Below are 121,896 nucleotides of genomic sequence, written 5' to 3'. Positions count from 1 at the left end.
GCTGGGCCAGACCAGCGAGGAGACCCTGAGGGTTAGGAGGCCAGGGGGACTCTATCACTGTCAGTCAGTCAGTCAGTCAAGGGAAGGGGCTGTTTTCTGGATGAAGGCGAGCCCTTTGGCTTTCAATACACCAAGGCTCAAGTATAGGAAAATCACTTTGAAATGTCTTATCAGGTATTTAGAAATGCACACTGAAAGCTCACAAACAAAATGAAGGTCCTGTGAGAACTCACGAGCCCAGAAATGTTCCTGTGTCATGTTCTGACCTGGAGATTATGTGTAAGAACCCCGTGGGTCACTTCCTCCAGCAATTCCCAGACCAGGTGAAGGAAGGCTGAGTTGATGAGAACTTCTAGGTGCTTCCACCTCCAGATGCCACAGTGATCCACACGTTTCCAATTCCAACCCAGCCCAGAAGCATGCTGCTTGGGGCAGAAGCTGCTCTGAGCTCCTGGAGGCACCCACTCAGCACACGGATGGACTGGGATGAGAGAAGGGGCCTGGCATAGGAGTGCTGCCCCTCCGCCAATAGGCAGACAAAAGGATCAGCAACACAGTTTAACACCTCCCCTGTTTCCAGGAAAAAGGCACTGCTAAAGAAAATTCTTTTTTACCAGAAGCTGCAACATTCTTTGCTAAAGTGAAACAGGCATAAAGGCAAGCAGAATTCCAATAAATGCTGCTTCTGGTATGGGCCGCTGCTGATGGCTAAGAATTCCGCCTCATCTAAGGGGAAGGCTTGGAGACTCTTCCAACAGCTATCATGCTTATCCACCACACTGGGCACCATGGCATCAGTAATCCTTTCTCTACTCCCCACCTAGTCTGCACAACGACAGGGGAGCCTGCGTGATCTGGAGGACTCAGAGCCACATCCTTGGCCCCGCACTCAGCATGTGTTTCTGCCAGTACTCCAGCCCCCTTGGAGCCACGAAGCAGCTGCCCATAAATCTTCACTTGGACCACTCCTGTAATACCCACTGTACGACTGTTAGGAGGGTACAGCAGAGAACTTCTATGTGATGAAGGAGATACAGCTTAAAAATACATCCATCAACTCATTTGTTTGGCGCCTGCAAATGTGTACCAGCTTTACAGAAAAAGGAAAAAGTTAATACCTATGATCACCCCCTTCATGACTACTGATTGTAGAGATGAGAATTTGCATCGTAATGTTTCAGGAAGTTAAGATCACAAAAGGAGGCAGTCAGAGCAGTTTCATTTAGGTCTGGGTGGTACACGGAATGCCTGACCCTAAATTGCTTATAGACGCTAATGAGGCAGAAGCACAATAAAACATGTATCTGTCCCATCACAAAATACAATTCTGTGATCACTGATTAACTTCTCATTTTCTGTACATTTTTTACCATGCTGGTTATAACATTTAACTGAAGAATGATAACATTTAAATGAAGAATCTACATCCGGTTTACTCTCATTGATTGAAAAGAAAGTGTGAATGAAAAAGACGGGTGAGACTGGGGAGCCACAAAGCTGAGACTGCCGTGGGCAAGGGATGGTCAGTGGAGGCCGGGGCTGGGCAACACTCCAGGCCAGGAAGCACGTGTGTGGCGCATCCGCAGCCTCAGGAGCGGTTTACTCAGAAGTGTCTCCCCTGTGAAGGAGCGTTCCTCTGTGAACGCGTCCTACCTCTATCATCACTAGCACATGGCGATGAGTGAAGCTACAAAAAGAAGGAAGAGATACAGGCCAGGTGCTGCTCTTCTGCTTGGTCAAAAGCAGTCACAAGAAGCCAGATTTCACAGCCATCTGAAGCTTTGGCAGAATAAAATTCTTTTAAGTGTTTGAACAGAGTTGGTTAACAACATGAGGTAAAAGTTACTCCCAGATATGACAAAATATATAGCTGAAAATGAAGCCACCCCCAATGAAATATAAAAATCTTTAACAAAAAATAGTTTATTGCACAAAATTCAAGGAATTCCCAAGCATACTTAAATTTATAAAAAAATCAACATGCTTTTTAAAGTTACAATTTCTTGTGCATGGTGACACCTTTCCCCTGAACAGCCCCAACCTGAGGACTCCCTTTTAATGAGGAAATTTTTAATAGACATGAATAACTTAACACCACCGAGTTTTCTAGATCCTCTAAAACATGACCCTCAAGGATCCTATCGTAACCTGAGACCACCATACGCTGAGAATCACCTGGCATGGGAGTGAGTGACTTGTTTGAGTAAGGCTCAGAGCATCTCACACGCCCCCGCACTATGCATGTCATGGGCTCTTAGGGAGGCTCCGGGACATCTGTCTTTCAGATCTGCTGGTCCCTTTCACTACTAGCAGTCTTTACATGACATTTAATTTTTGTTAAAAAAATGCTCATAGGAATATATGTCCTGATGACTCTGCAGGCCCATGGCTTTAGCAGTATCCTTAAGACCAAGAAAGTCTTTAAACTGAGGAAGAGTTTAATGAGAATCTTCCTAACACAGCCTTCCACGGGCTGTCTTCTTCAAGGCCCATCTTGGTACCTGGACCCCAGGCCAGAGAATGAACCAGTTTCACATCCTATCAAAAACAATGCCTGTTACACCTCCTGAATAGTAGAACGAAGGCATGTAAATCCGTGGCATCTATGTGATGGGTACCGTGGAAAAATCAATGATAACCACCTCGCAGGAAGTTATTTTTGGAACATAAGAAAATCAAGTCATGATATCGTGAAGTGTCCAAGCTGACACGCCCTCCAATGAGGACACGAGGTACAGGATTAATAACATACACAAATGCAACGTGACGACGAACGTGTTTCTACAAGTACTCCAGAGTTGACTGTTGTTTTCCATGAGGAAATTCCTAATTCCCACTTCTGCCCATGGAAGAAGAATATTTCTAATGCTGGGAGGCAGGAGTGCCAGTAAAGTCCCTCAGAGGGAAAAAAAAGCCTTAACAAACCAAGAGCAGATGACTTCAGTCCAACTTCCTCCTTCAGGATGATCTGTTAAGGAAGCCTGGACACAAGGGCCCCAGATTAGGAACTGCAGGCCAGACATGACGGCACAAGGGGCACACACAGGAAAGGGCAGGGGGCGGGGGGCAGCCAGAGCACTTGGGCCAGAGGCAGGCCAGGCTGGCACAGAACTACGGACAAGGCTGGCACAAGAGGTTGGCAGGAGCCCCAAGGAGGCGCTGCTGCTGAAACAGAGGGTGACTCCACAAAGGAAAAGGGGTGAAAAACAGAGACTGGCTTTCTCTTGATGGACACACTCAAGATTCGCTGATCATTTCCTAAGGAAGAAGATGCACGGTGATTTCCCAGAAGACCTTAGCAAGGAGCGAGAAAGCAGCTACAAAGTGAGGCTAAGTGACTTCTTGGCTCTAAAATTAAAGGATAATGCAGCCAAAATAAATAAGAATGTAAATTACCATTTTTCTTTTCCAATGGTACAAAAACAGTTTTGTCAAAGATGATTTCAAACTTAGAAGGAAAAGTAGAATATATTTATAATGAAGGTTCAAGTATAGTTTCCAAGAATAACCCTGTACAAATGATATACGTATTTTAGAAGTTCCAATACTTGCTGGAGAACTTTTAAAAACGCTAAACATCTTTCTGGTTAGTGCTATTTTAACCTTACTGGTTAACCTTCTAACAGCATATCGTGAGAGAATGCAAGCAGCTTAAAAACACCACGCTGTTTTCTCCACAAGAGACCCAGGTGATGAGGTGACACGAGCGTGTCTGGCCTGATCAGTAACACCGCAGACTTCATCTTCAGACCAGCCGCCCTGCACGGGGGGCACACAGACCCATTCTCTCTCTCTCTCAACTTGGAACAATAAACATTATTTGACATCATCTTAGCAAACTAGCAACAGACTTTCAAACCTCGAGTCTCAGTCATTCTAGGTGGGACCTCACACACTTGGGGTGTCTCGTTTCCAGTAAGGTGTCCCACATGGGAGGCTCCAGAGACCGTCTTGTGCTGACCTGCCCCTTTCAGAAACCTTGCTGCTCTCCAGATGAGAGGGGAAGGCCCTTCTGAAGGCTGTCACACACAGAGGCCGGCAAATCTCGTGATGACCACACAAGTGCTGATGGACACTTCCACACAAAGGTAAAGTGGGAGGCCTGGGGAAGCCTTGCTCCCAGGTTGGGAGCCTGCAGGCAGCCCTCCTTATTCTCCTCACCGCCCCTTCTCTCTTCTCCTGAAGCCCCTCCCCACACCTCACGCGTCAGGTCAGCGCCTGCTGACTGTAGCGTCTGTGTGGCATCCTGGTGGTCATCAGGCCTGCCCAGGGGTTAGCTGGGGTAAGTGAGGCCATGCAGGACCAGGGCTCGAACAGGTGGGCATTGTGCACTCATGACAAGGAAAGACCCTCAAAATAGAGTGAAACTAAAATAACAAAGAACTTCTGTCTAAGAATATTTGGCTTTGGGAGGTGAATAAATTTCTTAAAATATAGTTTTTTGACATTCCTAAATTCTACATGTACATTATTTCCTAACAGCAGATTTTCAAAAGGCAATCAATAAAAAGACAATTCGGGTCATTCTTAAATAATATAAGGATATACTTTTTAAAGTTTAGATTATGATTTTCAGTATTTATATACATATCCTATGGAGAGATGGCTATTGAAATCAAAATAAAATAAAATAAAAACCAAAGGTGCAAATGAAGCCTCACTCCTGCAGGGTAGTAAAACTCTTACTGAATCAGGCAGGAAAGTGAGAAACCGGACTCAGCTGTGCAACATCTCTACCAGCAACCGTCCGAGAGCAGCGTCTATGGTCATGCCTAAGATACCTCCTCTACACATATGCTTCAGACACATCCAAAAATGTCTCACTGAGACCTAAATTAGGTTTTTAAGATTTGGTCACTTCATGGGAAAAGCTGGCTGTGATCTGCAAATGATTATTTCTCAATCCTTGGCTCCTGTTTTGTTATTTTACTCCTTGTAAAGGCAAACGCAAAACTTAAATTTCACCTCTTAGAAAAACATAGAGCACACAGTCAAATAAATAACATTGATGAGAGAACATTCCTCGGGGTAGTTACAAACACTCGGGGTGGGGATGCTCGGTGGTCACTGTTCCAAGCCCTTCTTGCGAGGCCCTGCCCTGACCATGCCGCTCTGTGTCTCCTCTAGGGTTGGCGTGATCTCCCGGTGGTGAGGGGCTGGCGGGGTCCCCCTGAGTCCACGAGGACAGCGACTCATGCACAGTGACTGCGTGTGCCTCCATCTGGCGCTGCAGGCTGTCCATCTCCTGCCTGCGGAGACAGGGGAGGGAGAGGAAGGGACGCAGTCAAAGGAGAGCCAGGGAGGGCGCCGCTGCTCCCCTAGAGACAGCCCATCACCTGGGACTTGGCCCTGACGAGCCTCAACTGGACAGCAGGTGCTCACACTCACAGGACCCACTGAACTTCTCTACTGGGACCAGCAAGCTAATTGGGTCACAGAACAAAAGGGACTCTGGGCATTTTCCTCCACCCACAGAGGCCCATAAGCCAGGCAGCTCTGCACACGCTGACTGCTGCTTGAGGAGAATGTGGGGAAGACAGAGCTGAATCTGTCCTTCCTGGCTTCTTCAGGGTCAAAAATGATACCTGCCCACACCCTCCAGACACAGGCCTCCTGTTGCTTGGCCACTGAGGGTCATTTAGCTCAGGACAGCTCCCACCTTAGAGACAGAGGGAGAGGCATGGGACCCCATGTTCCCCTCCCACCCCCCACCCCCAGAGCTGCTCAGCCTCTGCTGGATGTGGGGTGCTGTAACAGGAAAGATTCTTCCAAGTTAAACAAGCAATTTATCTGTAAAGACTAAGCCGCGGAGCCCAGTGTGGTTCGTACTTGAGCTGCTGGAGGCAGCTGTTGAGGTTCTTGAGGGGTTCCTTGCTCACGGCGGGAGGGGGCCGCAGCAGTTCCTCCAGCAGCGAGGCCGGGACGGGGCAGTCAGGGATCTTCACCGGTGTCACGGGGCTGGAAGAGCTGGCTTCTCCTTTTGGCTCCTTTCTCTGTTTTTCAAAGCACACAGCTAGTTTCCCACTTGGAGGCCTACCCCCGACCCCTTCCCCAAGGGTCCCTGCCATCACACGTGCTTCTGGAGGCACCTCCCCAGCTCCCCAAAGGTTTCTGGGGAGGTAACTCCCACTCTGCAGAGCTGGAAGCCTCAGGGGTTCAGGAAATGTCTGCTAAATAGAAAATCTTCTTCCTAACCACGTAACAAATACTATAGTCCTGACTCTTCAGGGGCATGGACCCGACTGGAGGCCCCCTAATGACAGCTCACAGGTGGGGCTTTCCAGAGAGACCAAGGCCTTGACTCTGAGTTTCCCTGAGAAATTAAGTCAATTTTCCAACTCGTAAGACTCCCCTTCCTTGGACTTCCAACTTTTTCCATGGATAACCAAACCATGCTAAATAAACCTCTGAATTTGAGTAAGTTCTTTGCACAAGCAAAGTATTTACATAGGCTGAGGAGAGAAACAAACTGTGGGTAAACAGATAATCTGAAAGAGCTCATGACAGCAGTTTCAGGGGTTCCTGGGCCCCCGAGCCTATTCTGGCAGCTGTGAGTCCCAGGTGGGCTCACCTAGAAGGCCAGGGACTCTTGTTAACACAAGCAAACCATGCCCTCATTTTGTTTGTAAAGCATGTTACAATAAAATGGCATCTGAATTCATAGAAAGAGGCCAACGTTCTGTTAGAAAAAGCACTAAAGTAAAAAGATTTGGCCGGTGGTCCAAAAAGAATATGCCATCATCATCTCACATGGCTGTTGCCCAACATTGGTTAAATGTAACTTTATGACTGAATGCCTGCCGACCATCCGCCAACACATCTACAACGGCCTGCTGATGGCCCAGGCGGCCTCATACCGTCTTGGCTGCTCCCCGCCGCAGGTCCAGCTTGAGCTGCTGGTTTTGCTGGAGCAGTGTCTTCATGTTGTTCTTCAGTTCCGACACTTTAGCTTGAAGCATAAATTTATCTTTCTGGGTCATGGACAGGTCTTCCCGCACCATCTCCAGCTCAGATTTAATATTCTAAAGAAAGTGTAGTCATAGATTTTCAAAAACTGAAAGATCTTAAGCACACTGCACAAATCTTAGTTTGTATGTCACAATTCTAAGGGGCTGGGGCTACTAGCCTGGCTTTGTACACTAAAGCTTTCATGTGACGCTCCCCTCTCACCAACATTCCTCTCTAGGAGTCTACACTGCAGAGAATCCAGTTACAATTCTGTCCTCAATGTTCCCATCCAAACTTCAGAGCTTCTGCTGAGGAACCAGTAACATTTCCATATCCACAGTTGACAATGAACCCAATCCTTGTTTAAATTCCAAGGTCAGCTACTAGAATAAGCTTAACTGTTCCTGAGACAGAAGACAAAGCAGTTCTGATGATTATTCAAGCTGTCCATCCACATGTAGGAATCTCAGTCAGAGTCACCCCCCGCCCCCCTACCCTGATCCCGTCCTCGAGCAGTTAAGATTATATGTATATAGACTTCTTCTCAGAGAAGCTCATTACACACTGGTGAATTGCACTCTCATATACTGGACTTAATGAGATCTCGTTCCTGGGACAATTGCACAGCTCGGCCCAGGGGCTCTGGTCTCTCTGCTCAGTGTCCCTCAGCTGCCTGACCTGGGCTGCTTTCTGAAACATGAACGATCTAGTGTGAGCACTCAATTCATAAAAAACTCTTGCTGTGCATGTAGCATACTGCTTGGCATGATACTGGAAAGAGCTGGGGGAGTGCTGCTGGGGCCCTGACATGACCTGTACCTGTAATGACTGCTGTATTCCATCCAACTCCTGTTTACTCTGGTGCTCGGTCAAGTCCAGCTGCTGTTTCAAGGACTGGATTTCTCTCTCTTTCTGATCCACCTCCCATTTGAGATTTTCCATCTAGAGATGGAAAAAACATCACATGACCCAAAGAATTTTAAAATGGCTTTCTTGCATTATAAAATTGCTGTAACGCTATCTCTTCGTATCATTTAAAACACTTAGAAACAAAAAAAATCCCTTTCCAAGAAGACAGGGAATGAAGTGAATGTGTCAAGCAGAGTCTTGTTCTATAAGCCCTGTTAACTGGGGAGGGAAAGCTGCCCAGTGAGTCACCTCTTGGTTTCCTATGGGTTCTTTGCTCAGCTGCTCATCCAGCTGCTTCTGCAGCAGCTGGAGCTGGGTCCGGGCCTCTGCCAGCTCTGCCTGGAATTCTGCTATTTCCTGCGAGTGCTTCCCCTCCTGGATCCTAGCACAAAAAACAAGAAGGAGTAAAATTACAGCATTCTTCCAATGACCTTCCTACTCAAAAATGCTTTCAGTTGACTGTTAGATGTCCTGGGTAACATTCATAAGGACAAAACTCGCGTACCGCACCCCCTGGATGGGGACTGTTCTAGGAGTTGTGAATGCACTCGCTCAACTAACGCTCACAACCCCTGGGAGGGCGTCTCCATGAGTGCCCAATCATAGATTACAATGGGAGGGAAAGTGCCGCGGAGTTCAGTGCATGTGCACTGCCCAACACGTGTGCACTTACACACGTTCGAGCCGAGACTCCCCCAGTGGGAGCCCACAGTGAGCATCGGTGGTGGGTGCAGCCCCCAGGCCTCTCTGTCCTCACAGAAGGACCAGCAAGGCATAAAGTGGGAGCACACAGCATCAAGGCCCAAGTTTCAGTGTTAAGGTGCAGGCATTCTGAGATAGCAATTGGATGCATTTCTCCTCCTTAGATCTGCCTCCGGAGATCTGCCCAGCAATTTGCTAGAACACAGGGGACCCTGGTGTGTCAAAGGTGCTAACTGGAGATGAGACGGTGGCAACACCCACTCCCACTTACTGGAGCCCGTCGGCCTCTGCCTGTAGCCTCTGCACCTCCTGCTCCTTGGCCTGTAGCTCCTTCTTCACCTCGCTCAGCTCTAAGGTGGCAGCCTTAAAGTGGCGGCGGTTGTGGCCTGCTTCTGCCTTGGCTGCAGCAACCTAAAACAAAAAAACATTAGCATTGTCAAGGACAGAGGCAGAACCTCGCAGCACGTGTGGAGGCAGCTGCCCCAACCCCCGCCTCCTAGCCGCTCTTGCAGGCCTTCCTTCCACAGCTTTTCAAGGTGCCTGTCAAGGACGAAAGTACTGAACACACACTTGGCCTGAAAGCATGCGACACGGCAGCAGCACCTGCTGAGCGAACCATTATGTTCAACTTTCTTGGCCTCAGTGGTTCTTATAGTCTTTTTCAAGTGTATCTACATATTTCTTGTTACTTTTGTTCATAATTCATGTATTGAGGTAGAATCTACCTTTCCATCAGACCATCTAAGTATAATAACGCTACTGCTCATTTTCCTTTAAGGATGTAACTAGCTTTTTCATGGTTAACAACATTTTATCTCAAGGTTTCTGAGAAGATAAGCAAATTCTCAGAATATAACAACATTTTTCAATTGCCTTTTCAATATTTTAGTTTTCTTGTCTAACTACACTAGCAAGTACCTCATGTAAAAGAAGTTTAATAAAAATATTTATAGTATATGACAAATGAATATAGAAAGAACTCATATACACTTGGAAAAAACTCCAATAGAGGGTATTAGCAGTGGTTGTCATTAGGTAGAGATTCCAGATACTTTAATCTCCACATGCACTAAAAATTGCTGCTGCTGCTGCTGCTAAGTCGCTTCAGTCGTGTCCGACTCTATGCAACCCCATAGATGGCAGCCCACCAGGCTCCCCCGTCCCTGGGATTCTCCAAGCAAGAACACTGGAGTGGGTTACCATTTCCTTCTCCAATGCATGGAAGTGAAAAGTGAAAGTGAAGTCGTGTCTGACTCTTAGCTACCCCATGGATTGCAGCCCACCAGGCTCCTCCGTCCACGGAATTTTACAGGCAAGAGTACTAGAGTGGGGTGCCATTGGCTTCTCCGAAAATTTTTGCTAGTATGTACTATTTTTACAATTAGGACTATCAGACCAAATGTACTTGGAAAAATAAATAGGCATCATTTACAATTATTGCCCTTAAAAAAAGAAATCAATTATACATCATCCCCCCAGCACTTCCAGTTAAAAATTGCCTAGTTACAACTTAAAGGTGAGAATAAAACTATTAAGTGATACCTGAGTACAAATCAAAAGACAGGAAGGTGGGGTACAGAAAAGCAGGGAGTGTTGCTAACTTAGTTTAGAACCATCAGATGTGCAGCAACTGCAAGCAAGGATTAAATATGGCAAACAAGGCACATGTGGGTCAAGAAGAAGCTAATAACTGATCACATAACAATATTCCTAATATATCTTAAAACTAGTACTACTTTAAAAGAATGTCTGGGGATGTCCTTGGCAGTCCAATGGTTAAGACCCTGTGCTTCCAATGCAGGGGGCACGGGTTCCGATTCCTAGTTGGGGAACTAGATTCCACATGCTGTGCAGTGCAGCCAAAAAATATTTTAAAAAATAAATAAAAGAATGTCTTACTGTCTCACTCACGAAATAAAAAAAACTATTTTCTTCTATCTCTAGTACATTATCATGGAGAAATGTAAAAGTAAGTGGCAAAACCCAGGTGACAGGCACCTACACACACAGGAGTGTGCCCACAACAAACGTATTCTGCCATCTGCTCTGAGAAGGCACTGGGGACACGAGGACAAACAAGCCACAGACCTTGTCCCAGGACGCTGATGTCCTCATGGGGAAAGGGCTACACAGAAACCACAGCTGATGCATCATGATGTTAAAACTTTAAGTCTACAGCCTGACGTCCACTCCGTTTGTGGGGTGGCTGGGGCAGGCCTCTCTGTGGGATGAGCCACCTGATGCACTGGTGAACATCTGAGCGTGGAAGGCAGCAGCCAGGAAAACTGCTCTAGATGTCAAGAATGGCACGGGTCTCCAGAACCACTGCTCTTGGGTGCTTCTTTAACACAAATGGGGTCACCACATACTGTTCTTCAGTTTGCTTTTCAGCTCCACACTACATGCAGGGCATCTCTCCCCAGCAAAGACACAGCTATGGAGCTCTGTGCACACATCTTAGATCTGCACGACTGTTCCTTAGTTTAATCTAAGCCCTTTCTTCCACTGATGAGTACGGAGACTCCCTCCAGGCTCTGTCACCAACCCCATGATGACACCCTATCCTTGGACCCATTAGCAAAGGTATTCACAGAGAAGTTCCTGGAAGGGAACTCAAGTGTCAAGGGTACTAATACTGAGTTTTTAGACATTTACAAGTTACATTCCAAAAGGCTCTGTGAGGTTGCAGTCTGATACCAGCTGGAAGTTACATACCTGCTCCTCGAGGCCGTGCACCATCACCTTTTCCTTCTGTAGTGCGGCCTGCAAGGCTTGGACAAGCTGCTTCATCTGGCGGTCCTCTTCTTCCTTGCGCTGCAAAACTGCCTGCACCTACAGCACATTCCAAGAGGGGTAAGGAAGGAAGGACATCAAATTTCCAAAGCCTGAAGAGCCCTGGGAGAAAGCACAGGCCACTCTGATCAGGGTCATGTGAGGGAATCAAGCATCACGTGGGAACAAGACATCACGACATGTTATCAACAAACGTACAAGCCAGGAAAGGAGTGAGATTTCTACTTCTGGAGAACATTGTTTTCAAAACTGAAATCTCAGAGCACATGAGCACAATCATATGATCATATTCAAACATAGGGTTAGAAGCCCAAAGGATGCATATAAATCAGGGGTTATCAATGCAGTTGTCTTCATGGCGAGGCAGGTAATTCAGATGGTGGGAACTAGCACATAGGAAAATCTGGAAGCTCTTTAAAGTCTGGATAATTCAAGGCAGGGGCTGGGCTGGTAAAAAAATCCCAGAGGGGCTGCAGAGCTGAGGAACTGACAGCGGGGTCTGTAGGGTGACATCCACCAGAGTTCGAACCCCAGTGCTGAATCACAGGAGGCCCTCAGGTGGGAGCTAGGAAAGGGTCTCCTCTGCATCCCCAGAGTCGCCCACCCCCAGGGAACCTTAGGGACTGAGTCTAGTTCCTTTACAGCTCAGCTCCCCTGCTTCACCCCCACCTCAGGATAGGCAGAGGGGCTGAGGCTCCAGCAGATCCTCTGGGCCTCCATCTCCATGCCTCTACTCTGCAGGCATCTGTGATGAAGCAGACGATGCAGCTGAAGCCCTCAGAGTCTGCCTGGCCTGCAGCAGGTCTCCTCCTGCTTCTGGCAAATGAGTTCCAATACCTGAAGGTTCAGCTGAACTAGGTCTGCTTCCCTCTTGGCTAATGCTGTCTCTAAGATGCTGTTGTGTTCCCTCAAGGCCGCATTGGACTGCCCGAGGCCCGTGAGCTTCCCTCTCTCGTGCTCCAGTTCCAAAGCCAGCTTCTTATTTGACTCCTCAAGGCGCTTTATCTTCCTCCTGAAGCCTCTGGACTCTTGAAGCTGAAACAAATCAAAGTCGCCGGTTTGTGGAGCCACTGCACTCCAGGCACCGAATGATTAATACCATAACGCAACAACACACAGCTGAGCACCAGATGCAGCAGACCCTCGCTCCACTGCTGGCAAGGCTGCCGTGGCCATGCCTGCTTCTCTCCTAGACCCACAGCTGACAGCCAGTCCTCTCCTGTGGGCTGTGGGCTGTGGGCTTCTGGAGAAGCACATCCAGGTTGGAGCCCAGGCGGGCCCAGAGCTGAGTGTGACAGAGATGACCACAAACTGTGCACGCAGCCTGCAGCTCCCGACAGCCACCTTGGGACCCTGTGCAGAACCCAGGGGACATCACCATGCTGCAGCGTGTGGCACCACCTGAAGCCACAGCTGACTCTGAGCCTGAGGGTTACGTGGAGATCTTCCAGGCTGGGTTTCTTATTTGCCACACTGGAGCGAGAGCAGGCACAGCAGACCTCACTGAAGTGCATGTAGGGTGTCCAGCAGTGCAGGTGGTCAGACCCAGGGGAGTGGCTGGACAACCCCCAGAAGCACAGAGTGGAGGCCAAGCACTCAGGCTGGGCTGTGCCCTGACCCTGCACATGGGGCGGCACTCATCCCTGGGCAGTGCGACGGCAGGGCTTGGCCTACCTCGTCCTCCAGCTCTAGCACCTTCTCCCGCTGCTCCTCCAGCTCCTGGCCAGTCAGCGAGATGACCTCCTGCAGCTCCCTCTCCAGCATCATCTTGCTATGGCCGACAGCCTGCAGCTCCGCCTCCAGCACCTGGACCCGCTCCTGACGGCCGGGATGCAAGGTGCATTTGGTCGGGGTCTCACCAAAGCCCCCCACATAGCCCAGCTTCCCACTGACGGCGTGAGGCTGCCAACCACACGCAACAGCCTTCCCTCTCCTTCAAGAGATGCAATCGAGTACCAGGTGTCACACAGTAATGACTAACTTTTTCAGTTAATGCTTTGGAAATACAGAAAGGTAGGAGCTATAAATTATTGTCTTTGGCAAATATGTGAGTAGATTAATTAAACAGACAGATACTTTAAAACAAAATGGAAACTGCAAGTAAGTTATCCTCCTGACACTGTATAAAGTGTGTGAGAGGGAATACTGAATTTATGTATTTTGGCAAGAGAACACCACACTATGCCACAGTGTCCTCCAACTCATGAATTCTCAAATTGATGAAAGAGAAAAACAAATATGAGAAAAAATACAATTACTAAGCTTAAGTGAAATGACTCAAACCTGTGGGTAATAAATGAAATGCAAATTAACTGAGGCAGAGTTTCATGCCTACTAGCAGGTGTGAAGGTGGTAGGCTCCACACTGCTGGGATCTGGGGAATCAGGGCACTTGTGACTAACACAGAGTGACAGTGCAGCCCCAAGGGAAACCCGAGGGCTTTTATGTACGAACACACCCCCCTACACACACACACACACAGAGGACAAGCACGCCTGCCTGCTGCCCTGCCCTCCTTCCCACAGGCTCTCCCTCAGGACGCCGGACTAGGAAGAGAGGCTCCAGAGGACGTGGCGCTCGACCCTTGCCATGTGCACATTCCCTCTTTCTTCTGACCCCAAGCGTTTCATAGCCACTTCCATCCACTATGCTGCACATACTGTCTGTCCCACGGGCTTGTCTCCAGCACCACCCCGACCCCCGTTCCCCTGGCACTGGCCTCCACGGGGCACTGGGCTCCGTGAGGCCTCCCCATCAGCTCCTCCTGTTGCCATCCTGCCACCTCCACTCAGCTCCCAGCACCTCAGGTACCGTTATTACCCCTGGGGCTCCCCACCGCCTCCACCTGGGGCTTTCCAACAGGACAGTGGTCAGGTCTCAGTCTGCTTTGTCTCACATAAGAGCCAGCCCAAACTTACCCTACAGCCAGACACCCACCCAGCCCCGTGCCCTCCAGACCCAGTGCATAGCACAGCCGGCACAGGAGCACCCCTCTGCTGAGATGCCCCCCTTTCACTGAAGATGAGTTCAGATGTCACCTTTCCCAAAAGCTTTTCTGGACTCTCCAGTCCTCACCCTGAACCCTCGCATGCCGCACTCGTGCGCTCACAGAACTTCACCTACTTACAGAGCCTCTTCCCCACAATGAGGCAGAGGAGGACTGGAGCGAGCAGGGGACACTCCACACGCTTCATCAGGGTCCCTGGTCATTTCACGACCACGAGGTATTTGAGAAAAACAATCCCCACACGCTTACCCCACACCGTTTTTCTAGACCCTCTTAAGAGGGTTTCGGAGAGGAGTTGCCTATAAATGTCATGCCCCTACACGAAGTCTCTGCAAGTGGCCGAAGCAAACGAGTTACCCACATGCAAGGTGAGGTCGCTGCCGCCGGCAGCCGCCTGGGCTCTCAGCTGGCTCAGCTCGGCCTCAGCTGCCTCCTTGGCTGCAAGGGCCTCCTGCAGGCGGCGGCTGAGGATGCCCACTGCGTTCTCATAGGCTTTGTGCTTGGTCTTCATCTCCTTCTGTGCGCTGGTCAGATCTGAACCCAGACGCTTCATCTTCTGCTTCTGTTCGGTGATGGCCCTGGGCGTGGCAGAGACGGAAGGAAGTCTCAGCTCACCTCTGAATTCACGTGCCGCACCAAGCACACGCGAAGTACATGTCCATCCGAGCCCCATTCCTCCAGGGCTCTAGACGGAGGCTGTCCCGGCTCCACCCTGTCCAGCTCTGCCACTGCCCAGATCTGCCTCCTCAGGATGTAGTTGGTGGGTGCTCCTGAGGAGCCCAGCACTGCATTTCAACTGCCCCGCTCCCCTTTTGGAGCTGTTTAAATGATTTGGTGGAGGCAGAAAGAGTCCTTTCCTACCAAAAAGAAAGGCTTCCAGCGATCCTCCTGATCAGCAGCAAGAAACTCAACATTCAGGCTCACCGTAAAGCAGCGGCTGACCAGAGCAGAGGGCTGCGGGACACGCCTTGGGAGCGGAAGGGCCTGGCATGGGTTGAGGGGGACCAACACAAGCGTCCACCCTGGGCAGGGAGCTGGGGCAGGAAGGGCATTGCAACAAGTTCTTGACATGAAAAAGCAACAAAAACAAACACAGACGGGGGAGTGTTTGTGAAAGGACATGTTAGCACATCCACGTGTAACCATCAAGTCTGGACGGAATCACTTTTGCAGCTTTAAATCTGGACTCTGACATCTAAGCCTCCTGGGGTAGACCAGTGAGGGCTGGACATACCGTGCTGGGGTCCCCTGGTGTGAACCAGTGAGGGCTGGACAGACAGTACTGGGGTTCCCTGCATGGTTCATAACCCCGCCTGACCTCCCCCAGCACACGCCCTGCCCACATACTTTGTGGCTTCTTGCTGCAGCTCTTCTATTTGTTTCTTGAGTACCTCGTTGGCCTCCGTCACAGCAACCATCTGCTCCTTATCAAACTGCAAAGACTTCAAAGAAAGACAGGAAAAGACAAAATGAAGAGCGTCAGGCCTTCCACCTGAAGCCCCAACGTTGGGATCGGCTTCCTCGCAGGTAAACGGCGCCCTCTCAGGGCTGCCTTACAGGACATGGGTTTTGAGGAAGATCCAGACAGAGGGGCCTGAGGTAAGTGACCACTTTAACAAAGGTCAGGAGCATCCTGAGTTGCTGGTGCCAAGGAATGTGGTAAGGAAACAAGTGAGAAGAACTGGCCAGTGGGGAAACCTCTGGCCTCCGGATCCCACCCGGGGGCCCCACTGGACTCGCTGAGAGAGTCCCCAGGCCCCTCCTTGGTTTCTCCCAGCCCCTCAGAGCAGCCTTGTGCCCCCTTCTGGCCTCACCTGCTGCCCTGTCTCTTCCTGTGCAGTGAACACCAGCCCTGAGTCCCAGCTCGGCCCTCATAGACCGAGCCCCTCAGTGAGCCCTGTGCTCCCACAGCTCCCAGCCCTCTTGTCCCGCCTGTACTCTCACAGTCTCAGCTGTGACCTCCAGCCCACCTGCCCTGCTTGTGGGATTTCTGACACATCACATGTAAGACAAAGCCCTTGGTCTGACTCCCTGCCCACTGCTCTCCCCAGGTCTACCGTCTGCCTCAGCTTCTCACACTTGACATGCTCCTCAGCTGCAGGAATCTGGCCTGAGGTCTCCCTCTCCCCGTCCCATTCCAGAGACCCTCTCTGATACTGCCACCTCCATCTCTCACGGGCTCCTGCCTCCACGCTTGCCTCCCCTCGACCACAGGGGCCTTCGGGCATGCACAGCAAATCCGGCTGCACCACACTTAAAACCCAGAGCACAAACCAGCGTATTCCTCACGCACCCTGGCACCCGCACAGAACTCTGTGCCATCCCACACCCAGCAGCCCCCTGGCTTTCTGCTGACTTTCCAGCTCTCAGACGCTGGTTCCAGGCCTGTCTCAGTAGCTCCCTCACAGCTGTATCTCTGCCTGGACCACCCCTCCCAACCCCCCAGCATCTGAGCTCCAAGAGGGCCTTTTCCAGGCTACTTTTCTAAAAACCTCTCCACATGTCCCTGCCCACCCACCATACGGCCCCAGGCACATTCAGCTGAACCCTCACACATCAAAGACACCCCCAAACCTGTAACTGCGTCTCCATTTCATCACGCTCCCTCTGTGCGGACTGCAGGTGCCCTTCAAGATCCACCACCTGCTGCTGGATCTGTGACATCTCCTTCTGCAGGCGTGAATGCTCCACCTCCACGGACCTCTTCTCCCCTTGAAGTTTCATCAACTCCTGCCGCAACTCCTTCACCTCTGAGTCCAGCCTCTTCTTCGTGGCCTTCAGCTCACTGATGAGCTGGTCTTTGGAGGTGGCGTCGCGGCGGTAGGCCTCCACCATCACCTGCCCAACAAAGACAGAAGCTGCAGCCAGTGGAGTGGGGTTGAATGGGGTTTAAACAAACCAAGGGGTTGAATGGCGTAAACAAAAACACTCACCGCTTACACCTACAACACTTTTGGGGAGCGAAAGATAATGTATTTCACCAAATGCAAGATACCGCCCACTGAGATGTCACAATTTTACACTCCTCAACAGGTCTGGGTGAGACACACAGCAACTATGCCAGCTGCTGGGCTTCCTGACCACGTTACCTTCTTGGGGGAATGTAGCCATTCCTTCTCCCTCTACTTGCCCTGCCTGACTTCTGAAGGCACCCCTGCTTGCATCTCAGTGATAAAATCCCCCACCACTTTTAACATTCTCAGTCGCCCTTCCTTAACCCTTGGTGACACTCTGTGTTCATTCCTCCAGAGCAGAACTGGCTTCACTAACGTGAAACCTTATTTCAATGCTAGACTGTAGTGTGACCTAAGTTATCAAAGACACGTTGAACAGGACGCTTGGGGCTCTGTGGAAGCAACATGTGCTCACGCTACATGATGGCAGGGCACACGATCCATGAGATATAGATGCCAAGCCCACCCTGAAAATGCACCTGACTTCAGAGATGTAAAAATGGGAGGGGTGAGATGCGTGTTTTAGAATCAGTGAAGTGCCTTAAAAAACCTGGAACCAAGCTGTTACCTTCCTCTTGAACGATTTCTTTCCAGTGAAAAGATTAAACATATAGGATTTTCTTCATGCACTTGTTTCGTGGGAAGAAAACTAACCATATGTTCTTACCTTTTGTTGAAGAAACTGTTCCTTTATTTTCTGTGTCTGCTTTTTCAGAGCGCCAGCTTCCTGCTGCAGGTGTTCCACCTATGAGGGACATGAGTGCAGATGTTACACTGATAGCTCCCTCAGGAGGGCCCTGTGTCTCCGGGGGACACATGTGCACAGAGGCATCAACAACCTGCCCCTGAGCATCCTGTCCTAGAAGGTAACAGTCAGTCAGTGTCTGCAGAAAAAGTGCACCTACTCCCTGGAGAGAAAACATGTCACTGACTTCCTTTTGATGCTCATGGAACAGGATTTGAAGACAACATTGTCCCCGACACTAATTCTGCTTCCTCCACACCCTGCAGCTTTCTTGTTCTGTATTTGTTTACTGGTTGCTTGCATCACAGCATGGCAGCTCCCAGGTGTGGGACAGTCAGGCCATCTCCCCACCCTCACCCACTCTGTCGATGTGTCCTGGAGGTCACACTAAAGTCAGGCAGGAAAAAAAATCGAAGTTCTAAGTGGATTTTCCCAAGTCTGAGCTCCTCATCATAGGCAGATTGAAACCAGCATTTCTTGGCAGATTACTTTCAAAGCCTCAATCAATTCAGTTTTCTAGTTCTCAGCCATCTCCACACCCAGCCGCTGACCCAGGACTGGAAGTACCACACTAGAGGCTATGGACCCTTTCCCCACTGAGCCCTGGGCCCTGCCCTGCAAGTGTTCCTCCATGTTTAGAAAGCAAGGTGTTCCAAAATAGGACCAAACAAATAAAACGAATGGCCGGACAATGAGGATTACTTCTCGTATGCATGATTTCCATTCATAACAAAGTGACAGCAATTGCGTTACCTGGCTGGACTTGATGGCTAATTCTTGTCTCAACTGCTCTAAAGTGTCCGACGTGTCCTGGGCCCCCTCTTCCAGGCGTTTCACCCCTCTATCGAATTCCTCCCTGCTGCTGTGGGCTGCCTGCAGAGCCACCTCCAAGACGATCTTCTCATTCTGCAGGGCCTGGATGGCGTCTTCTCTGGAGGCAGCTTCCCCCTGCAGCTCATCCAGCCTGGCCTGCAGCTCATCGTAGCGCACCTGCAGGTCCCCCAGGGACTGCTCTCTAGTCTGTAGAGTCTCCTGCATTGAGGTGAACTGCTTCAATAGGTCCAGGTGCTCCTGCTGCAAAGCCTCTAGCTGCTGGTCTCGCTGATGCAAAGTCAACTTCACCTGGAAAAGAAGGAACCAAAGTCAATGTGACTGCTCTTGAACAAAAACACCGTGTGCTCCAAGAGTTTACTTTTTCCGTGCTCAGGTTTTAAACAATCTGGATGGATGCTCTGGAGGCAGCCTTCGGTGTAAAGCTGTGGCACAGAACATGAGTAGAAGATGGACAGACCAGCACAAATGAGCACCGTGAGGCCAGCCGTGGCACTGGGGCAGTGACGAGAGCCCCAGCAGGTGCTTGCCTGCTCCAGTTGCTGCTCCAGCACCGCCGCTGAGGCCACCATCTTTTGCAGCTGCTCCTTCTCGTCTTCAAACTCCTCCAGCCTCCTCTGCAGGTCCTCCTCCACCATCGTCTTCGCCTCTTGAATCTGCACAAAGGCAGCTTCCTGGTCCAACATGTCAGCCTGGGCCCAGAAGAAAGAGCATTTCTTAAAAAGCAGGACTTGGACTTCTCTGGTGGCCCAGTGGTAAAGAATCTGCCTGCAAATGTAGGGGACATAGGTTTGATCTCTGGGCCGGGAAGATTCCAGGAAGATCTTCCGGGCCCAGAGAAGGTTCCGGGAAGACGCCTCAGAGCAGCTGAGCCCGTGTGCCACAACTACTGAGGCTGTGCTCCAAAGCCCAGGAACTGCAGCCTCTGAAGCCAGTGCACCCTAGGGCCCGTGCCTCACAACACGAGAAGCCACGGCAACGAGAAGCCAGTGCACTGCAACAGAGAGCAGCCCCCACTTCCTGCAACCAGAGAAAGCCTACGTGTGCCAAGGAAAACCCAGCACGGTCAAAATAAAGAAATAGTTTTTAAAAAGCAGGATAACCTGATGGCTACAGATTCAGCAGACAAACCAACCACCCTGGAGAGAAGCCCTGGTCTCCATCACTAACCTGTCCACGACCCACAGAGAGCCCAAAAGTGACAAGAGGGCAGAAAGCTGGTGCCCTCCCGCTGCCCATGAGACAGGCTAGCCGCTTACTCCTCTACCCACAACTCCCCTGCTGATTCCTGGACCCGGCTGAAGAGAGAAGCAAGCAGTCCACTCAGTTTTAAGAACTGGGATAAAGTGATGAATGAGACCGCCATGACGACCACTTGTGTGAAGACAGGCTGTACAGCACATCCCCACTTTGGGGTGAGATACACGGCACACTCTCTTCCACAAGATTATTTCCTGATGCCACTTGGTACAACTAGAGATCAGGGCCAATGGGGCAAATACGGCATTCATCATGACTATGTAGATAAGACTGAACACGCCTGGGTGTTTTCTTAGGGAAAAAACATGAGCTTATAACTTAAAATCTTCTCAGTTCTTTGACATTGAGCCCTTGAAACATATGTTTGACAAAAACATGACTGTCTTTTAACACCCACATCATCTGTGAGGACAAAGGTGCATGTGGGAGACAGGGACCACCCTTGTAAAAGGATGCCAACCTTCCACGTGCTTCTAAAAGACCACTGATGTTCTCGGCATATAACTGCCCTGAATACACTGCCAGGATGCTGCAGACCCTTATTACTTTTCCAACAAGCCTGTCAAGCAGGTATTATTATCCACATTTAATACAAAAAGAACAAAACCCAGAGAGGTTAAGATATTAAATCCAGGGCCTCAGAGCTGACAAAGAGCAGAGTTCAAAGCCTCTACATCTCCTTCCCCGGGGATAATCCACGGAGATGGCTGAACATGGTTCTAACTACTCCTCATGGCTGCTGGAGGGTGAAATGTTAATGTAGGCTGAGGGCTGAACTAGGCTGGCCCACATGGCAGCTCAGAGAAGGGCCACAGGTTACCACTAACAACTCAAGAGACAAGAGACGGGATGGGCATAGAGTGAACATGAGGGACAGAATCTTGAAACCTTAGATCACTGCAGATGGTTCAAAAAGGACATTTTAAAAGATATACGGACATACGGACATATATAGTACCAATGTTCACATGTATGTGTGTGTATTGTTTTATTTTCTTGATCAATGTAAAGGAAAAATACCCAAACCCCAAGACCCAGAAGCAGATTGGCCCACCTCAATGCCCTGGAGCTGGGCGGCAATGCGCTCCTTCTCCTTGATGGACCTCTGCTGGGTTTCCGTCAGCTGGTGGGACAGGGACACGTTCTCAAGCTTCAGGTGCTCCAGAAGACCCGCCTGGCTCATCTGTCCAACCTTCAAAGAAAAACAACATAAAGTTTCAGGTTGCTAGACTTCAAACACAAGCCCAGCCCAGTCCAGTCCCTCACTCTGGTGGCCTCAGGGTCTCTGCACAGTGCTGGCACCCAGAAGGGCCGTTCCCCAGGACCCCTCCATGCCAGGCCTCGCTGCTGGCAGCCACTGTGACACTTGGGCCACCCAGCTTCTGTGTGCTTAAGAGGGGTTAGCCGGCAGCCCAGAACTCAGTGCTCATCACCCCTATGACGGTGCGAGACCTGCACAATAGTTTTCATTGCAGCTACATCTCTGAGCCCCTGAGGTGACGGGCCTCATCTGGGTGGCAGGGACAGCCAGGAATCTAACCATCAAATGAATGGACCTATGGGGAGACACATCTTGGGCCCTGCCCTCTCAATGTCCGACTATTCTGGACATATCAGGCTGACCCTGGCCATTCCCAGGAAGAGGCGCTGGCTATCCACTCAGTGTCTGACCCAGACCTTCAAGGACATCCCTTCCAGAGCCAATGTGAATGTTCCAAGACTTGTAAGGTGCCAGGTGCGGCCAGATGTTGTGAGCTTCAGGGTTTAAAATAGAAGGTGCCCAGAGCAAGGGAAAGCATAATTTGCCCGGATTTTATTTCAAGGTAACAAAAGAATAAAGACCACCCTGCATTTTCCTCTCGCCTGAGAATTCCTGGGACATACTATGCTACTGGGAAAAGAGGGCAAAAACTTATTACACACTCTAATTAAGGAATTGGGTGCCAAAGGTATTTGAATAAAGCAGTTATGGTTCTCAAACTGCCATTCCCTTGGAATCTTCCATTTCTGTCTTCCAAATGCCATTTCTGACTTATGTCAGGACACATAAATCTGGCTTCTTTAAATGTTTTTATGCATCAAAAAATCCACAATAGCTTCAAAATTGCATTGACTTGCAATGATTTATTTCCACCTACACTTTATGTAAACAAATGCTTATCTATACGGTCCTCTTTTTAAACAGCATATGTTGAATCACATTCTGTGCTACTGTTTTATAATTGTTTTAATTTAGCAATATATTGTGATAACTTTTTCTGATTAAGAATTAATTTTTGTTAGAAAACTTATGAATGAAAATAAAAATTACCAGAAATGGTACTGCCAAAAAAACACATAAAATTTTTGTATATCTGTAGATTACAGATTTTTTTAAAAAGGAGTTTTTGGTGAAGTAAGTACTTCATATTCTCCACTTGAGAAATAAAGTTTCAATGTTTTGAACATTTTAACAAGTTAAATTACAATATTTAATCTGGACCAAAAAAAAAAAAGGGAGGTGATAAAACCCACAACAAAATTCAAAGAGAAGACAGGCTGACCAAGGCACCTTCACAAGCGGTCCAATTAGTCCAAACCCTGAGATTTGGGGCAAAGTGTATTATAGCAATTTGCCTACGACTCCCGAGTGCCTCCAGAGCACCCTGCAGACCTGGACCCACACCTGCTCCCACTGACGCAGAATCAGGTGCCAACACGCTTGCACCCTAACAACATGGAAAGACAGAGTGGGAAGTGTTTCCTCCGGGGTCTGGGAAATGAGTGTTTTCTGGAAGGATCAGGTGATCAAGCAGCTGGAGGAAGGAGGTTCCGCTGGGAAGCAGCGTGTACCGTGCTCTCTGCGTGTCAGAAACACGAGACAGGAGGTGGTGAAAGGTGAGAGAGCCGGGGTGTAAGAGGTTCAGGACCCCAGCAGGCATGCATTTGATAGCTGGGTTCAGACACCAGGCGCCCCTCAGAGAGGGGATGGAATGGATTAGTCAGAGCCAGGAACACAAGATGTCCCAGAGAGGGCGACTTTAGAATTTAAAATGCTCTAGCAGAAGCTGTGTCAGAAGATCACAGAAGGCAGTGACTACACGTCATGGGGTGTGAGCTAGGCGGGTGGTCAGCAGATTTTAACAAAACGTCTCTGTGAAATATAAACTCAGAAGTCTTTTCAATGTGGAGGAAAAGCAAGTGTTCCACGCGAGTCATGCAGTGTGGCCCTGTGGCCATGGTGGGGGCCGTACCTGGATGTGGGCCATCTCGCCCTGCAGCCTGACCCGGGCCTCCTGGGCCAGGGCAAGTTGCTGCTGGTACCACTGCCGGACACTCTGCAGGGACGCGATCTCAGCCTGGGATGCCTTCAGCTTGCTGGTGAGTGTGGCGCGTTCCAGCTGCACCTGCTGTAGCTGGCTCTGCAAGGCTGTCATCTGCTGTCGCAGGTCGTGCACTGAAACAGGCAAGCACAGTGGTCAGGCCGCTGCATGGCCTGGGAAGCCCGGCCTCCGCAGAGAGCGGGGACCCGCTGGTTCTCCTTCTCTTCAGCAGCGACGTCTGAAGTGCAAGCGAGGGCACTTAACCCTGGAGCAGGGCCATTTAAGTTGGGGTCTGGTCACTTCTCATCGACTAATTAACACAAAACCTTGTTTTACATGTGCTTCTGTTGAAAGACATCTGACTTCACTTTCTGTGGATTCATTAACACTGAACTGACAGCCGACAGCACCCAACCTCTGCCTGGATGAAGCTTGTCTAGCGTAAGGATTTTCTCTGAAAAGCGCATCAAAACCATCCTGCACTTAGCAACACCAGACAGTGTTGGGGTTTACTGTAAATAGCAAAACCATCCCCAAAAGCACAAAAATAAACAAAAAAATGGCACTAAATCGACCATAAAAGGGCACTTGGGGAACAAGAAGTGAACTGGGAAAACTGAGCCTTGTACATCAGGCAACCCCCACGGTTCTCTGCTCTGCACCTGTCTGTAAACAACCGGAAAGAGCTCTGAGTAGATTAAATTCAGTGAGTCGGTGAATTCATAACTAGGGAATCTGCAAACAGGGAGAGCGACTGTGTGTCTGGGAACTTTCTGGCTTAAGACTTTGGCCTGATGAAGTCTGTGAGTCATCAACAAACTCAGGAACGGTATCCACAAGAAACTCCACTGGTTTGCTGATATGGTCAACTCTTAACACGGATGATGGCAGGGGGAGCAGACAAGAAATCACAGCACAAACCCAAGTCATAGTCCAAACAAAACCAGTCAAATATTTAAAAAATAAATTTCACCAAACACTTAAGAAAACACGTACAATTTTAAATTCTAAAAATTTAAAATGAAACAAAAAAAAAAATAACAGGATTCATGACCCCTAATCTTGGGAGATCCAACCTCTGCTCTTGAAATCCTTGAGAACAGATGTGCCTCAAAGTTCAGCATGGTAGGGCTTTAGGAAGGCAACCGGAGCATCCCCTACACCCCGAATCCCCCACCCAGCCGGCGCTGTACTGGGTGTAGGTCACTGTTGACCTGCTCTGGTCAGGTCAGACCTTGCAACCCGAGCACTACAGAACTTTTTGAACATTATATTAATAATTTTCTTAAGGGACTGGGTATCATAAAACGCCCGGAGACTAAAAACAGTCAGCTGTTATATTTCTCAGCTGGTGCTCCCCACCACTTCCCCCCGTCCCCAGTATCAGGATAAGCTCTTGTGATAGCAGCTTGTCACTCTTTCTTTTCTGTCATAAGATCTGAAACCTAGTCTCACAAGTCTTACGACCAAGACTCCACATGGGCAGACCTGGTCCCTCACAGCCACCCCGCCGAACCACTCCCCATCTCTCAGGATCCCAGACTTCAAGGATGAGGGTGTCATCTATCCAGGCTTCTGGAGGACCAGGATCTGGGCTGACACTCCCCTGGGCTCTGAGTGCCCTTCTCCCCATCCCCAACCCCCAACCCTTCTCCTGCCCGCAGTGCACAGGGAGATGCTGAGCCCACAGACCAGGTTCTTGGTGCCTGGACATGTGTGGCTCATGGACTCTGGGAATGGAGTGTGTGTCCCCAGGATGAGCAGAGAGCACGAGGGAAGGACCCCACAAGTCCTTCACTTACCACTAAGGCTCCCAGGCTCCACTGTTTCATTTGTCTATCATTCAGAAGGGGGCTCCCCTAGGGACCCAGCTAGACCCAAAATCTGAACTTATGGAGGAAAAAGAAATATTTACTAGTCACTGGTCTCAGTGTTGCTTTTAAATATTCCAAACAGCATCTGCAATGCTGGAATAACCAGGCCGGTCTAGCCCCTCAAGCAACAAACGACTAGGGAGGCAGAACGAGTGGAAACAATTACATCTAACCATTAAGCGTCCAAAGTCCATTTCTAAGACATAAGCCACCCTTTGACGCGCATGCAAAAACATGCAGAATTCCACAAGTTCAACCAAAGATAACCCTCCATTAGGCAAGTGGACACTTCATGTACAAATTAGAAGGGACAATAACCCCTCAGCACATTGATGGGACAGTAGGTCAGTCCCCAGAGCAGACAGGGAGAAGGGGATGACAGAGGATGAGATAGTTGGATGGTATCACCAACTCAATGGACATGAGTGTGAGTAAGCTCTGGGAGATGGTGAAGGACAGGGCAGCCTGGCGTGCTGCAGTCCATGGGGTCACAAAGAGTCAGACACGACTGAGCAACTGAACAACTGGAGCAGATGAGACGAAACCTCCAGGGGCACAGCCCCTGGGCACCTGCATACAACGAAGGGGCAGATGCGGGACCGCTCACCTGTGTTGTCCTTACTGAGGATGCTTCTCTGCATCTCCTCCACTTTGGCCATTAGTCTCTGATACTGCTCCTCTGCCACCTGCAGGTCACTGTTGGAGGATGCCAGGCTGGCATTCTTGGCTTCCAGCATGTTCTGCAGGTCAGTCATTGCCTGCTCGAGGTCCCAGCAGGACTGCTTCAAGGTGTCCACCTCTGAACTAAGTGAGTCTTGCCTCTGCTGGCTGCTGTGGCTGTGCTCCAGCTGCGCCTGCAGCCTCGTGTGCAGAGCGGCCAGCTGCGCCTGCAGCTCGGCCTTTTCTTTAAGTGCCTGGAGAGACCCACAAACAGCCATGCTGACTCTTGGAGAAATAAGTCACTTCCGCCCTGCCTAATAAGAGGGCTGCCAAAACTCAGCCAGTGAGACAAAGAAAGGTGTCCAATAGGTGGCCTTTACAGGAAAGCACCACATTGTACAATATATTCAGGAACTCCAGCATTACAGCTATCCCCAAAGAAGGGGTTTCTCCAACCAGGCCCTGCAGGCAGGTAGGTGGGGTGAAGACAGAATGTGCTTGTTTTCTGCATGGCGGCACCTGAGCAGGCCAGCATGGGGGGAAGGCTCTGCGATCACCTTCTCGCCCACAAGGATGTTGGAAAACATGTTTGTTCAAAAAAGAAAAAAGCGCACAAGCGTGTACACACACACACACACACACACACAGAATACCTGAGAGCTCAGGGATCTCTAATAGATGAAGAGAGCAGCCAGATACAAGTTTGGGAAAAACCAAACCCACAGAACACATCAGCTGGGAAAGGGCACCATTCCATGAGGCCTTGAGGGCTGTAGCCAGGGGCACAGAGCAGCCTGAGGCACCATCTGTGCTAGGTGGCAGGACCACAGGGACCCCTGTCTGATGGACACAGCAGGAAGTGACAGGAAAGGTGGGGCCAGCAGAAGGCCCAGGCGCCTGGAGCACCAGAGAAGAGACAGGGAGCAAAGGGCACAGTTCCAGCCCTTCAGCATCTCTCACACACCCTAAAGTCACCCTATTAGGATGTGGATGTACAGCAATTTCAAAATGCAAAAAGCAGCAGACAGCTGTACATCAACATACAATAAGACAAAAACAACCTTGCAAAGACAAACAGATACAATAAACAGAAGAACAAATACCCAAAGAAAAGAAGCTAACTGAGCAGATGCAATAAAATTTTATAGGAAGTATAATCAGTGTCTTCACAGAAATGCCAGCAAGTTTTGCACCCGTAACAATCCACAAAGATCTTGGCTTGGACACAGCTGAAGAGCAAATCAAATTCCAGGAGGATCAGTTCAGTTCAATCACTCAGTTGTGTCCAACTCTTTGTGATCTGATGGACTATGGCACATCAGGCTTCCCTGTCCATCACCAACCTCCAGAGATTGCTCAAACTCATGTCTATTGAGTCAATGATGCCATCCAACCATCTCATCCGTCCTCTGTCGTCCCCTTCTCCTCCTGCCTTCAATCTTTCCTAGCATCAGGGTCTTTTCCAGTGAGTCAGTTATTCACATCAGGTTGCCAAAATACTGGGGCTTCAGCTTCTGCATCAGTCCTTCCAATGAATACTCAGGACTGATTTCCTTTAGGATGAATTGATTTGATCTCCTTACAGTCCAAGGGCCTCTCAAGAGTCTTCAACACAACAGTTCAATAGCATCAATTCTTCGGCACTCAGCTTTCTTTATAGTCTAACTCTCACCTCCATACATGACTACTAGAAAAACCATAGCTTTGACTAGAGGGACCTTTGTTGGTAAAGTAATGTCTCTGCTTTTTAATATGCTGTCTAGGTGGGGTCATAGCTTTTCTTCCAAGGAGCAAGTGTCTTTTAATTTCAAGGCTGCAGTCACCATCTGCAGTGATTTGGGAGTCCAAGAAAACAAAGTCTATCACTGTTACCATTGTTTTCCCATCTATTTGCTGTGAAGCTATGGGACCAGATGCCATGATCTTAGTTTTCTGAATGTTGAGGTTTAAGGCAGCTTTTTCACTCTCCTCTTTCACTTTCATCAAGAGGCTCTTTAGTTCCTCTTTGCTTTCTGCCATAAGGGTGGTGTCATTTGCATATTTGAGGTTATTGATATTTCTCCTGGCAATCTTGATTCCAGCTTGTGCTTCATCCAGCCCGGCATTTTGCACGATGTACTCTGCATATAAGTTAAATAAGCAGGGTGACAATATACAGCCTTGATGTACTCCTTTTCCAATTTGGAACCAGTCAATTGTTCCATGTCTGATTCTAACTGCTGCTTCTTAACCTGAGTACAGATTTCTCAGGAGGCAGGTAAGGTGGTCTGGTATTCATTCCCATCTTCTGAAGAATTTTCCACAGTTTGTTGTGATCCACAGTCAAAGGCTTTGGTGTAGTCAATAAAGCAGAAGCAGATGTTTTTCTGGAACTTTCTTGCTTTTTCTATGATCCAACAGATGTTGGCAATTTGATCTCTGGCTCCTCTGCCTTTTCTAAATCCAGCTTGAACATATGGAAGATCTCAATTCATGTACTGGCAAAGACTCGCTTGGAGAATTTTGAGCATTACTTTGCTAGCGTGGGAGATAAGTGCCATGAAATTAAAAGATGCTTACTCCTTGGAAGGAAAGTTATGACCAACCTAGATAGCATATTCAAAAGCAGAGACATTACTTTGCCAGCAAAGGTATGTCTAGTCAAGGCTATGGTTTTCCCAGTAGTCATGTATAGATGTGAGAGTTGGACTGTGAAGAAAGCTGAGTGCTGAAGAATTGATGCTTTTGAACTGTGGTGTTGGAGAAGACTCTTGAGAGTCCCTTGGACTGCAAGGAGATCCAACCAGTCCATTATAAAGGAGATCAGTCCTGGGTGTTCTTTGGAAGGACTGATGCTAAAGCTGAAACTCCAGTACTTTGGCCACCTTATGCGAAGAGCTGACTCACTGGAAAAGACCCTGATGCTGGGAGGGATTGGGGGCAGGAAGAGAAGGGGACGACAGAGGATGAGATGGCTAGATGGCATCACTGCCTCGATGGACATGAGTCTGAGTGAACGCCAGGAGTTAGTGATGGACAGGGAGGCCTGGCATGCTGCAATTTATGGGGTCACAAAGAGTCAGACATGACTGAACAACTGAACCGAACTGAGATGAGTGCAATTGTGTGGTCATTTGAACATTCTTTGGCATTGCTTTTCTTTGGGATTGGAATGAAAATTGATCTTTTCCAGTCCTGTGGCCACTGCTGAGTTCTCTGGCATATCGAGTGCAGCACTTTCACACCATCATCTTTTAGGATTTGAAATAGCTCAGCTGGAATTCCATAACCTCCATTAGCTTTGTTTGTAGTGATGCTTCCAAAGGCCCACTTGACGTCACATTTCAGGATGTCTGGCTCTAGGTGAGTGATCATACCATCATGGTTATCTGAGTCATAAAGATCTTTTTTGTATAGTTCTGTGTAATCTTGCCACCTCTTCTTAGTATCTTCTGCTCCTGTTAGGTCCATACTATTTCTGTCCTCTATTGTGCCCATCTTTGCATGAAATGTTCCCTTGGTATCTCTAAATTTCTTGAAGAGATCTCTAGTCCTTCCCATTCTATTGTTTTCTTCTATTTCTTTGCATTGATCACTTAGGAAGGCTTTCTTTTCTCTCCTTGCTATTCTTTGGAACTCTGCATTCAAATGGGTGTATCTTTCCTTTTCTCCTTTGCCTTTAGCTTCTCTTTTCTCAGCTTTGTGTAAGGCCTCCTCAGACAACCACTTTGCCTTCTTGCATTTCTTTTTCTTGGCGATGGCCTTGATCACTGCTTCCTGTACAATGTCTCAAATCTCCATCCCTAGTTCTTCAGGCACTCTGTCTACTTGTCACTTGAATCTATTTGTCACTTCCACTGTATAATCGTGAGGGATTTGATTTAGGTCATACCTGAATGGTCTAGTGGTTTTCCCTACTTTCTTCAATTTAAGACTAAATTTTGCAATAAGGAGTTCATGATCTGAGCCACAGTCAGTTCCTAGTCTTCTTTTTGCTGACTGTATAGAGTTTCTCCATCCTTGGCTGCAAAGACATAATCAATCTGATTTTGGTATTGACCATCTGGTGATGTCCATGTGTAGAGTCTTCTCTTACGCTGTTGCAAGACGGTGTTTGCTATGACCAGTGCATTCTCTTGGCAAAACTCTGTTAGCCTTTGCCCTGCTTAATTTTGTACTCCAAGGCCAAACTTGCCTGTTACTCCAGGTATCTCTCATGTTCCATAGGACAAAGTGAAAACAGTGTACAACCAAAAGGAACCTTGAAACCTCAGTAATCAGCTCTTGAGTCTGGAGTTTATACAGCAGAGCAAGCATTCTAGTGTGGGTGCCCTCCCCACATCCCCACAGCACCGGTTACTGAGGGGACAGCCCCCACCCCCTACCCCACTGCCGTGACCAGACACCTCCCCAGGCCCTTGCCATCTTCCTGCCAAGTGCAGAGGGTCAAAGGCAGCTGAACTGATTTACTCTGATTATTGATAGGAATGCTGAGAATTAAGGGGTGGAAAATGATTTTTCAGGCATATGCTAACCAGATAAAGCAAAATTCGTACCAGAAAAACCAAAAACTACTAAAGGGACAAAGATGACAATTTCACTGAGCCAGAAAGAGGTGAAATCCACTCCAAAAGATTGAACTGTTATGGACTGTTGGGTCTCTAATAGCAAAGCTAGGAGGTATCCAAGGCAGATCCTAACAGAGATACAGGGAGAAGCCCCACAGTCAGAGTGGGAAACTAGCATACCTCTTTCCAAGGCTGACAAATAGAACAGGGAAAAATAAATGGTTACAGAGGAAAAGGCTGCTAATGATGATAAAGCTTCTTCTTAAAGACATGTGTAAAACTTGGTGTGTAGTGAATAGGAAACTGCACATTCTTTCCAAAGACATGGCACATTAATACATCCATCAAATTTCAATTACCTGACTAGCTTCTAATGATAAAGCTTCCAGCTGTCCTTCGAGTCTCATTTTTTCTTTAAGAACCTGTAACATTTCATCATGAGTTTCAGCAACAGAGCTTTCCAGGGACACACTAGAGGATAAAGACAAAAGGATCAGGTGGTGGGCATATAATTGATCGTTATCTTCCTTTATGCTGTCCATACTCTCCAGATTTCATACCCCTCTGGCTACTCTCCCCTAATTAAAAAAAATTTTTTTTTTCACTGTGGTATAGGCTTTTCTCTAGTTGTAGCACTTGGGCTTAGTTGGCCTGAGGCACATGTGACCTTAGTTCCCTGCCAGGGATCAAACCTGTATCCCCTGCTTTGGAAGATGAATTCTTAACCATCTTTTCTAATTTTTAAAATTAGGTCAAGTCCTTAGGTTTAAGCCCTTTCCCTAATTTTTTTAAAAAAACAGATAAGTAAAAAGATTTAAGTAGACAGTTAAAGCTCAAACTCTCGCCCACAGTAGGGCCTTTACAGCCAGCACAGGGCCAGAACACCTTTATGGAGACGTGAGTCCACGTCACATCAATGCAACAAATCCTGGAAAGCAGAATACCTTAACGTTGCAGGTGAGCACTCATCAGACACAGTTTCTTTTCTAACAAAGCAACAGACAGTGTATAAATCAAATGTTACGGAGTGAGCGTGGAACTCTGAGGGGAAGGTGGTGTCTCGTGGGCTCCAGCGTCACCCACCTGCTGCAGATGCTATTGGTCCGGCTTCGTGTCTCCCCGTTGACCTCCTGCCTCTGCTCCTGGTGCTCGGCTGCTGCAGCCTGCAGGACATCTGAGATGGAGGGGAACTGGCCCAGGGCTCCAACTGCGATCTCCCTGCCACTGACCACGTAGGGGACCTCACGCGTGCCCCCCATGTTCGCTGGGATGCCTGGTGTCCCGCGGGCGGAGACGCTGCTGTAGGAGGAGCTATCACTCTCCGTCCCGTCAGCCTCGGACACGTTGTCTCCAGTCAGGGATGCATTCTCCAGGCGGTCGTCGGCCTCGGGGCACAGGCTGACCTCAGACACCACTGATGTCCCGCTGCCTCGGTTCTGCTTCAGGGAGCCCCTGGTAGAGTCCGGAGCTGGAACATTTCCACCAGAATTCCGAACGTCTGAATCTTCAGTTCTGTAATCAGCCAGAGACCGAATTTTGCTTGATTTGGAACTTTTTTTCTCCTTAGGATGTGCCAGGAGCCCTAAGCTGCCCACCTTCGGCCCCCGAGGGACACTGGTGCGCAGGAAGGAATATTCTTTTGTCATAGCCACGGCACTGGCCCTTGGTAAGGTTTCTGGGTTCAACATGAGTTCAGGATCAAGTGTGCTAAAAAGTCTCGTTTTAGTTACAGGTTGACTGGACTGAAGAGGAAAAAAAAGTACAAAAATTATGTTTAAAATTGACAAGCAGCATTCAAAAATCGCCACCCAGAAAGGCCATACCGATTACATAAACAGAGCACCCTCCCGCCATGCTCCCACGTCACGGGCCTTCCATTCTTAACTCACTCCTCCATGTCCATCCCAGGGAAAGTCCAAGCACAGGCCTGTCATAACTGCGACCTGATGACATTTTAAAACACCTACTAGAGCAAGTCCTTCCTCATCACACCTCCTTCACAAAATTTCCCTGCCTATTCTCTCATGTTTATCTTTTAGATAAACCTTTAAATTTTTCAAGTTAAAATATTAGTCCTGTTGAATTAGAATTACCATAAATTTATAATTACTTACGGGATAATGAGCATTTTCCTTCTATTTATTCATATCTATTTGCATGATCCTCCACAGAGAAACTTATGTAGTGTTTTATCTAGATTCTAAACCATTTTTGTTGCCATTTGATACTTAGAAATTATTTTGTTGATACTGTAAATATTACTTTTTTCCCTCTAATTTTATAACTGGTCATATGAGGATAACTACTTTTCATATCTGTATTTCAAACTTACAATTTCTGAACCCCAGTTATTTTATAATATTTTTATAAATTTATAATAATAGCAATTTTCAGTTGATTCGCCAACATTTTTCTAAGGTGTTACCAACACCTGCAAATAACAATGTCATTTCTCTTTTTCTTTTTAAAATAATTTTCTTTCTATTTTTTGCTGCACTGGGTCTTTGTTGCTGCACAGGCTTTTCTCTAGTTGAGGCAAGCAGGGACTACTCACTGGTTGCGGTACATGGGTTTCTCATTGTGATGGCTTCCCTTGCTGCTGAACACAGGCTCTAGGGCACGTGGGCTTCAGCAGGTGCAGCATGTGGGCTCAGGAGTTGCAGCTCCTGGGCTCTAGGGCATGAGCTCAATAGTTGTGGCACATGGGCTTAGTTGCTTCACGGCACGTGGGATCTTCCTAGACCAGGGATCGAACCCATGTCTCCCACACTGGCAGGCAGATTCTTCACCACTGAGCACCAGGGAAGCCCTCTCCTATTTTTTAATACTTATATCTCTCATTTCTTTTTCTCATATCATTGTGTTAGCTAGAACTTCCCAACTGGCCTTGAATGAAGCTGAGGATGTGAGAAGATGACATTCCTTGATGCTAAATCAACATGACTTTCTTTTACAAATTAATGTTCAGTTCATGTTATTCTATAAAGTCAGTGCAGTCCCAAAGTGGTGAGGGACAAGGTGGGTGAGGAGCATCTCAGAACGATGCTATGACACAGCAGCAAGGATAAGTGAGTCGGAGCAGTGAGGAAGAGTAAGGGATATGGGGCGACAGACTGACCGGGCCTCCCAGACAGATACACACACTATAAAGCTGCCATAATTAGAGCCACAGAGACCAAGAAAAGCAGCAGACGGACTGATGACACAGAACACAGCCGAAGAACTGGCCCAAGTATTGGTGGCGTCTAAAGATATTAAGGGAGAACGCCAGAAAGGGAAAAGACAGACTACAAAATAAGCAGCCTTGAGATAATTGACCAGCAGTCCACAAAGAGGCTCATTCCTACCTCTCGCCTCCATCCAAGCAAGTGGATTATATCTACATAATAAAATAAAAAACACAACTTATGAAAATTTTTTACATTATCTCTTACTTTTAGTAATAAAAAGAAAAGAGGTGAATTTATATCCTTCAAATGGGAAGATCTTAAATATGATATAAACCCTAAAAGAAGTAACAGCGAAGACTGAAAGTTCTGAATGTAAACGTTCAAATCCAACGTGCAAGGTCTTCCCTGGTGGTCCAGAGGTTACGACTGAGCTTCCACTGAAGGGGGCTCAGGTTCAATCCCTTAAGATCCTGTCAGCTGAGCAGCAAAGCCAAAATGAACAAAAACAAAAAGCTGATGTGCAGCAAAAAATATACCAGAAAAGAAGTCATGGAAAATTAAGAAAAAATTATTTGCAAAAATACTAAAAGGGAATAATTTCCTCATATATAGTACCAACACAGCAAAAAGACAAACTGAAAAACAGACAAAGGCTGACAAAGACACTCAGACACTCAATATGTAAAAAGGTGCTTATTGTTCAGTTCAGTTCAGTTCAGTTGCTCAGTTGTGTCTGACTCTTTGCGACCCCATGAATTGCAGCACGCCAGGCCTCCCTGTCCATCACCAACTCCCGCAGTTCACTCAGACTCACGTCCATCGAGTCAGTGATGCCATCCAGCCATCTCATCCTTTGTCGTCCCCTTCTCCTCCTGCCCCCAATCCCTCCCAGCATCAGAGTCTTTTCCAATGAGTCAACTCTTCACATGAGGTGGCCACAGTACTGAAGTTTCAGCTTTAGCATCATTCCTTCCAAAGAAATCCCAGGGCTGATCTCCTTATTGTTAGGAAGTACTTTTTTTCTCAGCTATCTGAGAACAAAGATTCAATTTTTATTATTTCTAATGCTCCCAAAGATGAGAAATCTAGCAGTCTTACAGACTGCTAAATGGAATGTAAACCAGTCCTTATCAACTAACAAATACATAAAACCTTTTACCCAATAATTTAACAGTTAAGGATTTACCCACAAAAGTATACCAAGACACAAAACATTCACTGCAGCATTGTTTTCAATTTCAAAAAATTAGAAACAACCTAAAATGTTGATCACTTCGGGCTGGTTAATGCAATGCTGGTATGTGCGCACAGTTACAAAGGGTGAGGAGGGTCTCTACTGCGCCGAGGCAGGATAGGTGTGTGAGAAAGGTCGCGTGAAGAGCAAAGAGCAGCACAGAGAGGGTGCTCCCCCTGTGCACAATCTTCGCCTCTACATGAAGGAAAACTTTGACGCTCTCAAAGTTTTTACCAGACTACAAAACAGGGGGACTTTCACTCATCCTCTCTAACCTTTAGACATAAGTATGAACTACATTCCTAAAGAAATATCTTTTTATTTTTAGTTTGGGCTTCCCTGGTGGCTCAGATGGTAAAGAATCCTCCTGCAATGCGGGAGACCTGGATTTGATCCCTGGGTTGGGAAGATCCCCTGGAGGAGGACATGGCAACTCACACCAGTATTCTTGCCTGGGGAATCCCCACGAACATGGGGTAGCAAAGAGTCAGACATGACTGATCAACTAAGCACTAAGCACATTCTTAGTTTAACTGTTTTTGCTTGCTTGTTTTGTTTTTTAATTTGCTGCATTGGGTCTTTCTTAGTGCCACGAGATCTTTGGTCGCATCCTGTGGGTTTTGTTGCAGTCCACAGACTCTCTAGCTGTGATACGTGGGCTCCAGAGCATGCGGGCTCTGTAGTTGCAGCTTGCGGGCTTAGTTGCCTGAAAGCATGTGGGATCTTAGTTGCCTGAACAGGGATCAAACCTACGTCCTCTGCATTGCAAGGTGGATTCTTAACCATTGGACCACCAGGGAAGTCCCATGTACATATAATTTTTAAAGATGGGAACTGATGTTAAATTTCACCCTGAACTCCTGACACATTAATTGCCTAATGCTGGATGACCCAGACAGAGCTTGGACTTGCGGTGCAAACCTGAGAGGCAGGCTGTGCACAGGACGGGGCGTATGTACACTGGCTGGTCTGTATCTTGGTTCCGCCACTTTACTGCTTAGTGACCTTTGGCAAGTTCTTTACCTGACTGAGTCTCATCTGTGGGGAAATTAACATTGCCTGGTGCACATAACTCCTGACTACTGACTGTCACTGTAAGGTTTTCTGACAGGCCATCTGGATAGATGCCTGAATGCCCCTGACCGGGTGGGAGCCTCAGTCAGTTCAGAGCCTGGTGCTGGCTCTTCCAGTCTGTTTACATTGGCTTTGGAGTAGTGACACTCGAAAAGCCAAGATCCTCTCTTGGGAAAACAAAGAGCCAACCCTGATAAGGACTTGTCACAACTAAATCATTCACTGAAAGTGTTTTATTTTTTTAAAGCGTGTTTTTTTTTAGTTCATTTAGTTTCAAATTCCTTTAATTTGAAATTTCTCAACTTCACGATAAACTTGGATTAAGACTGAAGTGAACCTTCACACACTCCTTTCCTAGAGTCTTGACTTCCTAGAGTCTTTAATCACTTGACTGATTAAAAATACTATTTTCATTAGTATTCTAATGAGGGTTTCATACCTGAAAAGAACTGATTTTAGCAAAGCTTATGCACATACTTTGGAGAAGGAAATGGCAATCCACTCCAATATTTTTGCCTTGAGAATCCTATGGACAGAGGAGTCCATGTGATCGCGAAGAGTTGGACATGACTGAGTGACTAACATACATGCACACGCTTATCATGTGTGTGACATGCCACACAGTCTAACACTGTACAGCAAAGTTCAGTAGAAACTCTATCACTTACACAATAAACAAGTCAAACCCAGGACTGGCTGCTCAAGTACAGAGAGCAGTTACACCCACATGTTCGCTGCCTCTGCTTTTCTAATGGCAGATTTAGACATAAAACATGCCTATTTGGAGGGAAGAAGGACCAGAGGGGTGGGAACCAGAGCCCCGTGGAATCTCCTCAAAGGGTGGGAGCTACATGAGAAAGATGATCTTTGCAGAGACACACACAAGCCCATCCCAGCAAAGAGAAATAAACAGCAGATCCTAGAATTATGACTGACTGACTGCTGTTTTTTCCATTAGCTGGTTCGAGAGAGGGAGACTCACTCTTTCCTGCTGGCGTTTCACCCTGTACTGTTTGAGCTGTTCTTCCAGCCGTTTTCGAGCCTGCAGTCGGACCTGCTCCTCCTTCTCCAGGGGCAGCGAAGCCTCTGTTGAGCCTGAGGTGGGGAAACGGCCATTTAGAAACTCACAACACAACAGGACACAGAAGATAAATCAGAAGAGCAGCTTGGCTGTCTAGCGTTTTATTACCAATATGATTTAGCTTTAAATAACACATGGCTGTCTAGTTTGAAAGAACTGTTTGCAAATGGAGAGAGAACTGTAAGCCTTGGACACTGACCACAGACAGGATCCACCTGGTGGCAGACACAGTGGCCCAGCACAGCCATGGTGCCTCCGCCAGCAGCACACTGCCACCTATGCGCATCCTGCCAAAAAACAGGACGCGCGCTACTTGCGCCTTTTTGTAAGTAAAGAACTGAACTTGAAGTTGGTGCCCGTGTGAGTGTTCTGAGGCTCCCACCAAGCTCTAACTCTGCTCCCTTACATTACAGAGGAACACGAACAGCAATCCTGATGGAATGACAGACAGCAGCGGCAAACAGGAACATGCTACCAAACTCGCCTTCTTTACCCAGGAACGTCCCAGCAGATTACCTCAGTTTCATACCCGAGGCGACTCCAGTCCAAGGGCCATGCTCAGGGACAAGAGGGGAACTACGCTGACAACTTTCAGGCAGCTAACAAAATTTAAAATATCTAAAACCCAAACTTTCACTTTGGGTAAAAAAAAGAGCTGAACAGTGAGTGAAAGGAAGGCAAGACCCAGGCCTCCCAGCTCAGGGCCAAGGGGCTGGTGAGAGCAGAGGAATGCCATAACTGAGCCCCTTCCTGGGTGGCACCATCCTCAAATATGAATTCTGGGAGGGAAGCTGCTGTTGTTTTAAATAATCCCTAAAACCTGAGCAGTCACCAAGATTTCACTAGGAATTCACCAGTGTTGTTACTGATTGTGCACTCATACTCTTCAAGTAAGTTTCATATGAAAGAGCTTACCTACTTTTCACATTACTAAGTGGTCCAGATGGCAGAGACCACCAGAGGCATGGCCTCAGGGCTGGGCACATTCCTGGGAGGGGCGGCCAGGGGAAAAGCAGGAGAACCTGGGGCCAGAGCTCACAAAGCCCTCAGGTCAGGACCCAGGATTTCACACAGCATCCTGGCTGTTTAAAGTATGCTGTGACCCAAACAGCATAATGAAATAATTCCTGTGAACACCCTCTAGTAAGCATGGGAGTGCAAGTTGCAAATGAAACATCAAGGCGGCATTGCTGCACACCCAGCAGACTGGTGAAGACCAAAAGGAAACAGCATCTTTGTCCTCTCACAGGGCATCAGCGCCCTTGCAATGTGACCACCCATGATGGAGATAAACACAACCACTGCTTCTGACCAAGAGTTCTGCTCCTGGGATGGAGTGCATAGAAATGAAAGCACCAGTGCTGCAGCATGCAGCCACACTTGGGGCTCCTCCAGCCTTAAAAGAATGGATGTGGAGCTGCATCAACTGACGTGGGGCAATCTCCAGGTGACAGCGCTAGGTAAGAAGAGCATGCAATGATGTGAAGGACACAGGCCCATTTTAAGAACAATGATCCTCCAAACCTGGCTGTTTTCAGAGGCCTGTAAGGCACTATGTGAGAAGGTGGCTGACCTGGAGGGGAGGGAAGGAAGTACTGAAGCAGGGATGAGGTGTAACAACTGCAGCTGTGAAATGACCCCATTAGGTAAGATTATACAAGTCTGTGTGTGAAAACTTGCATGTTAGAAAAGCCTGGAGGCTTCAGGGCTCTCAGGCTGACAGTTTGCAACTTATTCGCCCCTGAATCCCCAGGGATTAGCACAAAATAAAGGCTGATTAAAGTAACTCATAAAAGAAAGCCTTCAAGCTGTAACTGGAAAGATCAAATCCCCACTGCTGCTTGCTCACCACCCCGGGTGATGGAAGACATGCACGCACAGGCCCTTCAAACTGGGGCCTCCAGTGCCGTTGTCACCATCAGGCTGTGACAAAGCCTATCTCCCCTCTGAAATGGAGCTATTTGTTAAACGCACAACCCACCACGGTGATAAAACAGCAACGGCGGAGGGACGAGCCCTTCAGGGCCTGTGCCTCTCAAGGATGGTGAGTGACAGGGGCCCAGGGGGTGGGATGGGGAATGAGGGGGTCGGGGAGAGCCCGGCAGGAAGATGCTTACACAGTTGCGTTTCTTGCATAGGAAGACTGAGTCTGAGGGACTGCAAAGCTTCTTTTCTAACAATGCCCTCAGCACTAGTCCCCTGAGACTTCCTTAGGTTGTCATGGAAACCAGCCACACCTGGAGACGCATCAGGACCCGCTGGCGAGGGAGGCTCTGGGAACTGTGGTGTCGGCCCATTCAGACAGGTGTCCCCCTGGCGTCCTTCATCTGAAGTTCTGTTTACCTTGGCACTGGCACCTGGAAAAGAGGGTGTGCTGGGCCATCATGTTTTAACAACTAAAATAGGACAAGAGGGAATCTAGACACAGGAGTACTCTCACATCCCAGGAACCTGTTCACTCCTCGAGGACAGCAAGCCTGTCCTTCCGAAAGGCAGGTGATGTGGGACAAGCGACTCAACCTCGCAGAGTGATGCCCTCACCTGCAGGACGCCCTCCTCACCTTCCTCACTACAGCCGTAGAATTTCAGTAGTCACGTTTCCTTTCCATTTAAACAAGACCAGTAAGAAATCTTATGAAAGTCTGTTTTTAAAAAAATAGCAAAAAAAACCCCTCCACAAATCCTTAAACGTGGCCAACAATGTTTCTAATGAGTGTTGTTAACAGCAGTACTAACCAGTGTCACAGCCTCACATTTACAAAGGGCTGATTCCAAAGTTATTTCAAGGCATAAGTTTATCATCCAAAATGAGACGTCAAAGGTGAAGAGTTAGAACAGCTGATGAAAATGATTACCCCAAAGCTGAGGACAGAACCCAGAGTCTATGCTTCTGACTGACAAACACCTAATGGGTAAAAAACGGTTAACCAGTGATGACTATTCACCTGCGTATCAAGCTCAGTCTCCTCTACTAACATTACTACAAGTTGCTGCTGCTGCTGCTAAGTCGCTTCAGTCATGTCTGACTCTGTGCGACCCCATCGACGGCATCTCACCAGGCTCCCCCGTCCCTGGGATTCTCCAGGCAAGAACACTGCAGTGGGTTGCCATTTCCTTCTCCAGTGCATGAAAGTGAAAAGTGAAAGTGAAGTTGCTCAGTCGTGTCCGACTCTTAGCGACCCCATGGACTGCAGCCTACCAGGCTCCTCCTTCCATGGGATTTTCCAGGCAAGAGTACTGGAGTGGGGTGCCATTGCCATCTCCGACAAGTTACTTACACACTAACTGAAACCTACTTTTGTATCAAAAGGAAAGCGCTCTCCCCCTGATGGGCAGCCAGTTGGCAGCCAATGAGTCGAGGAGATACATTGAGGGGCTTCCAGACATGTTACGGGGGCCCCCAAGCACTGCAGTGCCCCAGGTCCCCATAAGGTTAGCACCACTTGGATCTCATGATGTACCCAGTATGCAACTAGGAAATTCCCTCTGTAACCAAGCAAATTGAAAATGGGTTTCTGTCACTTGAAATGTGAGTCCCAACTAACATAGCCGCTTATTGTCATGCCTCCCTGAAAGGAAAACTAGAATATAAAGTTGAGGGGAGAGGGCAGACACAAAACAGAGTGGGAGGACCCCACCACAGCTCTGACACAACCATCTGTTCTTTTACACAAACAGCTGAGGTGAGGGGTGGGGTGGGAGTGGGGAGGAAATCATGCATTTCAGATGCAAGTTAATCAGGTCAATACCACTTCCTAATGGGCTTATCAAATCTGGGAGAGTCTCTAAAGCGTTCTGCTTACATACAAAAGTAATTATTTGAGTGTCACACCGCACTTTAAAAAAATCTAAAAGAAGGCCTAATAAATAAGACTTGATTGTTTCCAAACAGAAGTCTAATTATGGCTAAACAAATAATGATGACACAAAAACTGGCCAGCCCCACCTCCTGGGTGCTTCCCAAGTGCTCACATTTCACATGGGCGTTCACCACCAACCTAAGATGCAGGGTGGAGAAGGAAAGGGCAACCTACTCCAATACTTTTGCCTGGAGAATCCCTTGGACAGAGGAGCCTGGAGAGCTACAGTCTATCGGGTCGCAGAGTTGGACATGACTGAGTGACTCTCACACACACACACACACACACACACACACACACACTCACACACACACACACACAAGATGCAGGGGCCATTCATCTTTCCATTTTCTCAGTAAGAGAGTGAGGTGGAAATAAATTAAGGATCTTGGTTGAGGGCTCATTCCTGTTAGCGGCAGACCTAGGAGTTGTTCCAATTGCAGAACCCTTGATACTGGGCCAAGCCGCATCGGCCTCACCTAGCACTTAAGAAGCAGGAAGCAGCAAAGCCATTTCAGGTGCCTGAGCACTGTTTTACCAGAAGGGAAACGCAGTTTCTGCTAGTAAATCAGTGCATATACATGTTACGATGTTCAAGCACACACTGCCCAGGAAGGGGCATGAGGAAGCAGTCATTTTTTCTGTGCTTCCAACACATGAATAACCCACTAGCTAACATGGAAATGTGATCCAGTAATTCTCAGATCACTAGTGGCACACTTTCCAGTTAGTAAAAATCTGACAACCAACCAAAAAGGTAGAAATGTTAGGCAGGGGACAGTGATGTGTCAGTGAAGATCTACACAAACCTTATGGGTAAACCATGCTGCTCCGTCCCTCTGGAGCAGACAGCTCCAGAAATTTCCCATTTAACACACATGGTGTTTGAGTCAAAGTTGGCCTCAACTAAAAAAATACATAAAAACACACTCTGAGTGAAGCTCTTAGACACCACTGTCTTCTTCCAAAAGGCAAGACGACCTCTGTTCTCCTGTTTAAAGGTAAGATGTGAGCAGAACACAGAGTAACTGGCAACTTACACTGGGCTTCATCCCACTGATCCAGCGGCGCCAGTGAGCCAGGGGGCTTTGGGGGGCCCTCAGGTTGAGCTGAAGAGCCACTGCTGGATCTGTCCTCCACCAGGCCCTTCTGCATAGCCGCCGCACTGTCCATGGTCAGGGTGACACGGGCTGGGCTGACGCTCAGAGGCTAAAAGTGAACTGGGAGCAAGTTCAGTTTCTGCCATTAGCAACGGCCAAAAGCTCCTGGGACGGACCACACTAGGTTTGCCATTTTGGGGAAGAGATTTACAGTCTCACAGATGGCCTGAAATCAAACCAGGTAATGTGCATGATACCTGCCAGAAATAAGAAGAGAAAGAAGGTATTATGAAACTCCACTTGTCAGATTTGAAGTAACAAGTCCAAGACTAACATTTGGTTCCCAACATGCATCTGTATAATAAATATATTCATACAACAAATAATCCTTGAGCACCTACAGCATCCTATTTTTTGAGGATAAAAAACTGACCCAAACCCATTTGGCCCATCCCTGAGGCCATCTGCACTGATGACTGCTGAAAACCATCCCCCACCAGGGTGAGAAGCTCCTCCACGGACAATGTAATCAGCAGAGCTGGGGGTGGGGCTTGGATGACTGAGGAGCCGAGTCTTTATTTATTTAAACTTAACTGACTTGTATGTAAACAGCGCATGTGGCCAGTGGCTTAGTATTGGATATAGAGGCCCAAGTGCTCACAGGGGTCAAAGGCTGAGCTCCTCTCCCAGGAGACCTGGCATGTCAGTGCCCAGGCCATGCCTTAGAATCAGAGGTCAACAAGGAAGACGTAACAGCATGGAGCATGGTAAACTGGACACTAAAGGAGGAGGCATGGGGGGACGAGGACACGTGGAAACTAGCCCCTGGGGTCTGGGGGGCAGAGAAAGGACCTCACAGCAGGTGATCAGATGCATTCTTCATTTCTCACAAGATCTGCTATCTTTCAGCTTGTTCTGCCAAGCTGAATTTAAGGGAGCAAAACTGCCCAAAGCCTGGCAACTGGTTATTGCTTTTGAAGTGTAATGAGGATATTATCACTTCGTTTCCTCCTCAACAGATAAGGTGCTGCTATTTTTCTGCAGAAATGGTGGCATTTACTTCCTTGAAGATAAGATTTCATATTATCCTATGTACTGTTTGGTGTTTCACGGGTTCCAGGACAAAAATTTATGGGACTTTCCTCCGCGGCTTCCAAATGCCACATAGATGTTTTTGAGACGAGCCTAAGCAACAGCTGACTCTCACTAGATGATCCTGTTTTTCCACAGTTCTCTGTCACCCTGTCACCCATGAACAGGCAGCCCTTAGTGGCTGGCACAACCTGTGAACACCTAGTGATGGGAACCCAGCAGTGTTTGGCCTGCAGTGTCAATCATCCACACATTTCCCTCTGCTATCTGGCACCTGACAGGCCAGCGACATCATGGATTACTAAGTGTTGTTATGAATATAAAAAGGCTACGCCGACTTTTTTTTGGTGGCCTCATGGCTTGCAGGATCTTAGTTCCCCAACCAAGGATTGAACCCAGGCCCTCAGCACTGAAAGTATGCAGTCCTAACCAGTGGACTGCTGGCGGATGTCCTATATCTACTATTAAGTGCAGAGCTAGTACTGAGACTCTGTACTTGAGAGGATCACAGAATTGTGTGAAAACATGAGTAGCTACAATCCAATGTAGTTAATCAATAAGCACCGGGTGCTGCTGGCTCATGGTGCCTGGCATGAGGAAATATTTGAGGACTGAAAGGATGTCTGAAGCGAGGTACCTAGGTCAACCAATGACCCATGTGCAATGAGGTCTCAACTTGGTTTCTGTCTCTACAACATTCGGTAACCTCTTTCATCCACGGAGACACTTTCCAGGTTGGAGGGTGGGTAGACAAACAGGCCAGTCCACAGGTCCCTCTGAAAACCACCATCTCACAGGGACCTGGCTGCACAGGACACCATTGTGACACCTGCTGAGCCTGCCCTCACTCCGTGGGCACAGCTGGTGGTAAGCTGGCCAGAGTGACACCATACAGGAGGTGATGCCCACAAGGCCAGGCAAGGGCACACTCAGGCTGTCCCTTCACCACAGGCTTCACTTCACAGACAGGTGACTACAGATGGTCGGGCTGGGACACACACAGTGGACTGTGGAAGCAACTGTCCCTGCCTATGGTGTATGGTGCTCCTTAACAAAGGAATACATTTGCATTTTGCTTTGAAATTCTTTGTTTCTGTCTTGTGGGGGTGGGGTGAAGCTGCCTACATCATCACATGCTCCCTAAGATGCCTGCCTAAGAGGGTAACAACAACAGATAAGTGCTTTTCAGAGCTGGTCCCTCTGTTGCCAATGCCCTTTTCCCTTTGACCACCGGGCAAATCCCCCTGGATCCTTTCACGTCTGCCATTAGGCACTGCTCTCAAGTCTCCCGAATCTCAGGTAAAGCACCCCTCCCTGCCACCACGATACCCTGTGTGCATCAGTTCAGTTCAGTTGCACAGTCATGTCCGACTCTTTGCGACCCCACGAACCGCAGCACGCCAGGCCTCCCTGTCCATCACCAACTCCCGGAGTTTACCCACACTCATGGCCACTGAGTCAGTGAATAGCACACGGCAATTGTGTGTGTGCCCATCTCTTCCATCACCCTGTAAGATCCTACACAGAAATCACCACTCCAGGTCTGCCCCTACCCCCTCAAACATCCCCTACACAGAGTAGCGCTCAATGCAGGCTGCTGACAAATACATCTCTGCCTCCACCAAGTCCTACCCCTTAGCAACCAACCTAGTAGTTCAAAAACAAAATGATACAGTATTTGCATCCTTGAATATCCACAACGCTTTGTCAAATACAGGATATCTCTACTACTCAGTGCAGTTGGGAGTCACAGTTCTGGGAGAGCAAAGAACTCCTGGGAGGTGCAAACCGGGAGAGCAGCATGTAAGTGGCCACAGGTCAGGGAAGCATCTAAGGAGCCACGGGAACGTGCTACTGAGGCAAGAGTGACAACACCTGACCCTGACACTATGCAGGAAAGAGAGCATGGCCGAGACGTTTGTGTGCACTGAGGAAGGCACACCAAAGACAGAAAGAAATGTGTCAGGCTGTTTGAGTCTAATACCAGTACACAGTCCATGCATTTGCTTGCCTTTATTTGGATTTCTTGCTAAACAAGAAGTCTTCTGATTCTCAAGGAGTCCTAACTGCCCCGCAATCCCCACCCCTTGAGATGAATGGTGCAGCCCCGGAGACCCTGTGACTGTGACTTGTTCTGGTAACTTATGAAGGTGGCTCCTATTCACAGGCAGCTCTGCCTGAAGCCAGACAAGAGACGGGATTCACAGAACACCAGAAGCAGCCTCTGGGGAAGGGACATGTCTCCCTATCCATAATACACTGGCATTCTCCATGTATCCTCAGCCTCATGTGAATTTTACTTAGCATGACTCAGTCATCCAGGCCTCATTATTTCAGACTGCTGACAAAAACAGGACAAGGAGGGTTAGACAGCTGGGAGTACATCACAAGGAAGCTGTTATTAGTAACATGCACTCCATTTTGTGATTTAGAAAAACAGAGATCAGCCTAATCATAGTACCATTTCTGACCACCTGCATTCTGTGTTTCCCGGAGGGAAGAGATGAAGCAAAGTTATCACTTAGAACTTCAAAAAGTATGTAACTCTAGGTTCACCGCTGTCTGACATTAAAAGACTTCAGATAGAGAAACTACCACCTCAGGCAACTATGTGAGCTCCAGCTTCCCCGAGACAGCAGATCACTTAGATCTGGTATATGCATATCAACAGCTCCATCTACTCCACCTTCTTTATGATGGTCCTACTGGCAATTTAGAAACAACAGAGCATGGGAATTCCATGGTGGTCCAGTGGTTAGGACTTTGCTCTTTCATTGCCGAGGTCACAGGTTTGATCCCTGGCTGGGGAACTAAGATCCTGCAAGCCATGCAGCATGTCCCAAACAAAAAGAGAAACAATAGAGCATAGCCAAAGTGAAAGCCCAGAAAGCCTCATGTCACTGCAGAGCAGTACAATGTAAAGAATAGACTCAGGTATCAGACATCTTGGCTTTAGGTCCTGAGTCCTCCACACTCTGCTGTGAGATCATGGGCAGATTTCTTAACCACTCTTAGATAGTGATCCCATATGATGAGAAAAAGACCAAAAAACCTGTGCCAGGATTAAATGCAACAAGGGACATGCCCCATGACTTCAATAAATGACAGCTATTATTATTAGTGTTACTTTTTCCTTCAATTGTTTCTTGTCAAAATCAACAGGTAAAAGCCAACTGAAGATATTCTCATTCAAGAAAGCATACTGCTTGGATAAAGAAGATACGGTGTACACACACATACACACACTCTGTAATATTACTCAGCCATAAAAAAGAATAGAATTTTGCCACTTGTGACAACATGGATAGACCTGAAGAGCATTATGCTCAGTGAAAGAAGTCAGACAGAAAAAGTCAAATACTGTATGTTATCACTTGCGGAATCTAAAAAACAGGACAAATAAAACAAAAAAGAAACAGACTCTGAGATACAAACTACTGGTCACCAGAGAGGAGAAGGGAAGGGGGGTGGGCAAAGTAGATAAAGGGGATTAAGAGATGCAAACTAGTAGGTATAGATAAGTTACAAGGATGCAATGTACAGCACAGAGAATACAGCCAGTATTTTATAATAACCTTGCATGGAATGGAAAGTATAATCTACAAAAACATGAGGACCCTCGTCGTCCAGTGGTTATGACTCATGCTTCCACTGCAGGAGGCACAGATTCAATCCCTGGTTGGGAATCTCACATGCCTCAGGGTGCAACCCAAAAAGAAGAAAAAAAAAAAAAAAACCCCATCAAATTACTATGTTATACACCTGACACTCGGAGAAGGCGATGGCACCCCACTCCAGTACTCTTGCCTGGAAAATCCCATGGACGGAGGAGCCCAGTAGGCTGCAGTCCGTGGGGTCGCTCAGAGTCGGACACGACTGAGTGACTTCACTTTCATTTTTCACCTTCATGCATTGGAGAAGGAAATGGCAACCCACTCCAGTATTCTTGCCTGGAGAATCCCAGGGACGGGGGAGCCTGGTGGGCTGCCGTCTATGGGGTTGCACAGAGTTGGACACAACTGAAGCGACCTAGCAGTAGCACACCTGAAACTAACATAAGATTGTAAGTTAACTATACTTAAAAAATTATACTGCTGCTTAAGGCAACTGGCCAAAAAAAAAAAAAGGCTACTTTATCAGATGATTTTTATTTCCTTTTCTTGCCATTCAAGGTCCACTGTAACTGAAGGCCATCACTTCAATAAAAAGTTATGTTTGCAATATCTAAGGGACAATTTAAAAAGTAAAAAAATAAACCCATGAGTCTCCTGTAAATGTCCCAGTGGTTTCCAATCACACTGACAATAAAATCTAAGCCTCTTACCCTGAACTAGGAAACTGCACACCATCCGGCCCCTCCCCACACTGCATCCTTGTCCCTTATCACTTTCTTCCTTTTTCATTACACACTTGCCATACTTCTTTAAGAACATCAGACTTACTCCTCCCTCGGGGTCATCACACTTGCTGTTCATTTTGCTTGAAACACTCTTATCCCACCGTTTTTCATGGCTAATTTCTTGTCATAGAAGCCTTAGGTCAAAAGTTACCTTCGCGGACAGGCTTTCCCACAGATCCACCCTAAGCACCGCCTAATACTCTCTCAACAATGTCTCATTTATCCTCCACTACTACGTAGTAAGCTCAGTGACAGCAGGGATCCTGACACCATTTCAGCTCTGGATTCCAGGACCTACAATGTATGTCGCCCATCATACGACCAACAGTTGTTGAATGAAGGCGGAGCTGTTCCCGCAATACCTGCACACTACTGACAACGCCTGGCCTCACTACCTCTGGAAAGTATTACTGCACCGGTGAAACGCATCTAAGTACCCAAGATCGAGATGGAATCGAAGTGGACTGAGAGACTGAGATCACACGCGTTCTTTAAACCAGGCTTCACACTAACCACCCGACACGAAATCACGCATGCCATCTTGACATAACTTCTGCAAAAGGACAAGAGCTGTTTCTCAGCAGCTCCAACAGCAGCTGCGGGTACCCCTGAACAAATCTCTCCCTGGCACGGGTAGACAGAGCTCCGGAAGGGCTCGAATGTATGTTTATTTATGAACCCAGTTCCTTAACAGCTGCACAAGCCAGCTTCCAGGCCCGGAGGCTACCAACGGTGAGGAGCCAGACTAGCGCGGGGCGTTGCCGCTCAAGACAGAGTTGCGGTCGGCCTCCCCGTCCGCTGGGGCCCCGCCGCCCTTCTCCCAGCCCATACCCCGACTGTGCTGCGGTTCCCTGGATTCTCGCGCCCTCCGCGACCAGCGCTCCTGCCCAGGCACCACCCCGCGACCCTCACCCCGGCGGTGCGGAAGCCGCGGCGAACGCCCGGCCCGGCCGCTCCGGTGGAGACGTGGCCCCTCGAGGGGCGGAGCGCGGAGCAACGACGTAATCTGGCCCCCCCGGAAACAGCCTGTACGCAGTGCCTCCGTTCCGCAAGACAGAAGGTCCCTTTCTGCTAGCCCGCAGCCGCCCTCAGGCGGGGACTGCTTCAACCTCAAGGTCTTGATAGAGCCCACTCACAACTGGTCCGAAGAGGATTTCAGAAAGTAAATCTGGGGCGCCTTTCCCTTTCAGAAACGCAGCTCATAGACTTGCCGGACCAACTCCAACAGGAAGCCGGGCAGTTAAGCTTCCGGCGGAAGTGGCGTGGCCAAGCTCCGGTCCCGCCCCCACCCCGCCCCGCCCCGCCCCTCTCCAGCTGTCAGTGTATGGGCATGGTCATTCTGGCCCCGCCTCTACCTTATTGGCTGCATGCTCGTAAGCACCTTGGTGAGCCTGGGTCAGTGTGGGTGGAGGTGGTGGTGCTGGCGGCTGTTCTTCTTCTAAACCCTCTACAACGCTAGTCCTTATCTTTCAGGTACAAATGCAAGAGACTCGTGGACTTTCCCAGAGGTCCAGTGGTTAAGACTCTTCCCTTCTAGTGTAGGGGGCAGCAGTTCCCATCCCTGGTTGGAGGACTAAGATCCCACCTGTGCCGTGAAACAACTCCCTCCCCGTCCCCCAACAACTACTGAGCCCTCCCTCAGCGACAAGAGAAGTCTGAAAGCCACAACTAGAGAGTGGCTCTGCTTGCCGCAACTAAAGAAAGCCTGTGCACCACAAAGAAGAGGCCACCTGCTGCAACAAAGACCCATTGACTGAAACATTCGCTCAGTTATGTCCAACTCTTTGGTACCCTATGGACTGTAGCCTGCCAGGCTCCTCCGTCCATGGAATTCTCCAGGCAAGAATACTAGAGTAGGTAACCGTTCTCTTTGCCAGGGGATCTTCCTGACCCAGGATTGAACCTGAGTCTCCTGCATGGCAGACAGATTCTTAACTGTCTGAGCCACCAGGGAAGCTTAACAAAGACCCAATGCAGTCAAAATAAAAAGGAAGAAAGAAAGAAAGAATTGTTAGCATAGGGCATGAGGTGAAGGTTTTTTTCCTTTCTTTTTTTGTCCATGGATATCAAATTGCTGCGCTCAATATGTCAGCAAATATGGAAAATTCAGCAGTGGGCACAGGACTGCAATAGGTCAGTTTTCATTCCAGTCCCAAAGAATGTTCAAACTATTGTACAATTACACTCATTTCTCATGCTGGTAAGGTTATGCTCAAAATCTTTCAAGTTAAAACAACAACAACAAAATCTTTCAAGTTAGGCTTCAGGAGTATGTGAACTGAGAGCTTCTAGATGTACAAGCTGGGTTAGGAAAGGCAGAGGAACCAGAGATCAAACTGTCAATGTTTATTGAATCATAGGGAAAACAAGGGAATTCTAGTAAAACATCTATTTCTGCTTCAGTGACTATGTGAAAACCTTTAACTATATGGATCATAGAAAACGTGAAAAATTCTTAAAGAGATGGGAATACCAGACAACCTTACCTGTCTCCTAGGAAGCCTGTATGAAGGTCAAGAAGCAACAGTTAGAACAGGATATGGAACAATGAACTGTTCAAAACCGGGGAAGGAATATGACAAGGCCTCATACTGCCACCTTCTTTATTTAACTTATATGCGAAGTACATCATTTGAAATGCCAGGCTGGATGAATCACAAGCTGGAATCAAGATTGATGAGAGAAATATCAACAACCTCAGATATGCAGATGATACAACTCTAATGGAAGAAAGGAAAGAGGAAATAAAGAGCCTCTTGATGAGAATGAAAGAGGAGAGTAAAAAAGTTGGTTTAAAACTCAACATTCAAAAAACAAGGATCACAGCATTGACTCCCATCACTTTATGGCAAAAAAAAGGGGAAAAAGTGGAAAGAGTGACAGATTTTTTTGGGGGGGGGGCTCCAAAATCACTGGGGATGGTGACTATAATCATGAAATTAAAAGACTCCTGTTCCTTGGAAGGAAAGCTATGACAAACCTAGATAGTATATTAAAAAGCAGAACCATCAGTTTGCTGACAAAGGTCTGCGTAGTCAAAGCTATGGCTTTTCCAGTAGTCATGTATGGATGTGAGAGTTGGACCATAAAGAAGGCTCAGCACCAAAGAATTGATACTTTCAAATTGTATTGCTAAAGAAGACTCTTGAGAGTCCCTTGGACTGCAAGGAGAGCAAATCAGTAAATCCTAAAGGAAATCAACCCTGAATATTATAAGAAGGACTGATGCTGTTGCTAAAGCTCCAATGCTTTGGCCACCTTCTATGAAGAACCAACTGATTGGAAAAGACCCTAATTCCAGGAAAGATTGAAGACAAAAGGAGAAGAGGGCAACAGAGAATGAGACAGTTAGATAGGATCACTGACTCAGTGGACATGAATTGGACACTATCCAGGAGATAGTGAAGAACAAGGAAGCCTGACGTGCTACAGTCCATGGTATTGCAAAGAGTCAGACATGACTTAGTGATTGAACAACAAACAACAACAACAACAATCAAATTGTTTCAGACTGTGTATTGAAAAGTCTATCCTTCCTCCATTAACTTGCTTTTGCACATTGTCAAAAGTCATTTGGATGCTTGTTGGCTCTATCTGGGTTCTCTGCCCTGTTCCATTGGTTGACATGCTTCTGTCTCCACCAACACCACAGTCTCCACCATGGTAGCTTTACAACAGGCCATAATGTGGGGGAGATGATTCCTCCCACTTTACTTTTCTGTGACTGTTCTAGCTATTCTGGGGCCCATGTTCTTTCATATAAATTGTAGAAGAAACTCTATCCCTACAAAAATTGTTTATCTGTACAAAAACCGTCTATCTCTACAAAAATCCTTCTTGTGATTTTGATAGGAATTGCATTTAAACTATAATTTAACTATTTAAACTATGATAAATCAATTTGTTAAGAATTGGAATCTTTACTATGTTGAGTCTTTCATGGACATACTATGGACATGGTATGTCTCTCCTTTTATTTAGATCTTTTATTTCTTTCATCAGTATTTTATAATTTTCAGCATATATATCCTAAACATGTTTTGTTAAAGTTTATACTTTGTTGTGCTTAGTCACTCAGTCATGTCCAACTCTTTGCAACCCTGTGGACTGTAGCCCAACAGGCTCCTCTGTCCATGGGGATTCTCCAGGCAAGAATACTGGAGTGGGTAGCCATGCCCTCCTCCAGGGGATCTTCCCAACCCAGGGATTGAACCCAGGTCTCCCAAATTACAGGCAGATTCTTTACTATCTTAGCCACCAGGGAAGCCCAAAGTTTGTACTTAAGTATTTAATTTTCTTTGGAGTGGTTATAAATGATATTTTGTCTTAATTTTGCTTTCCACACGTTCATTGTCAGTATAGTATAAGTCCCCTATAGACAACAAGTTTTGTTTGTAAGTTCAATTTATTTGTGAGTTCAACAAAGTTAGGCTAGGTACCTAATTAACACAATCAGCCATATAGTACTGTCCTGTAATTGGTTTATAATACTGATTACACAAATAATAATCTTTCCCTTGTGGCTCAGCAGTAAAGAGTCTGCCTACAATTTGGGAGACCTGGGTTCCATCCCTGGGTCAGGAAGATCCCCTGGAGAAGGAAATGGCAACCCGCTCCAGTACTCTTGCCTGGAAAATCCAGTGGATGGAGGAGCCTGGCAGGCTACAGTCCATGGGATCACAAAGAGTCAGACATGACTGAGCAACTTCACTTTCTTTCACTTTCATTTCTTTACACAAATAATACATAAAAAAGCAAACACACACAAAAAAACAAGAAAATATTTTAAAATTTACAATAAATTACCTTTAAAAGTACAATAGTACAGTACAACGGCTGACACACAGGGGCTGGCATCAAGTGAACAGAAGAGCTACTGACTGGAGGAGGGACAGGAGGTGGAATTGAAGGGCAAGCTGCAATTTCAGTGACTCCTGACACTGAAGCACAGGTTCTGGTTCTTTGCAGGATTCATTCAATTCTATCTACCCTCGTGAAAAATCAATGATGCAGTGATGTCTGGGTAGTAGTTCTTTTTTTCTTGTCATAGATGGCAAGTAGCACTAGATTGCATTCTGAACGGTGGCTGCAACCTTCATGCACTGTTCTACGTTTGAGTCCAGTGCCTCAACAACTTACGGTGCCTCCTCAAATAAAGAAAACCCTCTTGCCATTTCCTGCTCACCGAGAAGTTTCTCCATCTCCTCCATTATTTTTCCATGCCTCTTTGATATTATTTTCAATGTCGTTGACACAGCAGACTTTACCTGTTCTGTGATCTTGTCCTTGTTCTTTAGAATCGTGCCAGTGGTTGAATGATTAATGTTATAAGAATGAGTGAAGTCTGCCTTCATGTTGCCTAGCTCCACTCTCCCAATTGTTTTCACCTCTTGTCTCCATCGTTGTTGCTTGGTGCTTCTTAGCAGTACCAACTGCATTACCACAGCTTTCATGCTTGCTTCTGGACATCCTGGGCTTGAAATAAAGATAATGCACTGCTGTACTCTATACAGTGCTGCATGGTAAAGTACACAAAAGCACAACCATTTGTAGAGGATGCACACACGTGACAATATATGGGACTAACTTCTATGGTTGGATATGTGAGCACACATTTGCATGTTAGGAAGTTTGCAACTTGAAGATTCATATGTAAGAGACTTACTTTTTTGATACACGCAACAACTTGGATGAATCTCATAGACATCTCATTAGCATTAAGCTGAGGAAGGAAACAAATATCCAAAGGAATATGCTGTATGATAGGATCTCACACATAAAACATTCTTGAAGTCACAAAAGTACAGAGATGGAAAAGAGATTAGTGGTTGCCAAGGAATAGTGGGGGTGAGTGTGGCTAGAGGGGTAGGATGAAGGGGGTCCTCATGGTGATGAAGTGGTTCAGCACCTTAAATGTAGCAGTGGGTTCACGAAACTGCACATGGGATAAAGTGACAGAGGGCTGTGCCTGCACTCTGGACCAATGTCAGTTTCCTATTTTTTTTAAAAAATTTATTTTTTATTTTTGGCTGTGTTGGATCTTCATAGCTGTATGGGCTTTTCTCTGGTTGTGGCAAGTGGGGGCCACTCTCTCATTGTGGTTCTTGGGCTTCTCATTGTGGTGACTTTTCATGTTGCAGAGTATGGGTTCTAGGGCACGCGGGCTTCAGTAGTTGTAGCCCATGGTCTTAGCTGCTCTGTGGCACATGGGATCCTCCCTGATCAGGGATCGAACCCATTGGCAGACGGATTGTTTACCACTGAGACACCAGGAAAGTCCCAGTTTCCTGGTTTTGATGTAGTACCACAGCCACGTACAACACAACCAGTGGGGGAAACTGAGGAAATAATTAAATTAGCAATTAGAATATGACAAACACTAGACTTAAAAACAAACAGAAACAAATGAGCCTAATTATATATTAAATTGATGGAATATCCACACATAAGGAAAAAAAACCTAATCTCATACATTTAGAAAGTTTTATTAAAGTATTATTTACATACCATACACATTCTTTGTAGTATGTATGCTCTTCAGTGATTTTTAAGTATTGATAAATTCAGTTATACTCACTAAATTTTAGTAGATAAACCTGGGTGCATCACATTTAGTAAGTACACTGGATTTACTACAGATTGTTTCAGGACATTCTGATAAACCCCAAAGGATCCCTCTAATCCATGTACATGCAGTCACTGCCCATTCCTTCTTCTCCCAGCCCCTGACAACCAATAACCTACTTTCTTTCTCTATGGATTGGCCTATTCTGGACATTTCATATAAAAAGTTTCACACACTATGCAGTCTTTTGTGACTGCCTTCTCTTTTAATTAGCATAATGTTTTAAGATTCATCCATGCTTGATGTGTATCAGAACTTTGGTCCTTTTATGGCTGTGTAATTCCATTGTCTGGATATACACCATTTTATGATGCATTAATCCATGGATGGACCCATTCAAGTGCCTCAAATGTGCTGGTCAGTGTTCTCAGGTGGGGTTTACATGAGGGGTACAGGAGACACAAGATCCCTGCTCTGATCCAGCTTCCTTTGTGTGGAGAAGAGCAGATCTTTAGAATGATAACTCACAAAACTGGTAGTGTGTTAGGGTGGGACAGACGCCGGTTCCACTGCATCATCCTTCCTTCCTTCTTTCATTGTGGTCTACTATATGCCAAGTATACCATGCTAGATGCCATACACCAGCCTTGTGGTCATGGGGCTTACATTCTATTGCAGTGTGGTACTGTATCCCAAGTACCATTCTAGATGCCATACACAATCCTTGCTGTCATGGAGCTTGTATCCTATCACAGGGCCAGACAATAAGCACAGAAATATAGGACAGGAAGAACTGAGTTGAGAAGAGAAAAGGGCAGGGTGAAGAGAAGGGTGGAGCTGCATGCTGCTATTTTAGATAGCAGTTTAGGGAGGCCCCCTAAGCTGAGTTGCTCAAAAAACATGCAGAAAGTAAGAAAAAAGTTCATGAGTGTAATCGTGGGATAGCAAAGAGAACCATGTGCTTGGGATTTTTGTTTTTTAACTTAATTTTTAATTAAAAAAAATTGAAATGTACCTAATTTACAATGTGTTAGTTTTAGGTATATACCGAAGTGATTCAGTTATACATATATATATATATATTAATATATTCTTTTCAGATTCTTTTCCATTATAGCTTATTACAAGATATTCAATATAGTTCCTTTGCTATGCATAGGTCCTTGTTGTTTATCTATTTTATATATATTCACTGGTGTGTATATGGTTTTCTTTTCTTTTGGTGCTCATTTGTGTCCGACTCTTTGCGACTCCCTGGACTATAGTCCCCCAGGCTCCTCTGTCCAGGGAATTTTCCGGGCAAGAATACTAGAGTGGGTTGCCATTTCCTTCTCTAGTGTGTATGTTTTTTTGTGTTATGTATTTACTTGGTTGCACCAGATCTTAGTTACGACATGCGGAATCTTTGATCTTTCATGAGGCTTGCGGAATGTAGTTCCTTGACCAGGGATCGAACCCAGCCCCCTGCATTGGGAGCATGTAGTCTTAGCCACTGGGCCCCCAGGGAAGTCCCCGGTGTGTATATGTTGATCCCAAACTTCAAAAGTTTCCTTGAGGAAGTCACACTTGAGTTGACCTTGCGTGATAAGGAGGCATGCGTGTGCAGGTCTATGGAGGAGTTTTACAAGGAAAGGAGTGGGAGGGGTCTGAGATGATGCAGAGAGGGCACACCACACAGGGTCTGTTGGTGTGGTGGGGCCACTGGCAGGTTTCAAGCAAGGGGTGACATCATCTGCCTGGTGTTGGAAGAAATGGCTCAGGTGCCATGTGGACTTGGGTTGTGGGCAGCTTGAGACTGGCAGCCCTTATGACCAGGGCAGAGGCTCAGCCACACCCTGCCAATGGATCAACTAGCTAAGGGATCCATAAGGGCTCAAGGCAGAGAGAATTCTTCACCTCTTCCTACAGTGCTTCAGAAAACACTAGCCTCTTCCTAAAGACTAAAAACCAAAGGAGAAAAGGGTGGGGGTGTGTCTTAGCTTCCTGTGGCCGCTGTAACAAGCTGCACAAATTTAGTGGCTTAAAACAACACAGATTCATTCTCTCACGCTTCTGGAGGTCAGATGTCCAAAATCCAGGTGTCGCCGGGCCATGTTTCTTCTCCAGGCTCTCGGAGGAACTGTTTCCTTTGCCTTTTCCAGTTTCTAGTGCATCTCTTGGCTCGTGGCTCCTTCCTCCAACTTCTAAGCCATCATTTCACCCTTTAGTACTCTCACATCTTTTTTCTGCCTGACCTTCCTGCCCCCCATTTATTAGGACCCTTGCAATTTCACTGAGGACCCACTGAACAGTCCAGGATGGTTTTACCTCCTACAAATCCCTTTTGCTAGATAAGGTGACATTCACAGGTTCCAGGGGTCAGGACATGGACTTCTTTGGGGACAAGGGTACAGAGCATTATTCAACCTGCCACAGGCTGTTAATAGTATATAAAATGTTGTTGTTTAATTGCTAAGTTATGTCTGGGCTTCTCTGTCCATGGGCTTTCCTAGGCAAGAATACTGCAGTAGGTTGCCATTTCCTTCTCCCGGGGATCTTCCAGACCCAGGGATAGAACCCGCATCTCCTGCATTTTTTTTTTTTTTTTTTTACCACTGAGCCACTAAAGAAACCTTATATAAATGTTAATCACTCAGTCGTGTCTGACTCTTTGCCACCCCGTGGACAGTAGCCTGTGAGTCTTCTCTGTCTATGGAATTCTCCAGGCACGAATACTGGAGTGGGTTGCCATTTCCTTTTCCAAGTTATCTTCCTGACTTTAGAGGACTGAACACAGGTCTCCCGCATTGTATGCAGATTTGTCAAAAAAAAAAAAAAATCTGACTTTATAAAACCCTGTGGTGCTTGATGTCTGGGGACAAAGTGTTGTGACCTGAACTGTGTCCCTTCCCAAATTCACATGTTGAAGCCCTGACCCAGAGGACCTCAGAATGTGACTGTGTGTGGAAATAGGGCCTTTAAGTGGTGATTGAGGTAAAACGAGGCCATATGCATGGACCCCAACCCAGTGGACTGGTGTCCTTCTAAGAGGAGGAGATAAGGACACAGGCACACAAGGACGACCATGTGAGGGCATGGGGAGGAGACAGCTGTCTGCATGCCAAGGAGAGAGGCCTCAGCGGGAACCAGCCCTGTGATACCTTATCTCCAGAACTGCAGGACTGTAAATGTCTGTAGCTTCAGCCTCCTCACCTGTGGTGAGAGTTACGCAGGCCCCAGGACCAGCACACAGAACCGCTACTGAGAGCAACCCCCCTCACAGCACAGCATACAACATACGACATGTAACCCCTGGTCCCGTCAGCGCAAAACCGGTTTCCCACACCCCTCACGCCAGTCTGCTCCATGTGGGCACGGGAGCACCAAAGATAAGGGTGTGTTCCAGGCTCACCGTCTTCAGAAGGAAACACACAGAAAACAAAACAAGAGGATGCATTAGACTTGACAAAGATAAGGGAAAAGAGCCATCACCCATGCCTCGGGGAAGAGCCCCAGCAGAGGGATGTCTCAGCAGGGTCTTTGTGAGGACCAGTCAGCCAGCAATTATCAGACATTTCTGCCAGTGAGCAAGCTGAGTGGGGCCTTGTTCTGGAATTCTGAAGGGGAGATAAATAGTAAGGAAATGCTTCCTTTCAAATGATTGGTCAGCACCAGGAAAAAAGTAAACAGGCTGGTGCTAGAACGCTGGTTGGGAGGCTCCCTCCAGGAGTGGGTCTGAGGTGAGCCCAGAGTGGGGCAGAGGCCTGGCCACCACTGCAGAAGCGGGCGAGGGCCCAGCTTTGAGTGGAGCTTCGGAAGGTCCTGGGGTGGGGTGGGTGGAAAGGGAGGGTTGCTCAAGGAGGGGCGGGGGCCACCCAGTGCTGGGCCTTCATGGGCCATGGCAGTGCCATTTGCTCCTATGTAACAAGCTGACCCAAAATGCAGTGGTTTCAAACAGCTGTTTATTCATGATTATACTGGTTGGGGGCAATGGTATGCTGGTAAGTGTTTAACAACCTCCTCTCCAGAAAAAGAAAAAAACAATGACCCTAGTTGCAGTATTTACCAGTTCCCATGTTGTGAATACTCATAGTGCGGCAAGTGTCAAGCTGCCAAAAGTGAGGGCCACAGACCAACCAAAGGCAGCACTGCAGAGAACCTATAGGTCCAGACAGGTAGATGCCCATGGGAGCAAGCTTCATCAAGAAGGGCTGAGTCCTGAGTGCTCATTACCTTTGTTTAATTATAATTTCAGAGTTCCAAGTTTATACAATTTTTGCGACAGTTGTATTTAAGTTACTGGTTGGAGTCATTCCTGAGACGGTGACATTTGTTCCCTGGTTGCTGGCTGGGTGGCTCATCTGCAGGTCAGGACTTTCAGCCGGTGGATCCGTGGGGCTGGGCCTCCTTCCAGGTTCTTCGGGGCCTGGGGTGGCAGCTGAGAGTGGGAGGGAACGAGCACAGCTCGTCTCTGTTGCATTCACTTTGCTCACGTCCCGAGGGACAGTATGGAAAGGATGTCCACTTGAGACAGAGAAATGAACCAGCAGGTGGCACAGCCGAGCGAGTGCTGGGCAGCTTGGCTGGGAGGCTGGACAATCGCCAGCACGGCCTTGGCCTCGCGCCTCAATACCCCTCACAGTGAGTTCTGCATGGCTTCATCTCACAGCGGAGCCAGGAAGGGGTGGGAATGAGGAGACAGAGCCAGAGAGGCCAGACTGGGTGGCACTCCAGTGACCCGAGGACCTCCTACTTCTGCTGGAACTACAAACAGCATCCCAGGCTGGCACTTTCAGGGAGAGTAGCTGAGACCCAGTGGCACATTCCCGTTAGGGTCAGGTCTGGGAGAGCAGGCCTGAAATGAGGATGTGCTCAGCTCTGGCGGGCTGTCTGGCCTACAGTGGCCAGTCTGCTTTCTTGAGAGTGACACTGGAGCCTGCCTTCCCCAGCCCCACCTGCTTACCGGGTGCTAGTAGCTGGAAGGTGGTGGAAAGCTCAGGTCTGCCAGGTCATCAGCTTTGGGGTCAGGGATAGCCTTCTAATTGAACCGGTGGAGAAACCACCAGTTTACCTGTATCTGCTAGGAGGGAACCTGAGGTCTGGGAAGCTGCCACCATACACAGGAAGAGAAGGATCCCGCATCCAGCCACCCTGGGCTTTCTAAACCCAATCCATCCCCCCTTTCTCTTCCTTCCTCCAGAGCACAGGTCAGTTGTCTGGTGCTCTCTGCAGCAGCAATCCTGATTCAGAACCTGAGCTTTGTTGGGTCTTTTCTCTGCCTGCTGCATGAGAGCTGGTTTGCTGCAGGGTCTCCACTGGTAGAGGTCTGGGTACTCCACTCTCTCCGTGGGGTACTTCCCCTGGGGCAAGATCCACCAATGTCACGCTGGGACTCTCAGACCTGGGCCCGTGATCCCAATCCTGTTGTTATTTAGCTGAAAAGTCATGTCCAACTCTTTGTGACCCCATGGACTGTAGCCCATCAGGGTCCTCTGTACATAGATTTCTCCAGGCAAGAATACTGGAGTCAGTTGCTAGTTCCCTCTCCAAGGGATCTTCCTAAGCCAGACATTGAACCCATGTCTCATGCATTGGCAGGTGAATTCTTCACCACTGAGCCACCAGGGAAGCCCCCAATCCTGTTAGCTATGTGGTATTAAGATGACCTGCTGGGTTCCTGGTTGCTGGCCCAAAGAGGAATGCATTTGGTCATCTGGGAGCCAGGACCCAGGCCAGAAAGGGCTGGTGTGCAGCCCTAGGAGGCCCAGCAGATGGGTGGTGTGGGCAGGGCCAGCCCCTCTGACATGGGCACCAGGAGCCCAAGAGGGACTTGGATCTTGGGTAGCGAGGCTATGAGAGGACACGAGCTGGGCCTAAGGACACAAGAGTCACTCAGTGCCAGCCAAACCACCAGGATAGGAGCACACAGCAGGCTCCAACCCACTGTGGGCTGGATGCTGGGGGGTGGCGGTGGTAGTCAGGGAGGGTGTCAAGGAACAGGAAGTACAGAAAGTCATAAAAAACACTGCATGGTGCCCACCCTATAAAAGAGCTGGTCAGCAGGCCTGGGTCCTGCGGCTCCTCTTCAGGTTAGGGCTGACAAGCTCTGTTCTGACCCCATGTGCTCATCAGAAACAGGGAATCTGAGTTCCACTGGAGTTGGCCTGCGCCGTGGACCAGCTGTCTGAGGTGGTGTGGGCCCTTCCCTTCACCTACGGATCCAGTGTAGTCCAGGGAAGGCTGCATGTTTAGGCCTCAGCCAAAAAAGCTGCTACGTCTGCTAAGGGTCCTGCATCTGTGTTCTTACTTTGGGAGAAGAGGTTGGGGTCTGAAGTGAAGGGGTTTATGTACCAAGGTCCTAAGCTTGGAGGGCAGCCTCGTGCCTGCATGAGCTGAGCCAGAGCTTAGACACAAAGCTGTGGCTTTAACCAGGGACCAGTAGGCTAAGGCTTGGACTGATGGATCCCAGGGAAGCCATGCCTTTTCCCAATTGTTCAGACCCAGCCCCACCCCCAGGTCACTCACACCTGCAGGGCTGGTGAAGCTAATGAGTGCAGCGGCCCCCCGCCCCCCACTGGGGACACACTCTGTTAGTTAAGCAGGTAACCAGTGACCTCCGCAGGCGGTCCTACCAAAGGAACGTATCACAATCAACACGGATGAAGGTGCCGGGGAGAGAAACAGACACAGCGTGTTTATTAGAATGCGGGAAGGAGGCCTTCTTCCCCAGAGCACTGCTTCTCAGAGTCTGTATCAAGAGCAAGACAAAGTTGAAAATCGTATTCCTGAGAAGAAGCAAAAAAGGTAAAATTTTGCAAACAAACGGGTGGCTTTAACAAATGATAAAAAATTTTTTTTTTTTAAACAACAAAATTTCAAGTATTATTCCAGATGACACGGCAAACCCAACGCAGGAGGAAAGGCTAAGGACTCACAGAACCTATTGGCAGGAAGGGGCTGCTCCAGGCGGGCTGGGGCATCACCAGGGACAACCTGCAACCTGGCCCCAGGCCACCCCAGCCCCGAGGCTGGGAGGAGTGATGAAGGCGGATAGCTCGGTGGGCTGCAGCTGTGCTGAGGAGGAGCCCCGTGTGTTAGTGACCCAAACATGCCCTTGGTGCTGGGGAGTCCTGGATGTCTGATGATTTTTTTTCATAAACAGGAACATATGCTTATTCTTTCAAATATCAGTGTCTCCAATTTTAGTCAATTTGTAAATATAAATTATATCATTTGTGCTACAGTTTGTGATATTTAAATCTCATTAGGAGATGAGCACCGAAGCTATGAAAACACACACGTGAGCCGCTGTGCGTCCTGCGGCTGGAAAATTGTGCTCCCTTTCGTCATAGCACAGTGTTTCTGACAAACTCCCCTTCCTCTCCCAGGACACTCTTCTTGAACAGAGATGTCTGCTTTGACTGTGGTTGTGGGACAGATACACAGGGACGGCTGATGGCTCTTGTTCCGGCCCCAGGGCTCTGGGTGCCACAGGTGGGGGTTCTCGCCAAGAGGGTCTCACTCCACAAAATAAAGGTCATACCAGAGTGCCCTATGCTGAGACCCCAGTCCCCACTGTGGGGGGTGGGGGACTGTGAAATGCCCTTAAAATGTCTGTTTTCAGTATTTTCTGAGATGCGTGTCACTGACTGCCAACACTCCTGAGCCATCACGGTGCCTCCCTGGACGCTCAGTTCTTGAACCTCGTCTGTTCACAGATGTGATTGAATTTCCTGTGGGAAAAAACAGTCAAATCATACGAGAGGGCATCACAGATGCATTCAGTAAAGGAATTCTGTACTTGTACCCAAAGGAACTACAGGAGACTGTGATCCTGTGCTTGAGGTTTGCAAGAGCATGTTTCTCATACAGCAAAGACACTAACCCCAAACGCAACCTTCTTTGTTGCTGTTTAGTCTCTATGTCATGTCTGACTCCTTTGTGACCCCTCCTTTCTAAATGTAAAATATAAGTGGAACATTTGGGCAATTTCCAGAAACTCAGACCTGTGCCTCGTGAGCATCCCCAAGGTACTGTGGGTGACCTCCTCTCTGAGAAGACGAGGGTTCCTTTGCTGCCCCCCTTCCCCACATTTTAATTGAGACAGGTTAGCCTGTTACTAGTGAAATCTCTTTCTTAGAATAAAATGATCTCTTCCACATAGTTTATGCTCAAATACAAACCAAGATTTTTATTTTACAGAATCACTCCCTTAGGGGTGGCTGCCTTTACCTGAGTCCTCATGATGACTCTTTTAACCAATTTCTTTAATTTGAACCTCAAATGGCTGTTTGGGATCACAGTCACCGCAAACAGCATCAATCCATGAAACTGACTTATGCGATCACTTTCCTCATGGTTTCAAAGCAGAGGCCGATCTACTCCTATGGGCGACCGCGCGTGGTGACATGAATGTCAACATGAACAGCCTCTAAAGACCCCGTGGGAAACTCCCAGGGAGAGCTCTAGCCATTGCATCACCATAGGTAGATCCAGATGCATGGCGACGTGCACACGGCTGTGACTTGGGAAATGGTTCTCAGGGACCACAACCAGGGATTCGCACAGCGCTCAGCCCTGCACGTGTAGGCTGGGGACATGGAGGTGGAGAAGGAGATGAATGTGTATGGGCAAACATTTCATGAAATGACATAACAGAAGAGCAGAATTTCTAAGTGATAATGACTTTTACGCGGGCTTCCCTTGTGGCTCAGATGGTAAAGCGTCTGCCTACAATGCGGGAGACCTGGGTTCGATCCCTGGGTCGGGAAGTTCCCCTGGAGAAGGAAATGGCAACCCATTCCAGTATTCTTGCCTGGAAAATCCCATTGACAGAGGAGCCTGGTAGGCTAAAGTCCATGGGGTCGCAAAGAGTTGGACATGACTGAGAGACTTCACTTAATCACTTCACTTAATGACTTTTTTATATACTACATGACTTTATAAAGCATGACAATTATTAATGAATTAGTATATTTTTAAGTAGAGAACTGACTACTTCACGAACATCCCTAAAAGCTTCAAAATCAACATGGCCAAAAGATTTAAAGAAAAGCAGTTCCTGTTAGGAAACCACAGGTTTGTTTGCCTGTCTGCACTTGCTTCTCCAGCCCTGCCCAGCCCCCGCCCTGCCTGCACACTCACATTGCGTGGTGGGCCTTCACCTGAGTGCGGCAGTTGCGGCCCCAGTAGCAATCAGGACGGGATGTGACGGCCGCTGGGAAGAGAAAAAAATGAACACATGTCATGCACATGTCTACAGACTCGGCCTAGTGAATTTAAGCTGAGACCCAAAGAGACACTGCAGCTGAGACACACAACGCTTTGTTCCACTTCATAGCTCGCTTCCTTGTTCTCCAGGAAAGGAAAAAAATCTTTAATCGAAAATCCAGTTTAGAAATGAGATGACTCCAGTTGCCATCTTGTTTCAGGAACCCACCTCACCTGATCCAGAGCCTGTGCAGGCACCAGGCAAGGGGCGCTTAAGACAAGCATGGCCTTCGTGCCCCTACCTACCAGGCTGTGTCCCTGGCCCTGCTGTGAACTCAGAGTAAAGGCCCACACAGGGTGTTGAGCTATTGCAAAAGAGTGTGGGAGCCCACGCAAGCAGAACTGAACTGTGGGCCAGGAAGGGGCCAGGTGGTTCCTCACCTGGTAGCTCAGAAGCAGGAATGTTCTGCCGATACTGGTAGGTGAGCTCGCGGAAGCTCCGCAGGCCACAGCAGTAGCACAGCACGGTGTTCCCGGTGATTCTGTAATCTGGAAGGAACACAGCCTCTTACAGGCACAGCCCGCCAGTGGGTAGCATCATGTTTCCAGCACAGGAGAACAGACGTGGCTTGCACGCTGCTGGGGAACTAATGCACTGATCCATAGACAGGGTCAGACAGAGGGCTGGACATTTGGAAAACAAGAGCAAAACCAACCTAGACACCAACTTATTTCCTTATAGCACAATCATTCCATCTAGATTAAACATTTAAATATTTAGAACAATCTAAAAAAGTACTAAGAGGAATAATATTCTTCTCTTGAGCTATTTCTATGACATGAAAACCAAATGGCACAAAGGAAGGGATTTGTAAATGTGACTGCCTCTAGTTTACACATCACAATGGGAACACGTATAACAAAGGAGAAATACTAATGAAATAGTAGAGGATGTGTTTTTAACACAAATGACAATGTGTTGCACCATTAACAAAGATGTCACACAAATAATCTCCCAAGTCCAAAAATGAACCAAGGACACAGACAAGCATATATATGTCCCATATAAGAAAAAGATTTTCCATTTCATTTACCATCAAACATGGCAGATAAAATATCCCACCGTTTGCCTCTTTCATATTTACAAGACCTAGAGATCATGGCACCTGGTCCTGACACTTCATGGGAAATAGATGGGGAAACAGTGTCAGACTTTATTTTTTTGGGCTCCAAAATCACTGCAGATGGTGACTGCAGCATGAAATTAAAAGACGCTTACTCCTTGGAAGGAAAGTTATGACCAACTTAGATAGCATATAAAAAGCAGAGACATTACTTTGCCAACAAAGGTCCGTCTAGTCAAGGCTATGGTTTTTCCAGTGGTCATGTGTGAATGTGAGAGTTGGACTGTGAAGAAAGCTGAGTGCCGAAGAATTGATGCTTTTGAACTGTGGTGTTGGAGAAGACTCTTGACAGTCCCTTGGACTGCAAGGAGATCCAACCAGTCCATCCTAAAGGAGATCAGTCCTGGGTGTTCTTTGGAAGGAATGATGCTAAAGCTGAAACTCCAGTACTTTGGCTACCTCATGCAAAGAGTTGACTCATTGGAAAAGATTCTGATGCTGGGAGGGATTGGGGGCAAGAGGAGAAGGGGACGACAGAGGATGAGATGGCTGGATGGCATCACTGACTCGATGGACATGAGTCTGAGTGAACTCCGGGAGTTGGTGATGGACAGGGAGGCCTGGCGTGCTGCAATTCATGGGGTCGCAAAGAGTCGGACATGACTGAGCGACTGAACTGAACTGAGAGGGCAAACATTCAGCTGACGGGCTTAGGAGATGCTGGCACTCAGGCCCCAGGACATGCCTCAACCATGCAAACCAGTGACAGTAGTCCTGTTTATTATCCTAAGGGGATAACTGTGTTTTTGGGGGGAGGGGTGGCGCGGGGACGGGGACTGACTGTGAAACCTACAGGACTGCATGCTCAACAGCTTCAGTGGTGGTTCTAACAGTGAAAAGCTGGGAAGAACCTAAATATCCTTTAGTAACAAACTGGCTAAATGAACGATGGTATCAGAATGCTAAGTAATAACTAAAAAAAAATCAAGGCATAGACCTTTGTTGATGTAGGAAGAGTCCGAGATATACTGTTGGGTGAATAGGTTATTAAAAGCATGTCTGGCAGGATCTCGTTTATGAAAATGATACACACACACAGGTACATGCATTTAGAAGGTGGCTGTCAAAGTATTATGACTGGGTATATTTTAGGTGGTGGGATTTCCGATGATTTTCACTTTATTCTTCAGACTTTCTTGTACCACTTAACGTTTTCTTTGTGAACCACATCATTCTTATAAAAATAGCCATTAAAAAGCAAAAGAAGTTAAGACCCAACCGCATAGAACTGTCCCAACAGAGGAAACTCAAGATACTCACTATAATGTGTCTGTGAGACAAAATAACTTAGTACCTTTCAAGTCTTTTATAATAATTTATGTGTTAGGGAAAAAAAAATCACTCACTGATTTTTCTGCACCCTCCATTAGTGACACAAAGCACTAGGTGTCCCTGGGAGAGGGGGTAAGCCTTCGCTGAGTCACCTGATGCACTGAGGGACAGGCCAGCAAAGACCCTGACAACCAGCCCTAGAATGTCAAGGCTGACCAGTGGTGGGGCCAGCACCTCGCCAGCTGTGTTCCTTCCCTCCCTTGTGTGAGAAAAGATTCTGGAACACGTCATGTCGACTCAAACCCAACAAGAAAAAAGAAATCTCAAAGTATCAGGACCTTTCTGTCTGTCTCTGCCAGGGTAGGCAGAGGTTGCAGGAGTGAACATGGGAAAGCCAACAAGCAATGCTGCCAGTGTGTGGACAGGCAGGAGGGACCGCTTGACCAGAGGCAGAGGTGCCCCTGGAAAACACCACCATCAGTAGGGGGCAAGTAGGCACAACAAGGCTTACCAGACAGCAGGAATACTCCCCTCTGCAGAGCCCCGAGGCTCTCAGTCAACATGTTTTTCCATGTCAAACCCCTGGTGGCCAGGTAATTCTGTAACAGGGAAATGGGCAAGAGAAGAAACATGAGCTTGGAGAAGGAAACACTAAAAAAAAAAAAAAAAGGAAACACTAAAATGGCAAAGAAGGAGCTTCTCTGGTGGTCCAGTGACTGAGAGTTCACCTTGCAATGTGGGGGGACACTGGTTTGATTCCTGGTCCGGGAAGGTCCTGCATGCTGCGTGGCAGCTGAGCCCATAGGGCCATAACTACGGAGCCCATGTGCTGCAACTCCTGAAGCCCCCACGCTCTACAGCCCGTGCTCTGCAACAAGAGACGCCACGGCAACAGGAAGCCCATGCAGTGCAACTAGAGAATAACCCCTAGTCTCTGCAACCAGAGAAAAGCCTGTGTAGCAATGAAGACCCAGCACAGCCAATAAATAAATATTAAAAAAAAAAAGAACATACAACAAATGGCAAAGAGGGCTGACATTTCATAAAAGGCCCTGGAAGGTGGGTAGAGCCGAAACACCTAAGTGTGGTGGGCACTTGCAGAGGCTGAGTGTTGCATAAAGTTAGGGGACCTGCTTCCAGGAGTTTAGCTGGGAGGCCTGGATGGCCTGTTGGAACAGGAGGCCTGGGGCAGACATGGTATCACACCCACACAGTGCAGCACAAAATTTTCAACCAAGGAGCTTCTTCTCAGTCTCAAAGGGCAGACTAGCTTTAGAACCTCAAGTGTAAGAGTTGGCATTCTCTGAAATTCTGCAAAGACACTCCTATAGCATAGGAGCAGTGAGACCTAATTGCAGCCTGATTGGCCACAGTATGGTGACAGGCCCACGACCACGTGACAAGGAAGCCAGGGTCTACATCTGGGTGGGCTCTGCCCTCAAGACGCATGGAGCTGCTTGGTTCTGTGTAAACCTACAAGAGCGTGCCTGTGAATACCTAGCCAGAGAGCAGTGAGGTAGAGGAGGTGCTGTTCAGATGAGAAGGGCCTTGCCCTGGGGGTGTCATACCACATATATTCGGGTGAAGGGAAGACCCCTGGCAAGCGACACATGTGCATGTTAAACCCTGAAGTTCTAAGAGCCAGCTGCCCCCTGAAATGCATGAAGAGGGCCAGTGGGCAGTCCTGGTTCCACCCAAGGGCCAGCCGCTCCCCTTGCCTGCCCCAGGCAGGCTGAGCAGGACCTGGAACTGTGTAACACAATTACTGTGGCTTCTCAGTGTGAAGGGCAGGGAGGAATACCTATCTGGGGGGATACAGGGATAAACAGACATGCAGAGTCACAACATGCAGACACGCACAAACAGACATGCAAAGCCACAACACTGGACAGTCCTGGGAGGCCTCCCACTGGCCTCCACCTGGCCTGTACCTTCAGGACGTCCGACTCATAGTTGTTGTTGCTCAGCACCCCGTCCAGACACCGGTCACCCAGGTTGAGCTCTGTTGGGACGGAGGGAAGCAGCATTACCCATTTCATATGCACTTTATGAAAGCACTGGTCACCTGACAGGATAACCAAATTTCGTTCACTATGGATTCTATGAAGAATGGAAAGTTATGTGACATTATGGTCATGGGCGTTGGGCAGGGGAAGGATGGGGGAGGTGACAGTTAAGGAGTTTGGGATGGACATGTACACACTGCTGTATTTAAATTGGATAACCAACAAGGACCTACAGTATAGCACAGGGAACTCTGCTTAATGTTACATGGCAGCCTGGATGAAAGAGGAGTTTGGGGGAGAAAGGATACATGTATATGTATGGCTGAGTTCCTTTGCTGTTCACTTGAAACTATCACATTGTTTGTTAATCAGCTATATCCCATAATGAAATAGAAAGTTTAATTGAAAAAAAAAGTTGTGTGATGAAATATAATTTCAAACAGAGAAAAAGTAAAAGGCATTCCATTCCACTCCCCCCAGAAATGGTCCAGTCTGCACAGTCCCTGGTCTGGGGTTGTGAAGTCCAGACATGTGTTTTAGTGGGGGTGGTCCTTGTGCACGACTCAGAGTTCCCCTGTTGTTGTTATTGCTGTCTTGGAGCCAACACTCACTGACACTTGCAAATCTATGGCGACCAATGTGGCCTTTCCCTGCTCAGGCACACAGCCAGCCCACCACTGGCCTCAAGTACACCAAGTGAACAAGGAAAGCTGGTGGCAATTGGTGGTGGGGCCAGCATTACCGCAGAACGGGGCCAGGCAGCCAAGGCAGCCAGTCCGGGCACAGCCCCAGTATAGGTGGCAGAAGGGCTGCAGGCAGATGGCACCTGTGGACACAGAGCACACGTACCAGTCACGCCACATGGCGAGGAGGAAGTTCATGTAACCATTAAATAAGTGACAAGCTCGATTTTCACCATCATCTAGAAACTGTTAATGTGCCGTACAGTTCAGCTGTTAGATTTTAAAATGACACCTTGGACAGGGTTCAATCCTTGCTTGGGGAACGGAGATCCAACGAACTATGCAGCCAACAGAAAAGAATAAAATGAGACACTGGAGAACTACTGGGTGACGTATCAGATACAGATCTAGAAAGAGAGCCCCCCGTGTGTATGACAGGGGTAGGTTTCAACTGGTGACCAAAGACAGATTATCAAACAGTCGTGCAGGGACACCTGATGACACAGGTGGAAACACAGAACTGTATCTTTTGCTCAAACCACACACAGAAGTCCATGACACTTTGAAAACCAGGCTGGAAGGACACATGGGAGTGGCTCTGAGGTGGGGAGGGGCCCCGGGCAGATGGTGTACACACACACCCACACCCTCACTCACACTGCTGGGGGGCGATGCGGGGGTCCCGCTCACGCTCCGCTCTCCGGTCGGGCATGGGCTGGAAGCAGCAGGTGCATATGGCATGGCTTCCTTGCAGGGCGCACACGTAGTCCTGGGCTGTGGGACAGACAGGCTGCTCAGGCTGGTGCTGCCAGCACTGGAGCAGCAGCACGAGCGGCTCAGCCCACACCTGGAGGGGCAGCTACAAGATACGCATGAGGACACAGACCTACAAGAACACCTGGGCAGATCTCAGGCCAATTTTGCTAACAGCCAAGTGACAGTCTACCACTCAAACTAAAAGGTGTAATAGACGGAAAAGTGACCGAAGCTATCTTTTGGTTCAGTAGTTGGAGCTAGATTTCAAAGGCCACTTGCAGGTTTTCTAGTAAGGACAGATCATAAAACAGTAAAGTGATTTCTCTAGTCTCTGCTGGCTAACTCTGCACCAAGAGCTGTGTCAATGTGGCCTGGCCCCTGGTCACTCACGTACCACGTGAGGCTCTGTGCACTCACCATGGTCACAACGGGGCCTTCCATGCACCACCCTGGTCATCCCCACACGTAGGGGCCTACAAGGACACCCCCAAGAGTCGTGGCACAGCACATACGGCAGAAGGTTAAGAATGTGGCTCTGGGTCACAATTCTGAGGTCAGTGGCCTCTAGATAGCCTGAGGCTGACAGTGGCAAGGAGGCCAGGCCCTACAATGTAGGGCCACAAACCACAGTCCACATGTTCATTTTTCCTTTCTTAATGGCACCTAGGAACTCGCCCACTGAAATGGGCAGTGAACAGATAGTTCAGGGCGGCTCTGGTAACATCACATCCTGTTGCTGGAAAGAGGCCAGTCCCTCATTGGAGGAGCCCATGTGTGATGGTCACTTCATCTTTGGCAAGCATCCCGGGGCATGCTGACAGTCCCAAGGTAGTAGTGGGGAGGGGTGGGGAAGGGTAAGTGTCAGAATCAGGACTGTGTGTTCAAGAGCGGAGATCCACAAGTAAAGCTGATTATCTGGTTTCTTAGCTCAAAACAGGTCACGAAAAGCAACGAGCTATCTGAGCAGAGAAGAGCCAGCAGAAGCGCCACCCACACCCGGAGCAGTCAGGACAGCAAGGAGGGAGTGGCCATCTCACCTGCCGTGACACTGGCGGACGTGGACGGTGCATCCCCGGGGACCTGTGGTGCCCCTGGCTCGCTGCCGGGCCCTGGGTAGGGAAGGGGCTGCCCCGCCTGCCTGCGGTACTCAGGGCACTGTCTGCACACGATGGACGGCTGGCTGCAAGGAAAGCACAGAGCTTGGGGGGATGAGATGACACCCGCTCTGGTTGGTGCGTGAGGCTGAGGCTAGCGACAACAGTCCCAGACTGAATGACAAGCCAAGACCCAGACCCCAGCTCATGGGCCTTGTCCCGCCTCCATGTCTCAGCTCTGCATCAGCCACTGGACCCGGTGTGTGTGAAGGGGAAGGACAGCTGCCCTCCAGCACCCCCTAGCCCCCTACACTCACCCTGCACAGCAGCAGTCGGCAGGCTCTGCTCCCTGCCACCTCCCGGCCCCCCTTTTCCCACACTTCTCCAGCGCTCTCTCCCTCAGACACTCCTGGGATCTGGAGACATCTCCTGCCTGCCCCTCGACCCCCTGAGGCATCCCCTGGAGTGGAGCCTTCCTGTCCCCACACTGGGCAGGGTGCGCTCTTGCAGGTCTGACGCCACTCGTGCACACACTTCCCCTCATTAAAATCTGAAAATGCACAGGGCTGAATGCTGCTGTCCACAGCGCCTTTCAGCTGTATGCTCCTTAGCTGAGCCTTCAAACCTGCAGATGGTAAAACATAATCTGCAAGAAAGACATATGTGGACTCTCCTCTGGTCTCAGTCAGAGGATGCCTGCCTGAGCCTGCCACCCATGGGAAGGACAGACAAGACATGACTAGAAAAGGAAGAAACGTTGAAAAGACACTCAGCCATGTTTGGAAGAAAAAGATGTAAATGGGACTAAGTTACCTGCCTGTCCCAATACCCCGAGTGTCTCGGGGATCACTGCTGTCCCTCCACACACCCCAGGGAGTGCCGCCACCTGCACTCAACAGTGGGCATTTGTTGAGCGCCAATCTTGAGCTCAACCAGACGTCAGAAGTACAGCAAGGTATCCTCTCACTGAAACTCCTGACATGAACATCCTACTTCCACATGCTTGTCTCCAAGAAATAACTGGATATGTGGACTAAACTGTAAACACAGAATGTGCACTGTGGTTTTGTCCCAGGTTTCAAAATATTACAAAAAATGTCTCAAGCAATAAAAAAAAAATTAAGCATGTATGACTACACATGTGTATGAATGGATGAATATATAATAAAAACCTCACACAAAAGTGATTTTTGGTTTTCTTTTTGCTTGAACATTATGTGCTAAATTTTGTGAAAAGAGACAAACTGGGGGTGGGGGGTTTGTCTTTTTAAATATTATGGCCTCAATACAAAAATTCACACCCTGGACTTCTAAGTCAGGAGATATGAGCCAATAAAATAAGGTCTCCTAGGACTGCACCCTGTCTACCAGGTGGCTGTGGCTTTTTTGTAATAATACCCTGACAGATGGTAAGTACCTCAAGTGATACTCTAGGACGTATGTTCACTAGGTAAGCTGTGGAGAGTGAGTGTGCTTATGTGGTATTTGTATCAGCTGGTGAATCAAGGCACTTGATGAGGATTCAGCAAATAAAAAAGTATCATTTCCTGTGGCCAGTCTGTCACAATAATTAAGCCCAAGCATTATGCTACACACGCTGAACTTCTATAAGGCTGTATGTCAGTTATATCTTAATAAACTGGAAAACAATACAGATAAGCAACAAAAAAATAGAATAAATGTTCCACTGCATAACAAAAGAGAAAAAAGGCTATCACAGAAGGCAGGGCAGTGAGCAAGCCTCATCAGGGTCACCTGAATGAGTGGCGTGCTTGGCACAAGGCAGGCAACACGGCTGCCGGGTTGCGCCTCAACAGTGGCCTGGACCAGCAGGTCCTGGGAGGTGGTCAGACTCGGGCCGCCCACCCCGCTCCAGGCCCAAGGGGCTCACCTAACGTCCGAGGACTCACTGTCCACGTCCGACAGCTCCAGCAGGTCCTCAGAGCTGCCCTCCTCGTCGGAGAAGGCCCTCCTGACCTTGGGCTGCAGCATGTCCTGTGTGATCTTGTTCCTGGCGGCCATGCTGCGCAGATCCTCCTCGCTGCGCCTCTTGTCCGGGTGCTGCAGCAGGTACGCCTCCACCAGGTTGTTGAGGATGTGGTTTTTACAGATGCGCTCAACCGGACAGCGGCAGGTGGGGCACAGGGCAGACCGCTCCATCCAGCCCGAGTAGCAGGCAGCGCAGAAGGTGTGCATACAGGGCTGCAGGCTGAGGGCACGGGATGGGCTTCAGAGGCCTGGGGGCACTCGTGGGTGGAGCGTCTCCCCAGCAAGTGCAGCAGCCCCTTGGATGCAGGGCTCCAGGGGCATGGCTGGCCTGGGGCGTGAGGATCAAGGACCCAGGGTCATGCTGCCTCTTTCCTTGGAGGAGGAAATGGCCCTGCTCAGACTGAGGTTCGGGTACAAAACAGAAAAGTGAGCCAACTGCCCATCCCCAGCCCCTATGCTCTTTTGCCTCAGCAGGGCCTTGAGCCTGTGCTTCCTGGGCATTCCACCCACACCATGCGTGAGGTTAGCTGCTGGCGGGGTCTGCATCCTCAGCTAATGCTGGGGGAAGCCATCTGCCTTCCAAAACCCGCCAGAGAAACAGTCCCTGTGCAAAAACATGGCACCCACCTCAACTGCTCTAACTCTGTGCCTGTCAACTACAAGAAAGTAGAAAACAAAAAGAAACTAGAGGTCACATGGCACCCTAGGGAGGGCCAGGGAGGAAGAGCAGAGACACTGGGAGTGGGTGGAAAGGACACGCATTTCAGCTGAACTTCAGACAGATTAATTCCAAGTTCCCACAGAGAAGCAACGAGAGTTCGTTCTAGGAGGCTCGCCCATGCTAACTGCTAAGCTTCCTTTGCCAGGAGACACCGAGCCCTCGGTGCAGCTCTCCTGCTCCGCCCGAGGCCAACCTGAGGTCAGAGCCACAGCACCTCAGTCTCTCGGGCTCTTCTGTAGCTTCAGTCACCAGCCTGGTTTCTGGCTTGTCGGCCATACAAGGAAAACGGCTATGGCACTTTCAGCGGGTGCAGCCTCTGACCTGACCCAAAGGCCCACCCTACCCTTGGCCTCCCACAGGACCCCATTTGGGCGCACCTCACACAGTCGTGCAGCAGGTCCTGGCAGATGATGCACGTGAGCGTCTCCTCCATCTTGTCTGGCTTCATGGCCTCGGCTCTGACGTCAAGGGCAGCGGGAGGGTCTCTGCCTGGGTCTGTGACCAGTATGGGCAGGTTAAGGTCTGGCTCCCCATCTGCAAGGGAAGGGACACATTCTGACCGTCATGACCATGGAGGCAACACATCTCTTGTATTTACAGATGTCTTAAACTGTGGACAGAAGACCTCTTCCTTTGTGTATTTCAAAGGGCATTTTAAAGAAGGTTCACAATAAGTTTCCTAATCTGGTATATTTAAATATTGTTTTAGAACAGTTAATAGTATAAAAAGACACTCAGGATACATAGGTACGAGAAAAGGCCAGTTGTCAAATAGCATTTGTGTATGAAGTCATTTTTGTTTAAATAAAAAAATGTGACTCATATGCATACAGGAAAGTGCTAGAAAATACAGACCATCAGATGTTACCAGGAGCACTGATGAACCTATTTGCAGGGCAGGAACAGAGACAGAGACCTAGAGAGACTTGTGGACACAGTTGGGGAAGCAGAGGTAGGGCAAATTGGGAGAGCAGCATTGACATATTTCACACACTATCATATATAAAATAAATAGCCAGTGGGAAGCTGCTGTGCAGCACAGGAAGCTCAGCTGGGTGCTTCTGTGGTGACCCAGATGGGTGGGATGGGGTGGGGGGTGGTGAGAAGGAGCTCAAGAAGGATGGCATATATGTATATGTATAGCCGATTCTTATTGCTGCACAGCAGAAACTAATATAATGCTGTAAAGCAACTATACTCCAATTAAAAAATAATTAAATTTAAAAATGTTACCAGGAGCTTAAAATCTCTTTTTTTTTTGGCTGACATGTTTAATTTTTCTATATCACAGATTAATTTTTACTTTTAATTTATTAGAGAAACATGATTTAAAAAGTCAAATATTTAAAAGAAAACAAAAGCAGCAGCCCTCTGCCCCAGCCTCTGCTCACCTTCACCATCTCCCCCTCCTCTGAGGAAAGGACTTTCTTGCTGCCTAACAATGTCTTTTAGCTGTTTCTTCTGGTCCCAGCCTCTGTGTTTCTGGATTGTCACACTACATTTACGCTGAAGATTTTAGGTATCTCCTGATATTCATTAAAACAGAGGAGGATTTTGCCCTTTGAGTAGCCTTCCCAATATTATTCTAACACAATTATTGGGTCAGTATATTGTAGGTATATTACTATGCTTAAATAGTCTGTTCAGTCAAACAGCATATTAGAATTTCCTTTCTTATATACTTTTTCATTTCTGATAATTAAAAATGGCTTCATTTTTATACTTGTTTATGTATCTGTTGCCAATTCATTCCACACCTTCCCAGGTCAATGAACTCATTTTCCACTCAATACACTAGACAATACAGTTTCTTTCTAAGGCCCATCTTCCTTCCCATCACACTGCTCCAATCCACGGGCAGCCCTCAGGTCTGCCTTACAGCTACTGTCTTACCAACTACATTTCCAAACATTTTTTACAGTCTTTTTAACTTTCGCTTTTAAAGCATAGATTTTTCTCTAAATTGTCTTTAATGTGAAGTTTCAAACTATCACTTAAAGATAACATACTCTTAAAAATTGGCTGTTGTATCAGGACAGAGTCACAACTCGAGAATATGGCTTCCAGGGGCTTCCCTGGTAGCTCAGTGGTAAAAAAAAACCCGCCTGCTAATGCAGGATGGAGAAGACAATGCCACCCCACTCCAGTACTTTTGCCTGGAAAATCCCATGAATGGAGGAGCCCTGTAGGCTGCAGTCCATGGGGTTGCTCAGAGTTCGACACGACTGAGCGACTTCACTTTCACTTTTCACCTTCATGCATTGGAGAAGGAAATGGCAACCCACTCCAGTATTCTTGCCTGGAGAATCCCATGGATGGAGGAGCTCTGTAGGCTGCAGTCCATGGGGTCGCTAAGAGTCGGACACGACTGAGCAACTTCACTTTCACTTTTCACCTTCATGCATTGGAGAAGGAAATGGCAACCCACTCCAGTATTCTTGCCTGGAGAATCCCATGGATGGAGGAGCTCTGTAGGCTGCAGTCCATGGGGTCGCTAAGAGTCGGACACGACTGAGCAACTTCACTTTCACTTTTCACCTTCATGCACTGGAGAAGGAAATGGCAACCCACTCCAGTATTCTTGCCTGGAGAATCCCAGGGACAGGGGAGCCTGGTGGGCTGCTGTCTATGGGGTCTCACAGAGTCAGACACGACTGAAGTGACTTAGCAGCAGCAGCAGCAGCTAATGCAGGAGACATGGGTTTGATCCCTGATCTGGGAAGCCCCTCATACCACAACTAAGCCCGCGCACCACAACTACTGAGCCTGTGCTCTGGAGCCTCAGAGCCACAACAATTGAAGCCTGCAAGCCCCAGAGCCCGAGCTCTGCAACGAGAAGCCACCACAGTGAGAAGCGCACACATGTCACCAGAGAGTAGCCCTGTTTGCTGTAACTAGAGAAAAACTTGTGCAGCAATGAAGACCCAGCGTAGCCAAAAAAAAAAAAAAAAAGAATGCAGTTTGCAGACTGATAACATATCCTGGCAGTAAACACAGTTCAATCCCAATGGTACAAACAGTAAAGAAAGGGCCCAGGCTGCCATCTGCTGTCAGCCTAAGACAGCATCCTCAGGCTTTGGCAGACGGTGGGGCCCCAACAGGTGCAGGTTGGATGGTCCTGCTGGGGCCCTGAGGTTACATGAAACCTTGAGATTCTGACCTGCTTTTACTCTCTTCTTAACAGGCTCCAAATCCTCCTGATCCTGGGGTTCCGACAGAGAAAAGGAAGCCCCCTCTCTGTCTGGGAGAGTTAAAGGGAAGCTGGAGATTTCATCACTTGTCACAGATGGACCACACCCCTTTGGAGAGATGTCTGTACCTCTGGAGCCTGTGAGAGGGACAAACAAGAAAGTCTGATTCACCCACCTCAGAAGAAGAGACAGCAGATCGAAGTGTCACTAATTCAAACTAGGCACAGGGGACGCAAGATGCCGTTAAAAAACCCAGAAAACTGGAAGGGTTCATTCTATGTGATTTTTACAGTATATGAATTATAAAACCTGTAAAAAATACCACACTGCTATAGTCCCCTATCCCCAGGCTTTCTCTTGAGGATGGAACAAGACAGCAACTGCTACAGAAACCTTACTACTGACAGCCTGATGCCTGACGCCACCATTGAACTCCTCAGTGCTTGTCTGTCCCCGTAACAACACAGGGCAGAAAGAGTGAATAGAAAGCACTGCAGCTACCGCCCCGAGACCCCCATTCTCACTGGAGCTGGAGGGAGGCCCTCGGCCTGCGGAGGTGGGCTCCATGGAAGAGGTAGAGGCCGTGGGGAAGAGGTCCGACGTGGACGTCGATGGCTGTGGTTCCTCAAAGCACACCTGAGTGGCGGGCGACGACAGAAGGACCTGGGGATCCTGAGGATCGTCACCTCGCCCTGCACCTGAGGTATCTTTGGTCACGTGGAACATATTTTCTTTATTAGCTTCTGTGAACACAGAAGTAGCAGGAGGAAAATATAGTCAGGGCACAGATGGGCACCACCGCCTCAGGCAAGCTATTCCTGTTGACAGAGACAGTCAACACACAGACCCACTTTACACACACCCACTCCTCTTGGAAAATCCCACTTACCAAAGGAGTCTTGTGTTACACCTTGCTTTTCATTTAGAGATTCGTAGAGGTATGCCACGTCTGAAAGGAATTAACCAAATCACAGCACTGTTAGTCACGTGCCAGGGGAGAACTCACATTTCTCTTCTGTTCCCTCCCATTACCTCACAGCCACTTTGTCCTTGTCGACTATTTTGACTTATCAGCTAGTAACCACAGCTGCCAGTTTAAGGGAATTTAAAGCAAGTGATCCAAAACAACTGAACCAAAGCCAAAATAAATAAGCCTCAGGAAACTCATCTGGCATGAAGAGGCTGACTAAGGGAAGCAGAGCAACAAGGAGGGATGAGTCTATGCCTCGCGTATTTCAAACCACCAGAAGCGGACACAAAATCCTTCTGTGTGGCCAGGGGTGGCTTTGACTATGCTGAGGACAACCTAGGGAACACCCGCCCCCTTCTTCCTATTTTGGGGGCACCATTTGAAGGACTCCCCTAATTCTGTCCTGCATCATTCTTCTTCCACAAACACAAACGTGGATGCTCAGACTGGGACAAGCTCCAGTAGAATCCTGTCTGACCTCTGCTGTCCACTGTTAAGTGTCCCAGAGCAGAGCCATCTGTGGCCTCCAGCCCCCATTCTAAGTCTTGTTCTCAATTTAGGAGTCTTTTTCTGTCAGCTTACCCCTCCCCATTCACTCACTTCTCCTTGGCTACCATTTTGAGACCCGTGGCTCATGACCACGGTGGCATTTCTGAAGAATGGCTGGGGCTCAGACTGCAAGGCCAACATTCCCATTCTTCAACAGACACTACCCACACCAAGAATCTACATAAACACAAAAGGGATGCAGGTAAGCTAACATTCCTTCAGGAAATACTGGCTTCAATAAGCCTCTTCCCACAATGCTTTCCAGCTGTTTCAGGGCCCCCTGCCACACCTCACCTGTGGGTCCAGCCCAGAAAACCCCCCTCTTACTGTGTTCTGGCTCATTCTTCCTGTACACCAAGTAGATGACATCCCCAGTCTGTAAAGGGCAAGTTTGCTTCTTAACAACCTTCAGCTTGTTAATGACAGTTCCATTGGCGCTGTAGGGGCAAGAAAATGGAATTTATCTTACTTAAAATAACTTGGAGTTAAAAGTTTCCTTTTCTACAATCAGTAGAAAGGCAGTTCAATTTTTTTAATTTAAAAAAGTTTTTGGCGGCGGCACACAGAACATGGGATCTCATTCCCCAACCAGGGACTGAACTGACATCCCCAGCACTGGAAGTGTGAAGTCTTAATCACTGGACTACCAGGGAAGCCCCTATCACCTTGAAAATGATAAATACTCATAGGAATGATATAAATATTTGTGTTGCCTTACAATTCTCTAAAGGAAATCCTTGCCTGTTGTGCTGTCACTCACAGCCAAATGATGTTGTCAAGTGTTTGAACATCTTCACTGTTCCAAACTCATGTTCTCCTCCTGGTGAAGCCCTGGAATCCACCAGCAGCATGTGCTTTGACTTCCAGCTTCTCTTCTGCACCAGACTCTGTCCACAGACCTACCCCTCCCTCCAGCAGCCTTAGCCCCTCTCAGTTCATTTGTCACATGAGCACCAACGGCCCCCATGAGACAAGCTCTGCGTGCTAAGTTGCTTCAGTTGCGTCTGACTCTGTACAACCCTGTGGACTGAAGCCTGCCAGGCTCCTCTGTCCATGGGATTTCCCAGGCAAGAATACTGGAGTTGCCATGCCTTCCTCCAGGGCATCTTCATGACCCAGGGATCACTCACATCTCTTACGTCTCTTGCATTGGCAGGCAGGTTCTTTACCACTAGTGCCACCTGGGAAGCCCTGAGACAGGCTCTGGGCAGAAGCAAATCAACACACAACTACCGATGACAGGAAGACAGTGTGATTCCTGTGCTTGGGATGCCGCTCCAGTTAATCAGGGACCAGTCAATCAGGTGCTTAAACCCCTTAGTGACTCCTTACTGTTCTCAGTCTAAAGTCTGGTCTCTCCAGCGTGGACATCAGGGTCTTCCTGCTGGTGCTTCTGGACCTCTGCAGTTGCTGTTCCTTCTGCATGGAACACCCCTGCCCCTCCAGCCACCTCGGCCAAGGGAGGCAGTGGCTTCTGGAAGCTGGGACAGAAGACAGCTGCTTCTCCTCTAGAGCCTCCAGAAAGAGCTGATGCCAATGAGACCTGAATTGGACTTTGGGCCCCCTTTTGACTTTCCCTGGTGGTCTAGTGGTTGAGAGTCCGCCTGCGAACGCAGGGGACACAGGCTGTATCCCTGGTCCAGGAAGATTCTGCATGCCATGGGGCAACTAAGCCTGTGCACCACAGCTGCTGAGCCTGGTCTCTAGAGTCTGTGTGCTGCAACTATAGAAGTGCAGAAGCCCCATGCTCCACAACAAAAGAAGCCACTGCAATGAGAAGGCCATGCACAGTAAGGAAGAGTAGCGCGCGCTTGCCACAACTAGAAGAAGCCTGGTACAGCAACGAAGACCCAGCAGAGCCTAAAATAAGCGAATAAATATTAAAAAAGAAAATCAGGGACCACACTGCTGGATGGGAGGGCAGCGGATACTACTGGGAGAGACAGAAGCCTGAGTCAGATGGGACAGGAGGCGCCTCCCTGAGGAGGTCCTCCTGAGTGGACAGAGACTAGACTGCAACCAAGGGGAGGAGCGCACCTGAGCAACCTCCTCCCCCTTAGCCAATTTTGGGCACTTGGTCTGCCCTGGCCCTAACTCCATGGCTGCACTCTTACGACTCCCAGTGAGGAAGAGGCTCTAGCCTGGCCTCTGAGCAGGCTTCCACTACTCTAGATTTCTGTATAGGGCCAGACAGTAAATAGTGCAGGCGGTGTTGTCATACCATCTCTTGTTTCGAGTCCTCAGCAGCTGGCAGCAGGTCCCTGGAAGGCTGGGCTGCCTTCCCAGTAAAAGCCCACTTACAGAGACCAGCAAAGCTGTCTCACACAGCCGCGGCTCTGCTGCCAGGCTCAAGATCCATCCTCAAGCTCTTTCTAACCCAAAAGTCTGATTTCACTTTTCTGCTTAAAAAGTGAAAGTGAAGTCACTCAGTCGTGTCCGACTCTGCGACCCCATGGACTGTAGCCTACAGGCTCCTCCATCCATGGGATTTTCCAGGCAAGAATACTGGAGTGGGGTGCCATTTCCTTCTCCAAGGGGTGCTTAAACCCTTAGTGACTCCTTACTGTTCTCAGACTAAAGTCCGGTCTCTCTAGTGTGGACATCAGGGTCTTCCTGCTGGCACTCTGGACCTCTGCAGCTGCTGTTTCTTCTGCGTGGAACACCCCTGCCCCTCCAGCCACCTCGGCCAAGGGAGGCAGTGGCTTCTGGAAGCTGGGACAGAAGACAGCTGATTCTCCTCTAGAGCCTCCAGAAAGAGCTGACACCAATGAGACCTGAGTTGGACTTTGGGCCCCCAGGCCTATAATATCCCAGATTGCTGTTGTTTTCAGCCACTGAGCCTTTGGTTATTACAACAACAGTATAATAGTATAATCCTATTAATACAAAATAAATATGTATATATTTTTAGTGGGTGAGTGCAATTTGGAAAGCTTTTCACTTTCACACACTACTTATGTGGTGTAATAGTAAAAAAGAAAGGCAAACTTCTTGATTTGGGGAAGCCTAACTTGCATATGTTTGTAAAAGCCCAAAATGTATCACTGCCTTTTAAGTTTTACTTCTGAGACATTTTTGCTTTAATCTGAAAACATTCAAGAATTGTCACTAGCACCAGTGTCACTAAGTAGCCCATCCTAGAAGCCCGAAAATATATCTCCCAATACCCAGAGACCCTAGCAGACTTCTGAGCTATAGAAAGTGGGCCTTTGTCTCTTCTCTGCAATCACTGGCTAAAGTCGGCTTCCTGAAGCTATGAGGAAACAGGAACGAAGTTCAGAAAGAGCTTACCTGGTATCTTCCAGTGATACCTGACCAGATTTTTCATCCACTGTAATTTTACAGTGATCTCCAGAGACCAATTTATTGCCAGGGAATGAAAGGTCACAACCTAAAACAGAGAGGAGGGTGTGCAGAGAAGGGGAATACAACTGTGGGTACTGGGCACAACACTATGCTTTGTTTAATGATATCATACGACCAGAAGTCAAGACCCACTAAGTCAAGACCCAAAAAGCATTTAAGTGTTAATCCAAAAGGAAAAGGGACTATGTTTTGAACCTTTCTGCTTCCTCATTACCCAGAGGATATACCCCATCAACACCTCTAGCGATACATCAACTGCTTCATGGTGACGTTTTACAATATGCACATGTATGCAGACAACCTGGTAAGTATTATAGAACTTTGAGAAAAACCTAAGGGGCTTATTAAATATCTTCAGTATCGTAGTCCTGAGTTTCTTCTGTGTAATCTAAGGTTTCATAAATGGTCACAAAATTGAAGCAATGACAGATTCACAAAAATATGACTGAGTTATCACAGGCACACGTACACGTTTAAGAAAATTTAAAACAAAACAGAGATGTATCCATAGCTGAATACAATCATTGTATTCTCATTAAATCCAAGGGGGAAATCCTCAAATACTTTGTTCTCTCCTAAAATCAAAAGAATAAACGCTTTCAGGAGTGTTTTAATACCAAGTCACTAATCTGCCTATGATAGGTTTGCACCGTAGCTACTAAGGTTTATAGTAGCTTTATTTTATTGTTTTGGGGGCCATGCCCTGCGACTTGTAGGATTTTAGTTCCTCAACCAGGGATTGAGTCTGCACCTTTGGCAGTGAAAGCACACAGTCCTAACCACTGGACAGCTAGGGAATTCCCTACAGTAGCTTTATTTTTAATAACCAAACGTGGGAAGCAGTACAGTACAAGTACCCATCAACTGGTGGCGAATTAATACACACACTGCAGAACACTACCCAGCAACAACAAGGAACACAACTTGATACACATAACTGCCAAGGGTGAACCTCAAAAGCACCAGCCAAGAGAAAGAAGCCGGACCCAAAGACAGTGCTGCGATAATGTGTGATTTCCCTTAGATGGCTTTAAACGGTGTTCTGGAAAAGGCAGAACTACAGGGAGAGAAATCATATAGGTGAGTGTCAGGATTTAAGGTTGAAAGGGCAGGGACAGACTCCAAAAGACCAGGAACTTTCTGAGGTGATAGAAATGTTCTATATCTTGATGGTAGTGGTGCCTCCATTTCTCAAAACTCATTGAACACCTAAAAGGGGCAAATTTTACTAAGTGTGAACTATGCTTCCATAACCCTTAAACCTTATTTGCCCAAACACTCCACATTATGGGAAGTATTTTGTTACATTTATCTGAGGTGAATTTCACCTGTGCTCAAGACTGTCCCATTACACTGAACAAAACCACCAGGATGGTCTCACAGCCCCAGAGCCAGGCTGGTCACTGTGGCACCGGAGTGGGGCTTTAATAGGCTTCTCCACGCCAGAACATCAGCATTCCAATTGAGAACTAGAATATTGTGTGCTTGTCTTTCAGTTCATTAATCTCTCCATGGCTGGTATGCATTTCTGCCACTCTCCGAGAATGGGGAGCTCTTTGGGAAGGTGAGGACTCCCACTTCCCCCCAACACACATCAACTCAGCTCTCCCTTTTTCTCAAAATAATGCCTAGTACATAGCAGGTGTGTAACAGTTTTAAAATAATCAAGTTCTATAACCTGTGTGCCCCCCCAAATTATACACTGAAACCCTATCCCCTAAAGTGACTGTATTTAGAGAGAGTGACTGTGGATGATAAAGTTAAATAAGATCATCAGTGTAGGGCCTTAATCGGAGAGGGTTGAAATACTTGTAAGAGGGAGACACCACAGGTCTCTTGGTCCAGTATGCGAGGACAGAAAGAGAAGGCAGCTCTCTGTGACCCAGGAAGAAGAGTTCTTATCAGGAAACAAATCAACTGACACCTTGATCTTGGACTTCCTAGAAATAAATTTCTGTTGTTTAAGCTTCCTGATCTGTGGTATTTTGTTATGGAGGCCTAGGCAGATTTTTAAACTCTACATTTTGCTGGAAAGGTTAATACATTCAAGGAAAGGACTTTCACTGAATCAGCTCAACTACATATTTATGTTCCTTGCTTTGTTGTTCAGTCACTAAGTCATGTCCAACTCTTTGCAACTCCATGGACTGCAGCACACCAGGCTGCCTTGTCCCTCTTTATCTCCTAGAGTTTGCCCAAGTTCATGTCCATTGAATCAGTGATGCTATCCAACCACCTCATCCTCCGTTGCCCTCTTCTCCTTTTGCCTTCAATCTTTCCCATCATCAAGGTCTTTTCCAATGAGTCGACTGTTTCGCATCAGGTGGCCAAAGTATTGGAGCTTCCTTGTATTAACGTGTAAAGTGATACTATAGTGTTGTGTTATAATAACAATGGCTAACGTTAAGTGCTAACTCTTAGCTAGGCTTCTTTTAATCTTCACAGTGACCCTATAAAGTAGGTACAAAGGCATTGAAATGTAAATTTTTAACCCAAAGTAAGTTGTGCTGTGGTGGTGGTGCTGCTGCTTCTGCTGGTGTCATGGTGGCCCTGGAGGTGGCGGTCTCCAGGGCTTCTGCTCTTCATCAAATATCCATTTACATGAATTAACGCATCTTGAAAAGTTTCTAATAATCCATAAATATTTTTAAAGTTGTAAAAAAATAATAACTTGATGCTGGGGTTTAAGACTGTCTCCCAAAAGACCCCAACAGAAAAACAGGTACAGGTACATCGTACTGGGTAAAATGAAGCCAAAAAATACTTGCTTTTAAATAGTAATCTTTTCTCATTCTCTCTTGTTTAAAGTATAAAGTCAGAATAACAATGTATTATTTTCATTTTAAAAAATATTTATTTATTTGGTTGCATCAGGTCTAAGTTGCATCATGTGAACTTAATTGGGGCATGTGGGATCTAGTTCCCTGACCAGGGATGGAACTCCAGTTCCCCTGCATTGGAAGTGCGGAGTCTCAGACACTGCACCACCAAGGAATTCCCAGAGTCACAATTTATTAATTTGCATAAAACCAAAATATTTTTGTTGGCCTCATCAGTGCACTGCACTCTCAGTATAAAAGCTACAAGGGAGGTTAAATTATCAGAGGTCTTGAGGCAGTACACGACTGAGCAACTTCACTTTCAGTTTTCACTTTCACGCACTGGAGAAGGAAATGGCAACCCACTCCAGCGTTCTTGCCTGGAGAATCCCAGGGACGGGGGAGCCTGGTGGGCTGCCGTCTATGGGGTCGTACAGAGTCAGACATGACTGAAGTGACTTAGCAGCAGCAGAGGCAGTAAGCATGGAGGGTGAGGGCTCTTCCTCTCACTACTTGTGTGACTTTCTTCAAGTCCTTAGCTTCCCCTTTCATTAAATCAACAAATATTTGAGCAACTCTATTCTAAGAGCTGGGACTTGAGATCTTTTTAATGTAGTTGTTTACAGCTATAAATTTCCCTCTAAGCACTGCTTATCTGCATCCCCTAAGTTTTGGTACATTATAGTTTGGGGCTTCCCTGATAGCTCAGCTGGTAAAGAATCCTCCTGCAATGCGGGAGGTCTGGGTTCAAACCCTGGGTTGGGAAGATCCCCTGGAGAAGGGAAAGGCTACCCACTCCAGTATTCTGGCCTGGAGGTCCATGGACTATATAGTCCATGCGGAGAAGGAAATGGCAACCCACTCCAGTATTCTTGCCTGGAGAATCCTGGTGGGCTGCTTTCCATAAGGTCGCACAGAGTCGGACACAACTGAGGCGACTTAGCATGCATGCATGCATGCATATAGTCCATGGGGTTGCAAAGAGTTGGACATGACTGAGCGATTTTCACATACGATATTTTTACTTATGTCAAGATATTTTCTAATTTCCCTTTGGATTTCTTCTTAGACCCACTGCTTCTTTAAGAATGTTATTTAATTTCCACATATCTGTGGATTTTCCAGTGTTCCTTCTGCTTTGCTTTCTAATTTCATTTCTATTAAGGTTAGAGAAGATGCTTTGGGTAGTAATAAACTTGAGAAGATTGCATTCCCGGGGATAAATTATTGTAACTACTTCATAAAGTTGTGGTGAGGATTAACTAACCTCAATGAAGCACTCAGAAGTGACTGGGCAGACCGTTAAGTGAATACATGGCAGCTGTTATACGAAAGCCCATTCCACTGGAAAAACTGGACGGCAGAATGCGCCCCGCCCAGGGTCCTCCCATAGCCCGGTGGGCCCGGTCTCGCCCTGCTCCTATCACCAGGCTTCCGCCCTCAGCCCCCGGCTTCTGTCCTTCGGTCCCCGTCCCCCACCCCCATCCCGGGTCCCTGATCCCCGCCCCCGTGCCCTGACCCATCCCCAGGCTTGTCCCCCGCCGGTCCCACGTTTCCCATGCCCGCTCTCCGCCCCGCACCTCTTCTTCGCCCGATGGTCCACTCCCGTTTCCTCAGGAGGACGTGCGGCTCGCCCTCCTCGGCGCCCAGGCGAAGAAGCCTTCCCCACGGCTGCTGCTGGGGCGGCTGCTCGCCTTCCCCCGGCCGCTCCATCGGATTCACATCTGACGAGACCCGGAAACGTCGGGTAAGACCCGGACCGCAAGGGCAGAGGCTGCGGCCTGCCGCTCCTCCTCGGCGCCCGCGCCCCACCGCTGCGGCCCGCGCCGCGAGCCTCCCCAGCGTCCCGCCGGACGCCCGCGCCCGTCGCCAGCTTACCCCCCGCCCCGCGCCGAACCCGGAACCGGCCGCGCAGCCACCGCTGCTGTCAACAGACATCGCAGATCCCTCAGCTGATCCGCTGGGCGGGGCCCACAGCGTCCTTGCCCTGCGATTGGCGGGCGGTGGCAACCACCGAACGCGGCGGCTAGAGTGGAACCTGGGGGACGGGCATCGAGAGTGGACACGTGGAGGATAGCGGAGCATGCGCAGAGGATAGGTTGCGGGCTTGGACGCCATCTTTGATGTTGGCCGGGACAACTTGGTGTTCCCGGATCTCGGAAGTAGCCGAAGTCAGCCACATGTTAAGTCCGCGCAAAGGGGTCAGAGTAACGAGCACTGGGCACCGAAGCAAATTCCCAAAGCTGCGTTGGAAGTGCAGATGGCGTTTAGAAGTGCGAAGCGACGGTCTGCCTTACATCTGACGAGGTAAATGCAAGTTGAAATTTCCCAAGGCCATTTTTCTGGCGATCGGAAAGTTGATAGTACCCTGGGAGAGCTCTGGAAAGCGCGAGCATCTCGGCATTGGTTGGCACCTCTTGGAGGCGGTGATACAGTCTCCATTTTAAACGCACGTTTCCTGGACTCAAACGATGCTGCCTTTTGGGATCTGGCGGCGCTTCGGTGAGTGTTCCAAAGGAGATTGATCTGGGATCGTCCGTGCTGAGCGGGTGAGAGTGAAAGTGCCGAGTCCCGGGAGCCGGCCATGCGGTTCAGAGTAGCGAGGCCACGTCTGACCGACCAGGACGTCGACAAGGAAGTAGCCACCCGTTTGTGTAAGGAATAAATGGGTCCATAGGCTCACAAAAATAATGTGAAAGGACAGGAAATGCCTTGTGAAGAAAGAGTAGCAGTCACGGGAGTGAGGGAGACATCTTACATCATTTGTAGTTTTTACCGTTTTCGTTCATTACATTTTTCCCTTCAAATAAGAAAATGTAAATTTTTTTTTCTCTGAGACTGTTTCTCGGTGTTATTTTGTGGGGGAATTAGGCTACTGCACTCGTTCTCTGAACCAGGGCTTAGCCTGGCATCGGGAGTTCTTCGAGGGCTTTTTTCACTCTACACAAGGCAGATCTTTCATAGAAGCAGGATGAAGCTGAGCCAAAGGAACAACACACTCTTAATGGGTGACAGTTTTCTGAACCTAGGGGACAGTGAGGCAACTCAGGCCAAAGTCAGCTAGTGGTAAAAAAAAAAAAAGTGTATCTCTCCTGTTAGTCTCAGATTCAGGACATAGGAAAGGCCAGAATTGAAAATTGCTCTTTTAGATGGAAGAGAATAAAATCACAGCACCCTATTGGACATTTTGGGTATTGGAGACACTCAGTTCAATAAGCTCAGTCGCTTAGTCATGTCTGACTCTTTGTGACCCCATGAATTGCAGCACACCAGGCCTCCTCGTCCATCACCAACTCCTGGAGTTCACCCAAACTCATGTCCATCGAGTTGGTGATGCCATCCAGCCATCTCATCCTCTGTAGTCCCCTTCTCCTCCTGCCCCCAATTTAGAGGCTAATCAGGCCTTTTTGTTCAAGTGAAAATACCATACTCCATAACATGGCTGGTCTAGCTCCAGTAGCAACTTGGCTTTACAAGAACTGACAGCTACTGTCAGGTTGAAACATAATCCTCTCTGGCCCTGCCCCCGCCAACCCCTTTCACCTCAAGCAAATTCACTGGGTCAATAGGGTCCTTGATTCACAGACATTCTCTTAAAGTCTGGGCTTAATTCACTCATGGTTTGGTTTTGGTGTCCAGCGGACCCCAGTGGCTCACCAGCTGTGTTGATATGAAAGCAGACATACTTTACTTAATGGCCAGAACCGAAGACTATTCTCAGAGCTCTGGCCAATACTCACCTTGACTTTTTGACCCTTGAATTGTTGCCAGTGGTGTAGTTGTCTGATCTGTCACTTTGAAGAGTAGACCAACAGATTAAAGACATTACTCTTTGGGGCTGCAGTCTTAGCTCAGCTGGTAAAGAATCTGCCTGCAATGCAGGAGACCCAGTTTCAATTCTTGGGTTGGGAAGATCCCCTGGAGAAGGGATAGGCTTCCCACTTGGGTTTTCCTGGTGGCTCAAATGGTAAAGAATCCACCTGCAATGCAGGAGACCTGGGCTCGATCCCTGAGTTGGGAAGATTCTCTGGAGGAGGGCATGGCAACCCACTCCAGTATTCTTGCCTGGAGAATCCTCATGGACAGAGGAGTCTGATGGGCTACAGTCCATGGGGTTGCAAAGAGTCAGAGACAACTGAGCGACTAAGCACAGCACAGCTTCAGACTGTCTAGATCAGTTGTAGATGTATTGGGGCTTCCCTGGTAGCTCAGTTGGTAAAGAATCTGTTTGCAGCACAGGAGACCTGGGCTCAATCCCCGGGTCGGGAAGATCCTCTGGAGAAGGGCATGGCAACACACTCCAGTATTCTTGCCTGGAAAATCCTAGGGACAGAGGAGCCTGGCAAGGCATAGTCCATGGGGTCCCAAGAGTTGGACACGACTTAGTGGCTAAACCACTATTTTTGATGAAGACAAACAGAATTAAGCTCTCAAGCCTGCCCCTTCCTGATCACTGACTACCACTTGCAATAGAAATCACCCTGGAAATTCCAGTGTACCCCCCATCATAGGCTGGCAGAAGTAAAGGATTTTATGTTCCTGATGTAGAAGCCAGCAGTTAACTTGGGAGGTAGCAAAGCTTATGCTTTGTTCTGTTGAGGGGGACTTGTACCTCCTGGCAAAAGTTGCCCCATTGATTTTGTGTTAAAAGAGGACACATGGGGCGCTGACCTCCCTATTCGTGGGAAACTATCTGCCCTTTGACCCCGTCTCAGGGCTGCCAGGGATGTCTCACCACTGTTGAGACATTTTTTCAGAAGAAGGTGGTTTTTCATCTGACAAGCCAATTCTGGACACATTGACTTGGCCCTTGAAATGAAATGAAACTTAACATGTGTTTTTTTTTGTTGTTGTTAAAAGGCTTAAAATGTATTTTAATAAGTTCATGTTGCATTATTTCATTTCTCAGAAAAACTTCAAAGGTATTAGGGACAAATCAAACATGGTACACCAATAAAAAATGCACAGCATAACTCCCTAAGATAGGCAAAGCTAAGAGCTACCGTCTGACATTCAGCATACAGCAACCCTGTTCTCAAGATTGTACTAGGCCTGTCAAGTAAGCTGTGAATGGCAACATCACAGACACAAAAGGGCCATTTCTGGGTTGTCCTTACCCAAGAAAAAGATGGAGGCAAGTTTAACACAAGATTTTTTAAAGATACACTAAATGAAAATCTTTAAGAGAAAATGTCTTCCTTGGGACATGAAAGGGTAATATATGGGACATAACAGAACCGTATGTATGTTGTCTGTGACCTCTGTGGACATGTGCCTTAATTCCCACCTGGGAGTGATTGGAACAGTGGGGCCAAGGTCATTGGGGGATGTTTGGTTTTTGTGGTATATGTGGCAGGATCTCTGGGGTGAGACAGTGCACTAAGTCGTGTCTGACTCTTGCGACCCCATGGACTGTAGCCTGCCAGGCTCCTCTGTCTATGGGATTCTCCAGGCAAGAATACTGGAGTGGGTTGCCATTTCCTTCTCCAGGTGAACACGTGTTTTTGATTGGCCCATTTGCCATCTAACAATGATCTATCTTTTGTAATAAAGTTTATACAACCATGACTGATAGTCAAGGTATTCAAGGGACCTGCCAAACTCCTTCATCATTTCCTCTTCTACTCACCTAAGTTGGTTTGTTTGGTTACTATATTAATTTCCCATCACTGCTGCTGCTAAGTCACTTCAGTCGTGTCCGACTCTGTGTGACCCCATAGACGGCAGCCCACCAGGCTCCCCCGTCCCTGGGACTCTCCAGGCAAGAACACTGGAGTGGGTTGCCATTTCCTTCTCCAATGCATGAAAGTGAAAAGTGAAAGTGAAGTCGCTCAGTCATGTCTGACTCTTAGCGACCCCATGGACTGCACCCCACCAGGCTCCTCTGTCCATGGCACTCTCCAGGCAAGAGTACTGGAGTGGGGTGCCATTGCCCTCTCCATGGTACTGTAACTAATTATTGCAAATTAGTGGCTTAAAATAATACAAATTTAACAGTTTTTGAGGTTAGAAGTCCAAAATGGGTCTTGTTGAGCTAAAATCAAGGTATTGGCAGAATGTATTCCTTCTAAAGTTTCTAGGGGAGAATATTTTTCCTTGTCTTTTCCAGCATTCTTCCTCTGTCTTCAAAGCCAGCAGTGCCCAGCTAAGTGTTTTTCAACATGCTATGTCTCTGACAAGTACCTCCATCTTTCACCTATAAGGACCCTTGTGATTAAATTGTATCCACCTGGATATCCAGAGTACTCTCCCTATCTAAAGGTTCATAATTTCATCACATATAAAGAGTTACTTTTGCTGTATAAGGGAACCTATTCACAGAGAATAGGAAGTGGACATAGTTGGAGGCCACTATTCTGCCTACCCCAGTTTCTAAACTCTGCTGTTCTTAAATCTCTACTTGCCTGATTCCTGAATAATACTTAAGAAAAAATGGCAGGGAACTTCCCTTGTGGACCAGTGGTTAAGAATCTGCCTGCCAATGCAGGGGACATGGGTTCAATCCCTGGTCTTGGAAAATTCCACATGCTGTAGGGACAACTGAGCCCATGCTCTAGAGTTTACAAGCCACAACTACTGAAGCCTTTGTGCCCTAGAGCCTGTGCTCTGCAATAAGAGAGGCCACAACAATGAGAAACCCTCACACCACAACAAAGAATATCCGTTGCTTGCTGCAACTAGAGAAAGCCCGAGTGCAGCTGCAAAGACCCAGCACAGACAAAAATAAGTAAATAAAGTTAAAAAAAAAAAAAGAAAAAAGGTAAATATGTGAGATTATACAGGCTATGTTTTAGGTTTCCACCCTCACCATTCCCTGAAATGGTGCTTCCTTGTTTCACTGATGAGCAACAACAAGCAGGCCTGTGTTATCCCTTCCAGGTGGCTATCCAGAAAGAATCCTAAGGGATGAAAATAATTCTGCTTTGTTCAGCTGAATTTTCTTGGAGTAAGACAGTCTTGAATCATGAGAATAATTATTACTTGATTAAGTGCACTGCTTTCTGACTCCCCCTTCAGTGGCCCACATAGGCCAAAGTAGGAGATACAGTGAGTCTCTGAAATTTTTGTAAAAATGCCTTTGTCTCAGTCCACGACTTCATATCCTGGGTGTGAAATTGAGTTAATTGTTGGAAAGATAAAGATATAACTTCTGAATTGGAATACACTGAAGAGAGAGCAACAGTGTTGGTAATTTGGAGCAGGGTGACTCTTATGTCCTGGGAGATGCAGGGAGTTAATGGAGGTAGCCAGTGTTCTCTTTGCCCCTCTCATACAGCACTGATTCAACAGCTGTAGCTGGCAATGTGACCTGCAGGCAGATTTCTCATATTCACCTATGAGAAACAGGTGAAACTGTGAAAACAGAAAAACTGTGAAAACAGAAAAACTGATTTCCAGATTCCAGGCAATGTGTAATGAGTTTCAAGTTGTCTCTCCCAGCCTCACAACAAGAAAAAAGTTGAACAAGCTGGGAATCAACCATTCTTCTCAGATCTAATAGATAATTGATCCTAAAATTGTAGAGACAGCCAAATAAAGGGAATCAAAACTTCCTGGTGCAGAAGCCACTACTGGAGGCAGTGCCTGTGTGCCTGCTAGGTTGCTTCAGTTGTGTCCTATTCTTTGCGACCCTCTGGACTGTAGCCTGCCAGGCTCCTCTGTCCAAGGGATTCTCCAGGCAAGAATACTGAAATGGGTTGCTGTGCCCTCCTCCAGGGAATCTTCCTGACCAAGAGACTGGAGGCAGTACGAGGATATTAAAACTTAAAACTTGAATTGGAAAATTTCTGGAGGCTCAGTGTAGACAAGCTTGAAAGTTAACAACTCCAGAGAGTGCCAGTTTTAGAGGGGTCTTCACACTCGTGAATTTTACCCCCAGTGACCAAAGCACTCCATTTGCTCCTTGTAGGGGTAGGAGAAAAGTAACCATTTTGAATACACCCTGAGTATTCTGTTCTCCTTAACAAAAGTCTGCCCTCCAAGGGAAACTGTTCTACTAGAATTTAACCTACTGTGGTTTACTGGTACCTACATGACGTAGGGGAAGGAAAAACCCCAATTTCAACCTCCTCCTGCATGGCACACGTGGGAAGGGAAACACCCAATTCCAGTTTTCTCTAGCCTCCTATCTCACCTGAGGTAGGGGAGCAAGGAACAGAACAAAACCTGAGAAACACTTGTAAGGTCATAGCCCAGGAATACAGACTCAATTAAATACTGAGACCTAATCATAAGTTATATAGAGTGCTTCCCCAGCCCCACACATTAACTACACTCCATTAGGGACCCTGTATCATAAAAGGGGATTATAGCTGCAAGAACTGCAGAACTCAGACCTTAGGTAGTCTCTAGGGAAATCCAAGGACAAAAGGGGAGACAGTAACGAATACACCAGAGAGGAAATTTTAGCCTCTATTACCTACACCTATAGCAAACAATAAGTAAGTACCTTCTAACCAGATAAACGTAAATCCTCACACTAAAAGCCTATTTACCTCAATTTCTTTTACCCAATATGTCATGTTTTACTTGCAACCAAAAATCTACAAGGAAGACTAAAAGACAAAAGCGGGTTGAAGAGACAGGGTAAGCATCAAGATCATACTTGGACATGGCATAGATTTTGGAAGTACGAGGGTTCTAATGGAAAAAGTGGACAATGTGTGTGCTAAGTTGCTTCAGTCATATCTGATTTTTTGCGACCCTATGGACTGTAGCCATCAGGCTCCTCTGTCCATGGGATTCTTCAGGTAAGAATACTGGAATGGGTTGTCATGCCCTTCTCCAGGGGATCTTCCTGACCCAGGGATTGATCTTCTGTCTCTTAAATCTCCTGCATTGGCAGGCAAATTCTTAAATGTGTAATATAAACATAGAAGTGGACGTTCTAAGGAAGAATCAAAATGAAGTGCTAAATGTAAAAACAAAACAAAAACCAGAAATCAAGTATGCCTTTGATGGGCTCATCAACAGACTATATACATTGAAGGAGAGAATCAATGCACTTGTAAAAATATGCCAATAGAAATTTCCAAAGCAGAAATGAAAAGAGAAAAATGTTTTAAATGAAAGAGACTATCAAAGAACCTTGATGAAATAACAGGTGTAGCATACATGTAAAGGAAATACCAACAGGAGGGAAAGAGAAAAGAACAAAAAATATTTGAAATAATGATGGCTGAGACTTTCCAAAATAATGACACCAAACCACAGGAATCTCAAAAAACACCAAGCAGAATAAATAACCCCCAAATTACAACGAGACATACATAAAGAAAATGGAAATTAGAGAAAACACCGAGGCAAGTAAGAAAAAAAAATCTCACCTATTGAGAATCAGCACAAGAATTGCTTCAGATTTCTCTTCAAAAACCACGGAAGGAAGAAGAGAATGGAGTGAAATATTTAAAGCATTGAAAGGAAAAAAAAAAAAACAACCACACCCACTAAACTAGAATCCTGTAGCCTGAAAAGTTATCCTTCAAAAGTGAAGGAGATACAAGGTTCACTACACTAACAGCTCCATGGAGATTCCTAAATTCCCAATTGCACCTGAAATTGCACTGTAACTGCTGATGGCTGTGAACTTCCTAGATTGTTAAATAAAATAAATTATACTAAACTGTTAAAAAAAGAAAAAAGTGAAGGAGAGGGACTTCCCTGATGGTCCAGTGGCTAAGACCATGCTCCCAATGCAGAGGACTAAGGTTAAATCCTTGGTCAGGGAACTAGATTCTATATGCGACAACTAAGACCCAGTGTAGCCAAGGCAAAGCAAAGGAGAAATAAATACTTTTTCAGGCAAAAATTGAGAGGATTTGTTGCCAGTCATCCTGCCTTGTGAGAAATATCAAAAGTTTTTTAGAGAGAAAGAAAATGATAAAGATTAGAAACTCAGATCTAAATGAAGAAAGGAAGATTATTAGAGAAGAAATAAGTGAAGGTAAAATGAAAACCATTTTTCCCCTATTCTTCAAAGAGATAACAGTTTGTTCAAAATAATAGCAACAATGTAGTTAGTAATCATAGCTGTAATAGAAGCTAGGAAGAAGGAATTGGGAATATTCTAAGATTCTTGTGTTACCATAAGGCAGTACAGTGTTATTTGAAAATGAACTTGGATTAGTTACGAGTACATGTAGCAAACTCTACGGTAATCAGTATAAAAGGATTTAAGTATAATATGCTGAGAGGAGAATAATCTTATAGAATCCTCTATTAAAAATGGTAGAAAAAGAATATGATAAAAAAGGAAAAAACAGGACAGCGCATAGAAAACAAATGGTATATATTAACCTAGCTATATAAATAATTATTAATTATCTAATTTGTTAATCATCAAAAGACACTGTCCTTGTGAATTAAATCAAGACCTAACTGATGACTACAAGAAAACTTATTATTAAGACACAGATACATTAATGGTGAATGAATGGAGAAAGATATACTACATTAACAGGAGGGATAAACAGTAGAAATAAACACTTTTTCAGGCAAAAATTGAGAGGATTTGTTGCCAGTCATCCTGCCTTGTGAGAAATATCAAAAGTTTTTTAGAGAGAAAGAAAATGATAAAGGTTAGAAACTCAGATCTAAATGAAGAGAAGAAGTAAGAGTAGTTATATTAATTTCAGATAGGCTTCAGAGTGAAGTAAATTATTAGGGATATTAAGGTATATATAGTAACAACAACATCAAAATATGTGAGGGAACAACTGATAGAGTTGCAAGGAGAAGTAGATTAATCCACTATTATATTTGGAGATTTCAACACTATCAGTAATGGGCAAATCCAGGAAAGGCATAGTTGAACTGAACAGCACAGTCAATCAGCTGGACTTAATAGACGTTTACAGACTACATCATTCAACAAGGGCAGAAATCACATTCTTCTCAAGTTTGTATGGAACATTCACCAAGATATGCCACATTCTGGGCAAAAAAACACACTTGAACATATTTAAAAGAAAGTAAATCATGCAAAATATGTTCTCAGACTACAATGTAATAGAAATCAGCAGATAGTTGGAAAATCCCCCAATACTTGGAAATATGGGTTAAAGAAGAACTCTCGCCAGAGATGTTTTTTAAATATTTCAAACTAAATGAAAATGAAAATACAGTTTATCAAAATTCATGAGATGCAGTGAAAGCAGTGTTTAGAAAGAAATTCATAATATTGAATGAATATATTAGAAAAGATAAAAGAACTAAAATCATTAATATACAACCTTGAAAGTAAAAGTGTGAAAGTGTTATCGTCAGTTGTGTCCAACTGTATGGGACCCCAGGGACTGTAGCCTGCCAGGCTCCTCTGTCCATAGGATTCTTCAGGCAAGAATATTGGAGTGGGTTGCCATTCCCTTCTCCAGGGAATCTTCTCAACCCAGGGATCGAACCTGGGTCTCCTGTATTGCAGGCAGATTCTTTACCGTCTGAGCTACCAGGTTATCCCTAATATAGGTAACTAGAAAATTAAACACAAACACAAAAGCAAACACAGAGTAAGATGAGGGAAAGAAAGAATTAAAATTAGATTTGAAGTGAATGAAATTGAGAACAGGAAAACAATAGACAAAAGCAATGAAACCAACAGTTGTTCTTTGGAAAGATAAAATCTCTAAACAGGCTGTCTAAGGGGAAAAAAAAGCTAGAAATTACTAACAATCAGGAAAGAAGAGGAGCCATCACTACTCATCTCATGGACAGTAAAAGAATTAGGAATATTATGAACAACCCTATGCCTACAGAATTGAAGACCTAGATGAAATAGACCAGTTCCTTGAAAGAAAGAATCTAGTAGAACTCAACAGGAGAAATAGATCTATTAAAGACTGAATCAGGAGAGCCCCTCAGGAGGGAAAGGCTCTGCTGCTGTGTTGTTTGTTCTGTTGTACAGGGAAGATTTCCAATCACACAGGTGATTAGTAGCAGAGAATACTCCTTCAAATATCCTTCCTCCTATTAAGCCAGTGGGATATAAAGGTGCCAAGACAGGTGTCTGTGGCCATAGGAAGAATTAGGTTACCTTGATAAATCATTATAACCAATGATATTATTCACCAATGAGTCCTTTTAAATGGTGTTTTGATTCAGTTCCAGTGTCTACTACACAAACAATGAAATTTGGCCATCATATGCCATGACACATCCACACCATATGCTTTCACTACAGGAGCCCATCTTTAACTGAGTCATAATAGTCTAACACATTCTCATATGTAATGCATATAACAATGATATATTTAGTGCATATAAAGTACATTTTGTGAGGGTTTTTGCAGCCAAACTTGTATAATCTTGAGTGTGTGTCATCACACATTCTGTAGATTTTTCCTTTTCCAACATCTGCATGTAGGGTGGAAACAATACATGTTTTAGGATTTCACTAAGAACACTGTGCTTGGAGGAGGCAATGGCGACCCACTCCAGTACTTGCCTGGCAAATCCCATGGACGGAGGAGCCTGGTAGGCTGCAGTCCATGGGGTCGCTAAGAGTTGGACACGACTGAAGCGACTTAGCAGCAGCAGCAGCAGCAGGACTTAGAGGAAAAAATGGGGGAAAGAGTCTTTTTAAACTTACTTCAGCTGTTATAAACTAGTGAGTTTTATATTATAATATCTTATTCATGACTAAGTTTTAAAATACAGCTATGAGGGCTTCCCTGGTGGCTCAGTGGTAAAGAATCTGCCTGACAATGCAGGAGACACGACTTCCATCCCTGGTCTGGGAAGATCCCACATACTATGGAGCAACTAAGCCCGTGTACCACAACTATTGAGCCTGTGCTCTAGAGCCTGGGAATTGCAACTACTGAGTCCTTGCACCTCAAGTACTGAGGCTCATGTGCCCTAGAGCCTGTGCTCTGCAACATAAGAAGTCACCGCAATGAGAAGCCCATCCACTGCAACTACAGAGTAGCCCCTGCTCTCTACAACTAGAGAAAAACCCATGCAGCAACAAAGAACCAGTACAGCCAAAAAAATAAATGAATAAACAAACAACCAAAAAGATAAAATGCAGGCATGAAATCAATGTCTGCATGTATGTATGCTTTAAGTGATGAGATTTCCATCTTGATTCTTGACCCTCTGATTTCTTTCTGATTCCAACAGAGCACACGTACTTTGAGTTCTGACACCAGGACTTTAATTTCAGCTGTTTTGATGTTATCTTACACAAAGCATACTGAGGTCAGTAATGATTATTCATTACATTTACTTCTGTTTTTGAGAATATAACCCAGGAAAATGAAGGATTTTTTTTTTATCTTTAATTCACTTGCTTTACCAGAGGAAATTGTATTGATTTATTTAACATGTTCCTTTGCTTCATTGGTATATATATCGTTAAAAAACAAAATTCAATTGAGTAAATTTGAAGATCTAAAGCGTTTGCCTGCAATGCAGGAGACCCAGGTTCGATCCCTGGGTTGGGAAGATCCCCTGGAGAAGGAAATGGCAATCCACTCCAGCACCCTTGCCTGGGAAATCCCATGGATGGAGGAGCCTGATAGGCTACAGTCCATGGGGTCGCAAAGAGTCGGACACGACTGAACGACTTCACTTTCACTTTTTCAGTTGACTTTATACAACAATTCACAAATGGGACAGCATCCCATCTAGCAACTAGGATGGAGCTCCGAGGCACAGTACAAAATGGAAAGGTTTTAAAGGCAGAAAGGGAGTGGGACAAGAAAGTCATAAACAAAAGGAAGGGTTATTTCAGGCAAGATCACCTTCCTTTGAGGGAAGGCAGGGTCTGTCAGGCAGATTACTTCCCTGTTGCTTGCCAGGAAATTTCAGATTGACTGGTTAAAGGCCACATTCCTGGGAGTAGCTGAACTGCAATTGGGCTAGTTATTAAGTCTTGCTTTGCTGACTTGGGGCTTAGCACAAGTGACTCCATTTCAGGCTTGTTCTTTCTTTCTTTAACAATACAAATATGTTAAAAGAAGGATTTAGAGTTCAAAGATAAAAATTACAGTGGTATCAAAACCTCCCCACAAGTAGATGGGCCCTTTCCAAACTGAAGAGTGCAGTACTGCTACTCAGAATAGAAGCAGCAACAGAAGAGTCAGCTAATATCTTCAGGAGAGGGCAAAATACGCTTCCTGAACCCCTACCATTCCTAGGAAAGATCTCGAATTATATAAGAGTATCATCCAGTAAGGACCATCTTTAAACACCACATAAAATAAAAGTTTCTCATCATCTGGAACATAAATGTTATCAGTGGTGCCAGAAGTATTGTTGAGGCCAACCTGAAAAACTTGTATACAAGGTTTTTACATATTTTATATATACTTTTATATATTTTATGTATTATAAAAACATAAAAGGAGTATATTGCAGTAAGGAAACACGTCTTTTAATGTTGTAGGAAAGTTCATACAGGAAGGTCCAACCTGGAAAATCATGGCTGTTCCTCAAACCTTCCATTCTTGTTCTTGAGACAGCTGGCTTCCTCTATTCCATAGCATCCAACCCCCAAAACAGGGGCCATTGGGGTGGCGTGACCAGCAGGCAACCGAAAGTGAACATGGCTCCCAAGAGCAGTGCACCACAGCTGAGGGCAAGCTCAGGACACACAGCCACTGGCCCCATGAAAGTCAGAGCTGGGGCTGGATGTTCCAGCAGGAGAAATGAGATGGAAAATGGGCAGTGCTTGCTCTCTCCCAGCTTCTCTGTTTGCCTTGGTGTTCTGTGTTGACCCTGCACCAGAAGGAGCACCTGGTGGGGAGTGGGAAATGTGGGTTTGTGCAGAGCTCATGAACAAAAGACGCTGCTTTTGCCTGGAGTCAGAAATCATTTCACCGTCTAAGAGTGAGTTCAGTTCAGTTGCTCAGTTGTGTCTGACTCTGAGACCCCATGGACTGCAGCACGCCAGGCTTCCCTGTCTACCACCAACTCTCAGAGCTTACTCAAACTCTTGTCCATAGAGTTGGTGATGCCATCCAACCATCTCATCCTCTGTCATCCCCTTCTCCTCCCTCCAATCTTTCCCAGCATCAGGGTCTTTTCAGATGAGTCAGTTCTTTGCATCAGGTGGCCAAAGTATTGAGTTTCAACTTCAGCATCAGTCCTCCCAATGAATATTCAGGACTGATTTCCTTTAGGATGGACTGGTTGGATCTCTTTGCAGTTCAATAACCTCTCAAGAGTCTTCTCCAACACCACAGTTCAAAAGCATCAGTTCTTCAGTGCTCAGCCTTTTTTATAGTCCAACTCTCACATCCATACATGACTACTGGAAAAACCATAGCTTTGACTAGACGGACCTTTGTTGGCAAAGTGATGTCTCTGTTTTTAATATGCTGTCTAGGTTGGTCATAGCTTTTCTTCCAAGGAGCAAGTGTCTTTTAATTTCATGGCTGCAGTTACCATCTGCAATGATTTTGGAGCCCCCCAAAATAAAGTCTCTCACTGTTTGCATTGTTTCCCCATCTACTTTCCACCTTCTGTGGATAAAAATTTTCCTGCAGCAATTTTTCTTTCTCCATAGTTTCAAGGATGCTGTAGAGAAACTCCTGGTTTTCACTCTTTTTCTACTTAACCTTAGTTCATGAACCTTTTCCATATCCTTAAATGTTCTTGAAACATACATTTTAGGAGCAGTCTAATATTCCACTGAATATTAAGTAATAGTTTCCTTACTATAGATTAAATGCCACATTTCCAGTCTCATAAATACTGTTCCATTACAAGTCTTATATAAAGTTTCTGAATGCACTCCTGCTTAAATCTTTAGGATAGATTTCTGGAAGTGGGATTTTATATAATAAAACAATATGAATATTGTTAAGGCCCTAGATACATGTTATGAAACTGCCTTTCAGGATGGCTGTAAGAATTCACAATTCTGCTACACAGTTTAGAAAAGCACCTGCCTAACAAAATAGTTCATTTTTGTTAGAAAATATTTTTAAATTGATGTTTTCTCTTAGAGATTACAGCAATTGACATTGTCTTGTGCACTGAGTTCTTTGCTTAAAAAGATTAAACTAGATTATTTTATATGGTTAACTTCATTTTCAAGGATTAATTCATAATCATGTTAGTAATAAAGTAAAAGGTCATGACTAAAACTTCCTTCTTCTCTATGACTCAATCTGTGTACATTAATTTAATACACTCACATCTGGAATAACATTCCAGAAATAAACCCCAGGGAGGCCGCCATATGGATATGTTCCTTGACTGTTCTTAAAAGTCAGGTCCAGGTCGAAAATTGACAGGAAGAATATTAACTAGCTGAAATAGCAATATGTGAAATAACAGGAGGTCTGGAGATGTTCAATACAGCAGACAAAATATCATCTATAGAAATCTTAAATTAGCCACCATGCCCTTGAAAAATCTCCAGTGGATTTTACTGCTTCTAGAAAGATCTGGGGGAATTCCCTGGCAGTCCAGTGATAAGGACTTTGCCCTTTCACTGCCAAAGGCCTGGGTTCAATTCCTGGTTGGGGAACTAAGCTCCCACAAGCAACTTGGAACAGCAAAAAAAAAAAAAAAAAGAAGTTGGCACTTTGTGTTTTGTAGTTGTTTGACAGTGTTAGAAATTGTGGATTTGGGCACCTCTAATTAGAACACTCATTTTCCATGTCTGTTTTCCAAGATAATGAATTAACAAGTGGCGCATGTCCAGGTAATAGATGAACAAACAGAATACAACCCAGCAATAAAATGGAATAAATTAATACAACATCATGGATAAATCCCCAAATGATTATTTTGAGTGACAGTCCAGAAAAGAAAAAGAGAAGTTATCTAGTGTATGATTCCATGTATATAAAAATCTGTATGATAAAAATTAAATGTTATTGGTAGAAAGCAGATTGCCAGTTGCCTAGGGATATGGTGGGACTGTGTGGTGGGGGGCAAGGAAGACAAGAGAAGAATATATTACAGAGGTGCTTGATGTTTACTGTCTTGAGTCAAAAATATTTTAATGGGAATATACATATGTAAAATTTAACAAATTGTAGGTTTAATTCCAGTGTTCTTGCCTGGAGAATCCCAGGGATGGTGGAGCCTGGTGGGCTGCCGTCTGTGGGGTTGCACAGTCAGACACGAGTGAGGCGACTTAGCAGCAGCAGCAGCAACAGCAGCAGCAGCAGGTTTAACATAAGTTCAATATTTGTGTATCACTTATAGATCACAAAGCAGTAGAGGACTTCCCTGGTGGTCCTGTGGTTAAGAATCCACCTGCCAATATAGGGGAGAGGGGTTCAATCCCTGGTCCAGGAAGATTCCACATGCTGCGGGGCAACTAAGCCCTTGCCCCACAGCTACTGAGCCCACATGCCTGAAGCCCATGCTTCACAAGATAAGCCACCACAAGTAGAAGCTGGCACACTGTAACTAGAGAGTAGCCACCACTTGGTGCACCTAAAGAAAGCCTGTGCACGGTGATGAAGACCCAGAGCAGCCAAAAATAAAATTAATTTTTTAAAAAATGCAGTTGAAAAAAATCTGAAAAAAGCTGTAAGAGCTTTTAACTTTCTTGACAAAAATAATAGCTTTCAAAAATAGAGTTAAGCTTATGAATTTATAAACCAGTTTATAATAGGGCATAAAAATGAACACATAATTTACATACTAATTAATCTGGTGTTTCATTAGTAAATTCTCAGGCTGCTTAAGACCATTGGAAAATATCTGAATGCATTCAGCATGGATGGGAAACACACACTGTCTTGAAAGGAAACAGTGACTCTTGGAGATGTGGGCCAAACACACAACAAGGCAGATTCATTCTGTCACTGACATTTCTAGAATATCTGGCAGCCGTCCAGATGCCAGTCTCTAGATTAGGTTAGACTGGGCCTATGAAACCATGCTTCTGGTGACTAATATCTGACAGTCTACGAAACTTAAAAAATACTGAAGGATGAAAACGAAGATACAGAAACAAGAATTATTTTAAAGGTAAAAAAGAGAGACATTAAAATTCGCTCAGGTATAAGGCTTGCAAAGTGAGAGAGGTGACTGAGGGAAAATACTTTTTCCTCTGAGGAAAAATTTAATGAGAATTACTGCCAATGGCGACCGTGAACCTCCCGTTGCTAGGCAGGATGCTGTCTCCGGGCAACGCAGCGGCCGGGAATTGGCCAACGGACTTGCAACGATTTTAGCCAATGGAGTCTTGCGCCAGTGGGGCTTGGGCACCCTGGTCAATGGAAAACGTGAGCAATAAGTTACTAAGCAGAAAGTGATCTCTGTATAACGTACTTGTGAAAGATGGATCCCAGAAGGCACTAGCTGAACATTTATAAAGGGAAAGAAAATACTCTGTGAGCCAGATTTAAAAGTTTTGCTTGCCTTTCTAAGCCCGCTAGGCTTTCAGTGGTGTTCAGCCACGCTCATGTACTGCTGTCAATTTGGTGGCCTTTGTGCCCCAGACCACCCTCATCCTGACCTGGGCTTATACAGGAAGAGCCACCAGGGCTGGGATGCCAAAGGATCCCTGCACAGAGAAGGCAGCAACAGCGACTTCAGAGGAACACTGAAATCAGTGCTTTTATTTATGCTTTAATTTGACTTTTATGTTCTTGGTACACTAAAGGACAGAAACAGTATGAACCTAACAGGAGCAGAAGAGATTAAGAAGAGGTGGCAAGAATACACAGAAGAACTATACAAAAGAGATCTTAATGAACCAGATAGCCACGATGGTGTGATCATTCACCCAGAGCCAGGCATCCTGGAATGCAAAGTCAGATGGGCCTTAGGAAGCATCACTATGAACAAAGCTAGTGGAGTTGATGGAGTTCCAGTTGAGCTGTTTCAAACCTAAAAGATGATGCTGTGAAAGTGCTGCACTCAATATGCCAGCAAATTTGGAAAACTCAGCAGTGGCCACAGGACTGGAAACGGTCAGTTTTCATTCCAACCCCAAAGAAAGGCAATGCCAAAGAATGTTCAAACTACTGCACAATTGCACTCATCTCACACACTAGTAAAGTAATGCTCAAAATTCTCCAAGCAAGGCTTTCACAGTACGTGAACCGTGAACTTCCAGATGTTCAAACTGGATTTAGAAAAGCCGGAGGAACCAGAGATAAATTGCCAGCATCCGTTGGATCATAGAAAAAGTAAGAGTTCCAGAAAAACATCTACTTCTACTTTATTGACTATGCTAAAACATTTGACTGTGTGGATCACAACAAACTGGAAAATTCTTCAAGAGATGGGAGTACCAGACCACCTGACCTGCTTTCTGAGAAATCTGTATGCAGGTCAAGACGCAACATTTAGAACCGGACATGGAACAACGGACTGGTTCCAAATTGGGAAAGGAGTATGTCAAGGCTGTATACTGTCACCCTGCTTATTTAACTTATATGCAGAGTACATCATGTGAAATGCTGGGCTGGATGAAGCACAAGCTGGGACCAGGATTGCTGAGAGAAGTATCAATAACCTGATATGCAGGTGACACCACCCTTATGGCAGAAAGTGAAGAGGAACTAAAGAGCCTCTTGATGAAAGTGAAAGAGGAAAATGAAAAAGCTGGCTTAAAACTTAACATTCGAAAACGAAGATCATGGCATCTGGTCCCATCACTTCATGGCAGATAGATGGGGAAACAATGGAAACAGTGACAGACTTTATTTTTTTGGACTCCAAAATCACTGCAGATGGTGACTGCAGCTGTGAAATTAAAAAACGCTTGCTCCTTGGAAGAAAAGCTATGACCAACCTAGACAGCATATTAAAAACAGAGACATCACTTTGCCAACAAAGGTCCGTCTAGTCAAAGCTATGGTTTTTCCAGTAGTCATGCATGGATGTGAGAGTTGGACCATAAATAAAGCTGAGCACTGAAGAACTGATGCTTTTGAACTGTGGTGTTGGAGAAGACTCTTGAGAGGCTGTTGGACTGCAAGGATATCAAACCAGTCTATCCTAAAGGAAATCAGTCCTGAATATTCATTGGAAGGACTGAAGCTGAAGTTGAAACTCCACTACTTTGGCCACCTGATGCAAAGAACTGACTCATTTGAAAAGACCCTCATGCTGGGGAAGATTGAAGGAGGGAGGAAATGGGGATGACAGAGGATGAGATGGTTGGATGGCATCACCAACTTTATGGACCTGAGTTTGAGTAAGCTCCGGGAGTTGGTGCTGGACAGGGAAGCCTGGTGTGTTACAGTCCATGGGGTCGCAAACAGTCAGACATGAGTGAGTGACTGAACTGAACTGATGTTCTTGGGAAGGAAGTGCATTCCCACAGGTTATAATTTAAATGGGCCTAAGCTTAGTGATAGAAACCTGGCTTCCTGTGATGGGATGCCTTAGGCTTGCAGGATGGGGACTGGGGTGTCAGAGAGGTGAGCTCTATTGGCCAGTTATGGGTCTCATTTGCAAATAGTAGAAAAGTAAGAGAAAAAGTAACTCATCTTGTCGCGGACCAGGGTTTGTGGACTTCCCCAGTCAATAAATTGACTAGCAGCCAGATAGGAAATTGAGGCAAGGCTTTATTTGGACTCCTGCTGTAGCAGGATGGAGCAAAAAGAAACAACATGTTCCCATGCTTGTTCCTTGAGTAGAGGGTGAATTTGTTCCTTTTATGGCAGTGGTCCCCAACCTTTTTGGGAGCAGGGGATTGATTCTGTGGAGGACAGTTTTTCCACGGACAAAGGCAGGATGGGGCTGGAGACTAGTTTTAACTGATTCTCATAAGAAGCCCACAACCTAGATCTCTCCCAGCCCCAGTTCACAGCAGCGTTTGCATTTCTATGGGAATCTAATGCCCTCGCTGATCTGATGGGAGGTGGAGGTCAGGTGGTAACGGGAGTGATGGGAAACAGCTTGAAATACAGATGAAGCTTTACTGGCTCACTTGCTGCTCACCTGCTGTATGGCTCAGTTTCCTAACAGGCCACGGAGTGATCTGTGGCCCCAGGGTTGGGGATCCCTGTTTCGTAAGGTGAGGGTAGGGGTGTGCCCAGGGGTGGAGGAGTGGCTTAGGTGTTTTGTCTACCCCGAGGTGGTGGTGTGTGCAGGAGGCCTGCACAGTACCCTGTTTTTGGTCCAGGATCTTCAAAAATGGCAGTTTGGTTTTTTTGGTCTATTTGTATCTTTTTGTCCAGAATTTGCCCCAGCTGTTCATGCATGCAATTATTTTTAGCCCCATACAGTTTCTTTATTCTGTTGCTTGAGGAGAGGTGTGTCCATGTGCAAGCATTGCACTAAAGGTTCCCCAGGTCCCAGCCTGTCTCATTCCCCACTGAGTGACTCCACACCCTTATTCATAAGGGGTAAGGAACTGAAGGTCTCTTCTGCTGAAACTTCTTCCTTCTGGGCAGGAGCTACAGACCCTAGCCTATCCTAGAGATAGACATCCCTCGCTGACTGTTCCAAGGACTGTAGGCACCTGGCCCACTTTGCACTGGAATAAGCTGAATTCCTTGAGCCATCATGCGCCTTCAAACTGTTGGAGCCTAAAAGACACAAACTTAATCAAAAGGTTAGACAAACAAAAGCTAAAAAGGAGAAGAAGAGCAATAGCCATTAAAGGGCCTAGAAAAGGAAGGAACCAGGGTTAATTTGGGCTTCCTTAACCGTTGACCAGACAAGGGAGGGGATATTGCTCCTGCCAAAATTATGAAGCCACTCTGCTTTGTTCTGCCAGAAGGCAATCAAGGGCCAGATGATCATTAAGAACCACCTTAGCCAAGGGAAGGAGAGGTCCCAAGTCCCGTTAAGGCTTCAAATAGGGGCCAATCCACTACATCATTTTACTTATGATGACACCTGTCTTATGAGAAGGTATCTCAGATCTTCCACTGACTCACAGATGTATTCTTCTGTTGTGACCTGTGGATTTCTGGAGGTAAAAGCTTTAGTCTGTAGAAAGGGAACTGGATATCCCTTGCAGTTTGACGGCACTAGGATTGGTAAAAGTACTTTATAGAGGCCCTTTCATTTTGGCAATACTTGGTCTTCGGGGCCCCTTTTTCCAGGTTTTGAGAAGAACTTGGCCCCAGGGTTTATTTGTGAAGGAATTGCTCCTTCCTCTGCAGTTTTAGTGGGAGTAGTGTCTTGTGGGCATAGTCCTGGATTGCCTTCTGAACTCGTCCTAGATTAATACTCTACCTCAGGGTCTGGCTCAGGGCCTCATCCAGTAGAGTGTCAGTAGTAAGAAAAGGCCTCCCATAGGTCAAGTGGGTTAAGCCTCAGACCACTCCTGGGGGGTACACAGACCCTGAGTAGTGCAGTAGGAAGCAAGTTGGTTCAGGGTTCATGAGTTTCTTCACAGAGCTTTGCTAAAGTTTTCTTTTAAAGTATGGCTCATTTTCTCTGCCTTCCCTGAAGAGTGGAGGTGCCTAGAGGTGTGTTGCTTGTAGTCTAGGGCTACTGTGAACCCTTGTGTGATTCTGGCTATAAAAGAGGGTCCTTGGTTGCTCTGGAGGAATTTTGGAAGTCCAAACCAAGGAATACCTATGGTTAATTCATGTTGGTGTATGACAGAAATCAAACCAATATTGTAAGCCAATCATCAGTCAGTTAAAAATAACAATATTTTTTTAAAAAAGAAAAAAAAAGGGGGTGCTTACAGATGTCCATAGCCTTTCGGATTGGGTGGGGGTGGCTGCAACCCATCCTGTGGAAGTATCAACAAACACCAGAAGATACCTGATTGTCAGGGCATTCAGGTGAAATCTAACTGCCAGTCTCCCCCTGGATATGTCCCTCAGCATTGGATTGACCTGAGTAACTAAGGGGGCGAAGACACGACTGAAATGACTTAGCATGTGGGTTATTATGGGCACGTAAATCATAGGCAGGTGTTACTTATTTTGCTGTTATTTTAAGTCCCTTCCCTAAAAGAGCCTTTTGCATCAAGTCTCATAGTGCATCCCTCCCATGGTGGGTGGCATCACGTAGCTCTTAGTGAGTTTCCATTGTTGGGCCTCAGGGATTAGAAGCTTATCCTCCTTTTTATACCAGCCTGTGTTCCTTTTACATAGCCCCATTTCTCAGCATTTTCTTATTCGTATGGGGAACACTGTCTCCTGAGAAATCTGTATGCAGGTCAAGAAGAAACACTTAGAACTGGACATGGAACAACAGACTGGCTCCAAATTGGGAGAGGAGTCCATCAAGGCTGTACATTGTCACCCTGCTTATTTAACTTATATGCAGAGTACATCATAAGAAACACTGGGCTGGATGAAGCACAAGCTGGAATCAAGATTGCCGTGAGAAATACCAATAACCTCAGATGCAGACGATACCACCCTTATGGCAGAAGGCGAAGAAGAGCTAAAGAGCCTCTTGATGAAAGTGAAAGAGAAGAGTGAAAAAGTTGGCTTAAAACTCAACAATCAGAAAACTAAGATCATGGCATCTGGTCCCATCACTTCATGGGAAATAGATGGGGAAACAGTGGAAACAGTGAGAGACTTTATTTTTGCTGCTAAGTCGCTTCAGTTGTGTCTGACTCTGTGTGACCCCAGGGTGGGTCACAGCAGCCCACCAGGCTCCCCCGTCCCTGGGATTCTCCAGGCACTGGAGTGGGTTGCCATTTCCTCCTCCAATGCATGAAAGTGAAAAGTGAAAGTGAAGTTGCTCAGTCATGTCCGACTGTTCACGACCCTGTGGACTGCAGCCTACCAGGCTCCTCCGCCCATGGGATTTTCCAGGCAAGAGTACTGGAGTGGGGTGCCATTGCCGTCTCTGGACTTTATTTTTAGGGGCTCCAAAATCACTGCAGATGGGGACTGCAACCAAGAAATTAAAAGACCCTTGCTCCTTGGAAGAAAAGTTATGACCAACCTAGACAGCATATTAAAAAGCAGAGACATTACTTTGTCAACAAAGGTCCATCTAGTCAAGGCTATGGTTTTTCCAGTAGTCATATATGGATGTGAAAGTTGGACTATAAAGAAAGCTGAGTGCCGAAGAATTGATGCTTTTGAACTGTGGTGTTGGAGAAGACTCTTGAGAGTCCCTTGGACTGCAAGGAGCTCTAACTAGTCCATCCTAAATGAGATCAGTCCTGGGTATTCATTGGAAGGACTGATGTTGAAGCTGAAACTCCAATACTTTGGCCACCTGATGCAAAGAGCTGATTCATTTGAAAAGACCCTGATGCTGGGAAGATTGAGGGCGGGAGGAGAAGAGATGACAGAGGATGAGATGGTTGGATGGCATCACCAAGTCAATGGACATGAGTCTTGGTAAAGTCCAGGAATTGATGATGGACAGAGAGGACTGGTGTGCTGCAGTCCATGGGGTCACAAAGTCAGCCACTGAACTGAACTGATGGGGAACACTGAAGAAAGCTGAGGGCCAAAGAACTGATACTTTTGAACTGTGGTGTTGGAGAAGACTCTTAGTCCCTTGGCCTGCAAGGAGATCCAACCAGTCCATCCTAAAGGAAATCAGTCCTGAATATTCAGTGGAAGGACTGATGCTGAAGCTGAAGCTCCAATACTTTGGCTACCTGATGGGAAGAACTGACTCATTGGAAAAGGTTGAAGGCAAGAGGAGAAGGAGACGACAGAGGATGAGATGGCTGGCATCACCAACTCAATGGACATGAGTTTGAGCAAGCTCTGGGAATTGGTGATGGACAGGGAAGCCTGGTGTGCTGCAGTCCATGGGGTGACAAAGAGTCGGACATGACTGAGCAACTGAACTGACTGATAGGGAACACTGGGAAGGCTAGAATAGAAAGTTCAGGGGGACCAGTCACTAGAGCCATACCTTGTTCAGCTGCCTGTTTTGTGATTTGATCAGCTCTGCTGTTCCCTTGGCTCACAAAAGATCCATCCCTCTGATGGCCCCTACAGTGCATGCTACCTGGGTCAGAAGCTGCGCTGCTTCTAGAAGAGCCAGAATCTAACCTCTATGTTTCATGGCAGAATTTCTAGTGGTTAACATTCCTCTTTCTTCCAAATGGCAGCATGAGCATGTAGCACATCGAATCCATATTTAGAGTCAGCAAAAATATTTAATTTCTTATTCTTCCCTAATTGCAAAACAGTCATTAATACAGTTTGTTTAGCCTTCTGGGCTGATGTCTGGGCTGGCAGGACCTTGGCTTCTATGAATTCATCTAGACTAACTATGAAATACCCTTCCTTTTGGGTTCCCATATCTAGTTTTACTGCTCTCATCAGTAAACCACTTGACCTCAGAGCTGTCAAGAGGCTCATCTAGAAGATCAGAGCTGCTGGAGTTAGTTTGTTCTATGGTCTCTATACGTTGATACACTAAGCCTGCACTCTCAACCAACGGGCAGAGTTGCTGGGTTCAGGGTTCAGCACACCTGTAAGGTAGTATTTTGTTAACCTTCCTCCAGTTAACCAGTGATGTCCTTTGATCTCCAGCACAGATTGTACCAGATGATGAGAGAGCTGATTCTTAGGTAGGTTGATAAGGTGTCCAGGACCCTCAAGAAGGAAGAAGTCCAGGGCCCTTGAGGTGGAGAAAGGGGTCTGGGGCTCTCGAGGAGGAGAAAGGAACAAACGTTTTTTTCTGCATTGCGTTGTCTTAGTCATGTAAGATGTTTTTTTCTTGAACTGGGGTTTTATGACAACAGTTTTTAAGACGAAATTTCTTTAAGCCCAGAGCTAATGATTACACAACAAAACAACTCATCTTGCTCAAGGGTATGTTCTTCCTTAAGCTCTGTACTAATGACTATATAACAACAATGTATCTTGTTCAAGGACATGTTTCTCTTTCTTAACAAGAACCTTCTGCTTAATCTTGTTAATTTAAAATGTATGTTATGGGAATGAGTCTGGTAAAAGTGTGTAAGTCCTTGATAAGACTAGCAAGTGGGGCACTCTCCATCCCCCTTTTGATGTGTATGTTCAAAGCTTTCTCTGTCCTTTTTCACTGTAATAAAACTTCTACCACACAAAAACTCTGAGTGATCAGCCTGGTCCTTGATCCTGAAGCTAAATCATCTTTGGAGATCACGAATCCGACATCGTTCACCATAAGCTGTCAGTGAAGGGTTAATACATTGAAGTGTTGTCCCAGGGTGAGCTTGGAAGCATCATTACCAACAGGGCTCTGGTTGCTACTGCCTGCAGGCTGCTTGGCCATCCCAGGGCCACTGGGTCCACTTATTTTGAAAAGTAAGCCACTGGTCTCTAACTCAGTCCCAGGTTTTGGGTCAAGACTCCTAGTGCTACCTTTGACCTCTGGTGAACATACAGGGTAAAGAGCTTGGCCAAATTTGGAAGTTCCAATGCTGGTATTCTACTCAACTCAGTCTCAGGAATTTCAGAGGCCTGTTGGTGTTCCCTATTCCATTGAAAGGGCTCCCTTTCTTCTCCCCTTAGAGCCTCACATAGGGGTTCTGCTATAAGGCCATAATTTGGATTCCAGATACAATAAAACCTAGCCATCCCAAGAAAGCCTCAGAGTTGCCTCTTTGTGGCTGGAGATGGTAATGTGCTAATTGCTGCACAGGGCTTGTGCCCCTGGGGAAAAATTTCTAAATATTCAAACCATTGCTGTGAGATCTGAACCTTGGTTTGAGAGACTTATCAATAAATCATCAACATATTGTAGCAAAGTTTCCTTCTCCAGGCTCAGTTCCCTCAGCTCCCTTGTTAACACATTTCCAAAACAATGGGGGCTATCCTGAATACCCTGCAGGACTGTCCATGTGTATTGGGTAATCTACAGGGTGTCAGTTCAGTCACTCAGTCATGTCTGACTCTTTGCAACCCCCATGGACTGCAGCACGCCAGGCTTCCCTGTCCATCACCAACTCCTGGAGCTTACTCAGTCCATCCAGTTGGTGATGCCATTCAACCATCTCATCCTCTGTTGTCCCCTTCTCCTCTCACCTTCAATCTTTCCCAGCATCAGGGTCTTTTCAAATGAGTCATTTCTTTGCATCAGGCAGCCAAAGTATTGGAGTTGCAGGTGTCAAGGTCCCTCCATTCAAATGCAAAAGGTATTGAGAGTCTGGATGCAGGGGAATACAGAAAAATGCATCTTTGAGGTTCAAAACAAATAGTGCTCCCTGGCACTTGTGTGAGGAGGGTGTTTGGGTTTGACACCAGTGGGTGAATAGGGATGACTGCCTCGTTCATTGCTCATAAGTCTTATACCAATGGATGCTCCCTGTTAGGATTCTGAACAGGGAGGATTGGGATGCTACAAGGGGATTGGCAAGGCCTAATGGGTCTGTGTTTTAGAAATTTGCTGAGCAGTGGTTGGGTTCCCTTCAGGGCCTCAGGGGTCTCTTCCAGGGGTATTTTCCCCCAGGCCTTAATCTTAATTTTATTTGGGGAACACATTTTCCCTTCCTGGCACTGAGGTATCCCAAACTGCAGGATTTATTTGTTCTCTAATTTCTTAGTGGATGTCTTGGGGAATATTTTGATGATCTGTAGGTGGGTGATCTGGGGCTACTAACAGATGTATTCTCTGTTTAGATTTTTTACTTCCTTGGACTTGACCCTGTCTTAAGAATATGCTTTTTGTCATTGTTGTTCAGTTGCTAAGTCATACCCAACTTCGAGACCCCATGGACTGCAGCATGCCTGACTCCCCTGTCCTCTGCAATCTTCTGGAGTTTGCTCAAACTCATGTCCATTGAGCCTGATGCCATCCAATCATCTCATCTTCTGTTGCCCCCTTCTCCTCCTGCCCTCAATCTTTCCCAGCAATAGGGTCTTTTCCACTGAGTTGGCTCTTTGGATCAGGTAGCCAAAGTATTGGAGCTTCAGCTTCAGTAACAGTCCTTCCAATGAATATTCAGGACTGATTTCCTGAGGTACCGGCGCGATGGGACAGAAGGCCAGTGTCGCTGAGTAGCGGCGGCGTAGGGGCGTGCGGGCCAGCGGTCCGGTCCGAGGGCTCAGATCTCGGTCTCTGGAGCGGCCAGGGAGCGCGAAGAGAACCTAGGGTCGCTGCCCGCCGCCACTACCAGGCATGTCCGCCGAGGCCTCGGGCCCGGCGGCGGCCGAGGCGCCGTCCCTGGAGGTCGCTAAGCCCTCGGATCTGGAGCCTGGCTCCGCCGCCTACGGTCTCAAGCCACTGACCACGAACAGCAAGTACGTGAAGCTGAACGTGGGCGGCTCGTTGCACTACACCACGCTGCGCACCCTCACCGGACAGGACACCAGGCTCAAGGCCATGTTCAGCGGCCGCGCGGAGGTGCTCACGGACGCCGGAGGTTGGGTGCTGATTGACCGGAGCGGCCGCCATTTTGGTACAATCCTCAACTACCTGCGGGACGGGTCTGTGCCTCTGCCTGAAAGCACCAGAGAACTGGGGGAGCTGCTGGGCGAAGCCCGCCACTACCTGGTGCAGGGACTGATTGAGGACTGCCAACTGGCACTGCAGCAAAAAAGGGAGAACGTGTCCCCGCTGTGCCTCATCCCCACGGTGACATCTCCCCGGGAGGAGCAGCAGCTCCTGGCCAGCACCTCCAAGCCCGTGGTGAAGCTCCTGCACAACCGCAGTAACAACAAGTACTCCTACACCAGCACTTCAGACGACAACCTACTTAAGAACATCGAGCTGTTTGACAAACTGGCCCTGCGCTTCCACGGGCGGCTGCTTTTCCTCAAGGATGTTCTGGGGGACGAGATCTGCTGCTGGTCTTTCTACGGGCAGGGCCGCAAAATCGCCGAGGTGTGCTGCACCTCCATTGTCTATGCCACGGAGAAGAAGCAGACCAAGGTGGAATTCCCAGAGGCCCGGATCTTTGAGGAGACCCTGAACATCCTGATCTATGAGACTCCCCGAGGCCCAGACCCAGCCCTCCTGGAGGCCACAGGAGGTGCAGCTGGAGGTGGTGGAGCCAGCCGAGGGGAGGATGAGGAGAACCGAGAGCACAGTGTCCGCAGGATCCACGTCCAGCGCCACATCACGCATGATGAGCGTCCTCACGGCCAACAGATTGTCTTCAAGGACTGAATTTTACCCTGAATTTTCCTCTAGCCACTGGGACCTGAGTCCCTCTCTCTCTTTTCCTCCTCCCCTTCCCAGATCTTTGCCCCGGCTTTGCTGGCCAAGTCGTGGGTCTCCCTTCCGTCCCTTCATCACATGGTACAGTTCACTTTGGCCCTTTTCCATCCATTCCCACTTCATTGCTAACCACATGGTACATTCCAGCCCCTCCCCTCAGAGGCCTTCAGAAGGCCTACGTTCCTTCCTTCATCCCCATCCTTGTCCTGCCCTCTCCCCTCACCAGCGGGTTTAGAAGGATTTAGAATTCCCTTTCTCTTTTTTTAGTACATCTACACGCCAAAGTGTCAAGCCACTGTGATAACACCCACCGCGTTCTGAGCCGCCTCCTCACCATTGCGCAGGGTTGTTTGCTCCCTCCTCCTCCCCACCACCCTCCCTACTTCCTTAATACTAGGCTGACCTGGGCCTGCACCGGCTCAGCATCTTCCCAATTTGTTTCATATTATTTATTATTTTAATTTTCTATTAAATTATTGGAATTAAAAAAAAAAAAAGGACTGATTTCCTTTAGGATTGATTGGTTTGATCTCCTTGGAGTCCAGCAGCCTCTCAAGAGTCTTCTCCAGCACCACAAGTTGAAAGCATCAATTCTTCAGTGCTCATCCTTCTTTATTGTCCAACTATCACATCTGGTACATGACTACTAGAAAAACCATAGCTTTGACTATACAGACCTTTGTCAGCAAAGTGATGTCTCTGCTTTTTAATTGGCCGTCTAGGTTTGTCATAGTTTTCCTTCCAAAGAGCATGTGTCTTTTAATTTCATGGCTGCAGTTACCGTCCACAGTGATTTTGGAGTCCAAGGAAAGAAAATCTGTCACTGCTTCCACGTTTTCCCCTTGTATTTGCCATGAAGTGATGGGACTGGGTGCCATGGTCTTAGTTCTTTGAATGTTGAGTTTAATGCCAGTTTTTTCACTCTCCTCTTTCATCCTCATCAAGAAACTCTTTAGTTCCTCGTCACTTTCTGCCATTTGAGTGGTATCGTTTGCATATCTGAGGTTATTATGTTAATCTCTCCTGAGAAGGGGGACAGAGCATTGTGGCATATACAAAAAGGAATGAATAGTAATAATGGAGCAAATTCCACAGACAAGGGGAGACATAAATCGCCATACCTTTTACTGTCAACTCCCATCACAGTACAGTTGTGGGTGGAGAGGGGGCCAGCCGGCCAAGGCAGAACAGGGCAGATGGCTCCAGTGTCTATAGGAAATTTAGTTCCCTGCCTGCCACATCAAGGGTGACCCGAAGTTGTGCTGGAGTGATGAGAATGGATTGAATGGGATCTGGAGCCAGGCAGGTGATCAGGTCTCATCAGCTGGTGTGCAGCAATCTCTCATTTGCAAAGAGATTTGCAAGGAACTGGGGCTGGTTGAGGGTTGCCCCTCAGGTGTCCCACAAGAGAGTGCTCAGGGTATCCCCTGGCCAGCAACCTACTTTCCAACAAAAGGCCTACTGGTTCATGCCCAGGTAACTTCTTGGTGGTCTGTACAGCCTTCTTGGCTCTGCAGATTATTCCTGAGGTGGTGGGTGGATCAGCAGCCAAAAGCTGGGTTTTATTTATTAGCCTCTTATCCTTATTGGCTTCCTCCACTAAGTCTTGGTTGTTATAGACCTTGAAAGCTTCCTCTACCAAGGTTGACAACTGGGTTTGTGATCCAGCCTCAAGCTTTTGTAATTTTCTCCAGGTATCAGGATTTGCCTTGGTGGTAAAATTCATGGCCACTAGTGTCCTCCTTTCTGCAGACTTCAGGGCTGTATTGGTGCCCTTCCTGAATGCTTCTGTCACCCGACTTAGAAAAACTGCCAGATTTTCATCTTTTCATGTATAACATTTCAGACCTTATCATAATTTACAGGCTTCACCATACAGCTTTCCTTCTGATAAATCAAAAGTAAATGTAGATCACTTAAATGTACAAGAAATCATGACCTGTTATCTAGAGCAGCATTTCAGGAAAACTTGTTCTTTTATGAGAGAGAGAAACCAATTACAGTCTTGAATAAACCTATGCTTAATAAAATTCATTTACCTAATTAAATTTAATCCAACTTTAGAAAGCTCTAACCACATACAAAATTCTTTTCTCAATGTTCCTTTTTCACAAACCTGCAACTTTCTGTGGCCATATTATGTCCCTTATTCTTTACATTCACAAATAGCTAGCTCCAGGAGCAGCTTAGGTGTTTTGCTTAGGTGGTGTTGTGTACAGGGGGCATGTGTAGTACCCTGCTTTTGCTCTTGGCTCTTTAAAAGTGGCATTGGTCTCTCTCTGTATCTTTTGTCCAGAATTTGCCACAACTGCACATGCATGTAGTTATTTTTAATCTTGTATACTTTTTTTGTAGCTTGTTGCTTGAGCAGAGGTGTGTCCAAGGGCAAGCATTGCAGCATTGCAGTGAAGAGTCTCAGGTTCCAGCCTATCTTACTGCCAACACCTTGATTTAGCCTAGGAAGACCTCTGTTAGACCTCTGACCTTCAGAAGTGTAAGATAATAAATGTGTGTGGTTTTAAGCCACCAAGTTTGTAGTGATTTGTTATAGCAGCACAAAAAACTAACACAACATGAGAACTTAGTAGGTAACAGATCGGTTAACAAACCAGTGGGCAAAGGATGCTAACTCTACACTTCAATGTAAAACTTCTAGAGTCTTCCTTTCTATGTTTAATAATGAATTTAGAATTTATTTTAAATATATCGTGTGGCAGCAATCTTTTTTTCTATTCTTGTATAGCTATCTGACTGTTAGTACACAATTTATTGAAAAGTTTCTCTTCCACAGTATTTTCCTTCAATATTTTATTATGAAAATTTTCAAACATACAGAAAAGTTGAGAGAATTTTATAGTGAGCACTGACATTCCAAACTTAAGATTTTACCCAGTGTGTTGAACTTGTGCCGATGGTGCAAAAGAAATAGGCATACAATTGTGGGCACTCAGTGTGCATCGAGGATGTGGCACCAAAGTCTGTTTATTAGTTGCCATCATATTCTTCATCACTACACTCACAGTTAAAAAAAGAAAAGGACCAATTTCACTTCTGGATGTCCTTGATGGAGCAGTGAAAAATACTTTTTTATTATAAAAATCTCAACTCTTGAGTCCATATCTGTTTAGTATCTTTTTAACAAATATTCTGTGCTGCATCCTGAAGTTCCATAGTTGTCTCCCCGAAAAGCACTGGTGTGATTATTTGAGTTGGGAGCTAAACTCTGCATGAAAGAAGAATTGAAAGAAGACGTGGGGATATGGCAGACATCTCAACAATCAACCAAGTGAGTTGTCATTCAAAGGAAACGAGGAACAACATTTTTTGCCAACATAAAACTAGAGTGTTCAAATGAAAACAGAATTTTGGAAATCTTTTATCTGCCACTGTGAACTTCACAGATTCCCAACACTTAAAGTCAATGATGATATTGACCAGCTTTCACCAGTATTCACCAGTTTTCATACTGTACAATGAAAGTATCAACATTTGGAAGATCTGCATTAGACAGTGAAAGGATAGTTTCCAAATGACCAATGCATGATATTACAAAGTTATGCCTGATAAAATTATCTATTCAAAGAGCAAGCCAGACCAATGAGTTTTAATATAATAGAGTAGAAAAAGTTCACCTAACTGGTCACAAATGGTACACTGCAACTGACGTATTCCTGTTCACCTTTTTCTGAGAAGAATATGCACAATCCTCTAAGTATATTAAAATATTCTGTCCTTTTCCAAGGACATACCTATGTGAAGCCAGATTTGTTTATATACTTCCAGAAGCACATATGAGAATCCAGCTGTTTTACATTAAGACAGACATTTAAAAGATTTCCCCATCCCCATCCCCAAAGGAAAAATGGCCACTCCCAATTTTCTGGAAAATTAATTTTCATAAAAATTTCACTCAGGGAGGGAACATGGGTTAACATGGGTTAACTTACGGCTGACACATGTTGATGTTTGGTAATCAACACCAACACAATACTGTAAAGCAATTATCCTTCAATTAAAGATTAATTTTAAAAATTCTCTTATACAGGAGAAGGCAATGGCAAGCCACTCCAGTACTCTTGCCTAGAAAATCGCATGGATGGAGGAGCCTGGTAGGCTGCAGTCCATGGGGTCGCTAGAAGTCGGACATGACTGAGCGACTTCACTTTCACTTTTCACTTTCACGCAGTGGAGAAGGAAATGGCAACCTACTCCGTGTTCTTGCCTGGAGAATCCCAGGGATGGCAGAGCCTGGTGGGCTGCTGTCTATGAGGTCGCACAGAGTTGGACACGACTGAAGCGACTTAGCCGTAGCAGCTTATACAACAGAAAGACTCTTCGTTATTAAAGTATAAATTAGGACTCTTACCATTCAGAAAAGCAGGAACCTTAGAACACTTTTAACTCAAATTAGACCCCTCCCGCCTTTGTGCTACTGATGTCAACTGTTTCAATACTCCGTATTCTTGAAAGCCCGCGTACCTCCGCCCAAGATCACTGCTTCACTGGCCAGCGCCTCTTGGCTGCCGTGCCCAGTTCGGGTGGTCGTCTGTCAGAAACGCAGGCACAGGAGGAACGGCCGCGGAGGCTTCTAGGAGTTGTAGTTTGTCCTGCCCCTGGTTGCACTGACGCATTTCCCGTGCATCCCTAGTGGCAGCCGTCTGCTTGGCACCTGCCAGGAGAGCTCTGTCGGCCTGCAGCGTCCCTGATCCGGGGCGATGACCTGAGTGGGCCCACCTCATCTGCCAGAAGGCTGTCTCGGAAGCACCCCGGAGATCAGATCAGATCAGTCGATCAGTCGTGTCAGACTCTTTGCGACCCCATGAAGGGAGCACGCCAGGCCTCCCTGTCCATCACCAACTCCTGGAGTTCACTCAAACTCACGTCCACTGAGTCAGTGATGCCATCCAGCCATCTCATCCTCTGTCGTCCCCTTCTCCTCTTGCCCCCAATCCCTCCCAGCATCAGTCTTTTCCAATGAGTCAATTCTTCGCATGAGGTGGCCAAAGTACTGGAGTTTCAGCTTTAGCATCATTCCTTCCAGAGAAATCCCAGGGCTGATCTCCTTCAGAATGGACTGGTTGGATCTCCTTGCAGTCCAAGGGACTCTCAAGAGTCTTCTCCAACACCACAGTTCAAAAGCATCCATTCTTCGGCATTCAGCCTTCTTCACAGTCCAACTCTCACATCCATATATGACCACAGGAAAAACCATAGCCTTGACTAGACGGACCTTTGTTGGCAAAGTAACATCTCTGCTTTTGAATATGCTATCTAGGTTGGTCATAACTTTCCTTCCAAGAAGTAACCGTCTTTTAATTTCATGGCTGCAGTCACCATCTGCAGTGATTTTGGAGCCCAGAAAAATAAAGTCTGACACTGTTTCCACTGTTTCCCCATCTATTTCCCATGAAGTGATGGGACCGGATGCCATGATCTTCGTTTTCTGAATGTTGAGCTTTAAGCCAACTTTTTCACTCTCCACTTTCACCTTCATCAAGAGGCTTTTGAGTTCCTCTTCACTTTCTGCCATAAGGGTGGTGTCATCTGCATATCTGAAGTTATTAATATTTCTCCCGGCAGTCTTGATTCCGGCTTGTGTTTCTTCCAGTCCAGCGTTTCTCATGATGTACTCTGCATATAAGTTAAATAAACAGGGTGGATCACAATAAACTGTGGAAAATTCTGAAAGAGATGGGAATACCAGACCACCTGATCTGCCTCTTGAGAAATTTGTATGCAGGTCAGGAAGCAACACACACTGGTTCCAAATAGGAAAAGGAGTACGTCAAGGCTGTATATGTCACCCTGTTTATTTAACTTATATGCACCCCGGAGAGGGAGACTCAAAGTCGAGAGCGAGAACCGACCGGATCTGCGTGCAGATCCGGGAGGTCCGCTCCGAGCCGGTCTCCCTTCAAATACCCATGTTCCCTCCAAATCCCTCGGAGGAGCCCCCTGCGCCAATTCCCTCCCGCATCCAGGCGGCAGGACCGTGCAGACCAGTCTGGCCTCCTTCGCGCCTGCCCTGACCGGTTGCGTTTGTGTAGGTCGGGGGCAGAGCTGGGGAACCCTGGGGCTGCCTGAGAGAAGGAGGCCCAGCCATAGGAAGGGAGGTGCGGGTTCTCTGGGTGGTAGAGGGGTCCCACGTGGGCGTGGACGCGGCGAGGAGACTGGTTCCTTCAAGGTTCTCTCCTCCCGCGGCCGTCCGGTCCTGTAACCCCTCTGCAGGAAGTTCAAAACTGGCCGTGGGGATGGTCAAAAGGGTCTGGACAGCTGCTGTCTGGGTGAGTCTCGTTTCTGAAAAGCTCTTGAACGCTAACCTGTGCTCATCCGTCTTTGCCAGTCTTTGCCAGGGTCGGAGTGTGAATGGCTTTCCCTCTCCACACCCCGCTCGCTGCCAAGCCACTGGGCCTTCTTTGAGTTGTTAGGCTGTTAGCACAGAAGTGCTTCCTGTCATGAAACTGTTAATTTACTCCTTTCAGTCTCTTTTCTGCCATTTCTGTACCTTGAGCCTTGAGTTAAACAAGGTGTAATCATTCATCTTCCAGTTTTTTTCAACACACATTTTCTTAGTTTTTTCGTGCTATGTCTAAAATTTTGAGGTCTCATTTGGGAAATTATGCATTTATGTCTTCGCTTATTAAACAGTTTTGTTTATTGTCTTTTGTTTTTATTTGCTGGACTCTAGGACAGGGGCTGAGGGTCGTTCCTGCCTTGGAAAAGCCATGGTCTGGTGGGGATGGTGGGCAAGAAAATGTACAAGCACAATGACACGTTTGGGGTCCTCTTAGAGCACACTGTGGAACTGTGGTCGGTTTTGGAAGTAAGGACACCCCAAGAAATGTTTCAGGAATTAGTAAGGGAGTCATAAAGTGAGATTTGAAAGGTGAACAATAGATTGAAGGTCAGCCTAGGGAAAGGAAGAAACACGCAAATTTGAGAGTCTTGAAGCGATCTAATATTGGTGAACTTTGAACTCTACAGTTGCTGAAATGTGGTGGTCGTGGGGTATATATTAAGAAATGAGGCCAGAGCCATAGGCAGGGATCCGATCATCATCGAGGGCTTTGAGGATCACATTAAAGTCTTGGGTTTGGGGACTTCCTTGGTGGTCAAGTACTTGGGACTGGGTACTTCCACTGCCCTGGCCCTGGGTTCAGTCCCTGTCTGGGGAACTAAAATGTGACCAATAATAATAATAATAATAATAAACAACTTGAATTTTATCCTCTAAGGGAGAAAGACTCATTGAAGTGTTTTCCAAAGAATTTTTGGATGGAACAGCCTACATCAGGCAAGTGAAGACGAGGTTTAAGTATAGTAGTGGCTTTGAGAAAAGAGAGACAGTAAAATCAGAAGCACGTGGACTTGGTAACTAGTTGGGTGCTGGTGGTGAGGAAATGGGAAGAGCTGGGTATAACTGCTGGAGGTCTATTCTGTGGGCCTGGGTTGGGAGTGATACAATTTCCTGAGTCAGTGAAGACTGAGTTGTTGCAGAAAGCTGGGTGGATATTTCCATTGGAAATAGTGGGATCCCGCAGGTGCTGATGGACAGGTGGGTAGGCATGTTTCTCAAGAGATATTTCTGAACAGGTTACACTGAGTAGGTTACAAACCAATTCTCATACCAACCTTATGAGGAAGGTAATAATGTCAGCCCCATTTAAAAGATAAAGGTGATGGGTACATGGTCTGCCAAGATCACTCAGCAGAAGACAGAAGTCAGATCCAGGAGGTCAGGCTCCCTGTTCTGAGTTCTTATTGGGACAGTGTACACCCTCTCAGGAGGAAGAGCTATTGACACATGCAAATCACAGGCTTTGGGTATTTGAAATCTTTGTTTGTATTTTCATTCTCCAGGTATTTATTCAGTATCCCTATGTGCCAGGCCCCCTTCACGGCCCCAGGCATGTACTGGTGAACGAGACTGACAGATCCATGCTTTGGGGAGTTTGCATTCTGGTGGAGGAAGACAGATGACACATAAAAGATGAAGAAACTACCTAACAGGAAATGTCATTTTCGTGTTATACATAGAATTAAAATTGGTTGATGTGAAAGATTGGATACTTGGGGAAGGCCCCCTGGAGGAGGTGATGTTTGCCAGTTACCAGAGCAGGTCAGCCTTGGGAAGAGCAGGTGAATGAACATACAGGGTGGGAACAGCCATTTCAAGGCTGTGAGGTGGGGGAGGTTTGGTGCCTTTGTAACAGGGAAGAAAGTCCTGTGTGGCTAGGGTTGTGGGAGAGGGGAGGGTAGCAAACAGATAGAGATGCCAGGGGCCTGATCAGTCTGGGAAGCTGACATGTTAAGAAAAGGGGAACATGACTTGCTTGGGGTTTTTAAAGCCCCTCTGGCTGCTGAGTAAAGTGAGGATGAGTACGGCAAGGGTGGCCACATGGATGATTGCAGGGGTCCAGACAACAGACAGAGGATGTGTTGTCTAGGGCAGTAGAAATGGAGAACATAGGCAGAATTTAGGGGATGTTTTAGGTGTTTAGATTTTAGAATTTTAGATGTTTGAAAGTCAAATCCTGTTTTATGAGAACCAGCTGATGCTTTTTCACCTAGTCCATTGTCACTTTTTAGAGTGGTTTATTTTCTGCAAGTTGTCCTGTATTTCTTACCATTCCAACCCAGTGTGAATGCTCACTGTATACTGTATGTGAGGCTCTGTGCTGAATCTAGTGTAGGTATTCATCAGTGCCTCTTCTTGGGAGCCAGGCTACACTACTAGTTGGTGTAGAGACAGGATTTGAACCTGAGTGGTTTGCCCCTCAGCCATTTCCCTGGTTAGTGTACTGCCTCAGGGTGTAGGATGAGAATTTCTTAAGAGATACTAGACTTGTGGGCCCTAATAGTAGTTACTATTAACCAACAAAGGGTCACTTATCAGCTGCTCCTTGGACTCAGGACCAGGTGAGTGAAAGTAACCAAAGCAGGGGCAGTTAAGTCCCTTGTGGGACTCTGGGCAGAGTGGTTGTGTGTGGTCCAGTCCCTGGGGAATGTAGATGACTCCATTCGGGGTAGGCTGAAAG

General features: G+C 46.8%; 2 protein-coding genes, 1 long non-coding RNA gene and 1 pseudogene across 12 annotated transcripts; 2 read left to right on the top strand and 2 right to left on the bottom strand.

The window, feature by feature from the left end:
* Window positions 1–1,907: 1,907 nt before the first annotated feature.
* On the bottom strand, window positions 1,908–48,816 carry GOLGA3 (golgin A3). 6 transcript variants are annotated; one of them, XM_086347116.1, is made up of 24 exons: window positions 48,679–48,816; window positions 41,992–42,308; window positions 39,209–39,448; window positions 36,993–37,105; window positions 31,616–32,274; window positions 30,892–31,003; window positions 25,933–26,239; window positions 23,383–23,585; window positions 21,204–21,341; window positions 19,420–19,581; window positions 18,812–19,180; window positions 17,981–18,058; window positions 16,934–17,197; window positions 15,707–15,801; window positions 14,721–14,937; window positions 13,027–13,170; window positions 12,190–12,387; window positions 11,275–11,391; window positions 8,831–8,970; window positions 8,107–8,239; window positions 7,768–7,890; window positions 6,858–7,022; window positions 5,830–5,993; window positions 1,908–5,249 (listed from the first exon to the last, which is right to left on the bottom strand). In XM_086347116.1, the coding sequence occupies exons 2-24, from the start codon at window positions 42,122–42,124 to the stop codon at window positions 5,033–5,035; spliced, it is 4,491 nt and encodes a 1,496-aa protein (XP_086203242.1). In that variant the 5' UTR covers window positions 42,125–42,308; window positions 48,679–48,816; the 3' UTR covers window positions 1,908–5,032. The 6 variants fall into 6 exon arrangements, with proteins under 6 accessions (XP_086203242.1, XP_086203245.1, XP_086203240.1 ...); XM_086347119.1 differs by having other exon boundaries at window positions 39,329–39,448; XM_086347114.1 differs by having other exon boundaries at window positions 48,455–48,801.
* Window positions 48,817–48,821: 5 nt separating this feature from the next.
* Window positions 48,822–51,453, top strand: LOC147355260 (uncharacterized). Its single transcript, XR_015144393.1, has 2 exons — window positions 48,822–48,927; window positions 49,016–51,453. It is a non-coding gene; the product is annotated as an uncharacterized LOC147355260 (long non-coding RNA).
* A 9,293-nt stretch (window positions 51,454–60,746) lies between these two features.
* CHFR (checkpoint with forkhead and ring finger domains) lies at window positions 60,747–85,862 on the bottom strand. 4 transcript variants are annotated; one of them, XM_086347111.1, is made up of 17 exons: window positions 85,775–85,862; window positions 85,477–85,620; window positions 81,003–81,102; window positions 78,039–78,148; window positions 77,082–77,141; window positions 76,717–76,935; window positions 76,162–76,329; window positions 73,379–73,535; window positions 72,183–72,500; window positions 70,235–70,377; window positions 69,099–69,215; window positions 68,501–68,584; window positions 67,684–67,754; window positions 66,264–66,351; window positions 63,738–63,845; window positions 63,231–63,303; window positions 60,747–61,819 (listed from the first exon to the last, which is right to left on the bottom strand). In XM_086347111.1, the coding sequence occupies exons 2-17, from the start codon at window positions 85,607–85,609 to the stop codon at window positions 61,777–61,779; spliced, it is 1,992 nt and encodes a 663-aa protein (XP_086203237.1). In that variant the 5' UTR covers window positions 85,610–85,620; window positions 85,775–85,862; the 3' UTR covers window positions 60,747–61,776. The 4 variants fall into 4 exon arrangements, with proteins under 4 accessions (XP_086203237.1, XP_086203236.1, XP_086203238.1 ...); XM_086347110.1 differs by having other exon boundaries at window positions 85,477–85,862; XM_086347112.1 differs by lacking the exon at window positions 81,003–81,102 and having other exon boundaries at window positions 85,477–85,862.
* A 25,800-nt stretch (window positions 85,863–111,662) lies between these two features.
* Window positions 111,663–113,355, top strand: LOC147355258 (BTB/POZ domain-containing adapter for CUL3-mediated RhoA degradation protein 1 pseudogene; annotated as a pseudogene). Its single transcript, XR_015144391.1, has one exon. The product of XR_015144391.1 is annotated as a BTB/POZ domain-containing adapter for CUL3-mediated RhoA degradation protein 1 pseudogene (transcript).
* Window positions 113,356–121,896: the final 8,541 nt, after the last annotated feature.

This window comes from Bos grunniens, chromosome 17, assembly GCF_055505025.1.
Source record: "Bos grunniens cultivar Pamir isolate PY7600 chromosome 17, Bosgru_T2T1.0, whole genome shotgun sequence".
NCBI classification, from domain to species: domain Eukaryota; kingdom Metazoa; phylum Chordata; class Mammalia; order Artiodactyla; family Bovidae; genus Bos; species Bos grunniens.
This window is presented reverse-complemented; position numbering and strand designations above follow the sequence as displayed.

Excerpts from the sequence above, each read along its gene's own strand:
- CHFR (XM_086347110.1), bottom strand. The coding sequence starts at position 85,834 with ATGTCTGTTGACAGCAGCGGTGGCTGCGCGGCCGGTTCCGGGTTCGGC. Across the intron at positions 78,149-81,002 it reads GTATCACTGGAAGATACCAG|CGCCAATGGAACTGTCATTA; the intron begins GTAAGCTCTTTC and ends TTGCCCCTACAG. Across the intron at positions 67,755-68,500 it reads CTGCCTGGCCCCGTTCTGCG|AGCTCAACCTGGGTGACCGG; the intron begins GTAATGCTGGCC and ends CCGTCCCAACAG.
- GOLGA3 (XM_086347116.1), bottom strand. The coding sequence starts at position 42,124 with ATGGACAGTGCGGCGGCTATGCAGAAGGGCCTGGTGGAGGACAGATCC. Across the intron at positions 39,449-41,991 it reads TCAGTGGGATGAAGCCCAGT|GTGCCAGTGCCAAGGTAAAC; the intron begins GTAAGTTGCCAG and ends CCTCTTTTCCAG. Across the intron at positions 14,938-15,706 it reads CTGCAGCAAGAAGCCACAAA|GGCCATCACCGAACAGAAGC; the intron begins GTATGTGGGCAG and ends TGCCACGCCCAG.